The 144,179-nt window shown below is 36.0% G+C and overlaps 1 protein-coding gene across 3 annotated transcripts; it reads left to right on the forward strand.

Annotated features, from left to right (window-relative positions):
• Window positions 1-1,327: 1,327 nt before the first annotated feature.
• ZBBX (zinc finger B-box domain containing) lies at window positions 1,328-115,700 on the forward strand. 3 transcript variants are annotated; one of them, XM_078069546.1, is made up of 20 exons: window positions 1,328-1,410; window positions 8,646-8,779; window positions 13,171-13,284; window positions 15,527-15,617; window positions 21,931-21,979; window positions 22,892-23,001; window positions 29,622-29,717; window positions 62,144-62,302; window positions 67,347-67,521; window positions 71,964-72,084; window positions 80,543-80,652; window positions 81,052-81,152; window positions 82,299-82,378; window positions 84,265-84,404; window positions 89,294-89,601; window positions 93,382-93,535; window positions 94,309-94,425; window positions 101,282-101,539; window positions 113,511-113,658; window positions 115,433-115,700. In XM_078069546.1, exons 2-20 carry the CDS (start codon window positions 8,712-8,714, stop codon window positions 115,548-115,550), a joined length of 2,517 nt encoding a protein of 838 aa, XP_077925672.1. In that variant the 5' UTR covers window positions 1,328-1,410; window positions 8,646-8,711; the 3' UTR covers window positions 115,551-115,700. The 3 variants fall into 3 exon arrangements, with proteins under 3 accessions (XP_077925672.1, XP_077925681.1, XP_077925678.1); XM_078069555.1 differs by having other exon boundaries at window positions 80,543-80,643; XM_078069552.1 differs by lacking the exon at window positions 1,328-1,410 and adding an exon at window positions 2,784-2,862.
• Window positions 115,701-144,179: the final 28,479 nt, after the last annotated feature.

Below are 144,179 nucleotides of genomic sequence, written 5' to 3' on the forward strand. Positions count from 1 at the left end.
ACTACATTTAAAGGAAGGACTTGGTTGAATTTATACCACGAGCACTTAGATACCAATCACTGTACAGCACTGACACCATTTTTTATTTTTACCATTTATTAAGCACCAGCTATGGGCCTGGCTTAGTGCTAAAGACTTAATATACATCGTTTCATTTACGCTTCCATGCGAGACCATGTATGGACTAAGTGTATTATTATCTCATTTAACCAATTAAATGGGTTTTATATCTCATTCAGGGTCACACGATAGGTAAGTTGTGGTGGGACCAGGACTCAGACTCAGGGCTGCCTTCATTTCAAAGTCCAGAATCATAGCCATAAGACTATCATTGTCTTTTCTTATCTATGCTAGTTAAGTCTTGTACAACTGAACCTGTCAGGGGAAAACATTAAATGTGTTCTTTAATGAGTATTGACAGGTACATTAATGTGGAAAACAATGGTGCAGAGGTTAGTATCTTAACCATAATAGTTGAGATTATTAGTCTGTAACAAGCTAGATAACAATGTGGATAAGCATAGACATTTTTAGACCACCTGACTGAAGAACAAACCACACATGCTACTTGAAGCATATAAAAACAGATTTAAAAAAAAAAAACACACTACAGCATATTTAGGAAGCAAAAAATAAGTTCACCACAGTTGACTGTTTGGAACAGAAATGTTTGAGAAGCATGGGTTGATTATTTCTCACTCTCTCTCTTATATATTAGACTCACACACACCCAAACAGAAAAGTTTGAGAAGTTTGAGAAGCATGGGTTGATTATTTCTCCCTCTCTCTCTCTAATATATATACATTAGATTCACACATATCCATGGGTCATATATTTGGCACAAAGAAAAGAGGGTTCTTAAGACCTGGATTCCAGTGTTAATTTTACCTATTGTGACCTTTGATAAACGATTGAACAGAGCATACCTGTGGGAGTTCTTAATTGCTTGGGTTAATTCTTCTTGGGTTTGCCATTTGCTTAGCTTTGTAATTTTGAGTCATTATTCAAACTTTCTGTGCCTTAATTTTCTTAGACATAAATTGGGCCATTATGAAGATGAATTAAATATTACAGACAAAACTTTTAGAATATTGCTGTGAATGTGGTAGGAACCCCTCCAGCAGAAAGCCTTCGGGGCTACTGAGTATCCCAGTCCTTTCCTTTCTGAGAAGATCCTTTCTCTCCCCGTCCCTGCTCTCCCCCTTCTCCTCCCTCTCCTCTCTTTTCTGCTCCTCGCCCCTCTTCCCCCTCTAGGCAGGCTCCTTTGTGCCCTCTGCTGGTCAACAGCGGCAAGACCTAGCGTTCTGGTTGCTATGGGTACGGAGCTAACGCGGTAACCAAGGAGACCGAGGCGGAAGTTCTGGGTAGCTTGAGCCGGCAGCCGTGACGCAGGCGGCGGGGGTCTCCAGGTGGGTCGGCGGGCTGCGGAGGACCGCGCCCGGCGGAGGGCTTCGGAGCTGGCGGGGCTGGGCGGCCGTCAGGTCTGCGGTGGTGCGGGGAGCAGGGCGGGACGGCGGGAGAGTGGACTGGGTTGAGGGTGGAGCTGGGGCTGAGCCGCTGCCGTGCGCCGGATACAGTGCCAGGCCCATGGACTGCGGGACGCGGCATCGACCAGGAGTTGAAGCTTTTTTTTCCTATAAACAAAGAACTTCTGAGCCCATGATGCTAATGGAGTTCATTAGAGTGAACCCCAGGCAGGGAAACCAGGGGCTTGTCAATTGTACCTCCTCGACAACCTGACCTTTTCAAATGCCACCGTCTTTTATCCTTTGAAGTCATTGGTGCCTAATGAAAAATTTGGTGCCCTGACAAGTCATTACCACATCCCCTTTTGGAGCCTGCTTTCTGCCTGGATGGCGACATGCACCCGCTATATTCTGGAAGTCACTCCTCCCCAGTAAAGGTCATGGGTGAGGGGTGGCAGATTCCTAAGAAATTTGAAGCTGTGGGAGTTTTTTCTTCTATCCCCAAATTAGCATTAGAGGTGCTCATAAACAGGTTCAGTAATGTATTATTATTATTATTTTTATAGCCTGATTTTTAAAATCCAGAGTTAGCAAGACTCCTAAGGGGGAAAAAAGTCATATAAATTTGAAGCTACACAAGATTAAAACTATGCAAACACTATGCTTATGGAAAATGAAAACAGAAACAAGAACAAAAACACCCCCACCTCCCTCCAGCACCTTATTTTATAGGCTACTCAGAGGCCTGTCCTGACTTCCCATAGTATTTTCAGTTGTGTTACAAATGTATTTGAAAGTGCCTCGGTCTTTTGTCTATTTATTTCAAAACACTTAATACTCCCCCCAATTATTTTATTTGCTTTTTAATTTTTTCCTACTTTCTTCACCAGAGTGTAAGTTCACTGAGGATTGGTGCTGTACCTGTTTGGTTCACCTTGTTCTTCAGTGCTTAATCTGATACCTGGCACAGAAGAGGTGTTCCTATATTTGTTGAATGTTCATCAAAGTTTGGTAGGATATGTAGAAAAAAGAAAACAAAAGGATTTGTTGAAGTGGGAAAGAGGGTGTGTTTGTTTAAATTTTTTTCCTAAGGTTGTGCAATAAATTCAAAGCCATAGGGAAAAACTATTTAAAACTTAGCCTATTATTACTGGCAGTACATTATGTGTAGGCACTCTTCTAATTACTGGGGATTCAAAGATCAATGGCATATTTGGGATGCTTAGGGAAGCAACACCTATAAAAGCAAAGCAGCAAGAAATAACACGGGACAGCATATAATAGCAAATGAGTGTGTTACCCATGATGTCCTTACAGGAGAAGTTCACTTTTGATGGAAGAAATCTTCATGGTAGAGGTGGCCTTCCAACTGGGCACTGAATAGAATAAAACTTGGTGAGCAGAGAAGTGGAAAATAAAGTATAATGCTTAGGAAGATTGGAATGCATAATTGAGGCTCTTAAGGTACCAAACAGAGCAGCTGAGAAATATTTTTTTTCTTCTGGGTATGGGGAAAAAATATAGAAACAAAAATTTGTTACCTTGTATTACATGGGAGCAATCTGACACCCAAAAGGTTTTCACGGTGTTTAAATATATTGCTGTAAAATTTAGAAAATGGCCTGATGCCAAACAGTTCTTTCTCTAAATTTCCTTTTTATGACAGGTTATGAGTATGAAAGGGGGAAGAATGTGAATGATATGAATTAATCATTTTAAGTATGTAGAACAATATTTAGATTTCAAGACCTAAGAGGAGCTAACAGGACTGGGAATAAAATTGTAATTTCTGGCTTTGTCACTAATCTTAGATGGATGCCTTAATTTTCCCATTCCTAAGATAGTCATAAGCAACCACTTAGGCTAATAGTAGATTTTATGAGAATGGATGGGATAGATACGTATAAAAGGAGTTGGGTTTCTGAAAGATGTGATTTATAAATTTAATGCTTTCATTGCTATTTGTAATCATATGAAATTTTCAGTGATACAGAATTAATAATGATTGTATATTGATGTACTGTTGTGCCTTTAAAACATATTTTTAAGCTATAGAGGAGTTTCTTTATAGTAAATCTGACCCAGAGGCTCATTATGTAAAATAGATGAAATCAGAGAAGCTGTGGTTTAAGAAAAGCCTTGATACTCCCTCATTCCCCTCTCAAGGTAGCTTCTGTTTCCTTCCCTGAACCCTGAGCTCCCTGAAGGCCCTTAAGGAAGATTTATAGGCCACAAATTAGAGTCCCTTTGTTTGATATCCTGCAAATTAGGTGGGGGTGGGAGGCTTGGGGGGGATGGAATTCTCATAATTTAATACATCTATAAACTGAGGCTCAGAGACCACTCTGACACAAAGGTCCTCTGAACTTAAACCTGGTATCTTTTAAAATTACTTATCATCTTTAGTTGGCAAATATTTTATTTTATTTTATTTTTTTAAGATTTTATTTTATTTATTTGACAGAGAGAGAGGGAGACAGCTAGAGAGGGAACACAAGCAGGGGGAGTGGGAGAGGGAGAAGCAGGCTCCCGGCCGAGCAGAGAGCCCGATGCGGGGCTCGATCCCAGGACCCTGGGATCATGACCTGAGCCGAAGGCAGACGCTTAACGACTGAGCCACCCAGTCGCCCCAGTTGGCAAATATTTTAAAAAGATACCTCACCCCTTGATATCTGAAAGCAAACTTTCTTAATTGTTCTCAAGAGAACCTACACGTACAAGGTAAAAACTGGGTGACATGGGTACTATTTAGTACCCCGAGGCAGTATTTATCAGGTATGTTGGTTGGCTGAAAGATCGAGTGCAGCTGAGAAGTCAATACCTGATTTACTTTAATGGCCTGTACTAGGAGAAAATGGCATTTGTTTATTTAGTAGGCCACTCAAGCACAAGATATTATGCTAGAGATCAGGTGTTATCAATCTTTTCCTTAGATTTTAAAAAAGATTTTAAAATAAATATATGTATTTAGAATATGGATAGTATCAGATAGTGAAAATATAAAAAGTATACTTCTTTTAAGAGTTTAAAACTATTTTTATTTAAATTCATTTTTATTTAACATTTCTTTCTTGAGTCTCTGATTTCTAAGTACTATGGTAAACATGTTAATCCATCCAAAAGAGCTTGCTTTTGGACCTTAAAATATATGTTAAAGTAAGGAAAAATTCTTATTTGTTGGCTTTTAAGTTTTCAGGTCTAAGGTGATCTGGGTCATTAGAATAACCAACTCATCTTAGATAAGTTTTCAGTTACAAAAATTGTCCCTTCTTGGGCGCCTGGGTGGCTCAGTTGGTTAAGCATCTGACTTCTGCTCAGGTCATGGTCCCAGGTCTGGGGATTGAGCCCCACATTGGGCTCCCTGCTCAGCGAGAAGTCTGCTTTTCCCTCTGCCCCTCACCCTGCTTGTGCTCTCTCTCTCTCAAATAAATAAATTAGATCTTTTAAAAATAATTGTCCTATCTTGAAAACAGTGGTTTCCCAAACCTTCCATTCTGCCAATGGTCTCATGGCAAATTTTAGGAGATTAGGGCAACTCTTGATGAATGATCTGAGTTTCTAGGATTATAAATCATCATCATTTCCTTGTTTCCATTCTGTGATAGCCAGCCCTGATGCTTGGGTTGCATTCCCAGAATAGGAACTTACGTAGAAGGAGAGTCAAACCATTGTGGACAACATTGGGTCATATTATGTGTATATGTGTGGGGAAGAACAAGGTTGGGGACGAAAAAATGGTGCAGTCTAATAAATCAGGTAACGAGAAAATTTTCCAAATAAATATTAAACTTTGAGTATTTAATTATCAGAAAAAAAAAATGGAGTCACCAAAGGACAGGTGGCTATAAAGTTTGCATAGTAGGGAGTTTATCTGTAGTTCCCTGATTCCATTAAGTGACTAAAAGTTTTGTGTTTTGCTATTCTTCCTGCTGACATTGTTCTATCCTTGCTGTCCGAAGAAAGGTGACTAATTCTCTGTTGGTTTTATGAAAGGAAACAGGCAGAACAGCATGACTCACAATTATAATCTTCCTTTTTTCTTCATACAAGAAAATTGGCTCATGTGTGTGACTTGATAAAACATTTTACTGAGAAGAAGCCTTACTAATTGCATTCAGTGAAGTGAAATGCCCCCGAATAAGACCATTTATTGGTTAAATCACATTATCAACCGAGCTATAAATCTGAATCATCTCATCCTAATGAAATTTACAGACTTTTTTTTTCCTTTCAATCTTCGTGTATTAGTTCAGTTTTATGCGTATGTACCTATGCAGTTGACTCTTGAACAATATGGGGGATTAGGCACAGCAACTCCCCGCACAGTTAAAAATCCATGTATAACTTTTGACTTATTTTTTTTTTTTGGTAATGATAACAGTATGGAACTTTTCATGAAAAACTTAGCCACAGTAGCCTAGGGTCCAGCAGTTGGATTTCCAGATTATAATCAAAAAGAGATATAGACTCTTTTTGAGTAGGATTATTCCTGGAGTTTTTTTTGTTTTGTTTTGTTTTGTTTTTCAAGGTACCTTTAAGTGAGACAGAGGTTTTACATACAAAGAGGGGGTTATAGATGCATCCTCCCTTCCCCAAAGCATACCAAATCTTCATTTTCCAATGGTATCTTTAGTTTTCTTTGACCCTGATTTTAGCTTTGAGAGATAGGACTTGGGGCTTGAGAAAGGAGTCGGAATTAAATGTCCCTCCTAAGTATTTCCTTCTGTTGGAATGTTCCACGGTATTGTCATTGTGTGGCTGTCCCTTTCATTTTGAGTTCTTTGAGGGAAGACGCTATGTCTTTCTTACCATTGTAATTTCAGTACCCATAAAGGAGTCACAAAGGAGTAGCTAAATGTTTATTGAAGGCACAAATACACTTAGTCCTGTGATGCATCCTTTACACTGCTTACAGTATAAAATTATTTTGTATAATTCCATTTTGGAATTATCTTCAGAGAATAAATTTCTTCAGAATTTTTTCCAAGGTAGTAAAAATCTACCCTTTCAGGCTAGATTTGATTTTTTTGGAAGTAGAGTAACTTGAAACCAGATTTGAATGAACAAAGTAGTCGCTCTTGCTGAACAGTATCATTTTTAGTTTTAAGTGAGGCACAACAGAGTAGATCTGTGTGTTTGTTGGGTATATGATGGACTCTGCAGATGGTTTCAAAAGAGGCATTCTTTTTTTTAAATTTTATTTATTTATTTGAGAGAGAGAGAGAGCACAAGCAGGGGGAGCTGCAGAGAGAGAGAGGGAGAAGCAGGCTCCCCACTGAGCAGAGAGCCCAACACAGGGCTCCATCCCAGGACCCTGGGATCATGACCTGAGCTGAAGGCAGACGCTTAACCAACTGAGCCACCCAGACGCCCATCAAAGGAGGCATTCTAAAAATGTTTTGGTCAGTAGTTGCATCATTGAAATTATGAGAGAGTGTCCCAAAGGAACAAAACTGAAGAACTACTTATTTGATTATGTAGACTTTGATGTTATAATAGTCTTCCATTTGGTTACTCCCTTTTGATGCCTTCCCTCCTTAAGTTTTTGAGCAAAGCTTCTAGATTTATTTTCTATTCTTCTGTCTAAAACTTTCGGTGACTCTCATTAGCTAGAGAATAAATTCCAAATGCCTTGACTTTGCATTTAAAGCACTCATTATTGGGCCTCAGCCTGTATTTCCAAGTGTATGCCTACTTTTCCCCCTCCATGTAACCTGCACATCAACCAAATGGAACCAGTCATTAGTCCCCATTCAAAAGCTGTTCTTTCTCATAGTGTGGAGTGTTCATCTAGTCCATATCTTCTTTCTCTCTTTCTTCTTCTTCTTCTTCTTTTTTTTTTTTTTTTTTAGTGAGGGGAAGAGGGGAGGGAAAGAGGGAGAGGGAGAGAGAGAATCTTAAGCAGGCTTCATGCCCAGCATGGAGCCTGTTGCGGAGCTTGATCTCACAACTCTGAGATCATGACCTGAGCTGAAATCAAGAGTCAGATGCTTAACCAACTGAGCCACCGCAGCGCCCCCCGTATCTTCTTATATAAGCCCCCTTCTCCTAAAAACCCCCCTTTAAATGCTAGCCAGCTAGAATTTTCTCCTTTCTCTCACTGCTTATATTATTACATCTATTTCTATGGCTTTTATAATTTCTATCCTGTTTTATGGCTTTTATATATAGGTTTGATACGCCCTTTTTGACTCTGCCATTGAACCAGAAAACAAATCTCCCTGGGCCTTGATTCCTTCCTGCCTCTCAGCACAGTGCTCTGCATATAGCAGAGACTTAATAAATATTTATGGCGCTTGTGAGTACATAGGAACACATATATAAACCAACAATATCAAATGGTTTGGCCATTTAAGACTATGGACTCTATGGTAATGCCTCTTATATTTCTTTAAGAGCATTCAGAATTTGAAATTTTTATTGGTATAAAAATCTAATAGTTGTGCATGTGATTTAGTAATTCAGCATTACAGAGTAAATTGTTATAGAACCATGAATAATTGGGATACTCAGGAAATAGGGTATTCTGAATAATTTAATTTTCTGGTTAACTAGGAGTTGGGCAGAAAATCTTTTTTGTTTCATTTCTTGTTAAAAAATTCTTTCTAAATATGCTAATTTCTGATCTTGGGCAAAGAGCATCATTAAAATTTTCTTTGATGAATGAGGATATTAGAATGCCTTTGGGTAATTATTACGTACCTTAATTCTCATTTTCATTACCATATATGTACAAAAAAAGGTTTTGAGTTTGGATTGTATCTCGAAAGTCCTTTTCTTTTCCTATATTTAGCCATGGATATTATTTTTGGATGGGAACAAAACCTGATATATATTTTTTTACTCTTTACCATAGAAGGAGCCGGAATATGTTCTCTGTTTGTCTTAATGAGTGCATTCTTCACTTTCAATTGACTATTTCCATAGTCTTTTGCTATATAATTATTGGTAAAGTTTTAGTTCCATCAGGTATGCTGTATTTATAACTTTATTAGTATATAAATATTTATAAAATTTATATTTAGCACGTATATATTTATTGTTTAACCTTTAATTCAACTTTTTCCCTCATAATGATTTCTGTTTTTAAAACTTGCTGGAACTATATGCAGTTTTGAATTTGTAATTTACCTGCTTACATAATTCTGGCATAATTCTTTTGTCTGTTACTTTTTCAGAAGTTTTTGCAAATCACAATGATTTTTATATAATATTAAGACAGTGGGGAAAAAAAGACAGTGATCATGAACACCAAAGATTTTGTAGTTCTTCCATGGGGAAAACCTGGCAATTCTGTAAAGCTGAAATACAAGTAAGTGCATGTATATTTATTACTTAAATAGAAATAATTGCTAAAATTTCTGTATGTTGTAATTTAAAGTATTCTTTTTATATGAGACAGTTTAGACTTGAGCTTAAATTTGTGAGTTCTTATCTCCATTTTCTTTACTTTGGTGTATTTTCATCTATAAGAGAGTAGGTTGGATATATAATAAATCCACAATAGTTTTTAAAATGAGGACTAAAATTACTTATGCCGCAAAATTGAGGTTAAAAGTTATAAGTAAAATTTGGGTTTATTGACTATTAAAGCAATCTAACAAAGTTACTAATAGTTTGTGACACTTGTTCAGAATTAAAAGGAATCACCCTGAAGAAACTGAAAGGCACTGAAATTTTGGGAGACTATTGGGCCTAGAGATCTTTAAACAGAGAATAGAAGGTGCTAACTAGCCCAGCCCTTCGCCTACTAAAGGACAGTATGTTAAGTTCACCTTTCTCAGGAGGGGTACCTTCTGTCCTGGATTGCCTTGTGGATGCATTCAGCTAGAACCAAGCCATTCTGGGTATCCTGGGAATTTCATGACATGGCAGGAGGACTGGAAGTGTCAATACACTCTTTCCCTTTGAGGTCATCCAGGGCCACTGGAAATTCCCAAGGCCTTTCTCTAGAGTATCAATAAATACCAGCTGGTTTGGATTAGGGACGGGCTGTCAACTTTTAATTTGAACTTTGAGTTCCCTGAATCAGATCCTGCAGTGTCTTCAGAGCCTTCCTAATTCTTCCTTCACTTTTGAGATACTGTGTGTAAGAGCATGTGTAAACTGGAAAATGTTACACAAATATATGGCATTCTCAGCACAGTTGACCCTTGACCAACACGAGGGTTAGGGGCACTGACCCCCTAGCACAGTCAAAAATCCATGTATAACTTTTGACATCCCCAGAACTTAACTGCTAGTAGCCTACTCTTGACCTGAAGCCTTATGGATAACATAAACTCTCAAATAACACATATTTTGTATGTTGCATGTATTATATACTGTATTCTTTCAATAAACTAAGCTAAAGAAAAGAAAATGTTATTAAGAAAATCATAAGGACAAGACAACAATACTGTACTGTATTTATCAAAAAAAATTTGTAAGTAGACCCATGCAGTTCAAACCCCTGTTGTTCACAATCAGCTGTATTTGTTTTACCATTTTTTGGTGGGAGAGGAGCTATCCAATTGCTACTATTACCAATTTTGCCTTTTTTGTGTAAAAAGAAAAGGGGGCATACAAAATTTGGTTTTGGTCATATGTTTCCCGTCTGTGTTTATATACCTATAAACCATTTATCCAAACATTTATTAAATGCACATGTTTTACACACTGTGCTAGGGAATGGTGGATATGAAAGTGAGAAGACACAATCTTTGCTCTAAGGTAGTTTGTAGAGGATGTGAATAGATAAAATCACATTTACGAGATAGTGTGAAGCATGGTGTGATGAGAAAGCACAGGGGGCTATGAGAACATGGCCCAAACTACTGGGTCAGGTAGGAGGTCTCCAAGCTTCACCTGAATGATGCAGTTAGTTGGGCAGTTACTGGGGGAAACTTGTGCAAAGGCACAGAGACCACATAGTTTGGGAACTTTCAGACATATCCGGTGTTTTATGGAACAGAGATTTGTAGAACAAAGTTGGAGAGAAGGGCAGGGTTGTATAGATAGTAAATTAACTTGTATGCCACACTAAGGAGTTCGGAATTTATTTTGGAGGTAAGGTGGGGATCACTGTTCCATGGCCTGCAGGTCTCCCTGATCCACCCATGATCAATAACCTACAAAAGCTAGGACAGGAACAACCACTCTGTGGTAATTGCTCTGGAGTTCCCTTTGTCCCCCTTTCCTTATTCCCCTTGTCCCCCTATTTTCATTTGATACTGTCTTAACGATTATCTTAACCTTGTCTGACGTATTGGTGTTCTCCAACGTTTGTCTTCCTCTTTCTCAGCCTCCAACTCATTTCAGCAGGTTGTTTCTGGCCCTTGGATTTGTTGGGTTGACCTGGTCTCTGCAGGATCAACCCTAGTTTTCCTCAGTGGCCCTGCCTGCCCCTTGGCTCTGTGTCTGAGGCTGTCTCCAGGAGGAACCCTTGTCTTGTTTCACACCCATAGCATCCCATCAACTTGACCACTTGGTCAGTAAGCCAGTCTTTTTTTTTTTTTCAGTCTCATCCCTTTCCTCTACCACAGTGGGGTCTTCAGAAACATTAAAAGTTTTCTAAGCAAGTGAGTAACACAATCACATTTGTGCTCTTGAACTCTTCCTCTGGAAGCCATGTGAAAAGTGTTGTGGGCCATTGAGACTTTGGGCAGGGAGATCAGCTCAGGTATCAGTCCTGAACTGTGTCCCCATCCCATCCCAAAGTGATCTAGGCATCATTATCCTTCTGGTTACCCAAGTAAGAAACCTAGGATTATCTTAGATTCCTTCCTTGTCCCTTCCCTGTGAGTCACCTACTTCTGGTCAGTCTCCAAGTCCAGTTAATTTTATTTCTTTATATTTTCCAAATGCTCCCATTTTTCTCTCTACTGTCTCTATCCAGTAGGACCAGCATCATCTCTCTATTATTAGGATTACCGAAATAGTCTCTGCCTTGCCTTGCCTTTCAGCCTTGCACCCTCTAATTTCCCATTCTGCAGTCAGGGTGATCTTTCTAAATAAAATGCAAGTCTGATCAATTCTCTTAAAGTCCTTTGGCGAGTCTCATTGCTTATAGAATACAAATCCTCATCATGGCCTACATGGCTCTTCAAGATCTGGCCACTCTCCACCTCAGCAGTTCCATTTCTTGCCACTTTTCCCATCCTGCACATAATGCCTGGTCATATGGAACCTCTTGCTCCTTGACCCACACATCACCCGTGTCCACTTGTGCCCACACTTTTCTTTCTTCCTGGAATGCTGCTTTCACCACTTTCCTTTCATCCCTTAGGGCTCAGCTCAGAATTCTCTTTCCCCCGAAATGCTCTTGCAGGCCCATCTGCTGGTTGTGTGCCCTTTCTGTGTGTTCAGGTACCTGCATGTACTTCTCCAATGACAGCACCACTATACTGTATTTCAGTTACCTTCAGGCATGCCTGTGTTCCTGTCTGTACTGAAAGCTCTACTGGGTCTCCTACCCTATCATGTACTATCACATATCCTGTCCCCACCGTGCCTGTTTGTACTAGGGGCTGAAATACTTGTGGAGCACATGTAATGAAAATTGTGCCTCCCCCTTGGTATCCTTGCCGGCTTCTCGGAACCCTCTGGCAGCCTCTGCCTCCTTTCACTTTCTGTATAACTCCCCGGATAGTGTCCACTTGGGCACGTATCTTTGGCCCACTTGCTCTTTGGTGACTGCTTCTATAAATTAGCTCCCTTTTCTGATCTCCATTATTTTTATTTTTCAATGCCTTGCCATCGAATCCTTGGGTACGCACACTACTTGTATATAGACAAACACTAATGTAGTAATAAAGGAAGAGATTTAAACTCATGATAGATAATACAAGCTAGACAACTAGGTTGGTGTAGACCTATGGGAGATGGAGTCAGTGACTAATACGGACAAGAGACTGGAACTGTAAAGTGAAGAAAATGGCTTGTGTCAAAAGTTTGATGAGCTTCAGATATTATCATCAAAATCTCTTGTGCGAGAATCTATAAGAGGGCTCTTCTCTGTCCTCAAAATAAGTTCTTTTCTTATTGCCTTCCTTCAGAGGAAACAATAGGTGGTGTTGGCCCAGGTCCCATTCAATCCTTTTGATGGCTCCTATACCGAGACCCTCAATAGGTGCTTTCTCCCTAATAGGCCCCAAACAAGCTCTGCTCTCTCTCTCTCTCTCTTTTTTTTTTTTTTTTTGTATTGTACTTGTACAACATAGAGGTAGAAATTTATTGAAGATTTCTAAGATGATCAGGTCAGCAAAAATGTGTATTCTGTCTATAGAGAAAAAAATAGTTATTTTAAACAGTATGCTTCAAACTATTTGAATTCTTTAAAGACAGTATGAAAATTAGAAAATATTTTTTCTTTTGCTTTCTATTTGTATAGCATAGATATTTGTGCATATGTAAAGGCAGAGTTCATATGGAAAGTGAATTATGATTTGAAACTTTTAGTACTGTAATGGGAAAAACAAAATTCTGAGATTTGAAGAGATACATACGTTAAGGAGAATGTTAATGCAAGGTAATGCTAACTTTAGAAACCATATTTCACAGAATGCAAAGGAAGTAGTTAGAATACTTCATCACTTACTCACTATTCATAATTTTCATTAAATGCCAAAGATGATATAAAATTATTTTGCCTTGTTTTTTGTTGTTGTTGTTGTTGTTGTTTGTTTACCACAAATGAACATTCTGTGTTTAACTCTTACTCAGAAATGCTCAGGAACTGAGGATGGAGAAGGTCCAGTTAGAATTGGAGAACCAACAGATGGAAAAGAAGCTACAGGAATTCCAGTCAGCTTGGAGCAAAGGAAAGGAAGAAAAAGAGTAGGTGACATTTTTAGGGATTTTGAGAGGAATAAACTGAATTGGGTAAAGAACTAATTCATATATTAATATATCATTCCAAAAAAGATCTGCCCTGAATGAATAATTTCTGGCTTTTCCTGATGAACAAATAGTATTAAATTTCTCCTACTTTTTCTATTTGTGTCCTTTATAGAAGGCATGTTGCTTTTTAAAATTACCATTACTTCTGTTTCCTTTGAACCTTATTTGGTCTTACACTTTCTTATTTCTCTTCTTACATGACTCTTCTGAAGCATGAAAGTCTGGGATGTTTAGCACAGCAATGCAGAAGTTGGCCTTTGCTCTCATAAAGCTGCCACCCATAGGAGATTGCGTTTAAGGTTGTTTTTACTTATGAAAAGACTTTGAGGGGGCAGGAGTTTACATGTTCATATGTAAGAACCATTCAAACCCTCAAGTATGTTTAAAATATTTTTAGACAAATGTGTTTTAGCTGAAATTTTATTAATGAGTACTCTCTAATATTGTGCTTTGTATCTATACTAATTTTATTGAGCATTTTCCTTTATTATAAAAATAATAAATGTAGATGATAAAAGTCAAACAGAACTGATAGTTATGTAACAGAAATTATTTCTTCTTAGCTCTAGGCTGACTCCCAGCCCATTTGTAGCTCTGCTTTTAACAATTAAGTTTTTTTTTCCTCCACAAATATCTTCGCTTTGTATAAACCTATGTATATATATGTGTATGAATGTGTGTTTGTGTATATCTCACATGTCTTTTCTTTTTTCCAAAGAATTATTTATTTATTTATTTGACAGAGAGAGAGAGTGAGAGCAGGAACAGAAGCAGGGGGAGTGGGAGAGGGAGAAGCAGGCTTCTCGCCGAGCAGGGAGCCCGACGCGGGGCTCGATCCCAGGACCCTGGGATCATGACCTGAGCCAAAGGCAGACGCTTAACGACTGAGCCATCCAGGCGCCCCAATCTCACATGTCTTTTATGTTTTTACAAGTGAGGTTATAAAATGATTCACACCCTATTTTTTTTTTTTTTTTTACTTAATACATCTTAGCACTCTTGCCGCATCAGCATGCAATTGATCTCATTCTTTTAATGGCCACATAATATTTCTTTGTGTATTTTTCAGATCTTTATTAAATTTTCTCAATTTTGTAGTTATAAGTGCTGCTGTGAGCATGCTTCTACATATATTTTTGCTTACGTATGCAAGAATATTAAAGGGTGAAATTTTAGGTCAAAGTGTATGTGCAGTTTACATTTTGGTGGATATTGGAGAAATTGTCTTTCAGATAGGCTTCAAAAATGTATAACTTTCTCCTACAGAGGATAACAGTGCATGTCTCATGTGCTTTGGCTGGTACTAAATATCGCCAGGCTTTTTGTATATTAAATTTTCTTTTGTTTGGTCTTATCAAATATCCAAGTGATATTTGATAAGTGATATTTTCATTAGCTGAGGAACCTTTTGTAGATGTTTTTAAAAATGTTCTAAAGCTTGACTGAGTTTTTAGAAGAGGTAAGTGTTCTTCTAAGGTCACATAGATAGTAAATGTCACAGCCAGAATGAGAACCTGCCACTCACTGGTCAGGAAGATAGAAGTCCAGTGTTCTGACCTTGACTTTATTATTTATTGTCTGTGTGACCTTGGGCAAGTTTTTGTCTCATTATTTTGTAAGTGAGAATTGGACTTCTGCCCTGTTGACTTCAGAAAATTTTGTGAGACTCAAAAGTGCTTTGAAAACTAGAAATTAAACAGTTTGCTTTCTTTGTCATCTCTGTTACCTTTCAATGTGGCAGCTGATTTGTAGTCTTAAATACGGAATTCATCGCTTAGTAGATCTGCCAAATATTTTGGGTATTGTTTTGCTTCCTTTTCCTCTTTACATTTGTATACCCTTAGCTTTTAAAACTGCATGACAATCTGTAAAGTTTCCTATAAATCAGTAAAGCTATCTTTAATCATCATAAATGTCTAAAAAAGGAAATTCTTCATCTGTGTTTGGACATTTTATTTTTATTCATTTCTTCTCAAAAGCTCCAAATATGGTAGAGCTATATTTTAGAATTGCTGAGGATATCATGGCATCATTGATATTTCATTTTCATTTTGTGGTGGTCTGTTACATGTTAATGACTGAATTTCATTTCTTGAAACAGGGAAAATATATTTGTTTTCATTAAAAGGAGAAATGTATTTAGTAATAACATTTTGTCTTCCATTTATATATATTGAAGGTCAAGTGGATATCGCTGGAAATCTGGACAAGTGGGAAAATTGGGTAATCAGTCACTCATGATGTCACAAAATAAAGGAAATATTATTAAGGTAGGAAAATACCATTTGGCTCTCAGGGAATTTACTCAGTGAAGAGATATAAATTAGTTTTTCAGATCTTGTATTCCCTTCTATACTTAAGAACCTACTATTATTATTTTAACAACTGCATATTACTGGATTTTGATTAATTTTTATGGTTTAATCTGTAGCTTTCATTATTCAGATATATTTTATTTTTCATCTGCAAGATGATTTTTAAGAATTCACCTTGAGTAGAATCTTTCTAAATTGAATTTTTTTTTACAGTTCAATTCTGGTTTCAAGTATGTGAAATACAACTATGTAGTTTTATATTAGGGTGAAAACTAAGTTATTTGATGTAACAAAGGACAGACTTTTTTCTGCCTTTTTATTATATCACATTTATTTAATAGTGTTTATGTTTTGCTTGGATAATGATTATTATTCATATACTATTGATTCCATGTGTGAAGATACCCAAGAAAAAATGCTTTCAGGTTTCCCAGCTGTAGAATTGCTTTATCTTTACTGTGTATTATAAAATAAAACATTATATTTAAAATTAGAACCAGATGAGTGACTTTATGTAAGGAAAGCTGTTTTGTTTCTGGATTGTTTAGTACAAGATCTGTGACTTTGTAAGTTTTAACTTATATAGCTTTTTCTCTCCCAGTTATTGAAGTATAATATATTAAAAATGCTGACTCTGTGATTATGGACTTATTTATTCAATAGCAATTATTTACTGCCTCCTTTGTCCCATAGTGCATTATCCTTGTTCTCAAGGAGATCCTCATCTAATGTGAAAGATGATGCACATATGAGAATAGGAAAAGTCAGTATGTCATTTTGGTCATAACCATTTAGTGTATGAACCATCTGTGTTTGGGAAAAAGCACTTTAGTTCTGCAAATAGTTGAAAGTATTCTAGATGTCTTTGTAAGGAAAAAATGATGAATAAATCATAATGCCAGGCCCCACGAACCTCATAATTGAGTCAGATGTGAAAGCATGGGGTTTAGGGAGCTCTAGAAGGTGGGCGTAAAAAGTGAGCCAGAGCAGGAGGGAATACCAGAGTTCAGAGTCTTGACTCTTTCACTGTGGGAATGGAATTCCCTGACAGCTTTTGAGCAGGAAGATAGAAAGATTAAGGTGATGATTTATGATGGCTGATCTTGTTTAAATATCCAGTGCATTAGGAGTTTATAAACAGAGGATAGAACAAATGATATTGAAACTATTTTCAACATGTCCCACATCAATAAAGAATGTATTTTGATCATGGACTTTTCTATACATGAACTTTTATTTATAAATAGAATTTATTTATGTACATGATAGTTTACTAATATATCATGTGTGTTGAAAAACAAATTGTGAACATTATTTAAGGATGACATAAACTTCATTTCTACTTTCTGGTCTTTTCCTGAGCTCCCTTGGGCATGCATACATGCTACTTTGGAGGCCCCTAGTATAGAGGCAGAGAGACTATTTAGAAGACTCGCCAAAGAATCCAGAGGTCAAATGATAAGAGTCTGAATTAGAATGTAGCAGAAGAAATATAAAGAAAACTATGGAACCAAAAAAACAGTGAGAAAGGAAAGGAAGAAGTCAAATGTATAACTGATATTAGGCTGGATTGATTGACAAGGAGGTAGAATAAAGAAGGAAGCTGAAAAAAAATTGGGATTTAGAAATCCCTCCCTCCCTCCTTCTTTCCTTTTTTCCTTCCTTCCTTTCTTCCTTCCTCTCCTTTTCCCAGCTTTGCTGAGGTAATTGACAATTAAAATTTTAAGATATTTTAAAATGTACAGCATGATGTTTTGATGTATATATACATTGTGAAAAGATTTCACCCATAGGGTTAATTAACATATCCGCACCTCACGTATTTACCTGTCTGTCTTTTTCTTTCTTTCTTTCTTTCTTTCTTTCTTTCTTTCTTCCTTTCTTTCTTTCTTTCTTTCATCTGTCTGCTTTTCCTTTTCTTTTCTTTTTTCTTTTCTTTCACATTTAAGTTCTACCTAGCACATTTTGAAGATTTAGAGTTTTGTTTGACTTCTTATGTGTTCGTTGAAGCCAAGAGAGTAAATGTGCTTCCTAAGAATTTATAAAAAGGGAAAGAAAGGTATAAAGGATAAAGCTCAGAAAGGGCAGGTGTGAGGGATAAAGCTCAAGGAATATGGAGGTAAAAGAGAACTTTAATATTGATAATCACTATCTATTTTATACCAGTCAACAGTTTAGCTGCTTTTCCTGTTTTTTCTCATTAAGTGCTTATATCACTCTTAAGAGACAGTTGTTATTTTTCCAATTCCCACAGATGAAGTAATTTAACATCAGAGAAGTTCACTTGCTCAAGGTCAAGTGTCAGGGCCAGATTTGGAATGCAGGCTTTCAAGCTGGTTCTCAGGTGATTTGCCAGCTTTTCAGTAAAGGGAGCCTGAGAAGAGGAAGAGTGGTAGCTGTAGGATCAAAGTAATGTAATTTCATAGAAAACGAAAGTAAAGGCGAAGGTGTTTTGACTATGATTTTAGACCAGTGTTTCTCAACAGGGGTTAGTTTTGCCCCCAGGAGACATTTGGCAATGTCTGGAGACATTTTTAGTTATCACCACCAAGAGGGTTTTGGGTTTTGGTTAATGATAGATAGTGGCTACAGGCCAGGAATGCTGCTATGCATCCTACAACATACTGGACAGCCTCCCCACCAAAGAATTATTTGGCTTAAAATGTCAATGGTATCAAGGTCAAGAAACCCTATGTTAAGTCTATATTGATTAAAATCCGGACTCATTTCATTAGCTCTGTGATTTTAGGCAAGTCACTTAACTTTTCTGAGCTTCTGTTACCATATTTGTAAACATACAAAACAATACTTGCTTATTACTTTATATAGAGTTTTAAGCAATGTTAAGATTTTACGTGTGAAACCAATTGTAACATTGGCTGAAAATCACATTAAAATATTTTTGGAGAATGAGAATTTTTAAAAAAACACTGAATTTGATTTGATGTTAGATGGAAAAATGTTATCAAGTGGTTACAGAAAGAAAGGTGGGTGGCAGTGAGTAAAGTCTAATGTTGCAGGGAGCATGAGAACGGTAGGTGACCTCTCAAGGATTTAACAGGATCAAGGAAAGACTTTATTACAGTTGACCCTTGAACAACACAGATTTGAACTGTTCAGGTCCACTTAATATGCAGATTTTTTTCAATAAATGTATGTACTATAAATGTATTTTTTCTTCCTTATGACTTTCTTAATACCATTTTCTTTTCCCTAGCTTACTTTATTGTAAGAATACAGCATATAAGACATATAACATACAAAATATGTGTTAATCAACTGTTTATGTTATTTGTAAGACTTCCAGTCAACAGTAGGCTATCAGTAGTTAAGTTTTTCGGGGTCAAAATCGGTGCACCAACCCCCATATTGTTCAAGAGTCAACTGTATATTGTTTATTAGAATCAGAAACATGTGAGCCAGTTTGTAGCTAAGGGATGGACTCACTAATGGAGGAAAGATAGAAGATGCCAATGAGAGAGATGCCAGTTGCTGGGTGTAGTCTTTGAAGAGATGGATCCTTAAGAAGGCCTTGACCAATGGAAGGAAGACACACTGTATCTGATAAGAAAGATGGAAGAGAAAACAGGTGGCAGTAAAGGTAAAATTTTAGAGGTTGCATTTGACAGGAGGTGAGGCAGAAAGCCGTGGAAAGATTTTAATGGGAAGACCTCAACATTCATAGTAAATTTGAAGGCAGGATCATCTGCTCACAATAAGGAGGGGAAATGGGGTGAATGTGAGTCTTTTGGAATGGAGAAAGTTTGAAGTAGCCACTGTGGGAGTCATGATTGAGGTTTAGCACGAAATGAATAAGTAGACTGCTGAAGAGCCATAGGAGAATGGATTTGTAGGGGACCCAGTCAGGATTATTTCATCACAATGCTAGGTAGATAGAGGTAGAGGTCTAAGAGGAAGGAGGTAAGGTGATCATGGTTAGCACTGAGAAGCTCTGAGTCTGGGCTTTTGAAGGTGTGGCCATTCAGATTGTTGCTTAGGTTTAAGGTTTGGTCATAATGGTCAGGTGCCTGAAGAGGTACTTAGATGTTCATAGTAGTCAGCGTGTTGGAGGATTTTCAGCATCAGGGTGTCAGGTGAACATGGACATTGCAGTCTCCACGATCATCACCCAGAACTGTGATGGAGAGAAATACTGAGCAGATTGCTATAGTTCAGGTGGAAGAGGATCCCGGATATTGATAAAGGCAGTCAGTGGATGGTGAGGACCTTCAGTAGAGGCATCTTTGCTGAACGATGAGATCAGAGCAATATTCTGGAAGCAGCACTGAGGAGCAAACGGGGAGAAAAATTTTCTTCTCTCCTGGTGAGTGCAAGGGAGTAGAAATGGAGCTAGTTCCTCTGGAGAGTTCTCTGGAAAAGGTTTTGTCTGAGGAAAGGTGGGTCCAGTTAATGTGAACTCTTGCAAGAGGTATTTTTAGGAAAGGTTTAAGGCATGGGATAAATGACTATTTAATAAGGATTCTATGGACTAGCAGGGAACCAGGATAGAAGGACAAGCGGTAGAAAATGGCGAAGGTTATATAGCTAATTGGATTAAGAATAAGAATATTTGGAAAGGTGGTTAATGGGAGGAGTGTGGGCCCAGCATGGCAGATTAGGGCATTTGTCAATGCCAAGGAGGCTGATCACAGCACAGTCTGACTCCGATGGCCCAGGTGATGTGTCTGTATGGTACAGCCACTAAGCTTCCCTGACCCCTGATGGCACCTCTGCAGCATCCTCTGATGCTGAAGTGGGTTCATAAGGCATAGGCTTCAGGATATCACATCCCTGAGGTTTTGGATATACACGTATGTGCATATACATATATACACGTATGTGTGTGTGATGTGTGTATGGTCCAACCCTACCTGACCTTCAACTCTTTACCAATCAGATGAAAATCAGATTTAGGAGGAAATTCTATCTGCCTAAAAATAGCAGCTAGCAGTTTGTTCACTGAAATATTTTTATGCAGTTTGAATCATTTGAAGTAAATATGGCCATATTTATAGAGCCGAAAAATATTTACGATAATAAAAGCAAATTATAAAATTTCCGTAATAGTGGGTTCAGTTTGCTTTGGCATAGCCATCCTGCCCAGCTAGCCTATAACCACATTGATCATGTTGCAATTCAGATGTACCATTAAGGTAATAATATTGGATAATTTCATTATGAAAAAACGAGATTAAATTATCTGTAACTTGTATAACATTTTCAGTTTAAAAATTGAAGTGTGATTCACATCAAAATTGATTATTTCAATCCTATTTTCTTTTCTGCTGTGTTTGGTACATAGCATCTGAACAGCTACTCAAAGAATGTGAACAAAAAATGCCCTTTTGAAGCAAAACCACTAGATTCACTGAGAATAATTATGCCTAAATTTTCAAAGATGACTGCGGTTGGTACAGCCGTCGACATAGAGGCAAATGTTGTTCTCATATTCTCATGTACAAATTGGGCAATTGAGCATGCAGATTGCAAATTGAAAACTAGGCATGAATTGACAGGGTCTGTATAAATGTGCACCATTCCTCCATGCTCGTTTGTGTACTTTGAATGTTGGTTTTAATAAGACCAAGGCAAGTATATACAGTTGGTGAATCTGTTTTATGTCTTAAAATCTTAAGATCCAAGGATTTTAAGTGACTATTTGAAACACCTAACAGCGAAGCTTATTTACTCAATATTTTGGCTATAACTTCAGAAAGTCAGGGATCACAGCTAATATACTGAAGGTTAAATCTATGATGCTTAAACATGTGGTTCTCCAAATTAGACAAATAAGATAATATTGGCTTCTACAGTTATGTAAGCACAGTGGCTCAGTCAGAATTCAGTTTAGATTTAGTCTACACAAATATTAGACTTTGTGTGTTTCAGAAAGATCAGAGATAGAAAAGGCTTACTGAGCCTTTACAGTATTTGAATGCTAGTGCTTTCCTAAAATAATTTCATGATGATATATAATTATTTTTGTTCAAAACATAATTTATGGCATGTTTCTAAAAGTGGTTTAGATGTCTCCAAAATTTATTTTCTTCTTCTTCTTTTTTTTTTTTTGGTATTTTCTCTTGCTTAAAAGTTCTATATATGCTTTAATCATGATTTTCTATTAATTTTATATTATTCTCTCGAAATGTTTGTTTTGCTCAAGATGCACTGAAACGTTATGGCTCTCTACCATTTTTGTTAGTAACTTAAACTTTCTTTGAATAAGAGACTGTATACCTGACAAATAATATCTATTTCATTAATACAGCTTTCTGCTGGAAAAGTGAAATTAAAATTACTGAAGGAGCAACTTCAAGGTAAACAGTTTACCGCTGTATTATTAGATGCTAAAGATATAGCTTGTTTTCTTTTTCATTTGAATTTCATAGAAAATTAAAGTGCTAGAATTGTTCATGCAGTATAAAGATTCTAAACCCCCAAATGATGACTCTGATACGACTTTTGATATTCAAATTCATTTTATTTATTTTCAGGGGGGGCAGCCTTATTTTATGTCAAAAAATGTTAACTTAAAATATGAATATAATAATAATGTTTTCAAAAGTGAGGACTTTGATAGTACTGTTCTGTAAACTCTATTTATATAATCTTTTAACCAGGAAGATAATTGAGCCATATAAAATTATATACTGAAACTCCACTCTAGCAATCTAAAAGAATATTGAAAATGGCTTTATATTTTAATAAATTATTTCACAATAGCAAAACCCAAGAATCAATTTTGAATTCACAGTAATTCCAAAAGAAATAAATTTTTTATAGAGGATAAGTACATTTAATTTGAATGGAAAAGATAATTTGCTAGAACAAATTCTAGAAATCTATGTAACATTTATTATAGAAGGTAGTTCTCTATGAGCTTCATTTAGTTTGATCCGGAGATGGGACAGAATGCCATAGGGATTCTATCAAGAGTGTAGTTTTTGACATTCTCTAATTTCAGTTGTCCAATTCAAGTGAGTTTTAAGCAGAATGGGCGCGGGCAGGTATGTGGGCCCTGAGGTCACAGGGGGCTGCGAGGGGGACTGTGGCCTCCACAGTTCACTGGGAAGAGTAGACTTGGCTGCACACCATTCTTACTGGGCAATTGGTATTTAAATATTCTTTGAGAATTTAGAAATGTGCATAAGTTCATTACTTTTATCAGTCAGAAAACTGAACATTATATTTTAATGTGATTGGCCTGATATTTTTTTTTTTCCTTCCAGAGCCAGTGAAACCACCACTTAATTATAAGATGGCCAATCCTTCTGAAAGTGAAAAATCCAAGATAAAAGGGAAGGTTTGTGGACAGTGTGAGAACAAAGCTGCTGTGCTGGTATGTGCACTATAAAAAGATAATAGAACATAACATTCACATGGCCTCACTCACCTCTCCCAACTTGACCTGCTTTGGGAGCCAGATACTTTTCCTTCGCTGCCGTTCTAAAAGTGAAGTGTGCATGCCGCCCTGTTCAATGCACTGCATCTTACCCTCTCATTCCAGTTTAAGGATATCACCTACCTTTCACTCTTGGATCATGCCTATCAGCACACAAACATGCTGCAGTACTTTCCAAATCAAAACTACACCAAAAGTTCTTCTGTGACCACTACATCTCCTCCTGGCCCTTGTTAATAAAACTTCTAAAGAGTTATCTACACTTGCTCTCAACATATTCTCACTTCCTGTTCTCTCTCTCTTTTTTACTGAGGTATAATGTACTTACTGTGAAAGAGACCTTAAATGTACAATTAGATGCCTTTTGACAAATGTATACACCCCCATCAATATAATAGAATACTTCTGAAAGTTCTCTTGTGCCTTTTCCAATTCATTTCCACTACAAAGCCAACTACTGTTCTGATTTTTATCACCATACATTTAGTGGCGCCTGTTCTTGAACTTTATGTAAACGGAATGATAGGTTATATATTTTTCTGTGTAAGCCTTCTTTTGTTCCACATGGAGATTCACCCATGTTATTACATTTATTCATAGTTTGTTCATTTGAATTACTGAGTAGTAATCCATTGTGTAATATGCCACAATCTGTTTATTCATTGACATATTGAATGACAGTTGGATTGTTTCCAGTTTTTTACTACTGTGTTTAAGGCTGCCATGGACATTTATGTGCACGTCTTTTTTTTTCCTCAAATGATGTTTATTTTTTTTTCCCTTAAAAGTTATGAAGTGAGGGGCGCCTGGGTGGCTCAGTCGTTAAGCGTCTGCCTTCGGCTCAGGTCATGGTCCCAGGGTCCTGGGTTCGAACCCCGCATCAGGCTCTCTGCTCTGCGGGAAGCCTGCTTCTCCCTCTCCCACTCCCCCTGCTTGTGTTCCCTCTCTCGCTGTGTTTCTCTCTGTCAAATAAATAAATAAAACCTTAAAAAAAGTTATGAAGTGAAATTGGAAAAAAAGAGCCCCAAAATGGTTTCCAACAGTTTTCTAACTTCTCTTTGTTGCTGATTTCATGAACTTAAAAAAAAAAATTATGGCAAAATGCACCATAATTTAAAAGTTACCATTTTAGCCATTTTAAGAGCACAGTTCAGTGGTGTTAAGTACATTCACGTTGTTGTGATCCCATCACCACCATCCGTCCACAAAACTCTTCCCATCTTACAGAACTGAAACTGTACCAATTGAACAATAACTCGCATTCCCCCCCTCCTGTCAGGCCCTGTCAACCATCATTTTACTTTCTCATTCTACTTTCTGTCTCTATGAATTTGACTATTCTAGGTGCCTCATATAAGTGGAGGCTACAGTATTTGTCCTTTTGTGCCTGGATTATTTTACTTAATGTCTTCGGGGTTCATCCGTATGGTAGCATGTGTCAGAATTTCCTTCCTTTCTAAGGCCAAATAATATTTCATTGCATGTATATTCCACATTTTGTTCATCCGTTCATCCATCAGTGGACACTTGGGTTGTTTCCACCTTTTGACTATTGTGAATAATGCTGCAATGAACATGGGTATAAATATCTGTCCAGGTTTCTACTTTCAGTTCTTTTGAGTATAGACCCAGAAGTGGAATTGCTAAATTCCCATTCTCTTTTGAACCCTCTCCATTCAGGATTGGGTCTATGTCCAGCAACTGCTCCTATCGAGGTTACCAGTGACATTCATATTCTTAAATACAGTGGCCAATTCTCAGTTCTTATCTTAGTCTATCAGTAATATTTGATACAGTATTCTTCTCCTCTTTTGTGACTCTTCACTTGGCTTCCTCTAGGACATGATCCTCTCTTGGTTTCATTTTACTTTGCTAGCTGTCCCTTCTCAGTCTTTGTTGGTTTTCTGTATTCTAGACCCCTGAATGTTGGAGTGTCACAGGGCTTAGTCCTTAACCCCCTTCCCTAGTCCATCTACTTACTCTTGATAGGTAATTTTGTCTACTCTCTCGGCTTTAAAGACCATAGCTACATGGATGTTTCCCAAATTTACATCTCTTACTCATCTCCTTCCCCTGAACTTTTCCAACTCAGACTACCTACTCAACACCTCTACTTGGATGTCTAACAGTAATCACTAACTTAACATGTTCAAAATTGAACCTTTAGTATCTCTCCAACATATTTTCTCCCTTGCACAGTCTCCTCAGAATAAGGGTCAATTCAAATGTTCCCTGCCCCTGCAGCCCTTTATAAACAAGCAACAGCTGAGTAGCCCTGAATTTTTTGGAGCTGCTCCATGCAACCACGTTGCATTTATTACCCCTTAAAATGTATTTATGTGTTTATTTTCCACCTACCTATGTAAAGTTCGTTTGTTCACTGTTGTATGCCCACCTCCTAGAATTATGCCTGTAATTTAGTAGGCACTCAACAAATATTTGTTGAATGAATCCATTTTTTTTACTGTAATAAAGACTTCAGATATATCTTCCTTTCAGTTAATATTAAAAGTACTCCAATATCTGATATAATTTAAAATATTACACACACTTGACACGCAGTTTCCCCCAAAGAATTTAATGATTATAACTAATATTTGTAGATTACTATAATGATATTTTTTAGTTTCAGAGAATTTGGCCATCATCATTTCTGATTTGAGACTCTATTACTATCCTTATTTCATGGCAGTTTTCGCTGGTCTAAGAGAGTTAGAATACTGTAAGTCTAATAAAGAGCTGATAGCAATATTAAATATAAAACCCTGGCTCTTGGTACAGTGCTCTTACTATTACATCACACTATTTTCTTATTTGATGTAATGATGGACAATAATTTAAGAAATCTTCACAAATTATACCTATCCAGAAGTCTTTAAAAAATGCAAACAATGTTAATATTCCTGAAGTTGGAAGTGTGAAAGCTAAAAGGGACTTACTGGCTGAATTGAATTGTTGAGGTCCACCGTTCATGATCTGAACAAAGTATTTATGTAGGAGCTGTCAGTATTTCTTGTGAATCCTGTTCTATGTTGAGCACTGTTTAAAGACCATGAAATTTGAACAATATGGCATACGTAGGTAGATAAACTTGACCTGAAAATAAAGGATCTGTTTTTCCAAAGAGAAGGTAAAGCAAGAAGAGGACATCCCAGACAAGATAAATGGCACATGCCTTGTCCGGAAAGCAGATAAGAATGATGATGTGTGCAGTGATTAAAAGGCTGATTTGCCTGAAAACTGTTAGAAATAGAAGCCAGGACTTAGACCCTACACATTCTTAAAGAATTTTGCTAAGATTTTAAGAAAGTATGTTGTTCGATTTGAAGTGAAAGTAATGTCCCATGATATTTGTCAAGTACCATAATAAGTTATTTAAAAATTCAAGTTAGGCACATCTAATGAAATAGACCATGGTGATGGTAAACTTAAGGTTATCTCGTATTCTCAGCATCCATCATTCTAGATGGTAATGTTTGTTATGTAGTGAGAGTAAACCTTCTTATATGGTATGATAGGGCCTTCATCAGGGTAAACTTATGTGGGAGGTAGGGGGTACTTTGCATTTTGGAGGTTTGAATCTTGACTTTACCTTTTATTAGCTATGTGACCTTTAGCAAATGGTTTAATTCCTCTGTATTTCTGTTTTCTCATTTGTTAACAAGGGGATAATATAGATAATGTTAGTCTATACCTCAGAGTTATTGAGAATAATGTTTAATGTATATGAAGTAGTTAGCATTGTACCTGGCACATGGAGAGGAGACAGTAAATTGTGTGTTTTGTTGTTGGCACATTTTCATATCTCCTGATGCATTCACATACATTGATGGTAAAAATAAAACCCCAAATCTCCAAATTCCTTATTTTTAAAAGAAACTCCAGTAGCTTTAAGGCTGTTTGTACATGGCAAAAGTGAAATGCATCGTTAAAAATTACATATTAATTTGGCAAATGTAGATAATTTAATTAAACTCAAAGGGATTCTGAAGACTTAGCACAACTGATCTAGGCTTGATCAAATTAAAAAGATATTTGCTAAAACTGCACTTGGGTATTCCATCATTGAAGAAGCATCTGTGGTGGAATGGAGTCCTTATCTACATTTTTAGTACGTTTCTGCCAGTTATACAAACTGCCTAAAAAGATTTTCCAGTTGGAGGTCATTTTAACCCAATTTAAATCCAAATATGCTTGTATAACAAAATATATAAGCTTACTCTGCAATTCCAGCTTTGATCTTCCAGTCTACAACATCCATTTGGCTACTTTCATTAAAAATCTGTTGTTAACAAATACTTGGCTTAGAATTCGATGTTCAAACTGATTTTCAGTCTTCTATATTACATTGTAAAGACAGTGCCAAATATGTCTGAGAAATTTATTAAAATACTAGCAGATATGTTAAATAAAAATTATGCAGAATACATTTTGAAATATACATTAATACAATAGTACTGCCATGTATATATGCGAAATTATAACTTTGTATTTGTGCACTTAAAAATTATGGATCTAGATAATGTTTTAATCATCATTTCTGTAAGAGGCTGTTCTTGAAACATGAGTTGAAAGGGTAGGACTAGTTCTGATATTAGGGACAGTGTTTATTTTTCTTTCACTTAAACAAAAAATCCAGTTCTGTATAGCTAATCACATTTGAAAAAAATACATTTGGATTTTGATAAATACCTCCCATGCAGTCATTTGACACATTGGGTTTTATCTTACTGCAGATTTTATCAAGGTTTTTCAATAAATGATTAGTGCTGCAATTAATGGTCAATGTGATTTTTAGTAATTTGGGTCATGGGCTAGAGCTTGAGCTTTGAGCCAGACTGTGGGATTAAAATCCTGGCTCCATTAGCTGTGTGACTGGGCACATTCCCAATCATTATGTTCCTTTGTTACTTCCTCTTCACAATGGATATACAATGATCATGTTAATCTTACAAGCTTGTTGCGAGGATTCAGTGATGGGAAGCTCTTAGAACAGTGAGTAAGTGTTCGGTAAATGTTGTGGATATTGTTATTGTTATGGGATTCCAGCCTTTCTTTTTAGTTCCATTAGTTATATAAAATGTCTTACTCTTTTTACCTTTGGTAGTTGTTGTCGGTGTTGTCCTAATCATCTTATATTTAATAAACCTGGCCACATTATTGCAGGCAACTGTCATCACATGGAGACTTATAATACAATTTTTAAAAATTAATGGACTCCTGTTGGGTTTTTAATAAGCGTTCACTCTACTTTTCTATACCCTATACGTTCTGGTGCCTGTTACTTGGTGTGTGGTCTGCACCCCAGCAGCTGCGTGGACGTTACCTGGGAGCTTGTTAGAGTGCAGGATCTAGGTCCCCATTCTGGACTTCCTGAATCAGTCTTCACTGTAACACAACTCCAGGGGATTCATATGCACAGTGCAGTTTGGGATTCGTCACTGTATCGCACATTTCAGTCAGTCACTCCCCAGTGTGGGGTAGAAGAGCTTGGTCAACCTCTTCCCAGTCTGCCCCAGCTGCTTTCTGCATAGGATTCCTTGACAGGAGGAGAGTGGGAGGAGGGGAAGAATGGTGGTGGGCATGCGAAGTGGAGGGAAAGGAAATGAAAAAGGATCAAAGGGAATGTGGGCTCTGTGACACAGGCTTTCTGACGTCATCTCTCCAGACCCTGCACTTTCTTATTTGTGCTGCTGGTGTTCTTAACCTAGGCCAAACTCAAGAAAATTAGAGGTCTTAGCCATTTGGACTGCTTTTTCTCATGTTGTAAAGGGTGTTAAAGTGGCTGTACAACTACATGTAGTAATTTCACTTGCAGTAAAAATTCCATTTTTTCTTTCTTTTTACTTTCAGTCTTGCTCGGCGCCATCATAGGTACAGGTATATCCCATCAATTTATCCACAAATTTAAAAAAAATTGCATTTTGACACCATAGAGAATTTGAAAGATAAATACAAGCTTGTCCATAATCATTTCGCCAGTCATAAAAATTGCTCACATGTTGATGTGGTTCCATCCAGTTCTTCTTCTTATACTTTCTTTCCTTTGAGGAATCTTCTAAGAATAATTCTCACACCATATTTTGAGAATCACCACTGAATTAGTGCCAGTGAAAGAAGTGGGGATTTTTAGAGACAAATAGTATATGCATTGTGCCATGTAAATCAATAGAGAAAAATTAAAGAACTCATAAGAATGAAGTAGTTTTGAACCAGAGATAATGCTGCTTAGTTTTTACCAGGTCAAGAAGTTTGGTCTGAAGTTGCTGGTTTTTTATGATTTATTCGGAATTGTAGATACATATATGCATCTAACACATATATATCTAAAAGCTACTTTCTTTAAGCTATTAAATTTATTTTGATATGAGAGTTGTTAGTGTTTACAAGTTAGTTTTTCGGGTCAAATTGTTGTTCCAGTTTCCTTGGGCTTCTCAATTCTGATGACATATGGCATGTAAATGGAGAAATAAAGATGAGAACGATGACTTCTTTATGCAAAAGATTTCTCAAAGTCATATTATTAAAGATTGTGTGATATTTTAATGTCTTTTAAGGTATGCCTTGAATGTGGAGAAGATTATTGTTTGGGTTGCTTTGCTAAAATTCACCAGAAGGGGGCACTGAAGCTCCATAGAACAACTCTTTTGCAGGTATGCCTTTTTTAAAATGCTTTACTTGTAGTGTATTTATAAAATGTTTCAACACAAAGACATTTAAAACATGTTTAATTATCTAGGATTTAGGATGATTTATATTAATTTCTAAAATTCTATTATGTACAGTCTTTACATATATCTTAAAATTATTTTACTGAGTGTTAATCTGGGTTCTATTTTGCTAAACTGTGTTTTAATATAGTTCCTGAGACATTAGCTTGATTAGAGTTTTTAGATCATGCATTTTATCTGTGAACTTGATATTTAAAAATTAGACAGTATTTTTAATCTATTGTGGTTTCAAATGAACGCATGGTTTAAGTATTATTTCTATATAGTTTATAAATAGAAATCTCTAATGTTTTCTTTTCATGTTTTTTTAAATTAGTCTTTTATTTGTCCTCACCCATTATCATTTAAAAAAGCTTATCTCTCAGGTTTTTACTTTTCCTCCTACATAGTAGAAGCTTTTATTTTTCCTCATATAATCATTGTTCTGTGAAATGCTCAACCTCAAACCCTGTCAGATGGTTTAAAAATTCTAGTACTTAAACAATAAATATGCCTAAATATAGATATGACATATTATGCCGGTTACATTTAACAGTGCACTGATTTGTCATAGATTTCGTTCATTGTATTCAACAAATATTTATTGAATACCTTTTAGAAGGCAGGGTCTGTGCTAGGCAGTACATTACACAGATGAATACACTAGGATCCTGCTCTTAAGGACCTGAGGATAAAAGTGAAAACCAAGGACCTTGTGTAATGGGTTAAATATTTTAATATCTTGTAGGCAAAAGGAAGGCGATGATCAGATCTATATTTAGAAAGATCACTGGAAGATTTCAATTTTTACATGTTACCTCAACATAAATATTGATAACTCTCAAGGATGCTGATGACACAAGTCATAATAACCACAAAACATAAAATAGACCTTATTCATATCAGTATTTACCAAAGTTACTTACTTGTGAGCAGCTACTCAACATTTAGAGCTTCCTGGCAGAAATCATGAGGGAAAAAAAAAAACAAAAAAAACAACCACCTGTTACTCTCCTGTCTCAGGAAGGTTTGTATAACTGGACAGTTATAGAAATGAAAATTAATGTCTATAAAAGTGAATGTAATTGTTAATATAGAAGTAATGTAGAATTTAAAGGCATTCCACTTTAAGGGTAAAGAGTCTAATTACCCCCCTGTGAGCTCATAGTAGGAATTTTCCATCCAGTGGTTTTTTTCAGCATATTTTCTGAGTTATCACTCAGTGAGCTAGGCACAGGCTAGCTGGTCTGGAAGATACAAAGAAGAATGAGACATGGATACATCCTTCAGGATTTATAGAGGTCTGATTCTCTCCTCTCCCTCCCTCCCTCCCCATCTCTTTTCCTCTCCTTCGTGTCTCTCTCCCTCTCTCTCTCTGTCATACACATCACACACACACACATACATACACAATCAATTTCAAAAGACAGACTGTGCTGTGATATGGCTTATTGTTATCCAGAGACAGATATGATATGGGTCAAATCATGCTTACTAAAAGCAATGCAACATAGCGTATGCTTTCTAAACATTGTATTTTCCTATTCCATATTAATGTCATTAAAATCAATGTCTTCTATATCTTAAAAAAGAAGAATGTCATCTTTGTAGATGGGATTCTCATGTAATTCTAAGTGTAGAATTGATAGGGAAGAGAGAATTAATACTTTGAATATATACTTTGTATCATACACTGTTGTTATATCCTACCAGCATCACATTTTCTAGCTTTGATTGCAGGGGAGGAAAGTTTGGTAAGCCAGAAATAGTAAAATGGTATTTAAGTTGCTAGTGAATCTCAAGTTGTGGAAGACACATTTATCTCTAAAAGTTAATGGAAGTGAATTTTATAACAGGTGTGAATCAAAGAGCATAGCAAGTGACAATGAATCCTTGAGAGGTCTCTTTAAACACAGGGGTTCCTTTATGTATATATTTTAAAGTTAAACACCGATAGAGAACTATGTATTTTCCATATTCATGTTAGTCCTTTGTGTTGCCCTCCAGTCTGTGAAGGCAAAAGTTGCTACTTGATGCTGTTTTGAGGATAGTCCTGGGAATTTCATTGCCTACTGGGGAAATCACATTAGGAGGCTAACCTTAGAGAAAAGTATGGGGAGAATGCCCATGTTGGGAGCTGAACATATATTGTTACTCTTTTTATATAACATTATTTCACTTACCCGAATTGCTATGTAGTGAAATACCTTGAAGATGTTTTCCAAATAAATCAGGTAAATTTGACTATTTATTCATTCAACAAAAATTTAAATTTAAAAAGGTGTTTTTGGGGAGGGTATGTGCTATGGTGAGCACTGTGAATTGTGTAAGACTGTTGAATCACAGACCTGTACCTCTGAAACAAATAAAAAAGAAGAAGATAGCAGGAGGGGAAGAATGAAGGGGGGGAAATCGGAGGGGGAGATGAACGATGAGAGACTATGGACTCTGAGAAACAAACTGAGGGTTCTAGAGGGGATGGGGGTGGGGGATGGGTTAGCCTGGTGATGGGTATTAAAGAGGGCACGTTCTGCATGGAGCACTGGGTGTTATGCACAAACAATGATTCATGGAATACTACATCAAAAACTAATGATGTAATGTGCGGTGATTAACATAACAATAAAAATTTTTTAAAAAAAGAAGAAGATAGCAGGAAGGGAAGAATGAAGGGGGGGAAATCGGAGGGGGAGATGAACCATGAGAGACTATGGACTCTGAGAAACAAACTGAGGGTTCTAGAGGGGAGGGGGTGGGGGGATGGGTTAGCCTGGTGATGGGTATCAAAGAGGGCACGTACTGCATGGAGCACTGGGTGTTACATGCAAACAATGGATCATGGAACACTACATCAAAAACTAATGATGTAACGTATGGTGATTAACATAACATAATAAAAAAATAAAAATAATAAAAATATGTTTTTGTTTTAAGGAAACTTTCAAAATGTGTAACATACTCCCTCCCATCTTAGTAAAGAATACAGTGAATATAGTCTCACTATATTTTGTTGACTCCTGCTCATTGTTTTGCCCACTAGCCGATACAACAGTTAATAAGAGGCCTCGACTAGCTGATGTAGTAGGTGGAGCTACACCTTCCTCCTAAGAGATTTGCTCTTCTGATTAGTACTTCATTTTTCTTCATCATGGTCTCACTCGTTCTCTGCCATCACTTCTTGATTTTAATCAATTGTCCCATTAGTTATCTGTCATTCTCTTCCTATTTCTATTCTCTGTTTAGCCCTTTAATTTTTTTGCAGTCATCTTGTTTTTTTTCCTCCTTGTTTCCATCATTCTCTCTGGTCTTTCCCTATCAGTAAAGGTTCGTGACACTGTTGTTCCCTGGCCTGAGGACCACTGGTCAGTAGTGAATGGTGTCTCTCTCTGTTTAGCTCTCGTTAATCAGTCATATAGTATTTTTACATTTCCACTATTTTGGCAACTGTCAAAGCCATGAGATTTTTTTGTTGACCGCTGAATTCATACCAAATTTGAGAAGTTAGAGCAGACATTTGATATCTGACTTTTAAGCATTACTCTATAAAAAGCAAGCATTCTAGGCTAATGGCTACTCCACTTTTATATTCTTTAACCTATGCTAACATTTCTGGTTATTTTAAAGCACAGCCAAATTTGATTGCTGTAAACTGTTTAAGCCCCCATCCTATAGCCCAGTGAGTCTTTAGAAAGTTTACAGTCAACAGGGACCACTCTGTACTGCATATTTTGTTTTACTTAAAAGATAAATCCTTGAAAAAATTCAAGGCAAACTATTACCATTTCCATGTTGACTGACATTATAATTTCAAAGGGCCTTTTGATTTATGATTGATTTATACTTGGCAGTGATTCTAACACTTTTTTTTTTTTAACCTCTCCAATCTCTGTTAAATAGTTAATCATCTGCAAAATAAAGTGTAAATGCATGAGGGGAATTACTAAGGATTAAAATCCTATTTCTACATTTAGAATGATTTGCAACACTTTAAGGATTGAAACAAAAGTTTTCTTCAGTGGGTAAGCCTCACATTGATGAAAAATAAGGTCTTAATCTATCAGGCATTTCTATTTCCTTTACCAACATACAAACAAACACAAGAGACAAGGTTAATCAGAGATAATAGAAGATGGGGGGGAAAGCAAGCAAAAGGTATCCCATTATGAAATATGACATGCACAAAGGGAGGTTGGATTAGGTAAATCATTAATAGATTCTGGTATGTGTATTTTCCTAATTGGAATGGAGATTTTTCTTAACTGGAAAGGAGAGATCTTGGGAAGGGGGGTGGTTATTAATGAGAGAAGAGATAATTGAGGTAGAATTTCTATGTTTTCTCATATAAAGCATTTATATGCAGCCTCTTTACCTTTTTTTTAATCTCCAAAGGAAGGTATGTCTATATAGATATAAATAGGGATATATGTTTGCTTGAACATACATGTATGAAAATAATCACCAGGCAGAACTTCAGTTATCATCAGAATACTGTTTATGCTTACTGACTTTATGATAATTTTTTCTTTTAGTTGACAATGCCCAATATCAGCTTATAGGCTCACACTATCATTATTCTGTTAATGTTAAGAATAATACAGCATTTTTAGATCATAGCTAGTCATTTGGACAATATCATTGTTACTAGGATGATCTTAATGGACCCATTTTAAATGCTGTGCATACACATATTATAGATGCCATGGTGTGCCACCGAGATCCTCCTCTTCAGGATTGAGATACTCCCTTCCTTAGCTGCCAGGCATGTTTGCCTATAGATAGATCATATTTGGGTCTCTCCTTGGGAACTGCTCTTGCCCAAAGAGAAATGCCACTTCCAAGCTTACACTCCATTCCTGGAGGCAGCCATTTTCTGGTCCAATATCTGGTCAGTGTGAGGGTACAAGTTCCCAGCAGCAGACCTTTGCCTCAGTTGAGAACAGCTGATGGGCCATCACAGCTTCTCCCTTGGAATTGACAATTGCATCAAAATCAGTTTTCCTCTTTGCCCAAATTTACCTCTTTTTCCGATCATACTTGTTCTTTTCAGAGCACTTCCCACTAAAAATCAGGCAGGCAAATCTCAGAATTTGTTTCCTGGGAACCTGACCCATGACAATATCTAATTCAGAGTGGAATTACAGATAATTTTTGGCCTAATTTTAGAGTGTGCTGCAATTTTTGAAGGTCAATGTATAACATTTCTTTCTTCATTTTTCAGATTCTGAACCAAGTGAAAAATAGATATAAGAGTGAAAACATAGAAATCAAAATAATCAATTTTATTATTGCTGCAATTAGAACTACTGATTGCCACAATCAGCTTCCTGATTCTTCCTAGAATTGAACATTTTTTTACCCCAACCCCCAAATGGCAGACATTTCCCTTTGCCAGGGCAGGGCTTACCAGTAAAACTCCTTAATGGATATCTAGATTGCAATGTATCCTTCTCTGGACAGGCAGTGCTCAGGGAGAAAACCCAGAAGGGGCAGAGGTGAGCATGCTCACTTCCTTCTCCAAAGTCTCAGCAATAAGATAGATATGTAAGGATGAGGAGTAAATGTTCCCTTAAAAAGGAATTATCATAAATTCTCATGATTTTAGAGTCTAGGTAACATAAATATCTTATATAAATTTACTATTTATAAATATTGGTTAATATTAAACTTAAGAAAAAACAAAATACTTAAAATATATATAAACAACTGAGTCGTGGCATGTTTTTCTCCTATTTCTTAAATATGAAAAATGGTGTTAACAAATATTCCTTATGCTACAATTTGTGTTTATTGCCCTTCTATCTGATTATCACTTTGTACTTCCTCTACAAAGGTTTTTTTTTTAATTATATTCTTATCGACTATTCACTCTTTTATACCTTCTGATAAATTTTAAATCCTGTGAGGAAAGGGATTATTTCTATTTTGTTCATCACTATTCTCAATGTTTTGTACCTGGCCCACATAAATCAAATTTTTGAATGAATGGGAACATGAATGAGTCCCCAGTGATATGATCAACCTCCTGAAATAATTTGAAACTGTATTTTAAGTAGCAAAGTTTTATTATTCTCTGAATTTTGAAAACCAGAGGTTGTGTAATTGAAGGAATTTATGGTATATTAATGTGTTCTGTGGGTGAAGGGTTAGCAAAAGCCTTTTAAGTCTGAGAGTTTGAACTTTAATTTCCTAACTCTTTCCCTGGGAGAAAGATAAAGGTATTAATGTTAACTGTGTTCCTAGACAGCATACTTATGGTAAACATGACTCCTGATTGGCAGATTGCATCCATATGGGAGAACTATAAATACTTGGAGTAAGCCACAGCTCCCTGAGTGTGGTGAGCTTTGTATCTGTCACTTCTGCTGGGGGTGGGGGGTGGGGGGCGCTCTGGAAGCCATGAAGGTGGGGATTTACTCTGGGGGAAAATAAGACTTCTAAGCAGGTATCGTCCTCATCTATTCAAGCTGTACTTGTGCATGAAGTTCTGCAAGACTCCCACCCGAGAACAACCGACACTGTCCTGTTAGCAGACTGCTGTCCCTGTTCTTATCCTTCTCAGCAGACTGATGCCAAGACTGGTTAGATGACAGCCTTATGAGACTGAAAGTTCAGTTAACCCAGGCAGACTCCTTGGTGGGCGTTATGGTTTCAAAAAACAAAATGGTGCAATACCCAAAAGATAAATGAAGAACACTTGTGCAGCGTCGTTGACAAGAATATTTTAAAAACAGCTTTCTTTTTTTTTTTTTTAATTAACATATAATGTATGATTTGTTTCAGGGGTACAGGTCTGTGATTCATCAGTCTTACACAATTCACAGTGCTCACCATAGCACATACCCTCCCCAGTGTCCATCACCCAGCCACCCCATCCCTCCCACCCCCCTCCACTCCAGCAACCCTCAGTTTGTTTTCTGAGATTAAGAGTCTCTTATGGTTTGTCTCCCCTCTCTGGTTTCGTCTTGTTTCATTTTTCCCTCCCTTCCCTTATGATCCTCTTCCTTGTTTCTCAAATTCCTCATGTCAGTGAGATCATATGGTACTTGTCTAAAAACAGCTTTCTTGATATATAACTCACATACTATCAATTCATCGATTCAATTCAGTGGATTTTAGTATATTCGCAAATAATGTGTAACCATCAGCACAATTAATTGTAGAACATCTTCATCACTTCAAAAAGAAACCCCATACCCTTTTACTACTACTACCATCTCCCGATACCCTCCTTCCTCCAATCTCCTGGCAACCACTAATCTACTTTCTGTCTCTGTAGATTAGTCTATATTTAATATAAATTGAGTCGTATAATATGTGGTCTCTTATGACCGGCTTCTTTTACTCAGTAAAAATAAAAAATTTTCTTTTTTTAACATATATTATTTGTTTCAGAGGTACCGGTCTGTGATTCATCAGTCTTAACACAATTCACAGCACTCACCATAGCACATACCCTCCCCAATGTCTATCACCCAGCCACCCCATCCCTCCCACCCCCCACCACTCCAGCAACCCTCAGTTTGTTTCCTGAGATTAAGAATTCCTCATATCAGTGAGGTCATATGATACATGTCTTTCTCTGATTAACTTATTTCGCTTAGCATAATACCCTCTAGTTCCATCCACGTTGTTGCAAATGGCAAGATTTCATCTTTTTGATGGCTGCATAATATTCCATTATATATATATATATATATATATATATATATATATATATATATATATGTGGTATATATATATATACACCACATCTTCTTTATCCATTCATCTGTTGATGGACATCTTGGCTCTAGGGAAAAATGAAGGGGGGGAAATCGGAGGGGGAGATGAACCATGAGAGACTATGGACTCTGAGAAACAAACTCAGGGTTCTAGAGGGGAGGGGGGTGGGGGGGATGGGTTAGCCTGGTGATGGGTATTAAAGAGGGCACATATTGAATGGAGCACTGGGTGTTATATGCAAACAATGCATCATGGAACATTACATCAAAAACTAATGATGTAATGTATGGTGATTAACATAGCATAATAAAATAAAATTTAAAAAAAAGCAAAAACAAATTATAGAAACACATAAAAAAGATAAAAAGTTTTCAAGTTGCATCCATGTTGTAGCTTGTATCAGTACTTCATTTATGTTTATGGCTAAATAACATTCCATTGTACATATCGATATACCACATTTTGTTTATTCATTGTTTGATGGACATTTGGTTGTTTACAACTGGTGGCTATTATGAATAATGCTGTTATGAACATTTATGTGCAGGTTTTTATATGGACATAGGTTTTAACTTCTCTTAGCTATATCTCTACTAGTGAAATTGCTAGGTCATAGGGTAACTCTCTTTAATTGTTTGAGCAACTCCCAGAGGGTGTTCCAAAGTGGCTGCTCCATTTGACTCTCCAGTCAACAGAGTTTGAAAGTTCTGATTTCTCTGTGTCCTAGCCAACACTTGTTTTGTCTCACTTTTTTTTTTTTTTTTTTTGGCATACAGTGTTATATTAGTTGCAGGTGTACAATCTAGTAATTCAACAGTTCCATACATCACCCTGGGCTCATCATGACGAGTGCACTCCTTAGTCCCCATCACCTATTTCCCCCATCCCCCCACCCATCTCCTCTCTGGTAACCATCAGATTGTTCTCTATAATTAAGAGTCTGTTTCTTGCTTTTTCTCTTTTTCTCTCTCCTATTTTTTCCCTTTGCTTGTTTGTTTTTTTCTTAAATTCCACATATGAGTGAAATTATATGGTATTTGTCTTTCTTTGACTTATTTCACTTAGCATTATACTTTCTAGCTCCATCCATGTCTTTGCAAATGGCAAGATTTCATTCTTTTTTTTCAAGTTTTTATATAAATTCCAGTAAGTTAATTCAGTGTAATATTAGTTTAGGTGTATAATATAGTGATTCATTAGTTCCATACATCGCCCAGTGCTCATCAGGACAAGTGCCCTCCTTAATCCCCATCACCTATATCACCCATCCCCCCACCCACCTCCCTCTGGTAACCTTCAGTTTGTTCTCTATAGTTAAGAGTCTGTTTCTGGTTTTCCTCTCTCTTTTTTACCCTTATGTTTGTTTGTTTTATTTCTTAAATTCCACATATGAGTGAGATCATATGGTATTTGTCTTTCTCTGACTGACTTATTTCACTTAGCATCATACTCTCTAGGTCCACCCATGTTGTTGCAAATGGCAAGATCTCATTCTTTTTATGGCGAGTAATATTCCATTGTATATGTATACCACATCTTATTTATCCACTCATCAGTCACTGGACACTTGGCTATTGTAAATAATGCTGCTGTAAACATAGGGGTGCATATATCCCTTTATCCCTTTGAATTAGTGTTGTTATATTCTGTGGATAAATAGCCAGCAGGGCAATTGCTGGATCATAAGGAGTTCTATTTTTAACTTTTGTTCTTTCGAGAAATATTGACAAGAAGTTTTTTTCTTTGTTTCTTAAAGATTTATTTATTTATTTTAGAGAGAGAGAGAGCACACGTGGGGCTGGAGGGGCAGGAGGAGAGAGAGTTTTAAGCAGACTTTGCGTTCAGTGCAGAGCCCTATGTGAGGCTTGATCTCACCACCCTGAGATCACCCCTGAGCCGAAATCAAGAGTTGGAGGCTTAACTGACTGTGCCACCCAGGTGCCCGTACAAGAAGTTTTGAGAAGACCTCAATATGGGACAGTTAATAGACAACACTTCAGTGAAACCACATCTCTGATGATTTGTTCAATGCTAGTATTAAGAAGCTAAAGAAAAGGAAAAGATGATATTTGAAAGGGGTATGGAAAAGGGAGAGTAGGGCTTCTATTACTATCAGGGAGGAGTTGGAAGAACATAAGTGGTTTAGGGAGTATGTTACAAAATCAAATGACAAGATGGAGTACAGATATGCTGGAGAAGGTGGGTACAGTGCAAGAGTTTAATGCAGACGTGGTTCAAATCAATCTCAAAGGGAAAGGGTGTTTCTGTAATAATTATGCTGAGGGAATCTTTAAGATAAAACTCATATATGCAGGCTCAGAAACTTGCAGGGTTGTTGTGAGGATCAGGTTAAATGACAACAAATATAAAATATTCTGCTTATAGCAAGTGCTCCATATATAGGTTTTATTAGTCAGGATATAGTACTGCAGAAATTCAACACAATTCCTACAGTCTCCAAATTTAGAACCTAGAAAATGAAGTATATTAATGATAATGAATCTAAAGAATTAATGAAAAGGTTACCTTTGTTTTTGGGCTATTTTTAAAATCATTATAGTAATATATATTTCAGGAGGCTTGTGAAAAACCAGTGAAGTTTTAGAGAAATACAGACTCTCATTATCCAAATAGAGAATAATAGAATCTCAATTTTGGAGGGGTCCATAAAGATTATTATTCTAACAACATGTCTGAACCTTTAATCAATCACATTGTTATTGGGTATTTGAGGAGCCTTGATAATTTGCAGGTGCAAATAATGTTCTTAAAGTTTTTTTCATGGAATCTGACAAGTTTTACAGTATTTTATGTTCATTGGTCTTTATAGGATACAAATTGTTCAGTTGTGATGTAATAGCATTGCTCTATATAAAAACCAAATATGACAAATTATTGATTGTTATTTGCTAGGGAGTTTATTCTGCTATGCTTAAAAATCTGTTATTCAGAGCACTGCATATAAAATCATTTCTTTCTCATGTAGCTCAAATATGAGTAATTACTGAAAGCAGCTAACTCATCTGGATGCATTATACATGTAATATTAGTTGAAAACAGTAGTAAGTACTTGCCAAGATAATTAATATAGTACATAATTATATGGCATCAAAACTGCAAATAGAAAGATTGCAGGTGTGAATTTCTGGTGTTATTTTTTTGTTGCTACTCTGGCTCACTTTTAAGAGTGCTCTCTAAGTAGAATTTTTAAATGTTATTAGTAAAACTTGAAAGGCACTGTTATTTAGACCAAGATCCCATTTTATTATTTTTCTGGGTATCAAGTGATTTAAAAGTTTTTGACAATATGTTTTCTTTTGTATACATATGCTTTATTGCCTTATTTTAAAATATTTTTCCTGCATTAAGTGTGTTTTATTTCATGATTTTCACATCACTTTATGACACTATTAAATATTGAGTCCAGATTAGTTTTATTTGACACTTACTATCTATTGAATAGTAAACCACATTTATTTTTATTTTTTTAATTGAGATAAAATTGGTATGTAACATCATATTGTTTCAGGTGTACAAAATAATTCCATTTTTGTATACCCTACAAAGTGATTACCACAGTAAGTTATCATCTGTCACCATGCAATTAACCACCTTCATCCATTTTACCCAACCCCCTTCCCTCTGATAACCACCAGTCTGTTCTCTGTATTGATGAGTTTTGTTTTGTTTGTTCATTCGTTTTCTTTTTTTAGATTCTCCATGAGTGAAATCATGCAGTATTTGTCTGTCTGACTTATTTTGCTTAGCGTAAAATCCTCAAGGTCCATCCATATTTTCACAAGTGGCAAGATTTCCTTCTTCTTCATGGCTGAGTAGTATTCCATGGTGTATGTGTATAATATTATATATACATACATACACTTATACATATATGTATATATATATATATACCACTTCTTTTTCCATTCATCTATCAGTAGACACTTAGATTTCCATATTGTAGCTATTGTATATAATGTTACAGTGACTATAAGAGTGCATATATCTTTACAAATTAGTGTTGGATCCTATGATAGTTCTCTCTGTAATTTTTAAAGGAACCTCCATACTGTTTTCCATAGTAGCTATGCCAATTTACATTTCCACCAACAGTGTAGGAGGGTCCCCTTTCTTCTACACCCTCACCAACGCTTGTTTCTTGTCCTTTTGATAATAGCCATTGTAACAGATGTGAGATGATATCTCGTTGTGGTTTTGATTTGCATTTTCCTTGTAGTGATGTTGAATATCTTTTTATGTGCCTCTTAGCCATCTGTACATCTTTGGAAAAGTGTCTATTTAGATCTTCTGCCCATTTTTTAATCAGATTCCTTGGGGTTTTGTTTTTGTTTTTGTTTTTATTTTTGTGCTATTGAGTTGTTTGAATTCTTCATATATTTTAAATATTATTCCTTTATTGGATATATGATTTGCAAATGTCTTATCCCATTGAGAAGGTTGACTTTTCATTTTTCTGATAGTCTCCTTTGCTATGCAGGTTTTTAGTTTGATGTAGTCCCACTTACTTATTTTTGCTTTTGTTGCCTTTCCTTTTGGAGTCATATCCAAAAATTGAAAACCAAGACTGATGTCGGGGAGTTTATTGTCTATTTTTTCTACTAGGAGTTTCATGGTTTCCGGTCTAACATTCAAGTTTTTAATCTATTTTGAGTTAATTTTTGTGTATGGTATAAGATAATGGTCTAGTTTCATTCTTTTGCATATGGCTGTCCAGTTTTCCCGGCACCATTTATTAAAGAGATTGTCCTTACCCCATTGTATATTCTTGACTCTGTTATAAATTATTGACCATATATGTGTGGATTTATTTCTGGGCTCTTTCTTCTGTTTTATTTGATCAGCAGTTTTGTTTTTATGGCAGTACTGTACCATTTTGATTATTTTAGCTTTGTAGTGTAGCTTGAAGTCAGAGAGCATGTTATCTCCAACTTCTTCTCTCTTAAGAATGCTTTGATAAATCTCAAATCTTTGCTATTCAGGGTCTTTTGTTGTTCCATATGAGGTTTAGAATTATTTGTTCTAATTCTGTGAAAAATATCATTGGTATTTTGATGGGGATTGCACTGAATCTGTAGATTTCTTTGTTTTTTATGGACATTTTGACAATGTTAATTCTTTCAATCTGTGAGCACAGAATATCTTTCCATTTATTTGTGTCTTCAAATTCTTTCATTAGTGTTTTATAGTTTTCAGCGTACAGTTCTTTCACTTCCTTGGTTAAATTTATTCCTAAGTTTTCTATTCATTTTCATGCAATTCTAAAAGGGATTGCTTTTGTAATTTCTCTTTCTGATAGTTTGCTATTAGTGTATAGAAAACAGATTTCTGTATATTGATTTTGTATCTTACTACTTTACTAAATTCATTTATTAATTCTGATAGTTTTTTGGTGGAGTCTTTATGGTTTTCTATATATAGTATTATGTCATCTACAAATAATGACCATTTTACTTCTTCCTTTCCAATTTGATTGCCTACTGTTTCTTTTTCTATGCTGTGGCTAGGATTTCCAGTGATCTGTGGAATAAAAGTGGTGAGAATGGGCACGTTTGTCTTGTTCCCAATCTTAGAAGAAAAGCTTTTGGCTTTTCACCATTGAGTATGATGTTAGTTTTGTGTTTGTCATATATCACCTTTATTGTGTTGAGATACTTTCTTTCTTTCTTGATAGTTTTATTATAAAGTTTTCTTGTCTTTCTTGTTGATAGTTTTTATTATAAATGGATGCTGAATTTTGTCAAGTGCTTTTTTTGGCATCTGTTAAGAAGATTGTGATTTTTATCCTTCATTTTGTTAATGCAGTGAACCATGTTGATTGATTTGCAGATGTTGAACCATTCTTGCATCCCTGGAATAAATCTCACTTGATCATGGTATATGATCCTTTTAATGTGTTGTTGAATTTGGTTTGCTATTATTTTGTTGAGAATTTTTGCATCTATGTTCATTAGGGATATTAGACTATAATTTTCTTTTTTTGTGGTATCCTTGTATGGTTTTGGTAACCATGACCTCATGTGATGCTGACCTCATAAAATGAGTCTAGAGTATTCCTTCCTTTTCAATAATTTAGAAGAGTTTGAGAAGGATAGGTATTAAATCGTGGGGTTTTTTTTTTTTTTTTTTTTTTTTGAGTGTTTGGTAGTGTTTATCAGTGAAGCCATCTGGTCATAGACTTTTGTTGGTTGGGAGTTTTTTGATTACTGATTCAATCTCCTTATTCTAGTAATCTATTTAGGTCTTCTATTTCTTTATGATTAATCTTAGAAGATTGTATGTTTCTAGGAATTTATCCATTTCTTCTAGGTTGTCCAATTTGTTGGTGTAAATTGTTCATAGTATTCTCTTATGATCCTTTATTTCTGTGGATCTGTTGTATCTTCTCTTTCATTTTTGATTTCATTTATTTGAGTCCTTTTCTTTTTCTTGATGATTCTAGCTAAAGGTTTGCCAATTTTATCTTTTCAAAGAACCAGCTTTTATTTCATTGATCTTTTCAATTTTGTTTCTCTGTTCATTTGTTTCTGTTCTGATCTTTATTATTTTCTCCATTCTACTAATTTTGTGCTTCTTTTGTTCTTTTTCTAGTTCCTTTGGGTATAAAAGTAAGATTGTTTATTTGATAATTTTTGTTTTTCTTGAGGTACACCTCACTATGCTCACTATGAACTTTCCTCATAGGACTACTTTAGCTGCATCTCATAGATTTTGGAATATTTATTTCAATTTTCATTTGTCTCAAGGTATTTTTTTAGTTTCTCTTTGATTTTTATTATTGTCCCATCAGTTCAGTAGCATGCTTTTTAATCTCCACATATTTGGGATTTTTTCAGCTTTTTTTCTTGTAATTGATTTCTAGTTTTATACCACTTGGTTGGGAAAAAAAATGCCTGTTATGATTTCAGTCTTCTTAAATTTATTGAGACTTATTTTGTAGCCTAACATGTGATCTATCCTAGAGAAAGTTCCATATGCACTTGAGAAGAATGTTTATCCTGTTGCTGTTGGATGGAATGTTCTGTGTATATCTATTAGGTGTATCTAGTCTAATGTTTCATATAAGGCTGATGTTTCCTTATTGATTTTCTATCTGGATGACCTATCCACTGGTGTAAGTGGGGCATTAGAGTCCCCTACTATTATTTTATCACTGTTAATTTCTTCCTTTAGGTCTGTTAATATATATATGTATATTTAGGTAAATATATAAATATATATATCCTATGTTGGGTTTATAAATATGTACAAATATTATCTTTTCTTGTTGGATTTTCCTCTTTATTATTATGTAATGCCTTTCTTTGTATTTTATTACAGTTTTTGTTTTAACATCTGTTTTGTCTGATATAAGTATAGCTACACCAACTTTTATTTTTTTTTTCATTTCCATTTGCATGGAATATCTTTTTCTATCCCTTCACTTTCAATCTGTGTATGTTGTTAGTTCCGAAGTGAGTCTCTTGTAGGCAACATATAGATGGGTCTTTTCTTAATCCATTCAATCATTCTATGTCTTTTGATTGAAGGATTTAGTCCATTTACATTAGAGCAATTATTGATAAGTATGTGCTTATTGACATTTGGTTGTTCTTTGGCTGTTTTTGTAGTTTTTCTCTGTTCCTTTCTTCTTCTCTTGTTCTCTTCCCTTGTGTTTTGATTATGTGTTATGTTTAGATTCCTTTTTCATTATCTTTTGTATCTCTACCATAGGTTTTTGCTTTGTACTTACCATGAGGTTCACAGGTAACAGTGTATATGTGTATATATGTGCATGTATATCTCTCTCTATATATGCACACATATATATTTCATAGTCTTTTTTAAGTTGATAGCAACTTAAGTTTGAAAACATTCTAAAAACTATACATTTTTACTCTCCTGCCATAACATTTTATGTTTTTGATGCTATATTTTACATTTTTTTAATTTTCTATATATCTTAACTAATTATTGTAGTTATAGTTAACTTTACTACTTTTATCTTTTAACCTTTATGCTAGCTTTATAAGTGGCTAGTCTGCTAACTTTGTTATATATTTGCTTTCTCTTGTTATCTCTCCTTCAATTCTGAATGATAGCCTTGCCGGTTAGAGTAATCTTGGATGGAAGTTTTTTCCTTTGAGCACTTGGAATATATCATGACATTATCTTCTGGCCTATAAATTTCTGCTAAAAATGTAGTTGATAGTCTTTTGGAGGTTCCCTTGTACATAACAAGTTGTTTTTCACTTGCTGCTTTTAAGATTCTCTCTTTAACTTTTGACCTTTTAATTATAGTATCTCTGGTGTAGGTTTTTTTTTTGGACTTATCTTTTTTTTGGAACTCTCTGTGCTTCCTGGACCTAGATGTCTGTTTTCTTCTCAGATTAGGGAAGTTTTGAGATATTCTTTCTTCAAATAAGCTTTCTGCCATTTTTTTTTCTTTCTCTTCTCCTTCAGAGACCCCATAATGTGAATGTTATTCTGCTTGATGTTGTTGTATGTGTCCTGTAAGGTATCTTTACTTTTCTAATTTGTTGTTTTTGTTGCTCTGTTTGGGTGGTTTCCACTGCCCTGTCTTTCAGATTTCTAATCCATTCTTCTTCCTTATCTAGTCTCCTATTGAACCCCTCTATTGTATTTTTCAGTTAAGTTATTGTATTCTTCAGTTCTTGAGTTCTGTTTGGTACTTTCTTATTTTTTTTTTTTTTTTTTATTATTTCTTTGTTGAATTTTCAATGTGTTCATCCATTCTTCTTCTGCATTTAGTGAGCATCTTTATGACTATTACTTTGAACTCTTTATCAGGTAAATTACTTATTTATGTTCCATTGGGTGTTTTCCTGTGGCTTTATCTTGTTCTTTTTGTTTGGAACATATTCCTCTGTTTCCTCAACTTGCTTTTTTCTCTGTGTTTGTTTCTGTGTATTAGGCGAAACAGCTACCTTTCCCAGTCTTGAGTGATCTTATGTAGATGAGGAACCTTATTGTTCAACCTTGCTTTAGTTCTTGGTTCTTTTGAACCATCATGATTATCTAAGCAATCTGATTTGTTCCTGATAAATCCCAATTGTTGAGTTTGTTCCCAGCCCTGCCAATGTTCCAAAGGGAGGGGTCTCAGCCAGCACCTAGTTTCAGGCCTACTGAACCCATACCCTCAAGCAGCAGGTTTTAAGTATGCAAATATATACAGTCCTTTGGAACCACAGTTGCAATCCTGCTGGCCTCCAGACCAGGCAATTCAGAGCTGTCCCCTTCATGGCAGTTGTAAAAATCAAGGCTTTAGATGAATATATGAGCTCCTTTCTGGGAGATACTAGTGAGCTGTAGCAAGGTCCAGGGAGAGTGCAAAGCTGGCATCCCCCAGCCTACATTCCCTGAGAGCTCCTCCATAGCTTCTGTATGTGTGGTAAACTGAAGCCTACCTTTCAGGCTAAAGCTTCAGCACAAGTAAATAGGCCTTTTTCACAAAAAGACCATGTTTCAGTCTGCTCTGTGCCATGCTATAGGGTTAATAGCCTGCCAAGAACTTTCTCTTTGATTGTTTTAGTCCCATGAGGCTCTATAGCACAGAGCCACGCCACCAGAGCCAGGTGTTTGACATCCCCTGTGTGGACTGTGCATACCCACCCACTGGCTTCAGCAGGGCCATAGGAGAACCTAGCACCAGGGCAAGCTCACCGACTTCACTGGGGCCACAGGGAGCGTGAGTCTAGGATACAAGCCCACCAGCTTGTAGGTGGGAGAGCTTGTGGGTGGGGCCAGCCTGCAGGCTGTAGTGAGACTACAGGAGTGGGTCAGCATGCCAGAGATGAGGTTTTGGCAACAGTACATTTCTGTTTCTCCTACCTGTCTTAATGTGGTTCTTTTATCTTTTGTTCAGCTGGTTTTCAGATCTTCAGGTCTTTTTTTAGAGGGAATTGATCTGTATGTAGCTGTGGATTTGGTGTGTCCATGGGGGGAGGTGAGGTCAGGATCCTCCTACATAGCTGTCTTGAACTGCTGTCTCCATAAACTGCATTTATAATCAGGAGCATGTGCCCAGGTCCTCATTTATTTTTATTATCTCTTTATGTGTCAAGGGGGAATACTAATACATAAATCTTTGATTAATAAAATCTGTGGTTTTCATTAAACTTTTAGAGGTAAGGTAAATCCAAGGGTCCTTTAAGTTCTACTTAAAGTTATACTTAAATGATGCTAGAATAAGCAATAAATTTTAGCCACATGAATTTTGCACTTCCAGAATTTGATTTTTATCTAGCTTGCAATAAGCAGTTTTTTTATACCATTGATATTTTTGTACCACTCATGCAAATACCATATCTGTTTTTAGAAAGATGATGATAAGAACTGTATTTAAACATGATTCTGTTGTGAGTTCCCTTGTTGCAACATTCTTTCACCCTGTAAATATTTAGTTTTCTCCTGTTTTTTCATGTATTTATATGGGAACTTTTACCCAAATTGTTTTTCTTTTCCAGTTTCTACTATATGGAAATTCCCATCTTCGCTTCTCTGCCTTTCTAGTTGCCCTAAAGTTAATTTTTTTTTTCTCTTTCTTTTGATCCCAACACTAGATGAAACCTTTGATAAAATCATTTATGGATATTTCCTTCTTCAACTTTCATAGGAAACGCAGAGTTGACTCTATGGTAAAGCCTGTTTTTAGGGAACAAATTTGAACTAAAACAATCTGTAAAGATGGATTCATCAGACAAGCAAAATAACAATTTTGTGTAGAAATAGAAGATATATATATATAATATATATAACCTCCTGAGGGTCCCAGGTGCCCCAATGGGCTTATTGCATCTTATCCTAGATCTATGATAATTTTAGGAGTTTAGGGAAGGCCACTCAAATCCTATGGCACTTTGTAACCACAGCCCTAACAAAAACAGTTAACAATCCTGCCATCCCATTAACATACATACCTTGAGGATTTGTGCTTCCTTCTCTGTGATGTAGATCCTGGGAGCAGTTCACTTCTAACAGAGATCAATCTTCATCAAAATGAAAAATCGGAATCAAACTGTTGCCTCCTTTATTAATCCATTGTTTTAAATCAGCTTCTTCATCTGCACTCACATTTTTTCCAGATAGCTTCACTTAGTGGAATGCATGGTTGTTAAATCCATTAAAATAGTTCTGCACAAAGGGGAAGCTTTATTATAGATTTTCAGCTTTTTACCTAAGGTCTTCCTATATTGCTAAGGTTTGGGTTTTAATTGTGAGACAGCTTGCCCACGATTGTCTCAAAACAGTAAGGTGCTGGAAAATAGAAACTTAATAATCAATAAAGCACCACAGTTCTACTGACATCATTCCCCTATTTACCATTTGCATATGAGGTAATTCACATCAAAGAAACCAGAACAAGCTGTACATGGGAAATATTCCCAATACGGGAGGAAAGTGTTTTCTCAAAAGCCAGGCCAAAAAAAAAATATATATAAAATAACATATAACATATATAATTTTTAAATTCCCCTTAGTGCATAATTTGGTCTTTCTGAAATAATTTTATAGTTGACAGCTATCCAAGTTCTACCTATATTCAACAGTCACTGCAATCAATGAATTCATAATGGTTCTTAAGTTCTGCTTAACACAGTTTTTCTCTGTGTTTATATGTGTGTATTTCTGTATCTATTTGCCTATCAAATACAAATGAAATAACAGGTTTTAATAAAAGCCTGTGGTTGCAATAAATCTCTTCTAAAATTTTGCAACTGGAAAATCAATGGAAGTTAACACCATGAAAAGAGACATTCCAGCATTTTTTTTTTTTTCCCTGAATTTAGGAAGTAACATAGGTCTAAATTATATGTGAATTTCTTTGAGTTGAAACTTCTGGGTCACATAAGGAGGCATGGCTTTGTCAACATGAGTATTAATATTTATTGCTGGATAGCCAGGGCTTGGGATAATGATGGAATTTAGAGTTTTGAAGCACTGACACTACCATAAAGTATATCGTTTTTCTAACTAAACTAAAACTTTTACTCTTGGACCTAAACTTCTACAAGGTGCCATCCACTCCAAAATGCTATAAAATATCAACCCTCTTTACTTTTGATTAATGATACATTGTCAGAGTGATGAATTCTTCTAGAGTGTAATTTGAAAGATAATATCATTCTAGGGAGAAAAAAGTTCAGGTAAGAATTTAGAACAGTTACCGGATGAAATCCTACCATCACACAGTGTAGTGAAGGATTGGGGGGAGAATCTGGAAATGCTGACAGTAAATCACATTCTTTGGCTTTAGTTTAAGCTTCTATCCTACAGTGAGATATATGATTTACTATCTGCCCTGAAGGCTGTTTCGGTTTGATTTTTAAACATTTTTAGCATGTAGAAAAGTTGCACAGGTCATTTTCTTCATTTTCAGTCCCCCCCCGCCCCTTTCTGTTGCTACCTATTAGTACTGTTACATATAAATTTTCATATTTAGAAGTTGGAAATATAATTATCTCTGAGTTTTAAAATTTGATAATATCTTATTAATAGATAAGGTACAGTGTTTGATACTTAATATGCATAGTTACCTATTTTAAGTGTTTTATAACCACCTTAACATTCTTGTTCATTGGTTACTTATTACTTAAAGATGATAGTTGGTATACTATTAAGTGAAAGATAATATGTTTTGTGTTGCAAATCTAGGTGTGTCCATCTAAGCAGAGACAAAAGACTGCAGGGGTATATACCAAACCGTTAATAGTGGTTACCCCTGTGAAGTACTACTCATTAATTGGAAGGAACGTCTGTTTGTTACTTTTTAATATGTGGCATTGTGATTTTTTACTGGGTTTCTATAATTTTTGAAAAATGTTGCTAATTGAAGGCTAGGTCTATGTAACTATTTCTCAGTAAGGATGCTCTTGAGTATTTTGGGCAGGAACTTTTTTCTTGAGCTATACCATTCCTCAGATTTTGGAATACTCATTAAACCTGGTTATCACCCATTAAATATCAGTAATGCTCTACAATGAGTGTGAAAACCCAAAACACCTTCCCACACTTTCAAATTTCCTTGCCCCAGTTAGGAAGTACTGATCCTTATATTAGTTAGGTCTCTTTGCACTAGTTTGGAACAAAGAATTGTTTCTTGTTGCTAAAGGCCTCAAAGATGTCTTCCGGTGTATGGGAGTAGGGATGATGCAGCTGAGTCATATTCAGAACCAGGACTGGAAATTGGAAAGCTCTTGAGAACCAAGGCAGACTTCTTCCACTTCCAACTTTATTTTTTTTCCTGTGTATCTACTTTATTCTTTTCTTATAATTAACAAATTATGAATTAGATTATAGAGCATCAGTGACAGAGAGAACAAATGTTGCTTTCTTGATTCCAAATCTAAGTTCTCATGAATTCAATGAAGACTAGGTGCTTACTTCTTGTCCAATGAGCTATGGCCCAGAGGACAGAAATATGTTGAGTGATTGTGTCTCCCATGGTGGGACTGGTGGAGAGGAGCACTACTGTGGGTCAGGGAGAAATAACATAGAAGGGGACATTACGGGAAACTGAGTATTCACCTTAATACAAGTCTCCGCTGCAGTTAGACCTAGTGATGCAGGAAGCTAATTGTCTATTGATTTATTTTTTAGTCCAAACTCTTTTTATTGAGGTTTAATTTACACACTCTGAATTCACATTGTAAGTGTACAATTCAATGATTTTTTAAGGTAAATTTACAAACCTGTGCAACAATCACCACAATTGAGTTTTAGAACATTTTCATCACTACAAAAAACTTCCTGGTACTTTTTGCAATCAACCCCTGCTCCCATTTCTAGCTCCAGACAACTACTTGTCTGCTTTCTGTTGGTATAGATTTATCTTTTCTAAAAATTTCATATAAATGGAATCATTCCTATGCAATCTTTTGTGTCTGACTTCTTTCACTTACCATAAAGTTCTTCCACATTATTGCATGTTCATTGTAGGAGTTCATTCCTTATTAATGCTAAATAATATTCCATTGTGTGGATAGATCATATTTTGTTTATCTAGTCATCAGCTGATGGATATATAGATTTTTTAGGCTTTTGGTGTTTTGAAGTTTGGACTAAAACATAAAAGGAATTTGGACTAAAAAATAATAGATAAGTAGCTTCCTGCATCACTATAGAATAGTGCTGTTATGAATATTTATCTGTGTATAGATCTTTGTGTATAGACTGTTTTCATCACTTTTAGGTAAATATCTGGGAATGGAATTGTTGACTCCCAAGGTAAGTATTTGTTAGCTTTCTAAGGAGATACCAAACTGTGTTCTAAAATATCTGTAACATTTTACCTTTCCCACCAACAGCATATGAGGGTTTCATTTTCTCCACATCCTTGCCAAAACTTAGTATTGTCAAATGTGTTTTGCATTATAGCTATTCTAGTATGTATGTCATAATATCTCATTGTGGTTCTAATTGCATTTCTTTAATGACTAATGATGTTGAACATCTTTTCATTTGCTTATTAGCCATCTGTATGTCTTTGGTGACATGTTGATTCAAATTTTTTGGCCATTTTAAAATTGCATGGTTTAGGGGCGCCTGGGTGGCTCAGTCATTAAGCATCTGCCTTCGGCTCAGGTCATAATCCCAGGGTCCTGGGATCAAGCCCCACATCAGGCTCCCTGCTCTGCGGGAGGCCTGCTTCTCCCTCTTCCACTCCCCCTGCTTGTGTTCCTGCTCTCGCTGTCAAATAAATAAATAAATAAATCTTTAAAAAAAAAAAAAATTGCATGGTTTGTTTTTGTGTTAGTGAGGTTTAAGGGTTCTTTATACATTCTGGATGTAAGTCCTTATCAGATATATGATTTTCAAATATTTTCTCCTAATCCAGATAGCTTGGCTTTTTACATGAAATTTAAAAAATACTAATTCTAGATTTTTTGCATTTCCATATACATTTTAGAATAAGGCTGTAAATTTTAAGATAAGATTGTCAATTACTATAAAAAACCCCAAAGAAATGCAAAACCTGATGGAATTTTGATATAGAATGTATGGCATCCACAGATTAAGTTTGTTCTTACAAAGCCTTAATTTATCAATTTTTTATTTTATGGATCATATTTATGAACACTTAGTTTATGTATTCATACCTTGATCGATGCTTGGGTTACTTCTACCTCTTGGCTACTGTGAACAGTTCTTCTATGAGCATGGGTATGTAGACACTTCTTTGAGACCCCACTTTCAATTATTTTGAATATGTATGTAGAAATGGAATTGATAGATGATATGTTAAATCTATTTTTAATTTTTGAGGAAATTCCTTTTTTTTTTTTTTTTACTGCAGCTTAACTATTTTACAATCCCATTAATAGTGCACAAGGGTTCTAATTTCTCCCCCTGCTCACCAACACTTGTTATCCTTTGTTTGCTTGATAGTAGCCATCCTAATGGGTGTGAGATGACATCTCATTGTGTCCATATACATAATAGGGTAAGCTTGTCAGTTGTTACAAAGAAATATCCTGATGGGATTTTGATAAAGATTTTGTGTAGTATACAGATTGATTTGGGGAAAATTGCCATCTTAACAATATTGAATCTTTCAGTCTATAACATGATTTTGTTCCATTTATTTAGATCTTATTTATCTCATCAATGTTTTATACTTTTTAGTTTTAAATTCATATACTTTTTTTGTTAAATGTTTTCATAAGTATTTTATTCTTTTTGAAGTTACTGTGGGTACTTCTTTTCTTAATTTTAGTTTTGGGTTGTTCATTGCTAGTATATATATATATATATATATATATATATATATATATATATAATTGATTTTTGAGTATTGATCTTGAGTCTTGTGACCTTGATAAATTCACTTATTATAGTAGCTGTTTTTGTTTGTTTGTTTGTTTGTTTGTTTTAGATACCTTAGGATTTTCTACATGCAGGATCATATCCTCTACAAGTAAAAAACAGTTTTACTTCTTCCTTTTTAATCTGGATGCTTTTAATTTTTTTTTTTTCTTGTCTTATTGTGTTAGCTAGAGCCACCAGTCAAATTTAAATAGAAGTGGCAAGTGTTTACATCCTGGCCTTGTTCCCGATTAAGGGCAAAGCATTTAGTCTTTTTTACCAATAGTTGTTATGTTTGCTACAGGTTTTTCATAGATGCTTTTACCATGAGGAAGTCCCTTTGTATTCCCTGCTTCTTTTTCCCTGTTTTTATTGAAATGATCATGTTGTTTTGTCTCTTATTAATATGCCTTTTTACAATACTTGATTTTTAGATGTCCAGTTAAGAATGCATTACCGGATATAATTTCACTTGGTCATGACTAATAATTTATGTATTGGGGGAACAGATTTGCTAATATTTTGTGAAGGAATTTTGCATCTAAGTTCATGTGGGATATTAGTCTGTAGTTTTATTTTCCTGGAATGTGCCTGTCTACTTTGGTGTCAGGGTTGTGTTGGCCTCATAAAATGAATTTAGAAGTATTTCTTTCTCTTTTTTCTGAAAATGTTTGTGTTAGATTGGTATAATTTCTTCCTTAAATAGTGGGTAGACTTAACCAGTGAAACAATCTGAGTCTGGAATTTTTTTTCATGGAAAGATTTTTTAATTATTAGTTCAGTTTCTTTACCTTATTGTTCTATTCTAATTTTCTATTAGTTCAGGAGGAAGTTTAGGTGATTTGTGTTTTTCATTGAATTTATCCATTCAATCTAAGTTGTCCAATTTATTGGCATAAGTTTTTAGATTCCTTTATGATCGTCTAATACCTATAGGTCTATACTGATGTTCTTTCTTTCATTATTGATTTTGTTAATTTGTATTTTACTCTTCTTTTTTGGGGTCAGTTTAGCTAAAGGTTTATAAATTTTCAAGTCTTTTTTAGAAACCCAATTTTAGTTTTATTGATTTTTTAAAAAATTTTGTTATGTTTCATTGATTCTGATCTTTATTTTCTGATTCCTACCTACTTTTGGACTTCTTTTCTTTGATTTTTTCCCCTACTTTCTTGAGTGAGGATTAGACTAGATTATTGATTTTAGATCTTCTTCCTTTCCAAAACAACCTTTTGAAGCTATAAATTTCAGTCTAACCACTGCTTTAACTGTATCATATATTTTGATTTGTTATGCTTCCTTTCTAATCAATTCAAGATTATTTACTAATATCCCTTGTGACTTATTTTTTTATCCAAAGGTTATTTAGGAGCAAGTTGCTCAATTTCTAAATATTTTGTGATTTCCCAAATTATTTGTTGCTGATTTCTAATTTTTTGTTGTTATTGAGACCAGAGAACGTATTTTCTGTGATTTCAATTCCTACAAATTTATTAATACTTATTTTATGTGGAGCATATAGTCTACCTTTTTGTTTGTTTGTTTGTTTGTTTTTGGCCTAGCACTTCAGCATATATTCTATCTTAAAGAATGTCCCATATGAGCTTGAAAAGAATTCATATTCTGTTGTTGTGAGGTCAAGGGTTCTTTGTCTCTTAGATTAAATTACTTCATGGTGGTTTTCAAGTTTTTTAAATCCTTACTGACTTTCCGCCTAGCTGTTTCATTAATTTCTGAGGAAGGGATTGAAATATTTTGCGGTTCTGTTGTTACATACGTAATTGTTATAGATATAATTGATCATAAATATAACTATAGCTTCCTTTTATATTGACTCATTATTATAAAATATCCCTCTTCTTTCTATTTTTTTTTGTCTTATTAATATAGCCCCTCCAACATTCTTAGGATTATTAATTTCAAGATATATATTTTTCATCTTTTTACTTTTAACCTATTTGTCTTTGGATCTAAAGTCAGGCTCTTATCAACAGCATATATTTGGGTCTTGCAGGTTTTTTTTGCTTTTTATTTTTTTTACCAAGCCTGACAATTTCTGTCTCAATTGGTGGGTTTAGTCCATTCATATTTAATGTAATTAATGATGTAATTGGATTTACATCTTCCATGTTGCTATTTGTTTTTCCTATGCCTTATCTTTTTTGTTTCTTTCTTCCTTCCTTACTGCTTTCTTTTGTGTTAAAGATTTTTTTTATCATTCAATTGAAATTACTTTTTTGGGTGTGTGTGTATGCGTGCGCACGCATGTGTATGCACATATTTATTTAGTGGTTGTTTTAGGTATTACAATATACATCTTATAACACTTCACTTCATATTAATACTAACTGTGGTAAAATATTATAACTTGGCTTTATTTTAACTCTATTTTCTCTCCATTCCTTTGTGTAGGTTATATATTATATATCAATGTTATAAATCCGTAATATAGTGTCAATGTTATTACTATATATAGCTTTATGTTTTTAAAAGAAATTAAAAAGAGAAAACAAAATATTTAAATATCTTTTATTTTTACCCATATATTTATGTTTCTGGGGCTCTATCTTTCTTCTGGTGGATTTTATGTATGTATGTATGTATGTATGTATGTATTTTTAAGATTTTATTTATTTATTTGACAGAGAGCAAGCACAAGCAGGGAGGAATGGCAGGCAGAGGGAGAGGGAGAAGCAAGGCTCCCCATGGAGCAGGGAGCCCGATGTGGGGCTCGATTCTGGGACCATGACCTGAGCAGAAGGCCGATGCTTAGCAGACTGAGCCACCCAGGCTCCCCCTTCTGGTGGATTTAATACCTTTCAGCTTTAAAACCTTTCTTTAGTACTTGTTAAGGCCGATCTACTGGTAATGAATTATCTCTTACTTTATCTATTTGGGAGTATCTTTATGTTTGATTTCATTTTTGAAGGACAGTTTTCCTAATATAGATTTATTTTTGGCAGTTTTTTCCTTTTAGCACTTTGTATCATTCTATTGCTTTTTGGTCTCAATTTTTTTCAGATACAAAATCAGTTTGTTATTCATATTTATGTGCTCTTTCTTATATGTGATGAGTAATTTTTCTCATTCCTTTCAAGATTTTCTGTTTACCTTTGACTTTCAGTAGTTTGGTTATGAGTTGTCTTGGTATGGATATCTGTATATTTATCTTTCTTGGGGCTTGTTGAGCTTCTTGGATTTCTAAAGTAATAATTTTTAAGTTTGGAGCCATCTTTTCTTCATATATATTTTTCTTCTCATTTCTCTCTGATACTCTCACTAAATGTATGTGAGATGCTTGATGCGGTCCTGTAGGTCTGTAAGGCTGTTTTCATTTTCTTTAAACTTTTACTTTTTACTTTTCAAATTAGATAATTTATCTCTATCTTTTTTCAAGTACACTGAATTTTTTTTTCCATTTCAAATATTTCATAATCTATTTAGGTTATAATCAAGAATTTTCATTTGGTTCATTTTTATGATTTCCATTTTTTAAGCAGCCCCTCTATAACTCTCTCCTTTTCAGAATCATCCCATTAAATGTTTTGACTAGTCCACTGCTCACCCTAATTGGGACCAAAGCCTCAGGCTGTCATAGCTGTACGTTTTCCCCATTCATTTATAACCAAATTTGCTAGTTCACTGATAATGCCACTATAATTTTAAGATTCTGCCCTCTGCCAGGAATCAAGTACACTCCTTGTTCAGTCTTGCCCTAGTAACATTGACCAACTTGGGAAAGGAGATCTAAGAAAGAGCCATAGATTTTTGCTGTTCTTCAGTAATGTCATAGTCGTTTTCCTTGAGTAAATACTTCTCAACTTCTTGTTAGCTTTTGGTTGATTTCAGAGCCCTGAAATAGTTTTAAAAAATTTATCCAGTCTAACATTTGTTTTATGGGGATAGAATTATTTACTGATGTTTTCACTATACCATAGTCAGATGTCGTACCTCTGTCTATTGAATTGAATAGGAATCCTATTTTTGGGATATTTGAACTATTTCTCTTACTTACAGAGAAGTAGTATATTGTGATATAGATAAAATGGTAGCAATCATTTGGATGCAGTACTTTGTGTCATCAATTTGGTAGGTGATTTTCATACAGGATGTATATTTTTCACAACATCTCTGTAAGGTAGATACTGTCTTCATTTTATAGGCTTAGAAAGGTAAGTGACTTTCCCTTTTATGCTATTATTAACAATGCCATTGATTCTGTCTGTGTTGATACTGACTTAGATAGCTTGGGTATAGGGGAGGAATGTTTAAATAGAATTTTTAGTCATTTTTATGTCAGTAAATCAGTGAAATTTGATTCAACCAACATTTGTCAAGTACTTAACCAGTGGCAAGCAATGTTCTGGTTGCAAAGTGTGAAGGATAGGGCTGCAGGGAGGAGGGGCAAAAGAAGGTGATAAAAAACATGGATAAGTTAGAATAAGACATGGTCCCCTCTCTCAAGGAATTCATAATCATGAAAGGGAAGACAGATGTATTCAACCAATTGTAATGCAACTGAACGGTATGACACATGATTCTTAAACCTTAATGAACATTCAAATTACATGGTAAGCTGCAGATTCTGATTCAGTGGTTCTGAGTGGGACCTGAGATTTTGTATTTTTTTTTTTAAAGATTTTATTTATTTATTTGACAAAGAGAGACACAGCGAGAGAGGGAACACAAGCAAGGGGAGGGGGAGAGGGAGAAGCAGGCCTCCCGCAGAGCAGGGAGCCCCATGCGGGGCTCGATCCCAGGATCCTGGGATCATGACCTGAGCCGAAGGCAGACACTTAACGACCGAGCCACCCAGGCGCCCCGAGATTTTGTATTTTTAACAAGTTTCCAGTTGATGCTGCTGCTGTTGATATATAGATTACACATTGATGAGCAAAGCTCTAGTACTGATGTAAGCAAGGAGTTATAAGGCCACATAAAACAAAACAACAACAAAAAAGAAAATATGTAAATTTTGGTGCAGTTAGTTGAAGAAGAAAACTTGTTTCAGAGAGATTAAATAATTTGCCCTTCTGAGCTATTTTTTATAATGCCATTGAGATACATTAGAACTGGATAACACTTGATCTGGGCCTAAAATGATAAGTAGAATTATAACAGGAAACCTACCCTTTCCAAGTAGAGAGGAAAACTTTGGCAAGGCATAGAAATAATATGTTGATGTGTGTTTTTAATAGGAAATGCCCTTAAAACATTTTTTTTTCCCCCTCGGTGAAACAGAATATCCAGTTAGGAATAGTTCCAAATATGAGGCTATATATTAGGGTAATGCTTGCTGAAGTAGAAGAAGAACCCCCAAATATCATTGGCTTAAAACAGTAAAAGTTTAATTTTTACTCACCTAGATTTCAACATGGATGTTCCTAAGACATCTCTGTTTTAAATATCTCCTTCCCTCTTGATCTGGGGACTTTAATGTGTAGCACCACCATCTTAGATGTGTTACTTCCAAGGTCACTGTACATCCATCTAGCAAGCTTGCTGAACAGGAAAAGGGGTAGTTTCTTACCACCTTGCCAGTAGAAGTAAAATTCATTACTACTTCTCACATTCTGTTGAACTATCATAAGCTCCACCCAGATTATAGATTCTTCTCTGGAATAAGCATGGGAAATTGGATCTGGAGAATAGGAAGTTGCAAATCATTAACACATAAATGATATATTTTTCACATACCTAGGAACTTATAAGTATTTTAAAATAGTAAGTTATAGTAGTGTGGTAAATTTCTAATCTTAATGATTTTGTTAAATTTTATACCTCTTAATTAAGAGATAGATATTTTAAGTGTGTTCTAGAATTTTACTCTTATAGAATACTTTTAATTTTGTCGTTCAGAAGTTTTGTTTTTGTAAAGTTCACTTGCCTCCCCACCAGGTAGTAGATGAGACAAGTAAAAGGAGAATCTGTTTCTCCCTTCAATTTGCTAGTGCCTAGTCAAACATGAAAATAAGCAGAATAAGTTAGAAACAAAACTAAACAATGTAATCTCTGCATAAGCAATTATATATATAATTAGTTATATATATAATTACATTTTTTTTTTGTAAAGGAAGGAAAATTGTTATGTTTTTGCAAAGTTCACTTGCCTCCTCACCAGGTAGTAGATGAGACAAGTAAAAGGAGAATCTGTTTCTCCTTTCAATTTGCTAGTGCCTAGTCAAACATGAAAATAAGCAGAATAGTTAGAAACAAAAACTAAACAATGTAATCTCTGCATAAGCAATTATATATATAATTAATTGTATATATAATTAAAATTTTTTTTGTAAAGGAAGGAAAAATGTTCATATCTATGGAGATAAAATTTAATATATTTTAAGTCTCAAGAAATCAAAAGTAAAACACATTATCTATATTAGTGTAATTCAGTAGGGAAAAGGAATTAGGCTGAGAGAAGGAAGATCTTGGTTCTAACTCAAGCTGCAATATTTTGTATCCATTTGACTTTGACCTAAGCTATATGAGCTTGAGTTTCCTTGTCTATGTAATGGGGATCATAGTATCTGTCCCTTTCCTTGCATGCTTATTTTAAGAATAAGAAAAATGTATTTACATTCTTACAACTGAGAAAAGTAATATTTTTTAAATTAAAAACAATTTTAAGAAAAGTAATATTTAAATGTAAGATGTTTAAGGAAAGAAAATTCCCATTTATTGGCATTTCGTTTATACCAAATTAATAGAACTTTAAGATATTCAGTTATAGCATTTCATTTTATTAATTATCCATGATGTTTATCATATATTTTAGCAGTAAATTTAAAAATGGAATCATTTTTGTGTGTGTGCCATTTCAGAGTCTCTTAAAATGCTACCTAAAAATGTTATAACAATTCATTGGAACATTGATAGCAGAATTCATTTTAGGACAGGAATAATCTTTGATTTGTGTTATGTAAGTCAACATGTATTTGAATAATAATTCTATCTTGATAGTTTTATGAAAAATTAATACTGTTGTTTTTACTACTTTTAAGAATGTGTAAAATGGAAACTAGACCTTCTAACCACCTTTGAAATCAATAGATCTCTACTCTAGGGAATTTAAAATCAGACTTATATTGGACTACTCTGTTTAAAAAAAAATATTTGTTTTGGTAAAGCATTACCATTGGCTTGAATTTCTCTTAAAAATAACGATTATATAGGTTATAGATATAGAAATAATGATATATAGATTATATAGATCACTGGGAAAATTTAAAACAGATATCACTGATATCTGTGCATACATATATGTATATATAAATGTGCATAGATCACATTAGTCATTTTTCATAGATAATTCATTAATTCAGCATGAAATTACACTAATTAATTTGATCTTCACTGGTTCATTCCAGAATGAGGTTGCAGTGAATCTTAACAGATCTGTAAAAGGTCGTAACTGGAAAGTTTCAGTGTAATCTAGTTATTTAGGTAACTAGATGAAAATTTAAAAATACGAATATTTCCATGAGAAAGTACAAAATAATTATTTCTAATCCCTGCTGAAGTTATTCTCTATCTTGAGGACATTTGCTAAAGGAGTACAACCTATTGCTTGTCTTTCTAATATCAGGTTTTCAGAGTCTCACCCTGTAGGTTGTTTGGTTCAAGCTCAAATGGGACCCAGAATCCTGCAGAGTCCTAGGGCAGATCAGAATAGTTGCTGATAGGAGACCCCTCAAAGAACAGGCCCTTTCCAAGAGTTGCCTTTTCCTTTTCAGCTGCTCTGAAGGCACGTGGAGAGGTTTTTTGAATTCTTTTTCTCAGTCATTTATTTTAATTCTTCAGTTCTTCCTCTCCCTCCCCACCACCTTATTTTTACCATATGTTATATGCCAGGCACTATGGTAGCCATAGAAAGATTTAAGAAGACAAGATTTTTAACTTATTTGAACTTATATGGTGAACTGTAAAAGCAAAGTATCAATAAAGCTTCTAGACTTAAAAAAAAAAAAAAGGAATAGATAGACACCAAAAGGTGATGTACAATCAATATTGTATGGGCTACTAGAGATCTAATTTGGGTATGAAGAGGGTACAGAGGATGGGCCCCTCACACAGCCAGAGTGAGGAGGACAAAGAAAGGTTCCTACACCTGTGGGAGTAATTTGGGATGAATCTAGAAGAAGTAGGAGTCTGCCAGGCAAAGAAAATGGTAGAGGAGGGAAGGCTTCCCTGGTAAGTGAAACTCATGAGCAAAGATACTAAATGAGGAACAACTTGGAGTTTACTAGGAACCTACAGGTAAGAGGCACTTCCTGATGTGCACTTTTGAATAGTTAATGCTTTCTAAAGATGTTTTATCACCAAGGATACTCATTACTGCTTATTCAGGCTCCTACTAGATCAGCTATATTTAGTTCTTTAGCTATGTTGTACAAAAATAACACATCTATCTATTTGGGGTTGACATAGTGGAAAGGCTATGAGTCATTAGAATTATACACACCTGGGGTGATTTCCCAGCTCTGCCACCCACTCACCATGTGACCAGGCCTAAGTTATTTAAACCATCAGAGCTTTCATTTCTTTATCCTTAAAACAGAGACAAAAATAGTAATGCTTTCAAGTTGACTTGAAGATTAAATATGTTTTTAAGATACTTGGGGTAGTATGAGACCAAACCAGCTCCTCGATAGCTGGCAGCTATCACTATTATGTTGCTTGATATAAATGTCAATTTGTATTTTGAAATATTAAATAAAATGTATTGGATTTTAGTAATCATAGACTAATAAAAATATGATTTAATGTATCTAAGTTACTTAGACTGACATATTAGTCTTTTTAGAACTATTTTGTTTCTTTTTTCACAGGCAAAATCTCAAAGATTATCCAATGTATTGGATGTTGCCCATCGGTTTATCAAGGAAGTTAATCCAGATGAACCCAGAGGGGATAATCATTCTACAAAAGAGATTAGTAAAAGTCAGAATAAACCCAAATCTCTTCTTCTACAGGGGAGCAACTCTGGGGTAAGCTAAGGAAAATAGAGTAGACATTTTCTGTCATACATGATCATGGAGACTGTCATTCATAGACTTAACTAGAGCTATAGAGTTTTATAGATTATTTTATCACATTGTTTAATATTTGAATTTTATTTTTTATGACTCAAAAACATCTTGACTGTAAAAATCCTTTTAAGGAGACTGCTTTGATTCCACTGAAGACTGTTTTTTTTTTTTTTTTTTGTGAATGATTGTTTGACCATGTTGTTTTCTGGGCATTGCTACCATTTCAGGAAATGAATGAGTATTTGGGAGAAACAAGAAAAAAAAATAACACAATGCAATATAACAATTTTATTTTAGTCAGAATTTCAGAGAGGCTAAAAATACAAAACCTTGCCAAGTTTTTGTTTTGTTTTGTTTTTTTGTTTTAGGTGACAGGCAATTTTACAGTTATTTAAAATTGGACTTACACCAAATTCTGGTTGTTATTCAGATTGACTACTGATCCCAAGATGTGCTAGATAAGCTTTCATCAGCTCATGTCTATATTTTGTAATAGACTTGTTGTATTGATTCTTTAGCAAGAGACAAGCTTCCTCGAATTTTGATCTATGTAATTAATCCTCATTCTTTTAGATGCCACTCACCTTTCCACTGTAGTTCAGAAATAGTAACAAACTTGACTGAAGTCACACAACTTGTTACTTGGTGACAGGGTCAAGCTTGAACTTCAGTTTCTTGAGTTCCTAACCCATGCTCACGGAGCAAAGAAGAAAACATGCATTATGCTCGTAGGACCTCTTTCCAGCAAAGAAACTGTGCTTGAATTGTTCAGGAAAGTCAGTGTTTTTACATGGATTTCACTTTCTAATAGACCTGTTAAGGGTGATTGTGAAGAATCCCTGAATGAATTATGGCCTCATTATTATAATAATAATGTGTTGAAAACTGACTCTGTGCCAGACACGGTCCTACATATTTTACATGTATTATCTCTTTCTGTCCTCTCTTAATTTTTCCCTTCTTTTTCCAGATGAGAAAATTAGTGACAAAGATCAGTTTTTATAAATTGCCCAAGGTATGAATGAAACTTAGATTTGAACCCAGACTTTATGACTCCAAATTATTTGCTTTTAGCCGCTATACAGAGGCCGTGGTTTTAAGGGTTTCTCCTTCCTGCCTGCCATTTTATCTAATTTATCTTCTCAGTGAAAATAGTGATAAATTAACAGCTAACACTTGTTAAACACCTAACACTAGGCATTGTGCTTAATCCTTAATTGCCTTATCATATCCAATAATCACAATAACCATATAAGTTTCACATTATTATTACTCTATTTAACAGATGACAAGGGCAGAGAGGAATTTAGTAACTAGCCCTACTAGAAAGCTTACATCTTTGCCTGTGCTTTTAATCCCTGCAGTAAATGCTGCCTTTTGTCCCCAGAGGTGACTGTATATGCTATATAGACCCTCTCTACTTCTTGTCCTAACTTAAAAACTGTTAATTCAGTGGTTTCATCCAGGAGTGCACATCAGAACCAACTGGAAAACCATTAAAGAAACACACATGACCAAATTCAGCCTCTCTTTGGGTGGGTCCACAGGTCCAGTGGTTTTAACAACTGCTAAGTCACTGTGGTGTGAATATTCTTGTTGGATGTCACTGCTATCAACCCTTAGGTGAGCGCCTGTATTCAGTGCCAAAGAGCAGTGGCTCTCCAACTGTAATAAGTAAGCATCAGAAGCACTGGGTGCGTTTGTTAAAATGTGTCCTTTCTTCTAGAAAATGGGGATATTAAAACATATCTTGCAGGGATATCATGTGGCTTAGAAGGATAATGAATATTACCCACTGGATTCCATGTGCTCTTTCAAATTTCCTATTCCCTTCAGAACTGGGTAGAGTCATGTTAGGCTCTGAGTGGAAGTGGCATATGACAGTTCTGGGCTCAAACATTTAAAAGCCAATGTCCAGTCCTCTGACTTTCCCTATCCTGCCACTGCTGTGAGGAAGCATAGCTATATTCCAAAAGCATAGCTATAAAGGCAGATGTTTTATATCTCTGATTCATTGGTTGGAAAGGAGCTACTCTGGAGACCTGCTGGAATCACTGCATACTTAAACCATTTTGTATTAAGCACTGAGTTTTCAGTGCTTCTTCATTAGTGCAGCATACATACATACACACATCATATTGATTACTGGATACCTATAAATACCTTCCCACAATCTCAGCATTTTCTTTTCTTTTCTTTTCTTTTCTTTTCTTTTCTTTCTTTCTTTTTCTTTCTTTCTTTCTTTCTTTCTTTCTTTCTTTCTTTCTTTCTTTCTTTCTTTTTCTTTCTTTCTTCTTTTTCTTTCTTTCTTCTTCCTTTCTTCTTCCTTTCTTTCTTCCTTTTTCTTTCTTTCTTTCTTTCTTTCTTTCTTTCTTTCTTTCTTTCTTTCTTTCTTTTCTCTCTTTCTTTCTTTCTTCTTTTGAGAGAGAGCATGAGTGGAGGGGGAAGGACAAAGGAGAGGGAGAGAGAAAATCTTAAGTAGGCTCCATGCCCAGTGCAGAGCCCAACATGGGGTTCGATTCCATGACCTTGAGATCATGACCTGAGCCAAAACAAGAGCTGGCCACTTAACTGACTGAGCCACCCAGGTGCCCCTAAAACTTAGTATTTTCAAACCAAATCTACCTCTCCTCTAAAACCTATAGATGTCACTGTTGGTGACAGCCTATCTTCTTGCTTTTCAGGTGAGCCAAGAATCGTTATTTTCTGTAGTCCTTTCTCTTCTTCCTCTGCACATCTAGTTAGTTACCATGTCTCATGCAGTCTACTGTCTAAAAACTAGCTTGAATATTTGGTCCCTTCTATCCTTATTGCTCTTCCAAATACGGAAATTAGCTTTTTCTTGAAGTGCAAAAGGTTCATAACACAGAACGTGGATTTCATTCTCTCCCTTTCTAGAAGTCAATAATAATTCCAGTTTTGTATGTATGTATTTCTTTACACAAATGTTAATATTAAATGCTGCTCTGCAAATATACTTTTTATACTTAACAATAGTTTTGATATTCATATAAGTACATTCTATAGTCTTCTCATTCTATATAGTGGTTATAAAACACCCTATTTATTAGATATAAAATGACTTTAAAATATAAAAATTTAAATTTTAAAATTTGAAATTTCCACTAACCAACATTTACTTTATTTCAATCTTTTGCCGGTACAAACTAGAGTATAAAGAGTAATTTTGAAAAATATTGTTTTGCATACATGTATGCATATACCTTGTGTGTGTATACGTCATGCGTTTGTAATGTTGTTAGATATTAGCAATTAGCTGTAATGTTTTAACTGGTGTCTTTGCATCCAAACTCACTATTCCTTAATTTCTTTTTCTCCCACACTACTGTGTAGGAGCCTTCAGTGGCTTTGAGTTTCCATTATGTGTAAGTCTAATTTCCTCTGTATGGTGGGCAGTATCCTTCATGATCGGGCCCAGATTATCTTTTACCCTTTGTATTTTCTCATATCCCACTTTTCATGATTGCAGTGCAAACTACTAAGGGCTCCATGCCACTGTGCTGTTTGACTCCATGTTTTAGCATATATACCGTTCCCTCTCTCTGTAATACTGTCCCTGCCACTTTTTGCCCATAGAATTCTTGTTTATCTGCGTTAAATAACCTGTTTCTTGCACCTGTTCCTATTGTGGACTTTTAAACCTATGTTTCTGTGGCCAGCAGCTGGCCCAGTGACTTCACATTCCCAGATGCTTTTGTTTATATTCAAAATTTTGGACACATATTTAATGCTCTTTTCTCAATTATACTCTAACAGTCTGCCTGTTTATTTTGCAATTAAGGGGTGAACATAGAGGATTCTACTTTTGTATCTAGAAGATACACAATGGAGATTTATCAATTTGATCAGTGTAGGTAAATCCACATCGCTAATTCAGCATTGGTGTGGACTTTATTTTGCTTTATTTTCCTAATTTGGCCATTTTCTCTGATCTAGTGGGTAACTGCCAAATCCTACCTTTATTTTCTTCTGTGCGTTCACAGTGGATCTATATTTTGTACTGAATTCATCCTTTCCTCCTATCGTTATGCCAAGAAGCATGCGCTGCTTCATATACATTAATTTGTTCATTCATTCAGCTAACTTTTAATAAGCACCTACTTTGTGCCAGGTGCTGCTCTTGGCACTGAGGAAAAAGACAAAACCCCTGATCTCATTACGTTCTAATGGGGAGAGACAGGCAATGCACAAATAAACACATAGAGTAAATTTACAGAGATGTTATTCGGAGAAAAATATAGCAGATAAGGGAATGGAAGGTGGGGGGTAAAGGGGCTATATTTGTGGGGTCATGACCTACTCTCTGAGTAGGTGACGGTTGTACACAGACCACCTGAAATGAATGGAGTAGCTATGTGAAAATATGGAGGAGGGTCACTCCAGGTATTGGATATGGCTAGTGCAGGGCCCTCGTGTGAGAATGTGCTTCGTGGGCTCCCAGCACTACAAGAATGTAAATTTGGCTGGAGCCCAGTGAACAAGAGGGGAATTGAAGGAAGTGAAGTAAAAAGATAGGGGAGTACAAGGTCTGTAGGGCCTTGTAGGTCCTAGTAGGAACTGGGGGTTTCATAGAGTCATTGGAAGGTTTTGAACATAGGAGTGACATGATCAGATTCAAATATTAAAACAACAACAACAACAACAAAAACCCCTGCTCTCTCTGCTGAGCAGATTGGAGAAGTAGGGGGATTAGATTCACAACTATTGCCACTTCCCCTGGGGAACACTGGTGAATAACATGATGATAAATCCTCAGTCATGCAGGCTCTAGTTTTAATAATTTTTGAAGAGACCATTTCTAATTGTTGATACGGTTTTAAAGAAATCAGTAAAGCATATGCGTAAGTACAAATTTAAAACATTCCACTTTTAAGTTAAAAAGTAGTATATGATTCAAAATGCCTAATAATTAATGCTACCTGTATTTTAAGATATGGGAAATTTAGTAAAGCACACTTAGATGCACTTTTAATTGGTTTAGATAGAAGTTCCAACCACAAAAAGAGCAGAGTGTTCAAATCCAAAAGATAGGCTCCTCTGTGAAGGGTCATTTGATGAAGAAGCTTCTGCCCAGTCCTTTCAGGAAGCTTTAAATCAACGGAGAACTGGACAACAAGATGACAACGAGAAACAGAACTTACATGCAGCAAAAGCAGGTACAGCTATTTTTATAAAATGAATGTTATAAAATGAAGCCGAATTTATTTTATTTATCTCCATTCTCTGTGAATATAAATGCAGTGTTCAAAAACTGTTAGCATTAGGATAACAGTTTGCTGCAACCCCTCAAAGGAGCATTCACTGTACAACCAGGGGTAAGTGGTTTAATATTTATAGAACCCTGACTTGAGCACTGGGGAGATTTGTGTTTGTCTCTAATGTAACTTCAGACTGTCAAATGAATGGAGAATTGGATGCTTTCAGCTCCCCCACTCCTGGCAGAAAATTTTTGTCAGGACAACTGTTCCTTTATTGAACTGTATTTATACATAAAACAAGAGGATCTATGAGATAGAAAAGTAAAGAACTTTTTTGTGTCTTGAAAAAATACAGTTCAAGGGCTGCTATGAATTTAAGGGGGAGAATTGATTTTTTTTTTTTTTTCCTGTCCGAAGGGATATTTCTTGTTTTTACTTTTCCTTGATGATTTTTGCACCCATATTCTAGACATTGAAGATTGGGTGACTGAGGCACATACTGTCTCTGCTTTACGTTTCCCAGAATCTCTTGAGGAATATCATCCTTTTGAAACTATTTGATTTATTAATTTTATTACTCAGAATCTTGTAGAGACTTCCAATTGCTTTTCACTGAAAATAAAATGTGAGATAATAAATTTCAATCATGTATCTTTATTGACAGCATCCAATTTTATTATTTTACTTCATTTTTTTCCAGCGCAGGAACTCTCCTGATTATTCATTCTTTATAACAGTATGATTCCTAACGTCAAGGTATCACATGCCATCTTCCAATTGGAATTGGATTTTTTACTAAATAATGTTCTCTTTGAAATATTTTTCCTTACCTTTGTTCATGTTACATCAGTTTCATTAATATTTCCAAGATTTTATTTATATACTCTCTTTGTAGCATGTATCTTAATATAATTCTCATTGACTATGTTATTTTATGTGCTTTTTATTTGAACCTTCAAATTTTGATGTATTTTTTACTTTTCTACTCTGAAAGGGAAAAATCTTCTATAAAAATACCTTTTGATTGTCTACTTTGAAAGACATAGTGTTTAAAATAGTAAAGGGACTGATTTGATAAATCAGATAAGGTCAGAGAAGAAAAAAATTTGTTTTTCATAGTGGAGATAACTATATTATAAGAATAATATAATGATTATTTTACATGATTTTGTGTAACAAAAAGTTAACCAAGAAGAAAATGAAAATAACCTAATTCAACCATCTAGAGATAATCAATGTTAATGTGTTGGTACATGTTTTTCAATAGACACAGTTGCACAAACACAAGCATAAATGGAGTGACACTATACAAGCTATTTGTAACATTTTTGCTTAGATTCTGTCATGGACAACTTTCCATATAAATACAGGTATATATCATCATTTGTAACTGTTGCATAATACTCTGTATGCCATGATTTACTTAATCAGAATTTTATTGATGGATATTTTGTTTCTAATTCTCGATATGGTAAAATAAGTTATAATGACCATCTTAGCTCTTTGTGTACTTGTACAATTACCTTAAAATAAATTTTTAAATGTAGAAATGTTGTGTCAGTGGTTGCTGAAGAGAAATAATTAAGATGAGGACTTCTGTTGAGATAATATGTGATTTTTTTTGCCCCAAAGTATTACATATATATGACTATGTGTGTACCATATGTATATTTTTGTCAGTATTTTTCTTTTCCTAACATATTAAGTAGATACAAAAGAACATTTACAAAATTTGTATGGATTCTGGAGAAAAACAAAGCAGTAAGCACCTGGTCTCTCTCTTCTTTCCCCCTCTCTAGGAGATTGTCACTAACCTAGATTCTGTATTTTTTCATTGTTTAAAAAATTTCCTTGTAGTTTACTGCATGTGTTTATCTCCAAACAATACGTTGTTGAATTGGCATGTATTTGAACATTATGTAAGTGGAAAGCTAGTGTATGTATTCTTCTGCAACCAATTTCACTCACTATTATACTGAGATTTACCCATGAAGATGTACATAGTTGTATTTTATTCATTTTTAACTGCTTAATAGTCTTCTGTTATATGCAAATACCACCATTTACCTGTTTAAATGTTGATGGGTTTGGAGGTTGATTCCCATTTTGCCATTACAAACAATGCTGGTATGAATATTTTTGTATAGGTTTCCGGTACGCATATGCACACATATCTAGGATGTCTTTTCCTGGGTGTGGAATAGCTGGGTCATAGGCTGTGTATGTCTTTGACTATACTAGATAAAACTGAATTATTTACCAAAGTATTTGTATCAGTTTATACTCCCACCTGCAGTAGACAAGAGGTTTGGTTGCCTCCCATTGTCATCAATGCTTTGTCAGATTTTAAAATTTTTTCTGCTCTGATAGAGATGAAATGGCCTATTTACTTTGTGTAACTCATTACAAATGATATTGAGTATCTTCTTATATGCTTCTTGGCCATTTAGCTTAGTAACATGATTTGAATTTTCAAGTTTTCTAGTTATTTCTGTTACTGGTTTCTTTTTTTTTTTCTTTTTAAAGATTTTATTTTTTTATTTGACAGAGAGCATGAGTAGGAGGATGGGTAAAGGGGGAGGGAGAGGGAGAAGCAGATTCCCCACTGAGGAGGGAGCCTGACACACAAGGCTCAACCCCAGGACTTGGAATCATGACCTGAGCTGAAGGCAGATGCTTAAGCCACCAAGGCACCCCTCTGTTACTGATTTCTAACTTGATTTCATTTTAGGTGAACTCCAAAGGCTCATTTCCTTCAGTGTGAAAGGCAAGTACTTACAATGGCCTAGAAGGTTCAATGGAATTTGAAGTCCATTATCTCTGTGATCTCACCTCCTGTTATTCTCCTCCTGGCTTGTTCTGTTTCAGCTACACTGACTGCCTGGCTGTTCCTCCAACACCTCCTCGAACACATCAAAACATATCTTCACCTTAAGACTTTGGCACTGTCTATTGAGAAAAACACCCACCATCCCATCAGTATGAATACTGGGGCACCTCACACAAATTCTCACAAAAGGTAGCCAGAGACCCATGAGACAAGGGAGCAAACCGAAACCTAAGTTATGTAGCTTGTGTGGCACTTTTTGGGAGACATGTTTCATAGATCCATGTGTCCTAGATTTGTTTTCTATAAGCAATTGTAAATAAGGGCTATCCTGTTAAATGCATTAAACAGGTAAGAGTCTGCTTCCATTAATATCATTAATCTATTTGCCAGAAGGTCCAGTTTTAACATATTCACAAGCAAATTAACCCAGGTCACCTGCCATCTTTATTTCCTGGGGATGTACCATTGGTAACGGGAGAAGAGTGAATCATAGGCCAGCTGCTTTACCTTCTTCCTCCTCATCACCTGATAGATCTGGGGGTTATCTCTCAAGCAGAGTGGCTGTGCTTTATGACTAGACAGAGAAAAAAGTGAGTCCCCATTTTTAGTTTCAGCTTTCCTATCAAGAAATATTTTGTTTTGCACCGGAAAGGAGGACCCATAGTGGAGGGATCTCCTTTTGCTCACATCCTTAACTCCTGTTCTTTCAGTTTAGTGCATTCTGGAGGTGTTTCTGAGAACTTCCTCCAATTGCTTTCTTTGACACAGCTCCACATTTTGGGAAGAATAGGGGTAGTGTGACTGAAATTCTTTTGGTTTCTTTCTATTGCCAGCATTTGGCTGTTCTGGAAGCTATTCATTAAAGGCTGTGTGGTATAAAGTTGGAACTATCCTCTAGTTTCAGTCTTCTAAAATAGTTTTTCTCTTCTTTACTACTTCTCTTTCTTCTCCTTCAGCAGTTTTTCTCCTCCTGTGATGGTCAGTTTGGAGAGAGGGATAGTATCCAAGGTGGAGAGACTGGTAATCCTGGATTTACACTGCTTTTTTTCCCGGAAATCTCCGTCAGTTTTAAATATCTCTGAATAGTGGTTTTAATTTAGTAGTACTTCAGAAACATCTTAAGCATCGGGAAGTGAATTGCCATGTAGATATAAATTCATGAAGACAGTTGTTTCCTCCAGGTGCCATTCTGAGTTATTTATTTTCTGTTTCCCATAATATGTAAATATTATTGTCAGTGGCTATGATACATACCTTCATGTGTGTGTGCCTTTATAGAATATATAATGAATCTGTTTGTATTTATCATTGAAAAGAATTGGTTGCTTTTAAAAACCTTATGAATCATAGGATTCTTTCATTTCAAGGGATTATTGAAGAAAACTGTCTATACAGTCATTTAATAAATCACTAATATTTAACACTTTTGCATTAATTAAGCCTAGAACTATTGATTGCATACATAAATATCAAAGCATATTTGCTTCAAAAATGGTGAGTTTTGTATCTTGAGAGATGTAATTTATAGATAAGTTTACATTAATTCTGCACATTATATTTATTTTTATAGACTCGTTGGAAGAATGTGAAGTACAAACTAATCTGAAAATTTGGAGAGAACCACTCAATATTGAATTTAAAGAAGACAGTCTATCCTATATGGAAAAATTATGGCTTAAAAAACACAGAAGGTATTTTCTGAAGTTTTGCATTATTAATAAGAAATATAAAAGCTATTTATGTTCCTGGCTTGTGTGACATGCTTTTTTGTAGCAATTTTATATGTGTGCTTCACATTTGCATAAATAATTTTAAAGCAATATTAAATCCCTGTGAAGCTTCTACTGTTCTAATAAGAATTTAAATTTTATTTATGTATGTGATGCACCATTAATTTAGAGTTTGCTAGGAGAAATGCAAATGTGTATGTGAGAAAAAGGCACAAATATGGTATAGAATTTAAGAATGATAGCAAAAATAATGCGATAAATGAAAGATTACTTTGGAAAGGTATTGCTCTCATTCTTTTTACATTAGCATAAACTTTTGAGGCTGTACTTTTCAGAATCTACTTTTAAGTTAATTAGACCTTTAATATTACAGTTTTATTAATAGTATTCAATTATTTTATTCAAAGACTATATCATTAGATGTGCCATTTCATAAATTGTTTAACAGTTAAACTATTAAATATCAGACCAGAATTATGACTGAGTACATGTTAGTGTCATTCACAATTTTATGATCAAATAGGATCTGTATGGGGAGGTACCTTTAAAGGCTCACTTTGCCCTGTAGCAGCACTGCTTACACTTTATTGTGCCTGTGAATCACTGGCAAAATACAGATTCTTCTTCAGTAGGTCTGGGTGGGACCTGACACTCTGCATTTCTGAATTTCTAACAGCTACCAGCTGATACTTAGTGTGGGTAATTCTGGTTTCTGAACTGCACTTTGAGGAGCAATGTGCCGGAGGACCTGTCTAGAATGTACCTGAGGAATTGTCATCAAGCCCTTGCTTCACCTTCAGTCATATAAAACTATCCCCTGAGATGGCCCATTCCATCTTTGGAACTTTCTGCCTGCTGTAATATCTCCTAGTGAGCTGTAATTTGTGTCTGACTGGTTTCTAAACATGGTCTCAACTCTTACCAATTAAGACAATATAGGGCAAATTGAATTCTTCCTCTCCATGGCATTCCTTCAGATTTTTGAAGTCAGCCCTCATATCTTCCTTGAAGCTTCTGTTTCACAGGTTACTATCTACTCCTGTGCCCCTTTAACTGTTTTTCATGTGGCAGATTTAAGTTGTTTTTTTTTTTTTAATTTTGAAATAAGGCATACCCGAGGAGTTGTAAAACAGTATTAAGATTTCCCACGTATCACTCATTCAGCTTTCCATAATGGCAACATCTTACATAACCATAGTGCATGTATCAAAACCAAGAAGTTAACATTGGTACAATATTATTAATTAAACTACAGACTTTATTTGGATTTCACCAGTTTTTCCACTGTTGTCCTTATTCCACTTCAGGATCCAATCCAGGATCCTACATTGTCTTTTTTTTTTTTTTTAAGATTTTATTTATTTATTTGACAGAGAGAGCAAGAGAGCACAAGCAGGGGCAACAGTAGAGGGAGAGGGAGAAGCAGGCTCTCTGCCAAGCAGGGAGCCCGATGCGGGGCTCGATCCCAGTACCCTGAGTTCATGATCTGCGCCGAAGGCAGACGCTTAACCATCTGAGCCACCCACGCGTCCTTTTTTTTTTTTTTTTAATCATAGCTCCTTATCCATTACACTTCCTCAGTCTTTCCTTGTTTTTCCAGACCCTGACATCTTTCAAGAGTACTTGCCAGGTGTTTTATAGAACATACTCAACTTGGATCTGTCTGTTTTTTTTTCTTTTTCATAATTAGATTGAGGTTGTGCATTTTGAGGAAGGATAACGCAGAGAGGATGGATGTGCCCTTCCCTGTGTGGTATCACAGGATCATCCTGTCTGTATATCTTATTACCAGGGTGTTAACCTTGAGCCCGTGGTTAATGCGGTACTCACCGAGTTTCTCCACTGCACACTCACTCTTTTCCCTCTGTAAATCATGTCTTGGGCTGTTACACAGAGTGCCATAGACCAGGTAGCTTATGAGCACAAACATTCATGTTTCAATTTTTAAGGATGGGAAGTCCAAGATAAAGGTGCCAGCAGATTTGGTGTCTGGAGAGAGCCAGCTTCTTGGTTCACAGATGGACATCTTATTACCGCGTCCTCACATGGTAGAAGGGGCAAGGGAGCTCTCTCAGGTCTCTTTTATAAGGGCACTAATCCCATTCATGAGGGCTCTATCCTCATGACCCCATCACCTCCCAAAGGCTCACCTCATACTATCACTTTGGGATTAGGATTGCAACATATGAACCATTCCGAACAGAACTTTCGTCCCTGGACCCTGTAAGGTTCATGAATCTCTCACATGCAAAATATATTCATTCCATCCTAAGAGCCCCCAAAGTTTCACTTCTAGCTATCAACTCAAGTCTAAACTCCAAAATCTCATCTAAATATCATCTAAATCAGATATGGATAAGATTCAATGTATGATTCATTCTGAGGCAAATTGCTCTCTGTGAACCTATGAAATCAAACATTTTATGTGCTTCTAAAATATAATGGTGGGACAGGCATGGGATAAATATTTCCATTCCAAAAGAGAGAAATAGGAAAGAAGAAAGGAGTAGCAGGTTCTAAGCAAGTCTGAAACCCAACAGGGCAAATTCTACAAAACCTTAAGTCTTGAGAATTATCCTTTTCATTGATGCTCTACACTCCAAGGCCCACTGGGATGGAGGTCCCACCTTCCAGACACACTAGAGCGGGGGTCCTGCCTTCCAGACACACTAAGGCAATGCCCCCACAGCTATGCTAGGCTGGGACTGGGCTCCCAAGACTTTGGGTGGCTCTGCTCCCATGGCTTTGGGTGGTCCCATTCCTATGATGGCTCTGTGTGGGCTCACATCCTGTGACTCCCTTGGGCTGGAATCATGACCTTTTCTAGCTTGGGGTTATAGGGGCTTCTTTGCCCCCATAGTTTCACCAGGCATTGCCCCAACAGGTGCTCTCTGCTGTGTGGCCTGGAGCTTTCTGTGCCTGCAATTGGAGGGATAGCCCTGATGATTTTTGAATTGCCTTTGGAGGTCATTTTTCCATTGTCTCTGATAAAAGTCATGACTTCTATTTAGATGGTTCTGATTAATCTCCTTATCAGATGACCCTTTGGCCATTTACTTCTTGTTCTTTCCTGAATAGGCCCTCTCATTCTTTTTCAATATGTATATTCTGAGAATATTCCAAATATTTCAGTTTTGCTTATATTTCGATTAATAATTTTGTCTTTTTTTTCTTTTTTTTTTAAGATTTTATTTATTTATTTGACAGAGAGAGAGAGTTAGCGAGAGCAGGAACACAAGCGAGGGTGGGGGAGAGGGAGAAGCAGGCTTGCCGCCGAGCGGGGAGCCCGATGCGGGGCTCGATCCCAGGACCCTGGGACCATGACCTGAGCCGAAGGCAGACGCTTAACGACTGAGCCACCCAGGTGCCCCAATAATTTTGTCTTTAAATCATTTCTCCCTTCTTGCATTTTACTATGAGCAGTCAAGAGAAACCAAGCCTCTCCTTCAACACTTTGTTTAGAAATTGCCTCAGCCACAGAACTAATTTCATCACTTGTAAGTTCTACCTTAAATAAAACACCAGGACATAGACACAATTCAGCCAAGTTCTTTGCCACTTTGTTAATGAAAATTGCCTTTCCTCCAGTATGCAATAATATGTTCCTTATTTCCATTTGCTACCTCAGCAGAATGGTACTTATCATTCATATTTCTACTGATACTTTGTTCAGGATTACTTAGGTATTCTGTAGGAAGATTGAGGCTTTTCCTCAGTTCTCCTCTTTTTGAGTCCTCACCAGAATTGTCTTTAAAAGTTCTTTCATAACAGTATAGTTCTTTTCTAGTACGAACTTTAAACCTTTCAGCCTCTACCCATCAGTGAGTTCCAAGGCTGCTTCTACATTTTTAGCAGCACCAGACTTCTGGTACCAATTTCTGTCTTTGTCCATTTGGGATGTTGTAACAGAATAACATAAACTGAGTGCCTTGCAAACAACAAACAGTTATTTCTCAGAGTTCTGGAGCTTGGAAGTCCAAGATCAAGATACTGGCAGACGCAGGGACACCTGGGTGGCTGTCAGTTAGGTGTCTGCCTTCGGCTCAGGTCATGATCCCAGGGTCCTGGGATCGAGCCCCACATCGGGCTCCTTGCTCAGTGGGAAGCCTGCTTCTCCCTCTGCCTGCTGTTCTGTCTGCCTGCCGTTCCCCCTGCTTGTGCTCTCTCTCTCTCTCTGACAAATAAATAAAATAAAATCTTAAAAAAAAAAAAAAAAAGATACTAGCAGACTCAGAGTCTAGTGATGGCCTGCCTCCTGGTTCATAGGAGGCTATCTTTTTGCTGTGTCCTCACATTGCTCTTTTGGACCTCTCCTATAAGGGCATCAGTCCCACATGAGGGCTATACCTTCATGAACTAATCACCTCCCAAAGACCCCCATCTCTTAATGCCATCACATTGATCTCAACATATGAATTTTGGGAGGGGACATATTCACATCATAGTAACTAATAAAGATTTTAGGGGAGATACCTTGAGATGATACAAAATCCTGTTTTTCCTTAAACTTTACTAATTTTAGTATATCAGTGGATTTTGCCAGAAGCAGAATAGCTGGGGATTTTCTATTTCTTTCATTTCTTCTATACTTATTAATTAGAATCCTTCAAGGAAGAATATCCCTTCCCCCTTTCATTTATTTATTCAGTTGTTTATTTGTGTAGACTCCTGGATATGTGTTTTATTTTTTGGATTAATATCTCATACTATTGTTATTTATTTTGTGACTCAGATGGTTCTTGTCTTGACCACTGAGAGAGCTGATTTAGGTTGACTCCTCTCTGCTTTCAACGTGGTCTCATCCTTTTCTGTTTGTTGGTTGGTTTGCTTGTAACACCTCTTCATTTTTCTGGCACCCAAGATGCATTTCCGTGCCCTAGCCCAGAAATAATTTTTCCAAATAATCTTGATTTCTTTTTTTTTTGGAAAATGGTATTCAGAAACCAAGATCTGGATTATAAGTATGCTCATGGCTACAAAGGTATCACAGAGCCTAGGTCTTCTCAGAGAACATCTAGGAAATATATGTATGTATACTTACCCACTATAAACACAGCCAAATTTATTTCTGTATCTATCTACCTGAGTATCTGTTAAAGTAAACGTGAGTGTACTCATACCTCTGACTCCAAACCAGCATCATTTGTAGTTTCCAGCATCATTGTAGTTTTGCTTATTTGTAGTTTCTTTCACCTACAGTGAGAATCCTGGCTTTCATTATCTATGATACATTTATTCATTTATCATCCTGTGTGTGTGTGTGTATATGTATATACACACATAGTACACGACTATATAGTAGTGTACTGTATATATATATATACACACATATACACTACTACACATTGTTTGTGTGCTTTTTATCTTTAGCCTACAGTATCCAGTCAAAATCTTTTTCTCCAAAGTTACTGAGGCCATGGCCCTCATTTCTTTCCCACCTCCTTTAGAGTGGTTCTGCCATTCACTGGGTTATGTCCATATCCTGAGTACTTTTTAAAATTTGAATAGCATAAACTTGTTTACAATTCTGTGGGTTTTTACAAATGCCTGGAGTCAAGTGTTCACCATAGTACCAAACAGCTCAATTCCATTGCTCCCAAATTCCCTTTTGCTTCCCCTTTGTACTCAACCCTTCTTCCCCAACACATGGCAACCATCAATCTGTTTCCATCCATACACATTTGCCTTTTTCTGAATGTCATGTAAATGATACCACACAATATGTAGCCTTTTGTGTCCTTTCCTTAGGAAAATGCATTGAAGAGTCATCTGTGTTCTTCAGTGAATCAAAAGCCATTCTTTTTTATTGTGGTGCACAGTTTATCGATTAATATCCATTATTCTGATGCACAGTTTATCCATTAACCTGTTGAAGAACATCCTGCTGATTTCTAGTTTTTGGCAATTATGACTAAATCTGTTAGAAACATTTACAAATAGGTTTTTGTTTGAATATAATTTTTAATTCCCTGGGTAAATACCTGGGACTGGGATGGCGAGATCATATGGTAAGTGGATGTTTATGAGAAACTGTCAGACCGTTTCTGCAAAGCACCTGCACAGTTTGTGCTCTTTCTCTCAGTGTATGAGTTCTGGTTGCTCTCCATCTTCACCTTGCCTGGTATTTTCAGGGTTGTTTGTTTGTTTGGTGGTAGTCATTTTATTTTATTTTTTTTAATAATTTTTTTATTATGTGAGTCACCATACAGTACATCATTAGTTTGTGATGTAGTGTTCCATGATTCATTGTTTGCGTATAATACCCGGTGCTCCGTGCAATACGTGCCCTCCTTAATACCCATCACTGGCCTCACCCATCCCCCCATTCCCCTCCCCTCTAATTGCTCTGGGAATCAAACTGAGGGTTTTAGAGGTGGTGGTCATTTTAATAGGTGTATAGTTGTATCCCCTTGTGGTTTATTTGACAGGGCTTTAAGTTCATTCATATACTGGTTGTACCTATGCAACTGCTGTCCAAGCTGTCTATATCTCTTGTAAAGTGTAATGCCCATAACAGTCTTTTAGGTATGAAACTCAGTAGTGTGTACCTGTCAATTAGTCAGTCTTCAATAAATATTTGTTTAAATTTTGAGGTAAATCTGGTGAGGTGATCTTATTCTAAAAGATATTTCACCCTTGATTTAGGTAGCATGAACTTTCAAGCAAGCATTGGTGCCAGGGTCCCAATATCTAGAATACAGACCTAGTTCATTGACTAACTAGTTGTTTGTTCATGGGCAAATTCCGTAAAATATCTTGGTCCACATTTTTTCATCTGCAAAATATTGAGTTTAGAATAAACAATCAATAGTTCCAATACTCTGTTGTCTATACAAGCCTTTGGTTCAAGGCTTTGCTCATTAAATTAGGTAAATTTTTACTTCAGAAAGGAGTCCTGGATAATAGTACATTCATGTGCATCTATGATTGAGTTTTTTGTACAGTAAATCTGTGTCAAACTGCAAAGAGTTTTCTGGTGGCCAGGTGCCAGTTTGTTTTGAGCTTGGCCAGGTTATCAAATTTTATTGCCTTTGCAAATTGGGAGAGAGGCCATATAGAGTAATGGTTAAGAACATTGACTTGGTGAGGTGGACTCCTTGGGTTCAAATTCCTCTTCTGCATTTACTACCTGAATGACTTTGAACATGTTGATTTACTTCTTTGTGCCTCAGTTTTCTCATCTGTAAAAATAAGATAATACTGGTGCCTAGTTAACATACATATTAATATTTAATACCCCAGATTAGTTAGAATAGAGCCTGGTACATTTTAAGCTTTGTATCAATGCTACATACTATTATCATTAAGAAGGCCTGACTTTTACATGAGGACTCCATGAGCTGGCATGGTCTGGAAGGGCTGTAGCTACTTATATTCTTGATTGGAAAGTGCCACCTTCCCAATAATTTGGGAATATCCTGTGGAACCATATGCATAATCTTGACTTCTGAGAATTCCTGTGTTTTGTTGCCTTCTATACGAGATGGGCCATACAGACCTCGTTAATTGGGTGATAAATGTGACAGCCAGAACACACTACATTCATATTGTGGGAGCAGATTTTATCACCCTACTGGCTTGGTGAAAGTTTAGAACAATGTCTTTTGGTTCCCTTAGTACCTATCAAATTAGTACTTTTTTTAAAAGATTTATTTATTTGAGAGAGAAAGAGAGAGAGTGAGAGAGAGAGAAAGAGAGAGAGAGAACGCATGAGTGGAGGGAGGGGCAAAGGGAGAGGGGAAAAAGAGAATCCTCAAGCAGATTCCCTGCTAAGCGTGGAGCCTGATGCAGGGCTCGATCCCAGGACCCTGAGATCATGACCTGAGCTGAAACCAAGAGTCGGCCACTTAATCAACTGAGCCACCCAGGGGCCCCCATAAATTAGTTTTTTAAATAGTGTAGCATGTTTCATGGACTCCATGCGGCTTCTGCAAGAACGCTGACTTCTATTTTGATTTTCATCCTAAACGAAAAATAGTAGCACATACAATTGAAAAATCTTGTGTGGGGATGCCTGGGTGGCTCAGTTGGTTAAGCGTCTGCCTTTGGCTCAGGTCCTGATCCCAGGGTCCTGGGATGGAGTCCTGCATCCTGCTGCCTGCTCAGCAGGGAGTCTGCTTCTCCCTCTCCCTCTGCTCCTCCCGCTGCTTGTGCTCTCTCGCCCTCTCTCTCAAAAAAATAAATAGAATCTTAAGAAAAAGTAAAATCTTGTGTGATGTTAATTTGATTTACAAAATTATTTTAGTAGAGTAAGATTCTGTTATACAATCATACTTTTCTTCTGTGAATTAGAGGCATAGCTTTGGTTTTGTCATTAATTTTGTATACTCACTCGTTTGTGAAATAAATCAAGATCTTGTCTGGGAAAATTTCAGATAATATATTTTAGTCTTTTAATTGCTTCTTTCTCATTTTGTAGAACTCCACAGGAGCAACTTCGAAACATGCTACCGGATACATTCATACCTCAATGTAAAACTGCAAGTGAGGCACAGTGTTCCCAGAATGAAAGTGATGAAGGTAGTGATGGTTAGTTCAGACTTGATTAGATATTTTCTAATTTATTATTTCAAATTTTACACACTAAGCATTAGTCAGCATCTGCTTTTGTTTTTGTTTTTGTTTTTTTTTTACTATATTATCCTCAACTAGACTGTACACCCTTTGTCTCTAGATCAGAATCAAGCACACTCCTCTTCCCATTCCATAGATTTACTTTGCCTTAAATTAAATCATTTATTTAAACATTGAATGGTAAGAAAATGTGTGTCTTAACTTGAGATGGGGGAATTGATAGCATTTACATATTAGTGTGGATGCACAAGAGAACATTATTCTTTTATTGTTGACCATGTTATTTGAAGATAGGGAATTATCAGGTGATATCAGGTGTATTCTTTGATATTATTTGCTAATCTAATTTCCTAGTTGAGGAGACCAAAGTACAACACCCAGCGCTTTTTCTGCCAGTAGAAGAATTAAACATAGAGAGACCTGAGCCATCTCTAAAAATAGTTGAACTGGATGATGTAAGTGCATAACGACTACTCTATTACTTAACAAACAAGAAATTCATAACATATAATTACAACTACATATTGTTTTCAACAAGACTTTTTTCATAATTCAACATTGTTGGGAAGGAAATTTATAAGAGTTTGAATTAAATATGTTGAAAGGAATAAAACAGTATTATTTTTAATGTAGGCAGTAAATTTGTGAGCTGTGCTGATATTGTGCCATTTTTGGAAGCATGTAGTGTGGGAAATGTACTACTTTTAACTTGTAGAAATGTAGGTTAGTGTTTGTTTTATTTAGGTCTTTATGTTATCAGTCTTTTTAAACAGAAATTAGTCTCCTAATATGGTATCTATTTAATATAATTTGTATACATGTAGTTTCTTGAATGTCACCTAATATTATTTTCTATTTAAAGGAAAAATGGTACTAAGATTTAAGGAATGGAGGATAATAATAACTTGAATACAAACCTCTAGAAGACACAAAGTAGAATCAACTGGAGCTTGAGCCAATCAGGGGTAGAGCTTACACTGAAGGTTTAAGTTTTGACAAACTCAGTACATTTCTGACTTTCTAGTCATCTAGTACCTGAATGTACTACTTGTCCTCAATATTTCTGTCCCTGTGGTTGTCACAGAAAAAGACTAGAATGGAAGAAGTATCCCTTTAAATACTACTTTCTTCTTTAGGTTAATAGCTTCTGCTCTGTGTGTGTGTGCCTAGAAACATTTTAATTCTCCTCTGGATAAGTTTAAGATATTGAACAAATAAGCACACGTGCTTACATATGTGTGTGTGTGCTTGTCATTATTTTGTTGATGCACAGAGTAAGCTTATACCATGCTGTCCAGAGAACTAAAAACATTTCAGTCACTAACCTACTTGGCACTCAGTAGTTACATAATAAAACAGCTGTTAGTGTTATTTCTAGGTGTGATAGTAGTGATGAAATGGCTGACATAGCAAATGCCCTCAACAAATAGTTGTTGAATTTGTTTAGATCTTCTTGAACTAATGTTCTATGGCACATAGTCAGAAAGCTAATGACATTATTTGTAGGAAGAAAATTCTCTAAATATTGCATACAAGCTAGCTGGTTAACGTATAATACATTTATTGGACATACTAATATTATACTACATGCATTTAATAAGACTTACGAAGAGGAATTTGAAGAACCAGGAGAGATAGTGCCCTACAAAGTTGAGTTAGCTGATGCAGATGGTCAACAAAGGTAAGCTGTTTCTAATTCACTTTTGATGCTTATTAAAAACCTACACCCCAAAATCAACTATCTCTTTAAATGAGAAATTCATGATGTAAAAAACATGTGACTTCAGTGTTAGAATATATTTTACTAAAGCCATGTTTAAATTTGTGTACAATATTGCTAATATTTGCCAACATTCAATAATTAGAAAAGTGGCTATAATGATATGTTTATATTCTTACCTAATAACTGGATTACTTAATAGTTACTTCTGATTTTAGCATTATTATTTGAAATGGCTTACCAAGGATGACATATGTCATATGAGCTTTCTTCTTTTCTCCAAAGATACTCTTTGGATTTTTCATATTTTAGTTTACTATCAACCCTAAATAAAAACAGATATATTAATGATTAGTTTGAGAGACAAAAAGAGCTCCCAAACTATAGATTACTTACTAGGTAGATTTTACTGTGTGATAAATTAAATAAGTGAAGTACAATGGTTCACTTTGTAACTTTTCTTAGAATTTTGTCATTTCCAAGTGAAAAATAGTATCTAGCTGTATCTGTTAGCAATGATGAAAGGACTCCAGGTCTGCTTTGCTGTTGAAAGTTTAGCTAGGGTTTCATGTGTTTTGACTACAAAGTATTGAACTGGGTAAAGAGCAGAGTGAAGTTCCTATTAAGTAGCCCCTACACCAATTTTTTGTTTATAGTTTAGATCAACTTAGGCCCTATCAGCATTTTGGAACAGCAGTGGGTCTAAGGGATGCCCTTGGACCTGAAAAGCCCCATGTTTGGACACATAGACCCAGATACCTAGCAGCAAATGTGCTTTTGGCAGGAGATAACCTTTTAGTCGGTAGATAAGAGATTTGTAAGGATTACTGTATTCCTAAGGAAATGGATGACATATCTGCTCTCTAATTTGATTCTTTTATATATCTTATCGCAAGTCCTGCTTTGACCTCCATGTAGGGTGTTACAGAAGGCAGAGAAAGTTACTGATCGTGGTTTGGCACTGGTTTTGCATCTTGGGTTTGGAGGTGCCTGTAGAGTTTCTTCTTTTCTTTCTTTCTTTTTTTTTTTTTAAAGATTTTATTTATTTGTCAGAGAGAGAGAGAGAGAGAGAGAGACAGAGAGAGCACAAGCAGGGGGAGAGGCAGGCAGAGGGAGAAGCAGGCTCCCCTCTGAGCAAGGAGTCAGATGCAGGACTCTATCCCAGGACCCTGGGATCATGACCCAAGGGGAAAGCAGATGCTTAACGGACTGAGCCACCCAGGCGCCCCAAGTTTCTTCTTTTCTAAGAAGAACTATAAAGAATCATAAGTGACACAGGAACATAATCCAGTTTTTATGGTGGTACTATGTAAAGCTTACATAGATATTGGGTATTATTAAATATATTATTCAATTCATAGAAAATGTTATTTAAATTATACATATGCTAGTATATAGTAAACATCATTAAAAATTGAAAATAAATATCACATATGGCTTTTTGACTCTGATAGTTCATTGATAAACAAATAAAAAGTTTATTTAAGTAATAAAATCCTGATTTTATCAGATTTCAATGAGATTTAAAGGTAACTCTCCATTTTTAGAAGAATATAAAGAACCAAACTTATTTCAGAATAATTTTTTTAAAAGAAGTTTTCAATTGACTTTGTTCAGTTAAATCAGATTTCGCCTAGTTGCCTCTTTCTTTAAAATCCACAATACTATTTAGTTACTTGTGGTTTAGAATGTGTCCACAGTAAGGTTAAAAAAATATTGAATTAATATGAATAACCCTATTCCCTAAAGGGTTTACTGTATTTGTTTTAATAAAATGGGACTTTTTACTTTCTTTCATGTATCATTTCTTTCAACTCTTCTCTTTTGCTTATCCCGAAACATGAAAGTTACACATTTCATGATTATCAGAATACTTTTCTATATGAAACTGACGTCCATCAACATCATGTTTTCACCAAGGGAAAAACAGATCTCTTACATCTTCATCTGAACACCAGCTCTTCTTACTGTAAAAATAACTCAAAAGGTAACTTTTTTTTTCTTGTGGATTAATATCATTAACAATGAATATTGGCAAGTTAATAAAACCAGTAGGTATTGCAGTATGTAAAAGCTTTACCTATTAAGCTATTCACTTTAAACCCAGAAAATTTAGTACTTAGAAAAACTTGGTTGAATATATATAATTTTCTAGCAAATACCCTTTTCAGTAAATGGGCAACAGTGTTTGAATTCAGAAGAAAAGCAGCCAATGTTGGTTGGTCTCTCTAAAAGTTATTATGGACTGAGCTAGCATTTAAAAGGTTACATGGGTGGGCTTTTAGTGAAGAAAATCTAATTGTCATCCTGTTGCCCTCCCTTGCATTAAATCTTCTCCCAAAATATTCAAATTTAATGTAAAGTTTCACGTAAGTGATAAAACCAAACCAAAACAAATCATCGTGTTTATATATCTACATTGTTATTACTAGTAGTTTCCTTAGAATTTATAGATCAGAATGCTGTGTGCAAATGTCTGGTTTCAATTTCCAGATGGTGAGAGCACCATTTAAAGACAGTCACAATAAATTATCTTGGTCTGGGAGTCAAATTTCATTTCCATTTCTGCCTTAAATCATTGTGACCTTGAATATGTCACTTGCTTTCTTAGATCACATTTTCCTAAACTAAAACATAGGAACTAGATTGTTTCTAATCTGCCTTTCAAATATTATTTTTAATCTATTTAGGATTTTCAGAAAAACTAATAAATATATCTTATATGAAGGATATGAGAGATACTTGAGAGTGTTATTTAAAATAACTAGTCATAAAACTGATGATTACCTTCTGATTGGGTAGTAGATGGTAGAGAACCATGATTTGTGGTAATCCTGCTGGTCTTGACATCTTCAACTAATAAGCCTCTAAATTATTATGACCAATTATGAACTATATCCACAGGGATTTTAGGACTTTACAGGGCTCCCAAAAGATATTTTCTTACCTACCTGCAGCATGGTGTTCCATTTGCCTTTAGGAAAATGCTGAATATAAATAAATACCCATTAAGTGTTACTTTAAAGATACTTGATTTATGTAAATAGACTTTACTTTTAGAGCAGTTTTAGGTTCACAGCAAAACTGGGCAGGAAATACAGATTGTTCCCATATACCTTCTGCCTTCACAAACTCATAGTTCCTCCCACTATCGGCATCCCAAACCAGAGTAGTACATTTGTTACAATCAAACATAACATTGACACACTGTTATCACCCAAAGTCCATAGTTCACATTAGGGTTCACACTTGGTATTGTACATTCTGTGGGTTTGGACAAATTTATAATGACATGTATCCACCATTATAGTATCATAAAAAATCATTATAGTGCCCTAAAAATACTCTGTGCCCTGCCTTTTTATGTTATCTCCCTCCCTCCGAACTCCTGGCAACCACTGATCTTTTTACTTTATAGTTTAGCCTTTTCCAGAATGTCATGTAGCTGGAATGATACAGTATGGAATCTTTTCATATTGGCTTCTTTCACCTAATATGCACTTAAAGGTGACTGTGTCTTTTCATGGCTTGATAGCTCCTTTTTTTTTTAGTACTGAATAATATTTTATTGTCTGGATGTATCACAATTTATTTATACATTCACTTATTGAAGGACAACTTGGTTGATTCTGAGTTTTGACAATTATGAATAAAGCTGCTATAAACATCCATGAATATTTGAACATAACTTTTTAACTCATTTGGGTAAATACCAAGGATTGCAATTGTTAGGTCACATGGTTATAATATGTTTAGTTTTGTAAGAAATCACCAAACTGTCTTCCAAAGTAGCTGTACTATTTTGCATTCCCACCAGCAATGAATGAGACTTCCTGTTCTCCACATCCTTGCCAGCATTTGGTATTGTCAGTGTTTCTCGGATTTTTGTCATTCCAAAAATTGTTGAGTGGATTTCATTGTTGTTTTAACTTGCAAGTCCCTAATAACGTATGATGTTGAACACTTTTTCATATGCTTGTTTGCCATCTATACCTTCTTTGATGAAGTGTCTATTAAGATTGTTGACCCATTTTTTAATTGAGCTCTCCATTTTCTTACTGTTGAGGTTTTAGATCTTTTAATATTTTGGATAACAGTACTTTATCAGATATGTGTTTTGCAAATATTTTCCCTAAGTCTATGGCTTGTCTTCTCATTCTCTTGACAGTGTCTTTTACAGAACAGATTTTTAATTTTAATGACATTCAGCTTATCAATTATTTATTTCATGCGTCCTGCCCTTAGTGTGTGTCTTAAAATGTCATCACCATACCCAAGATCATCTAGATTTTTATGTTCTAAGCGTTTTATAGTTTTGCATTTCACATTTAGGTCTATCATTCTTTTGAGTTAATTTTTGTGAAGGGTGGAGGGTCTGTGTCCAGATTAATTTGGGGCATGTGGATGTCCAGCTCTAGGTACAATTTGTTGAAAGACTGTCTTTTCTCCATCATTTTGTCTTTGCTGTTTGGCAAAGATCAGCTGACTATATTTATGTGGAACTATCTATAGATTCTCTGTTATGTTCCATTGATCTATTTTTCTGTACTTTTACTATTACCACATTGTCTTGGTTACTATAATTGTTGAGTAATTCTTGAAGTTGTGTAGTGTCAGTCCTGTGACATTGTTCTTCTTCCATATTGTGTTGGCTTTTCTGGGTCTTTTGCCTCTCCGTATAAACTTTAGAATCAGTTTATCAATATCCACAAAATAACTTGCTGGGATTTTAATTGGGATTGCATTGAATCTATAGATCAAGTTGGGAAGAAGTGACATTTTGGCAATATTGAGTCTTCATATCTGTGAACATGACTATCTCTCCACTTACTTAGTTCTTTGATTTCTTTCATCAGAGATTTCTAGTTTTCCTCATACAGATCTTACACATATTTTGTTAGGTTCATTCTTAAGTATTTCATTTTTTTTGCCTGCTAATGGCATTGTGTTATTGATTTCAAATTCTACTTATTCATGTTGTTATATAGGAAAGTGATTGACTTTTATATCTTGAGCTCATATCCTGCAACCTTGCAATAATTACTTATTAGTTCCAGGAGTTTTTTGGTTGATTCTTTCAGATTTTGTACATAAACAGTCATGTCATCTGTGAACAAAATTAGATTTATTTCTTCCTTCCCAATCTGTATACTTATTTCCTTTTCTTGTTTTATTGCATTAGCTAGGGCTTGTAGTACGATGTGGGAAAGGAGTTATAAGAGGGGACATCCTTTACTTATTCCTGATCTTAGGGTTAAAGCATCTAGTTTATCATTATTAAGTATGATGTTAACTCTAGGGCTTTTTATAGATAGTCTTTATCAAGTTGAGGGAGTTCCCTTTTATTTCTGGCTTGCTTCTATTGATATGATCTTGTGATTTTTCTTCTTTAGCCTGTTGATGTGACAGATTAGATTAATCAGTTTTCTAATGTTGAACCAAGACATCTGATTTTTATGACTTAATGGGACTTCCAATGAACAGACTAAATCATATCTATACTTTCTGCATCACATTTTTAAAGAGTATTAAAAGGCTCCTTTGTCACCTCTTCGGCAGCAATTGATCCTAATAATGGAATTTTGCAATCTTGCAAAAATATTGCAGAGGTTAGTTGTAGGCATTTACATATAGGGAATAGCATCTCTTTGTACCAAAAAAATCAACTAATTTCTATTCAACTTTAAGAGGAAAATACAGCATTATTATGGAAGTTTCCTTAAATTGAATAGCTTTTATAAAGTTTTGCTTGTAAAAGTATTTCTCTGATATACAAGTTACTGTATTTCTCATAGTACTTGGGTGATTTAAGAGGTGATAGTTGCTGGAAATGGAGGTTCTAAATACTATGTGTAATTGCCAAGCTATACAAACATTTGATTGCAACGAGTAAGTCCTTTGGGCAGCAAGGCAAGAATTTACATCACTGGAGAGTATTTTAGTCATAGCCTTTACTATTTTACACCATCTATTCATAGAGATAAGATATTTATATTGGAAAGAGCATTGGGATAATCAGATGAAGTGATATTCAATCTGGATAATGATACACATATTTTCATTTAAAAGGAATGCAGTATGGTGCAAAAATAGTTAAAGAACTTTTATTCTTCCTAAAATTTAGACCAATGTTTCACAGCCTTGGCTGCACATTATAATCACCTGGAGAACTTGGTGGAGAGAGGTGGAAAAAACAGTGCTTGAATACCACTCCGAGTGTCTGATTTAATTGGTTTGAGGTCAGGCTCATACACTGACAATTTTAAAGAGTACCTTCAGATAATTCCATTGTGCACCCAGGTTGAAAACCAATGATCTAAAGCAACTCATTTATTTAAAGCAGACATAGTAGGTGGTGACTAATATAATCTTGCTCATTTTGTAGCTTTCCAGAGGCAAGTGTCCCAGCTGAAACATTTTCTGTGCTCCTAACTGGTCCTGCTCTTTCATCTGCAGATTTCCCCTTGCCCTCACCTCATCACTAGGCATGCTAAGGAAAAGAGGCAAAATGTGGAAATACGGTGCTCTCTGCATTATTTTTCATAAATTGCCATTGTAAAACTTGAGTGGGAGAGGATGTAGGAAAATGGGAATTGAACCACAGGCTGAAATGAAAATACGCATCAATTTTGATTTTATTACAAAATAAAATCTTGCCTCCTTCCATGAGTCTGGTCCATTAAGGTTTGAATACATCAGTAAATTATGATTATCATTTATAAACATAAGCAGAGTAAAAGTATTTTAACATTGAGATCTCAGTAAAGAAGTGTTGATAAAATAGTGCTTATTGGTGAAGGTTTACACCACAGAAGTTTTGGTTTATTAACAGTTTAATCAGTTTATTTAACTTTCATAAATAATTGTTTTCAACAGCAGGAACTTCAAATGCAGAATTTGACATCATTGTGGATCCTGATGTTTATTCTCCTGCCATTGAGAAATTAGGGGAAAGCAGCTTTTCTGAAAGAAATTTCAAGGAGAAAATGATAGATATGGAAAGTAATCAAAAGTCTGGTGATTCCTGCCTATCACTTGAGAGCAAGGATTCTTTGCCAAGTATAGATTTAAAAAAACCTTCCATTAAGGAACAATTATCTCAGGACATCAAAGAATCCTTGGAATTTAACAATCTGCATGAGAGGCCAAACTTTGAAGATTCTAAAACTACAGAGTCACCACTGGTAAATCTCTATTATGTTTATTATATTAAAAATTCTATATGAAGCATCATAAGAAATTTTATATGCCACCATATATTCTTAAACATTACTACCTATTGAAGTTAAAATGTGCTACCTTATATTATCATGAGATAGTTGAAGAATGACTCACACAGGAAAGAATGTTAATGACCTACAGGACAAATTCTAATATGATAAATGCCATTATAACAAATGGTTTTGGGTGACAAAACTTTAAGGCCCACCTCATGTACCATAGAAAGAGAGCTGTTACTTTTCTAAATGAAATTTATTATTATGAATAATTTAGTATAATCCTTTCTAGCTTTTTACTGTATAGTCACTGGTTAAAATGAAATAAATGCAGATATGTAGATAGAACCAGTTTTTGTGGCTTAATGTAAGTATAAGGTTTTAAAGGCAGTTCCTTCAGAAACATGGCTAATAAAGAAATAGGGGTATAGTTTTCATTTCATCTTAGAGGAAAAAGTAAAGTAGCTCATTGTTGCATTAATGCCAAGTTTTGAAACTATATTTGAATCTCTGTTCTATATATTAAAAATCTTAGGTAATCATGATTACCTAATACATTTTTTGGAAATCAGGCAAGTCAAATTTTTAACAACCCTTCAAAGTCATTTGAAATGAATCTCCATGGTGCCTGAAGTGAAGGTGGGACCAAAAACATAGAAGAATGACTGTTGAGCTCCTGCCACTTCTGCTTGGGGGATTGGATTTTTGGGCCCACTTTGTGATGGGTCTTCTTCCTTTCTGAAGTGCAAAATTGGAGCTGAGACCTTTGCAAAAACTTTTGATCCCTGGAAGTGTTCTCCGTCACTGGAGGGATACCCTGGGAGATATACTCACAGATGCAACAAGATGAAGAGAAACTGATTCTTGCAGAGGATCTGGGACAGGTCAATAAAATATCTTACCTGAAAAATGGAAATCTTGGGCTTTCTTTTAACATAGGGTTACAGTGTAAATATACATTTCTTGCTCAGGAGCTCCAAGCCAACAAATTCACATTAATTTTAATCCATGTCTATTGATACCTTAATGTGTCTGCCAAAAGAAATCCAATCCCTTCTAGAAGACGTTCTCACAATGTAGCCGATAATAGATCTCAAAAACAAAGCCTCATTGCAGATGAGCTTTTCTTCCTCCTCCCCCAGTGAAGAAAACAATCAGACTGAATTTCTGCAAGCAGAACTCTAATTTTCCAATTTCCACATGGCCTCATGAAGAGGGCTAGGTGACAATCTACTCATGCAGTGTCCTGTGTTATGGGAGAGGAATCCTGAGCAGAAGGACCCCAATTCTTTTATATTGGGTGCAAGCCTGCCTGATCTGTGCCCTAGGGGGAGACATTCTCTGCTGTAACCTAATAAAAGGCATTTGGCCAGAGCTCGCAGATATGTAATCTATGGTGATTTGTATAATGGAAAGTAATCGAGTAGTTAAAATGAATGACATAGGACTACTTTTGTTGATATGGTTACATCTCAAAAATATGGCATTAAAATTTAAATGTAAAAGGACATATAGAGATAAGTCAGTATTTTTGGAAACATTTAAGACAATTGTAACTTTTTATGGATTCAGGGGCGCCTGGGTGGCTCAGTGGTTAAGTGTCTGCCCTCGCCTCAGGTCATGATCCCAGGGTCCTGGGATCGAGCCCCGCATCGGGCTCCCTGCTCCGTGGGGAAGCCTGCTTCTCCCTCTCCTACTCCCCCTGCTTGTGTTCCCTCTCTCGCTGTGTCTCTCTCTGTTAAATATATAAATAAAATCTTAAAAAAAGAAAAAAAACTTTTTATGGATTCATTCAGATGTAATAGTCAAAAACATGCATTGGAATTAAGTATGTCTACTTCAGTGCAATAATACAATTAGCTCTAAAGACTAATTTTTTTGGTATGGATATCTGAAGCAAATATATTTTTTAAAGAGTTTATTTATGTATGTATTTATTTATTTATTTGAGAGGGTAGGAGAGGGGCAGAGAGAGAATCTGAAGAAGACTCCATGCTGAGTGTGGAGCCCGACACCGGGCTCAATCCCACTACTGCGATATCATGACCTGAGCTGAAACCAAGAGTCAGACATTCAACTGACGGAGCCACCTTGGCGCCCATGAAACAAATATTTTAAATTATTGATATTAAATTGTGTGATCAAGTCATGTTATATATAATACGTAATCTGCATATTTAAAGTATTACATAATTAGAATTTGAAATATTACAAAGCTACTAACCATATTCTGATTACTTATACTACTATCGTAAAAAAAAAGTGGTAAATGATTATGCCATAAAGAATGGTGTTTTATGTATAGCGGTAGAATCTACTTTGTTTTCATCCGTGATGACTAGACATGAACTGTTTTTATTCTCCTCCTGCTCTAGTAGAAGCCATTCTTTGAGCAGAGACTACTTAAAAATCTATGTTGCTGCAGTAGAAAATTTAAGAGTGAGCAGTAGGGGCAATTTTTAGCAGTAGAATTACTTGACTTGCACTTGAGTGCACAATAGTTCATTTTGCACTTCAGTTTTCAGACACTGAGTCCTTCATAAAGGTGGAAACTATGGAATTCAGTACCAAGTTGTAGAGCATCAGCAGTGGGGTAGGGTTGGGTGCCAGGAAGAACATGGACTAGTTAGGGGCTCTTGGTTCTGGTCTGACACCACCAGGAGTTAACTTTGTGAGTTTGGGAAACAAACCAACGCACTTTCTTTGTTCTTATCCCTCAACTGATGCTTTTAGAAAACGTTCCAGGTTTGCAGTTGTCTAATCCAAATAAAAGCTGCACTAGAGCTGAGGGGGTGCTGTAAATTGATAATCAGTGTCTGGGACAGCCAGGGAAGATTCCATGAGTAGAGCCAACTTGGACTTGTCTTTGAAGGAGGTGCTTTATCAGTCACTAGCTTTGTTTTGTAATATTTTATCATTTATGTCTTATAAATTTGAATTGAGTTATCATAATTTTTTTGTATTGTTTACTACCCTGAAACAGACTGCATTTGGGCATTAATTAGATCCATTAGGGAACTGTTAAATACTGAGAGCACTCTGATTATGTTTTAAGCCCATCTAGAGCTCTCATGTCTGAATCTCTAATCTGTTTCTTACTAGACTCATGTATGTTTTAATCCCATTAATATTCTTCCCTAGGATGAAAGCATATCACAAAATGAATTCATAGGGTGGGAAAATAAGCCTAGGCTTCACATCAGCCAGACCTAGGTCTGCTAGTTTCTAATTGTATGAACTTCTCAAATTACTTAGCTCGCTCTTGACTCATTTTACTACGTGGATGTTTGCTTCATGATGAGTATTTTGTTAACTTGGATTTTGTCTATGACCAGATTTATTTCCCTTGGTATTCTATTTTCATCTTTGAAATTAGTTTATGTATAGATGAAGATACTAATTCAAAAGCACAACATATGAGGGAGATTCTGTTCTCCAGAGTAACTTATGTGCAAAGACACTAAGGGAGGAAAATAAGAGAGAAAGGAGAACTTTTCTTTTGTGAACTTCTGTCCTCCTTGGATCGATGGCAGCTTTCGGATAATTATCCTAATTGTGGTTTATATATTTTTCAGAACTTACTATATATAAATGTCGTGGTATTGTCTATGTCTTCACTACTAGAACCTAAATCTGATGAAGGCAGAATCTGTGCCAAGAATATAGTAGGTGCTCAATGAAGGAATGTGCTGCTTTGTGTTGAAGAGAGAAAATAAACTTAATGTTGTTAACTATTTTGTTTCCTAGTTGTTACAAGAAATAGCCCTCAGAAGTAAGCCTATAACTGAACAATATCAAGGACTTGAAAGATTCTTTGTGTTTGATAAAAATGAAAGACTCAACTTCCTTTCTTCTCATAGCTTAGAATGCAGCTATTCCAGTACTAGGATTACAATTGCAGGTAAATTCAGACATGAAATCAGGCGGACTGTGGACCAACCTAACAATTTTCTGACACTTTTTTTTTTAAACAGCTCATCCTCATTTTAGGAAATACTGGGCAATTCTGTTCAATGAAGAAAGTCATTTTCTTCTTCTCCAGCTGAAATTATTAACCCTGTGTGAGTTACCACGTATTTATATTTGAGGCTACTCTCAGAATGTGAGAGAACATAAGTAAAATGAGACTGAGGAGAGATTATTTTTAGAATTTAGAAATGGAGCCTTTACTAAATTGTGAAATAGAAATTCTTTGAATCAGTTCACTAGCTGCTAAGTATTGTATGATGATTCTTAAATACCATCTTAAAAGCAAATCTCAAAATCTCAGGATCTGTGAGATTTTTGAGACATAGCTGGAATTTCCTTCTGAAAGTTAGGTCATGGTGTCACCTATATTCTTAGGTTTCCCATGTATTCAGATGTGTTTATTCATGTACAAACTATTATACTTTATGTTATATTGTTATATACTTGAAAAAGTGTTTGTTTTTATTCAAATGTGTGTGTGTGTAATATCTTTGCAATTTAGAGTTTATTCATTTCTTTTTATTATGCTATGCAAATTTAATGGTTTTTATTGTACAATTATGAGATTTCTTTTATAATATATACCTTACTGTTATCATTGTTCCTTATTTAGCTAAGTATTATCCAGTAAGACAATAAGTAAAGCAATAACGTGGATTTCTCTCCTTTAACGATTTAAATTAGTTTACCATTTTTCCATTTCAGGAGACAGAGAGTGGATCCCAGACCATAGCATAAGTGCATATGCTGATAATGCAGTCGCCTTGGGTGTTCTGCAGGGTGCCCAGAACCCGTCAATGAGTAGAACACAACAAAAGATGGGTAAGATCAGCTGGAAGGCCACAGTGCCATACTGATGACTCACTGTGTTTTTTAGTTTGTCTCTGAGCAGTTTACTAGGTACCTGAAAATTTTTGCAGTTTCATAATGTGAACTTATTCATTTTAACTGGCTGCCTTACATTTTTCTTCCAAAATCAAAAAAGCAAGACTAGTCATGTTCTTCTCAACAACATGAGTTAAGTCTTAGTTATTTTTGCAACAATGTATTAGTGAATAATATTTTTGTCATGTAGCTCAGGGTATGGTGTATATTTTAAACAATCCTTATAAAATACATACTCAGTTTTATTACACTCTCAGCAGTGTATTTTTACTAGATTTTGCATATCATCCACTTGGTTCATATTATGATAAGACATAGCCATTTGTGAAAGGAATGGTTTAGGTTAAGACTGCTGCTTGTAGCTGTGGTTGAGACACCTCTGTTCTACACCAGTGCTGAATGTGTTAAGCCTGGAATCTTGATTTAAGTTCATTAACTCCATTCTCTAACCAAAATAATTTTAAGATTATCTACACGGTAACTCTTTTGACATGTTGAATCTCATTGTGATATTTTCCTAGAGAGTGTACGCAGAGAATTTTGACATCATTAAAATCAGTAGTTTTATTAGGTCATCATTATTATCCAGTAACACCTGCTGCAGTAAATTTGCTTTATGCTGAATTTCATGTGAAGTTGCTGTAGATGACTAATGAATTAAGGCAATTCAACAGATGTGTGTTGAGTATATTGGCCTGACGCTGGGCCCTGAGGGAAAAGGGATGCATAAGTCATGTTCCCTGATCTCCGGGAGCACACAGGTTTAGAAGGAACACTTGATAGAGGGGTTATTTGCCTTCGTTGAGGGCCATCTTCAAGCCAGAGATTTCATTACATATGATTTGTCCAAATATGCAAAATTTATATCTCTCTTGCCCTAAATCCTATGATTCAAACTCCTTGGCTAGCTTAGATCCCTTTCATATGCATTTCTGTTGAGAATCTGTCAGATTTAAATTTTTTTTTTTTTTTTTTAGTAGAAAAACCATCCGTTTATGATAAATGTTTTTTGGCTCTATGATTAGATACCTGTTCTCACATCAAAGTCTCAAGCAGCTTCAAAACTCCTGGTAGCTCCCTTCTCAGGTGGTCAAAGGAACTGTTTTAAGTTACCATATTTTGCTGAAAACAAATTCACATGGGTGCTATGAGAAATTTATTACTAAGACAAATTGCCAAATGCCTTTAAGTATCAATTTGGAGTGATCAGTTGAAATCAATAATTTACTATAAAAAACATCTGTAGGAGCACTTGCTGTAGGCCAGGCCCTGCCAGACCCTGGTGGTACAAAACCAGCCCCGTCCCTGTATTCCAACAGCATAGTCTAGTGCAGAGAGTCTCGAATGTTAGCGTGAGTATAACCACCCGGGAAACCTGTTGTAGTGTGGATTTCGCCACCTCACTCTTAAGATTTTGATTTATTAAAGTTGAGATAAGGTCTAGGAATTTGCATTTATCTTATCAACAATTCCATGTTATGCTGTTGTAGACAGTCCAAAAATCATACTTAGGGAAAGCTGCTATATAGATACATGAGCACATAAATCACCCCATATAGAATACACATTTTATTAAAGGACTGTGAGTAACGTACTTTTGGAGACGGACAGGTAATTAATAATAATAGTACATGTGATCAGTTATAATAGCGGTAGGTACACGTGCAGTCTTTTTAGGAATGGAGATGGTAAAGTGTGCAAGACTGTTGAATCTCAGATCTGTACCTCTGAAACAAATAATGCAATATATGTTAAGGAAAAAAAAAAAAGAAGAAGAAGAAGATAGCAGGAGGGGAAGAATGAAGGGGGGGAAATCGGAGGGGTAGACGAACTATGAGAGACGATGGACTCTGAAAAACAAACTGAAGATTCTAGAGGGGAGGGGGGTGGGAGGATGGGTTAGCCTGGTGATGGGTATTGAGGAGGGCACGTTCTGCATGGAGCACTCTGGGTGTGATGCACAAACAATGAATCATGGAACACTACATCTAAAACTAATGATGTAATGTATGGGGATTAACATAACAATAAAAAAATCTTCAAAAAAAAAAAAAGGTGTAGGTCACCAAGGTGTTAGAGACCAGGTGACATTTCACCTGAGTCTTAAAGAATTAATAAGATTTACCAGTTAGGAGCAGAGGGAAAGGACGTTCTGAAATATTTCAGTAGCCTGAAATAAAAATAAAATTTTTCTGGCTATGTCATAAGTTATCGAAATCTTATCTTCTGAACTGATGCTAGTGTATAAAGGAATTCTTCTGTAAGATTTTTAAGTTTGTGAATGTAGAAACACAATAGCTATGAAATGCAGCTGTGTTTAGCAGCAAGCCCATTGATCCTCCCCAAGCCCTGCCAAAACCTCCTGCTTGCCCACTGCATCTTCCCATGTCTGTCTGCACGACCATATAAACATCGGTAAGTCTCCAAATCAGGAGCCATCTTGTCTCTCTCTTACCCGCCACAGCCTGGTCATTCCTAGAGCCTGCTGATTTCAGCACTAATACTGATCCCAAATCTGACCACTTCTACCTTCATTGCCTAAGATGAGCCCAAGCCAGTTGTCCATCATCTCTCATCTGTCTCTCAATTTCACATTTTGCCTTTCCTGAAAACAAGTTTCAATAAGTAATTTCCATCAAATTCTACTGTTTATAGTCAGTGAGTGAATTGTTTATAGTCATAAAATTGTTTATAGTTTATAGGGAGCTCATCCCATTTTCTGTAAACTTAAAGTATAAATTGCATCTTGTTAATCTCCTGCTTAAAAGCATTTTATAGCTTCTTATAGAAGACAGAAAAAAAAACCCAACATTTCTTACCAGACATCACAGAGCAGACTACTGAGTTGGCCCTGCCCGACTGCCAACCACACCCTCTCCCACAGTGCAGGTAGGCTGGCTTCTTTTTGTCCTCGCACAGGCCACGCTCTCGCTTGTTAGCTTTAGAATTTGCTCTTCCGTCTAACCTGGGATGGTCTGTAGCCTCTTTCTCCCGCTTCACACCCTTTTTCATATGATCGATTCTTTCCCATTTTTCCATCTCAGCCAGATGCTGCCTCCTTAGAGAGGCCTTCTGAAACCACCCTACCTGATGCTAGCCTCTTTTTTTTTTTTTTGAAGATTTTATTTATTTGACAGAGAAACACAGCGAGAGAGGGAACACAAGCAGGGGGAGTGGGAGAGGGAGAAGCAGGCTTCCCGGCGAGCAGGGAGCCCGATGCGGGGCTCGATCCCAGGACCCTGGGATCATGACCTGAGCCAAAGGCAGAGCCTTCAACTTAACAGCTGAGCCACCCAGGTGCCCCTGATGCTAGCCTCTTGAGAACCCCCAATCACATTTACCTTCTTTTGTCCTTCTCTTAGAACCTATTACTAGATGAAATTATCTTACTTGTTTATTTTCTGCTCATCCTACGCTTGGTTGGAAAGAAAGCGAGGACCTAGCCTGTCCTTTTCTTGGTTGTGTCCTCAGTGATGGAACACAGCCTGGCATATTGTCAGCACTTAGCAAGCGTGTCTGAAGGAGTGAAGCAGGAGAGCAGGACTGTGTGTTAGTGTGGAGTACAACTTGAGGGTAGAGGCAATGTCTCGTTCACTTTTGAGTACCCTGATCCTGACAGAGTGCCTGCCAATTTTAGGATTTGAGAAATGATTTTGTAATTTAATTGGATTGGGTATTAATTCATAGGCTCTCAGAGTTGGAGGGGATTTAAGACATCATTCTGTCCAACCCCTAAATTCCTCCTAACTTTTGTGGATGAAATACAAATTTGCATGTCTCAGGTCACAAGGTGATTTCTAATTCAGTGAGACTGGGCAAGTGCTTCCCACTTTAGCCTTCTTTCTACTAACCCACACTGCTAAATAAAATGTCCATGTATGTGCTAAGAACTCTTAGAAAATACATTTTTATGTTTTATGTATAAATGCTTAGTAATTTACACAGTAGAACAAGAATGTCAAAAGGCAGTGATGTTTTGCAACCTTTATTCAGGAATAAAATAGTGGCTCCTTTGATCAGATATTATTTGTTATTAAAACACTGTGCAAAAAGCATGTTGCTCTGCTGATGTTTCATCCAATTCTAATGTTTTTATTTAGACTAGCAATAAGAGTTATTGTACTAAATACCATCCAGTGAGTGGTTCATACTTTCATATCCTCGTCAGCATTCTTATGCCCATTAATATAGTGCAGAGCGCCCTTCTCTTTTATCTTACCAATATATGGCATGGTCTCATTAGTAGCCATAGAGTATATACTTTAGCTAATACCAAGAACAATTTCTTTCATTATTTTTAGAGTGTAACTGTGGTCAGTGGTAATCTATAATTTCCTAAGATTACACTGCGAGCAATGGCATGAGTTACTCCAAAAGGAATTTCTTCTGTTTATAATCTACAAACTGGACTTCTAAAAAAATTATGGAATGTTCCCTTCAATCATGGCATTTTTCATTAGTGTCAGTCTTATTGGTGTTTCAAATCTTAACCCCAGCCTCAACATCAATAAGCTTCTACATTAATAAGCTTGTAGAGAGAACGATATACTCACCTAAATAAACAAAATAAATAAATAAAATCAAGGGCAGATTGAAGCTTCTTCTGTCTCTTTCTATGTTTTGGGGACTTTAAATTACCCTTTTAACATATTTTCAATAAAAAAGATGGTCTGTTTGCTGCATGCTAAGCATTAAGTCTGCCCCACCCCCAGTGTCCTTTTTTTCTCAATTGGGATCAATTAACCTCTAATACTGTGGCAACCAGATGTCACAAGAGTTCAGCAAGTGTTTGTGCTCTTCTGAATCTTCTGAAGGGCATCTATATCATGCTAAATTTTTCTCAACTCATATTTGCCTGTGTTGGCAGAAGTCCAGTTCTTCCTCATAACGTCTTCCACTTGCTTTATTTTAATCAGAGTTCTGCATTCCTCTGAATTTTACTTGACTGGAACAGAGCACAGTACAAATAGAAGGGTCTCATTTTCCACAGATGCAGAAGTTTCAATTCATACATTGAATTATTGTTATACTCACATGCTTCCACGATGGCTGTTCCTACTACTGCTTTATTATGGAGGAATGGCAAGGTTGCCTTTTTGTGTATCATGTATTTTTATGTATTTGTGTATTTTATATATGATGTACTCTTGTGTATTAGAGGTAAAAGGGGAAATTATTTCCAAATTCTAGCCATTAAAGTAATCCATAGGGATATTTACATTTATATGTCTTCAAACATAGATGCATTTTTGTCAGTGATTTTTCTTCATAATTGTCTCTGTGCACATAGACAAAAAGGTCAGAATCTTATTTTAATTTATTCATAATTTCATTCCAACAAAAAATGTTTTCAAAATTGATTTCTGAAATGTTCATTAAAATTGGTGCCCTTTGGGACTTACCTTAGTCAGTTTTAATTGCTTAAATAATTACATACTGCATTAAAGATGCTTCTTAGGGTACTAGCTACATTCAAAGTAGATTTTTAAGTTAAAAAAAAGACAAACTCAGTAGTTATTAAATGTTTAATACATGACAACTACCTATAGTTACTCCTCTGAATCTTACATTTTCCTTTGAGTTGAGTGGGCATAATATTATAATGGAATATGTTCATTCAAATCATGACTTTCATGATATTGACAATAGCGCTTCTTTAAATAATCCAGTATTTTACACAAAGACAATTTGTGTTAAGGGACTACAAGGTTATGTTATAAATTATTTATATTTAATATAAATATATTAATCTAAATCAGGACAGTGATTTAGTACATATAAAAATATACCTACACTATGAATCTAAATTTGTACTTTGAATATTTCCTTGGCCTTCATTAAAGAATCTTGTGAGCAGTACCATAAGATAGATATATATATCTATTGACAGCTAGGTTAGATATATGTAGATAGAGAGAGAGAGAGAGAGATAGTTATTTTGTGTTAGTGTAGGATTTGAAGAGATTTTTTTTCCTACTATGAAAGAAACACACAGGTCCCATGGTGTAATGGTTAGCACTCTGGACTCTGAAAGAAACACACATGTTAAATAAACCAATTAAATCAGCCTTTGAAATAGGTGAAGACAAAGTTGCCTGCCAAAGCGACTTGGTGGAACAAAGTAATAACCTGAGTTAGATCTGTGTTTCTGGAACTTTTCCACTAAAGTACCCTCTAAAGCAGCAGAAAGTGAACTCATATTTAGGAAAATTAGAAATATGATCTCAATTTCTTTAAAGCCTGTGTTTTTCTAGAAGATTTTGCATACTAGTATTTTGTCTCCATATTTGTCTTAATAGAAGAATGTTACACACCATCAAATAAAATTCACTAGGAAGTGGTACCATGTCTATTCTATGTGTTCTTACTCTTACAAGGCACAGTGTGGTATCATCCTAGAATTTAAGAAACACGACACAGTTTGGGATGTTTATGGAATAGGTTATAAGATTGGACATTGGGAAAAAAGATTAGACACTGAATTGTTCTGGAATTAACTTGGTTTACAGATGTCTTGCTTTAGTTAATTTAAAATTAGCTTGTCTTTTTTCTGAATGTAGAAAAAAAAGGGAAAAATAACCCAGAAGTGTTCTTTATGACATAGGGAAAGTAACTTGGGATTAAAACATTGTGGTAAACCAGAATGCATGATAATTTAAAATCCACTTTCTCTTAAACTCTATTCCATGACCTTAACTGCTCTAGATTTAGGGGGTTGGTATTTTATATCTTTAAGCATTCATTCAGAATTTTTGAAAAAGTTGATATAAAAATTTTTTATTTTTCGTTTTAGGCCAGATATCACAGAGACCTTCAACAGCAAATTTACCCCTTTCCAACCCTGTTAAAAAAAGCTCCAGCTGCCTTGTTTCCTCCCATCCTCGATCAAGAAGTGCGGCTGCTCGACCATTATCTAGAGCTGCTTCTGAAATTTCAGAAATTGAATATATTGATATTACTGACCACACTGAGCCTTTCTTAGATGGCACTGCTGATCAGCAAACCTTAGACAGTTTGGAAAAAGAATTAAATGTGCTGAGAAATCTTTCAGGTAATGCTATTTTTTTCACTATAGACAATGTAGCTCTGCCTTCTGCTTGGTTCTTCATAATCACGTTCCAAGAAAACAAGGCTTTCCCTTTCCCTTATTTAATCACCAACCTTTGTATTTGTTTCCTTGGATGTCCCCTGATGTCACCCTGAGAATGTTATAAAACGTATGGATGCCCACACCAGAGATGGCTCCCTTCGCCTACGTAATACACAGTTAAAATATAGCATAAGGAACTTCATGTGGACAGCAAAATAATTTTTTTCTCCTTTCTACAACCCCTCTGAGTGGCTAATCTCTGTAGCTTTATGAAAGCCACCACCCAACACCCTTGTTGGAGAATTGAGCTGTTAGATCTTTTAAAGCAGTATTTGTCCAATTTCAATGTGTATACAAATGCCCTGGGGGATCTTGTTACAATGCAGATTCTGGGGTGGGGCCCAGGATTCTGCACATCTGACAAGTACCCAGTTGATGTCAATGCTGGTTGGCAGACCGGTTTAAGGAGAAATTATACTTGTGCATTCTCTTTCCTAAACCTCAGTGGTTGCAGTCAAGCAAATCATAACCATATCCTTGAAAGAAATACAAAAAAATACTAAAAAGGAAGCCAAAATCCCCACAAAATCTTACTCCTCCGAGAACAACCATGTTATTTGATGAGCATCATGAGTATACATATAAAAATACGTAGTTAGAAGGATGAAAAATTGAAGGAAAGACAGTAAAAATTTTATAAAAATATATTTATGCTCTACATATTTTTAAATAATTACGTATTTACCCAGTTTAACAAAAGAAAAATTGAAATGAAACCAAAGGAAATTGTACATTTCAGAGAAGTATTTTTTCATCACAAAAATATTAAGTTGAAATATATGAAACTGCCATTTTGTACACAAGAAACAGTGGAATATTGGTAATTTTATATGGTCTATCCTGTAACTTTTTATAAATATCCTTTTAAAAATTAAGGAAAAAGGAAAAAAGAAACATTAAGCTATGAAGGCCAAAGGCCATTTGTAAGTAACTATATATGACTTAGTTTTAGACAATAACGATTAAATCCCTAAAATTAAATTTGTTCTTTTTGTTTTTTTTTTTAATATTTATCCATTTATTTGAGAGAGAGAGTGTGCAAGAGCACACAAGGGAGGGGCAGAGGGAGAGAGAAACTTCAGCAGATTCCTGTTAAGATGATAAGCCCGAGGCGGGGCTTGATCCCATGACCCTGAGATAAGGACCTCAGCAGAAACCAAGAGTAGGAGTCTCAACTGACTGGGCCACCCAGGCGCCCCTGGTTTTTTTTTTTTAACCACATGTGATTTATAAAAAAATTATATATATAAATATACATATATTTATATATAAATTATATTTATATAATTGAACATATTGCTATTTTAATTATATTACTCTTTTTCATTTTTTAAGGTTTCCTTTTATTTTCTTTTTCTTCGTGAAAATTCATATTAGATTAAATGATCAGTACTGGCATTTTTATTATGACTTTCCAATTTTGAGCCTTTTATTTTGATTCATCTCTAGACGATTTGATTGTGGAATTCTTGAGAATGCCTGTTTCATCTTTATGGTCGATTGGCAAGTTAGCTAGATTAATTTAGTGGATCACAATTTTTTTTTCCTCTGGACTTAGCAGACATTTCTCTACTGTCTTCTGTCCCTGATTTTTGATGCTAGTTAGTTTAACATCAAGTTTTTCCTTTTAACTTTTGTTTGGTTAAATTTAATTGTGGAATAGTTTTGCCCCCAGGTAGGGCTCATGGTAGCTCTACTGCTCGAGTTCTCTCATGTTTGAGAATGCATGCTTCCTTTATATTCAATGGCAAATCAGCTGAGGGTAAGTTCCTTGGGTCATTTTACCTGTAAACCTTGTACATACTGATTCTTTGCTTTCTGGGTCTGAATTCTGCTATGAAGTAGTCTGAGGTCACCTTGATTTTTTACTTCACTCTCTCTCTTGCATGTGACAGGGTTCTTTCCTGACTAGATGTTTGAAGAATTTCTTTCTTAATCTTTGAAATTCAATAACTGGACCAGGAATGTGTTTCAATATCAATAATTGAGCATTTCGTAAAGCACAGGGCTCTCTTTCTTTCTGTAGAATAAATTGCTCCTTATTTTCAGAGAAAGTTTCTGCTGTTGTATGTTTGAACTGCTTTTCTGTTCCATTTGGCTTTCTCCTGCTGACAAACCTATTTTGTCTATGTTTGATCTTCTTTGTACAATGTATTTACTTATATTTTCTTCAACTATTTTAACCAGTTTTTATTTTCCTTTGCATTTACTACTTTATCTTAAGCTTGTGTTCTATGTTGAAAGTTTAATTTTCAGCTATAGTTATAGAATATTCTTTATTGATTGATTTAATAAATAATGGATTTGATTTAATAAATTAGCTCTCTAAAGGTATTGTTTTGATTTTTTTGGTAAATTTTTACTTTGATAAATTTCAAATTTATAGAAAATTTGCAAGAATGCAAGAAAATACAAACTCCTGTATACTCTTTATCCAATTCACTATTTATCTGTCTTTTGCCCTGCTTACATATGTACACACACACACACACACACACACACACACACTGCCCTTTCTTGTGAACCATTTGAGAGAAAGTTATAAAGATTATGACCCTTGATCAAAAAAATACTTCAATGTGTATTACCCAGGAACAAGAACATTCTCTCAAGAATCATAATAATCAAAATCAGGAAATTTGATATTGATACAATGTGATTCTCTAATCCACAGTACATATCTAATTTTTAAAATTTGTCTCAATGGTGTTCATTATACTTGTTTTTTTTCTGGTACAGAATCCAATCCAGGACCATTGGATTTTTTTTTCTTTTGATGTCTGACATGCTATTGTTTGATCTTTAAGATTAGTTTTACTCTTTTTAATTAATTAATTTTTTTATTGAAGTATAATTGACATACAATATCCTATTAGTTTCAGGGTACATAAGAGTGATGAATATGTTTATACATTATGAAATAATCCCCATGGTAAGTCTACTTACCATCTGTCACCACACACAGTTATTACAGTATTACTGACTATATCCCTTGTGCAGTATATTACATTCCCATGACTTATTTATTTTATAACTGGAAGTTTGTACCTCTTAATCCCCTTTACCTGTTTTGCTCACCCCCTCACTCCTTACCACTCTGGTAACCAAGAGTTTGTTTCCTAGATCTATGAAACTGTTCTGTTTTGTTTTATGTGTTTAATTGTTTTGTTTTGTTTTCTTAGATTCCACATATAAGTGAAATCAAATGGTATTTGTTTTTCTCAGTCTGACTTATTTCACTCAGCATAATATCCTCTAGGTCCATCCATGTTGTTACAAATGGCAAGATTTCATTCTCTTTTTGTGTCTGAGTAATATTCTGGGGGGGGTGTGTGTGTGTGTGTGTGTGTGTGTGTGTGTGTGTGTGTGTGTCTATGTGTGTCTGTGTGTATCTCACATCTTTATCCATTCATATATTGATGGACATTCAGGTTGCTTCTATATCGTGGCTATTTTAAATAATGCTGCAGTGAACATAGGGGTGCAGATATCTCTTTGAATTGGTGTTTTCATTTTATTCAGATAATCCAGAAATAAAATTTCTGGATTGTACGGTAGTTCTATTTTTACTTTTTTAGTAACTTCTATATTGTTTTCCATAGTAGTTGTACCAATTTACATTTCCACTAACAGTGTACAAGGGTTCCCTTTTTTTCACATCCTCACTAACACTAGTTACTTTTTTGTTTTTGTTTTATTGATAATAGCCAATCTGACAGGTGTGAGGTGATTATGATATAGAGCATCTTTTAACATGCCAATTGGCCATCTGTATGTTTTCTTTGGAAAAATGTCTGTTTAGGTCCTCTGCCCAGTTTTTAATTACATTGTTTGTTTGTTTGTTTTTTGATACTGAGTTGTATAAGTTCTTTTTGTATTTTGAATATGAACCCATTATTGGCTGTATGATTTGCAAATATTCTTCTCCCATTCAGTAGGCTACCTTTCCATTTTGTTGATGGTTTCCTTTGCTTTTTAGTTTGCTGTAATCCCATTTGTTTATTTTAGATTTTGTTGCCCTTGCCTGAGAATACTGGTCCAAAAATATTTAATAGTATATATTGCTAAGACCAATGCTGTAGTTCACTGCCTATGGTTTCTTCTAGGAGTTTTATGGTTTTAGGTGTTACATTTCAAGTCTTTAATCCATTTTGAATTTATTTTTATATATGGTATAAAATAGTGGTACAGTTTCATTCTTCTGTATGTAGCTGTCAGTTTTCTCAATACCATTTATTAAAGAGACTGTCTGGGATCGTTTATGGCTCCATACAAATTTTAAGATTCTTTGGTCTAGATTTGTAAAATATGCCATTGATATTTTGATGGAATTTGCATTGAATCATTGGATTGCTTTGGGTAGAATGGACATTTTAAAAATATTTATTCTTCCAATCCAGGAGCACATTGTATCTTTTTTATTATTTATGTTGTTTCTATTTCTTACATCAGTGTTTTATAGTTTTCAGAGTACAGGTCTTTACCTCCTTAAATTTAGTTCTAGGTATTTTATTCTTTTTAATGCAGTTATAAATGGGATTAATTTCTCTTTTTAATACCTTATTACTAGTGTATAGAAATGTGACTGATTTCTGTATGTTAATTTTGTATCCTGTGACTTTACTGAATTTATTTATTCTTACAGCTTTTTGGTGGAGTCTTGGTTTTTCTGTATACAGTGTCATGCCAATTGTAAATAGTGACCATTTTACTTCTTCCTTTCCAATTCGGGTGCTTTTTTTCTTCTTTTTTTCTTTTTTTATCCTAATTGCTGTGGCTAGGACTTCTAGTGTTGAATATGTTGAATAAAACATGGAAGTCCAATAAAAGTGGTGGAAGTGAGCATCCTTGTCTTATTCCTGATCTTAGAGGAAAAGCTTTTAGCTTTTCATGGTTGAGTATAATGTTAGCTTTGCATTTGCCATGTATGGTCTTTTTTATGTTGAGGTGTATTCCTTCTATACCCATGAGTGGGATTGGCCCAGGGCGCAACATGCTGGGGTTGTCTTGGGGAAATGGCTGGAGCTATTCTAACCTAGGGGCTTGGGGCTTGCCAGGTCAGCCCTAGCAGGCCAACTATAGTACCTGGATCCTGCTTTTGTGTGTGCTACCAAGGTGGAGGGGGAACATAAAAAATGGCACTTACCAGGGCTTCCAACCCTGGAGTGATTTCCAGTAGTTTCCCGCCATTTGGCAGATTTTATGGTTAGTGGATTTCCTTCAATTGTCGTTCAATTTCCCTTTAAATCACTATTTTTTCTTTGTGTCCCGGGGTTAGGGATTCTGCACATGGGCCCCTTGGTGGTATATGCCTCTCCACTTCAGGCTGCCACATTGGGGATGGGATTCCCTTCATTACTGTGTCTCCATCTCTTACCCTTCCCTGTGTGGTCCCTCTCTCTTTTTATTGTGCAAGAGCCAGTCATTCAGCCTTGAGTTCTTCTTCAGGAGGAATTGCTCTGTATGTAGGTGTAGATTCAGTGTGGCCATGGAAGGAGGTGAGTTCAGGGTCTTCTATACCACCGTGTTGGACTGGCTCCTCACAGTGTTGCACTTTTTTAAAATGTCATTTTTGTTACGTCTTCTGTAGCTAAAGGACTCATGGGAGTCCTTTCTTATGGTCTTGAACTGTTTTCTACTAGACTGATCTTTTATTTAATCATTCTTTGCATGCTATGAATTCTTAGATTCTAGTTTGTCTGCATAGCTAGTTGCTGTCATTTCTTTGTATCTTCCTTGTTCACACTTACTGTGGGCAGCTTTGCTCATATGCTCTGTCTTTTCTGATACAGTGAGACTACATTTTCCCTAAAATGCTGTCCACCTGAGATGTGTCAGTCTTCTCTTTGGAGCTACTATCTGTGGGTTGGTTATTGCATTGTTTTCTGTATCTTGCCAGCTCAGAAGCATGGGAGGATAGATGAAGGAATGGGGAGTTTATCCTAATTTGTTGGAGGACCTGGGCTCTCGTCTTCTTCTTGATTATATTAAACTTCATTGCACCTGTTTTCAAGTGTGTTCTGTCCCTATGGGGACACCTGCAGGTTTTAATTTGCTTGCCTCTGCTAAGATCTTACAGTGGGTACTTAGAGGCTTTAAAAGTATTTCAAATAATTTCTTCTTACTTCCCCTTCACCGGTGATCTCCAAATTGGTGTGGTATTGTTGAGACCTGTACTTTAGATGACTCTCCTTTTCCTGATACTAGTTTGGTGTGTGTATTGGGTGGGGAGGAAAGTGGGTGGACAGTGGTAACACCCAGCTATACCTCAATGAATCTTCTGTTTATTTCTTTGGTTGCCCCTTTTCCAGGTTTATTATGTGGACTTGTATCCCTTTCTTTGTTTGACTCCTTTTGTGATTTCATTCTATTTTTGTTTTTTCTGCTTTTTCTATTCATTTCGTTATGGGTTGGGGGATGAGAGTCTATGATCCATCTGTACCTATCGTCCATTTGCCTTAGTCTAAAATACTAAAAATCAAATGTAAATCTCCTTGGAGGTAATTCTCACGTTAAAGATCAATTCTAAAATGAAGTATGATAGGCCTGAACTGGATCTAAAAAGGATAACCATACAGTTTTTAATCAGAAAATGAAGGGTTTCTTATTTTGATAAATTGGTAAATTCCATTATTTACAAATGAAACACAGCATTTAACAAGCAATAGTCTCTTGTGGTTGTTTCTAACCACTTAGCTTTCCTATTTCCTTTATCACTTTTGTTCTTACATACTTCACTTTTTCCCTGGGCCACTCATTTTCTCATATGCTGGCACCACTTTTTTCACCAGAATGCATAACTTTTCGTATATGAAAGCAAGCACACACTGTGTGGCCTATGAACTGCCAGAGCTTTTCTGATGGTCCAGGAGGAGAACAAAATCACTTATACACACTTGACCCACGAATAGCTCTTTCTCTTTGAGAAGATTGGCTCAGGATGAGTGCACAGCTTTAGAGACATTCACCTGGAGCTGAGGAAGGAAGAGGGCGGCCCATCAGCTGAATCAACCCAACAGTGAGGTGACAGATGTTGTGGTGTAATCAGCCGCTATTCCAGAAAACTCACTGTTTCTGTACAAGACTTCTGTATTCCATTTAGCATCAATGGGCAGAAAAATTCTACCCACATTTCACTACTCATGGTGTAGCCTGGAAAAACTCCACATGAGGTTTGGTTCCACAGAAGCACAGCTACACAATTTGACTCTTATACAAATGTAAATGTGTTCACATCTCTGTGAAAGCCAAATTTTTGAGAGCAGCAAACCTGACTTGTTTTCTGTTAGCTCTAGGGTATATCCACTTCCTCTAAGTTCTGTGGAAAACAACTGTGCTGAGGAGCTGGGAGAAGAAAAGACAGAAAATAACTACATTAAATGAAGTGTTTTCCCCATTCATTCAGATTGCTGTGGCTGATATTAGAGCCTTTTCAGAGGCAGGCAGGCAGGGCAGGCTAGCGGGTTAGGCAGGGGGCGATGTGTTGCAGTTTGCAGACACAACTTTCTGCTGAATCAGGAGATGGGGGCAGCAAAACAGGGTAGTTGCGAGCCCAGGCTCTGGGGCCAGGAGCCTGGTTTTGAAATTTGAAACCACTCCTTACTAGCTTCATGACTTTAGGCAAATTAATTTCTTAATCTGATTTTGCATCAGTTTCTGTGTATGAAAGATGGGTAATAATTGGCCCTATCATAAAATTATTCAGTGATTGAATTAAATTATATATTAAACATTATATTTATGAAAAATTTCTTTCTCTCTCTCTCTCTCCACACACACACTCTCTCTCAAGAGTTAGTTGCCTAGCACATAGTAAGTCCTGAAAAAATCTGTTAAATTATGTAAGGAATCAGTGAGTGGTACTTTCCACATACAGTCAGGTAAGGTTCTCTTGGTAAGTCTAATTTTTAGTCAAAAACATCTAAAAGCTGTTTCCATTCTAAAGCCATGTTTTCTTGTGGGCCACTTTGAGGGTATAGTTAGCTATAGTTCATGCCATATAATTATTTCCTCCACAAATATCTCTGTAAATGACGCTACAGTCTTCCTTAATGGGCTCAATATGGCAATATAACTTACTTAACTAGTCACTTTGTCAACTTTTGAATATTGTTATAGCCTGAAGAAATTGGGGAAATATCAGAAGATATGCATTATGAGAAAGTATCAATAATAATGCACATTAAAACATTCACATTTTCATTAGTTAAAAATGATCCATTTGTTCAAACTCATTCTGACTTGTGGTTTAAGACCTAAATTCTCATGGCAATCCTATGTTTGTACAAGTCCACAGGTAGTTAACTGAGCCAAGTAATTGAAGAGAGGAAAGTACTTTTTCTTAAACAAGAAAGAATAAAAATGTACCTGATACTAGCAGATGTAGCTATATTGCTGGTGAAATAAAATAGTAAGGCAGTGAGTATCTGGGGCCTCTGTTCAAAAGTTGACCGTCAAGTAAGATATTAAACTCTAAAAGGGCTAATCAGGATATATAGTTAGCAAATTAAGTAAGTAACCCTTATAAAGACAGTCAGGTTAAGATGGGCTGGAATGGCAATCTTTTTGCTTTAGGTCACCTTTCAATTTCAGAAAAAAAAAAAAAAACGAGTGCCACATATAAGTGAAAGTCAACCTATTTTTAAGAATTCTGCTATAAGAATATGAAGCCATTCAATGAATAATAATAATCACTACTTGTTTTTATATGTAGTGTTGCTCCATTTGATCTTTAAAACTAACTACTCTGTGAGGTAAATGAACAGATACGATTTTTGATCTCCCCTTTGTGGATTTAGCAACTGAGGCTCTAGGTGACATAGTAACTGCCCGGGGTCTTCCCTGGGAGCTCCGAAAAGCCCAGGCACAAACCCATGCAAGTCTGCCCCACAGTCCTTTGTCTTACCACCCTACCACAGTGCCACTTAAATAATGTGAAATCCTTACTTCTAATCAATATTGTGACCACTTAAAAAGCAGAGGGTTGTGGGCAGAGTGAAGGTAAAGGGAAGAAGGAATGGAGGGATAAACAAGGCAAGACACAATGGCAGAAGGGAAGAGATGGAGGGAGAGGAAAACAAAAGTATGAAGTGTTGGGGGCGGGGCTCACAGGTTACAGGGCAAGTGTTTTGATTGTCACACCCTCCTAAACACAGGGATGTCCTTTGTAGCTCTGCTAGATAGTTCTTTAGATGGCGGTGGTGGTGGTGGTTTGGGTTCCTTATAGGAAAGTAGCCTATCTGCTTTGTGTCCATTCTTTGAAGTTTTAACCCGTCTCTTTGGTTCTACCTTTCTTCTTTCCTTCATTTCTTTTACCCATCTAAATGTTCATTTCCCTGTAGAATAAAGTTTTATGTATATGTTTTAAGTGACTTGAGTTTCAGAAATACACCTTAAAACTCCCTATTTAGTCAGTTTTCCCCCTTTGCCATTCTTATTATTGCATTTAAGAGATTCTTCAATGATCAGAGAACATACACTATTACTCCAGGGATAAAAAGGTTTAACTTCAATCCATTCCTTAAAAGTCCACTTTCTTGATGGGTATAAAGTAAATTTATAACAGCTGAATTTCCAATATAAATGTCAATCCAGTCTTCCCTGGTCTTATATTAGAAAAACTTAGGTTTTTGTACAATTGATCTTTTAGGTTTAACACTAACCCACAATAGGGTTTTCATAAGCAGTTTTATTTTCTTCTGCCTTGAAAACCAAGTGATGTCACCTTTGCCCCTATTAACTTCACCAGGTATTCGAAAAAATAATTTTGAGAATATACAATTATACAAAAATAGGCCCATTCTGTTTGCACCATCTGAATTAGCTCTGTGCTCATTCAGTCGGGACTCAATTGCCTAACAGAGGTTGAATACCTCTCCTGCCAGTGTTCTTTAGACCTAAGTGTCACTATTAGGTTTCAGTACTGTAGTGTTAACCAATTCCAAATCCTGAATTGATTGCTTTCTCACCGCTAACACTCCCTATCACTGGGGCAAGTAAAGGTGTCTTGCATACCTGTCTTTTTTTCCTTGTGGAAAAAGAGGAGAGAAAATAAAAGCCTTGGCTAAAGAATTAGATTCTGGAACATAGTGATTGATGATATTGGTGAGCTAGAAGAGCTTAGGGCTAGTTCCAGTTTTTCTACTCTGGTTGTGTGACTTCCAAGTTACCAATCCCTTGGGGACCCACAATTTCCTAATCTCCAACAGCTGGGGATGCGACAAAAATTCTAGCTGAGGAATCTTTTGTTTTTCTCAAAATTAGTCTTATACAGAGCCCCAAATTTAAATGAGACCCAGTGAAAGCTGTCTTGGTTGCTTTGGGGTGGTGGGAGCACGAGCCTCATCCCCAAGCCTACTGAACTTCACCATGTATCATAATTTGAAAGTCACTGGCCTAAATAATTTTAAGGACATTTCCAGTTGTAAATGTATTGAGGTCTATCTTGCAGCAGGAATAATCTGAAGTTTCTTCCAGCAGGGGAATCTCTGCTTTCTCAAAAATTTCAAGTAAGTGCTATCTACCAAGAAATAATAATAATATTAAAATAATTCTCTCAGTCAAGTGTATAATACCCATAGTTTGGTGTGTGGTCCTTCTGATCAGGAGGATATTTGCTTGACACTTTCATAGGAGTGGGAAGGGAAGAATAAGACCCAGTACTTTTAACAGTTTTAAAAGTCATCCCAGCATAACCTTAGGTATAAGGTAGATGGCCCTTACAACTTTTTCAAAGATGAAAAGAAAGCATTATGGTCTTTCTAATATAGTAATCATATTTATTTCTGTACTTGACTTTTTGGTAGTTCATATAAAATATGTTTGCTTGTCCATTTGCTTATTTAACTTGCACTATTTGTCCTTACCTGAGCTAAATCACCCCAGCTTCATGTAAAAGGAGATTTAAGGCTTCTCCCCTTTCACATAGTTATTATCTACCCAAACAAAGCAAGGACGCAGAAAAAGAAAGGGTAGCTTTGCCAGAACTAACCTTTGCCTCAGACTGTGTGGGGGTAAAACTTTTATTTCTTAGAAGACAAAAATAAACAATAAAGTGTTTAACATTCAGGCAAATTGAGGAATGGCATAATATTCTAGCTTTAAAGAGGATCCCGTGATATTCTTTGCAATATTGTAAATTTTCAGGACAGTTGACACTTTAAGTATAACATATTTAAAAATCAATATGGTTAGGTGAAATAAGTCACACAGAGAAAGACAAGTACTGTATAATATGACTTATATGTGGAATCTAAAAAAGCCAAACACATAGAGACAGAGACTAGAATAGTGGTTACCATAAGCTAAGGGAGGGGGGAAACGGGGAAATATTGGCCAAAGAGTATAAATTTCCCGTTAGAAGATGAATAACTTCTGGGCTGTAATGTACAGCATGGTGATTACAGTTAATAATATTATATGCTTGAAAGTTGCTAAGAAAGTAGATCTTAAATGTTCTCACCACAAACAAGAAAAGCTAATACATATGGCATGATGGAGGTGTTAGCTAACACCGTGGTGGTAATCACTTTGCAGTATATAAGTGTTCCAATCAACGTATTGTACACCTTAAACTCACACGTTACATGTCTGTTCTATTTCCATAACGCTGAAAAAAATTGGGGAATTTGCTGAAAACAAAGTCAGTATGATTGAAGTGACTTGATACCGATGTCCTAATTTAGAAGGTCAGATCAAGCTTACTTCATATTCTGCCCACCCCACAAGTACTAGAAAACCGAGGTGATTAACAATCTGTACTGACCTTCTCTGTACCACCTACAGTTTACACTGGGTAAACTTTCAGTACCGTATGCTGTGCGTTTGTGTCTTGAATTTATGTGTTGACAGTGCATGAAATAAAATGTTTCAGATCCTTCAGAAAAGCTTTACAGCCTCACCTCAGAAGAGTTACCAGCTTCAACAACCTCCAACAACCATTCGCTGAGCATAAGTCAGACTACCCTAGATTTCCGTAAGACCTCCAGTGCAAGAGGCCTCTGTGCGGTTGAGGAATGGAGGTACGTTAAGCCTGCAGCCCATATGCAAAGATAGGGCGTAGTGAAATTTTTGACAAGTCCTGAAAAATTATCTTTACTATATAAAGAAAGATTGTCCTCATGTGTGTACTTCATATGGCCATTCTTTGTAAAATGTTTGGGTCCTTTGTTGACCTATTATCAGGATTTAGTAAAAGTCTTATGAAGTAGTTATTTTAAAGTGAAGAGCTAATTCTCTGCTGCACAACGTGTGTCAGCAAAATGAAAAGATATTTGGAATTTTATAATCCTTCAGCCTTTCTTCTTATATGGAGAAACAGTTGCTTTACTTGCATTAATTAACTTAATAAATTTCAGTACTTTGCACTAATAGAATCTTACTCAATGTGAATAAGGTTTTTAGAATAGAGTATTGAGAAGATTCTTTCTTAAAATTAAATCAAGATTGTTAGTGATAGCATATTTTAAATTGTATCATTTCATTCTTTCTGCCCATGAAAAACATTTAGGGATGATCAGTCTATAAAGACCACAGGTGATACTAATAAATGCTTCAGAAAGTAGTTTATCATGTTGGTCTATTATTGACATGATGGAATTTCTTGTAAAAGGAGGAGGGATTTTTCTAGAAGGATTAAGATAAATGTAAAATATAAGTCTCTTGATTTGTAAATTCCTTTGACTGGTTTGAAGTCTAATATTGCAGTGAAAGGGAATCAAGAGTCCATTACTCTGTCTTTCTAAAGGAGAAAATCATTTAGCTGTGGTCCTTGGATTTTTGATTTCTGACACCACTTACATTTTTAAAAGGAGGGATCAATATAAAGTTGCTATTTTTTTTCCCTAAAAAGCTCTTTTAAAACAAAGTAACTAAACTTACCACATACCCTCGGCATCATTTCATGAAAGAAAGGACATTTCATACTAAAAATACAAGGGGAACAAACAGAATAAAGCACAGTTCTTTAAAATTAAAAATGTCATGAAAAAGTCATTACCTTGTCCTTATTTTCTCTTCTTAGACCAGTGAAAATTTTTATCTCAGTCAGATCTGCCCTGGTCCACAGATCAGAGTTTAGTAACTGCTGGTTTAGCCTCTGTTGGGCATAAAGAAGGATCCAAAAAAATATCCATCACAGGATGAAGTATTTTATATTATTTAGTGGCATACATGGGCTGAAATTCTAGATAACTTGGACAAAAAAATCTGAATTTTACAAACTCCTTCCTGTTCCCCCACACTACCTCCTTCCCTAAAGCTGACACCTATATGCTAGAGTTTCTACCAGTTCCTTTCCACAATAAAATGTAACAAAATAAAATAACTAAATAATTGCTGCCATTAATTTTGGTTTTGGCATATCTTGACTGGCTATCCACATAGTCCTAATTTACTGTACACAAAAGAGGTGATTTATCTGGCAGTCTATTCACTGGGATTCTATTAAACAGCCAATGTAATGATGAATGTTCCTAATGATGACCCTGAGGCTCTGCAAGTTTCTGAAGTGCCTTCTGAATCATCAATGAAAGACACAACCAGAGACCATAAAATCTTCTCCCCTTGGTTCCACTGTGGCTTTATTTCTTGGGAGAGGGAGAATGATGAGAATTTCTCATTAAAAGGAGGCTTGGTATATTGGGCACATTGAAAATTATGGCCCCAGTCTGAGACAGCCTCCTCACATCTGCCTGCCTCCGATGACTTCAGTGCATGTAGTATTGATCAGAAGATAAATGAAGGGTTGAAACCTGGTCCTGTATATTGTGTATTGATCTTTTAATGTATTTCCAGCTCTTCTGAAAGAGATACTGAAACTCAGTCTTTGCTGACACTTTCTGAAAGCAGCACAGATGAGGAGGAAGAGGATTTTCTTGAGAAGCAACATGTCATCATGCTACCGTGGTCATAGAGTTCCTCATGATAATGATCATTTGTTCATTACTTTTCCATTTTGTACCCAAAGTAAAGCAAACAGCGGAAAAAAGTGACCAAGTGATTACCTGTCCAGGTGCTGGAGATTTTGATTATTAATGTTTCTGATATTTCAAGGTTTGCAGACTAATAAAAGTTAGTGAAATTATAAGTTTAAGGGCTTTTTCTTCCAAATGATTTATTGTATATCAAACACTAATCTATATTGCAGATCATATTAGGAAAATTTGGTGAATTTGTGAAAATAACATTTAAAATTGTGTTTCTAGAACCTACTATATAGGTTAGAACATGATTGTATTTAAAGTAATATTTAACTGTTGAATTATATTTAAATAATGATGTCATCATACGAGTATACATTCAATGGCCAACTCATACTTGGCAGTAGCATCCACTGAGCCTAGAATCCATATTTTACTTTGGTAACTACTATTTTGTTTTGTTTTGTTTTGATTCTGTTAGGGTTTTTGATATTTAGAAAAGTTCTTGTAACTTCAAATGTTGCTGCCAGAAGAGAAAAAGAGGACCCAAAATAAAGCAGACATAACACTTGTCATTCTAGTATGACACAAAGAAATATACTAGAAAATACAGGAAACCCCCTCCCCCCCAAGTATCTTACTTTGGGAGGGTCAGTGTGATGGTTAATTTTATGTCAACTTGGCTAGGCTACGGTACCCAGATATTTGGTGAAACTGTATTCTAGATGTTTCTATGAAGGTATTTTTTAGATGAGGTTAATATTTAAATCAATAGACTTTGAGTAAAGCTGATCACCCTAAATGGTATGTGTGGGTCTCAACTAATCAGTTTGAAAGTCTTAAGAGAAAAAAGACCCAGGTCCTCCAAAGAGGAGGGACTGCTGCCTTCAGATTGCCTTTGGGCTCAAACTGCAATATCTACTCTTTCCTGGGTCTCCCACCTTCTGGCCTGCCCTGTAGATTTTGGATTTGCTAAGCTGTCACAGTGGTTCTGTTTCCCTGGAGTACCCTGACTAATACAAATACAGTTGCTGGATGGTCGTGACAGTGAAAGAAATGAACACATATAGAGGTGTTCTGGTCTCGAGTAGTAGGAGATTTGGGGTTGGAGGGTGTTCAGTGCTTTACATGATCTTATAATTCAAGAGTTTAACAAAAGAGCAGAAAAAGACATGCCCAGGGATAGCTTTATGGTTGTCACTTTGTGACATTTTAGGACAGTTTCCCCTTAAGGAGTTTATTGACATCAGGAAAACATACCTGCAGGTTGGCTAGGCCATCATCAGAGCATAGCCGTAGCTCAAGGATCAAACTCTTTTTTCTTCCTTATGATTCTGGGTAATAACCCCTTGTATAAGATTGATGATTGTTTAGTGTAATTTATCTTTGATATTTTTTCCATGGGATCAGTACGTTTTACTGGTAGTCACACAGGTCACCTACTGGCAGGATAAAAAATGATGAAGACACCTATTTCTATGGTCTAAAAATAGATAGGTCTATAGGTCTAAAAATGCCCTTTAATTGGTTTAAAAATGCCTTCATTAAAAGTAACATAAATGAACAATAAGCAATAAGGAAATCCAGTCATATAATCAAAATAAAATTTCACAAAAGAAACAAATATCTTAAAGTTAAGCGTGTGACTCCTCTGAAGTTTTTACTGTCCTCTTAGCACTTCCTCTGTCACCATCCCAGAGAGATAACAGTGAGTCACCCTTGAATCCTCATCATTTATGGCAAAGGCCCTTCTGGCATCTTGTCCTGAGGCTGATAACTTTCTGAATTTTAGTATTTATAGTTAAAATGGGGATTGCCTCTTCATAGGTTAAAATAGGAAGAAAATACATTATTTTTGTTTTTAGCATGTCTGCTCAGGTTTAAAGTTTTTTGACTCTCTCTGCCCTCCTTTGCTGTAAGACAACGTCTTCCTTTTTCCTTCTGATGAAGAAGAAAATTGCTCCCTAGTGGCAATTTATACAACTCCAGTGTTTTTCTCAAAGTGGAAGGTGTCCCATGCCCATTAAGGAAGAAGGACCACTACTATTCCTTCTGTGTATCCAGGAATACCTTGAGTCTTTTTTGGACTAGCTCAGAAAGGGATTTTAAAAGATGCTGTTATGTTTTACAATATAAAAATTTTAAAATAAAAATAAATCTGAGAATTAGCTGTCATTAGTGCATTTCTGGCCAGGACCTGAGATAGGCATATACCGTTGACTTTGCCATTTGACGTCCAATATGACATTGAAATTAAACATGAGGGTCCTCTGTGGCAGAGCAGACCCCCTTCTGCCTTTATTCTCTTCCCATAACCACACATTTAGAAAAGTTCCTTAATTCCTTTGCCATTAGTCTAATGAGGAAATAAAAACTAAGTAAGAGTAGAGCCTTTGCCTGAAGCAGTTTCAATGTGTTCTCTCATTTTGAAGCTCAAGCTTAAAATCACTGTTAAAGGCATGCACCTAGTTCTGACCGTGGAATTGAGAGAGTTACAGACATGCCAGAAGAATGGCAACCACGTTCCCAGTGCTAGAGTTACCACAGTGTGCCTCCAGCAACCACTGGACAAATGACCACGTGGTTTTATGTGCGTGTTGGGATGTAGTAGTTTATACTCAGACTTGCTTAGTGGTGTAACAGTCATATGAAATTCTATAATTTTACAGTTCTGGACATACACATAATAGAAACAAATTGACATTAAATTATATCTGAGAGCTTGAATATGTTGTTTAATATTTACTGAAGTCCTTCACATCCAATGCACTCTGAGTGTCTCACACAACACAGGCCACTTGATGCTGTGCCTTATATGTGAAGTGCACAGAAAACCTTTCTTGAACAAAGGAATGTTACCAAATGGCTCCATCTTGGGACACCTGGGTGGCTCAGTCAGTTAAAGCATCTGCCTTCGGCTCGGGTCATGATCCCAGGGTCCTGGGTTCGAGCCCCACATAGGGCTCCCTGCTCAGTGGGGAGCCTGCTTCTCCCTCTGCCTGCTGCTCCCCCTGCTTGTGCTTGCTCTCTCTCTCTCTCTCTGACAAATAAATAAATTCTTTAAAGAAATGGCTCCATCTCTGTAATAGGGCACTCAGATATTTTAAATAATGCCTTGATTCAGAGAAAAACAGTTCTCTATGTCCCTATGCTTCAGTGGTTGGAAAGATCTTGAGCAATGCTTACCTTATCTTGGTTTTGGCTACATGATATTTCTCATCTCTAAGGTCTCAAAATGTACCTTCTCTCATTCCTGTCTTAATAAATTCCCTATGTTCCTTTTTCTTTATTCTTTATTCTTTCTCATGGCATCCTACTTTTCCCTTCATAGTTCCTCATAGCATATTAATTTATTGGGGTGATTTTGAGTGTATGTCAACTAGACTATACATTTCAACTGAACATGAATTATGTCCATTTTGTTCACCACTATGCACTAGTCCCTAGCATATGCTTGCTGGTCGTCAGGAATGAATGAATGAATGAATGAATGAATGAAGTGTGAAGGATCCAATGATAAGCCATCTCAGTCCTTAATTTTTCCCAAGGGGAGACAGTAAGATATATAAAATGAGAGAAACACAGGTTATCAGGTTATACTATTTACTAGCTGGCAGATAACTTACTGAATGTGTTTCTTCATCATGAAATGGAAAAAAAAGGCACCGAGTTTACTTAGCTCAGAAGAGTGTTGTGGGAATCCAATGCAATAGTGAGTGTGGAAACCCTTTTGGAATTGAAAAGCTCTCTGCCATGCTTATTATCATCACTTTTCATGAGCTTATGCTACAGTCATTGAATATACAGACAAGTTAATGGATGGATCAATTAGTGAATTCAGGATCGAGTTAATAAATGATACACAAAAGTCACTCAATATCTAAAGTGGAGAATGCTTTCAGTGAGTTGGACAGTTAAACTGAGTGATGTATAAAGTTGTTTATGTTGAAAGCTAAATATCTAAATTTATTTTATCAAAATTATTTTTGAAACATTGTTTCCTGTGTTTAGCTTTCTCCTATCATGTGTAAACTCAGAATTTTTAAATATTAAGATTGCACTGGTACTTTTATAAACACTCTATGCATCATAATTTCAGAGAGGAGAAATTTTAAAAACATACTATTTATACCTCCCCAAATCTGTTTTTATGGGATATTTTGTTTCATCATAATTTTCATCGCTGGTTATTTATTACTAGCCACATTTTCATGAAAACAATCTTTATTTCCTCAGAGTTCATCTGTGCCTGTAGTTTATCCCCCACCTAAAGTCATAATTCTTTGTTAGTGACACCCTGATTGTTTGCTGAGTAAATGATTATGATGTTACAAACAGGATTGTGACTTTAGCTGGGGAATAACCAGCAGGCATAGATGAACTCTAAGGAAATAAAATCCTCCCTTTTTAATGCAAATGTCTTCCATAGTTAAGGAAAAGGAGAGGATATTTTTAGTGTTCTCCATGAGGTGACAGTTATGTTTAAAATGAAAAGAATTAATTGATTGATGGGGTTAGCTTGTGTTTCTTTTTTTCAACTACATGTAATATGCAATAACAGTTATGGAAACAGTTCTAAGCATCTCTATGCTCTTATTTCTGCCAGAAAGACGCACTATGTGTATTGCTTTCTATCCAGAAAACAAATATACATTTTTCTAGATACAAATGCTTAGGAAAATTTCCAAGAGGGGAAATGTACTTCATCTCTATTTTACAATTAAACCTTATATTTTCAACACAAGTTGAGTATAAAAGAGATGTTTTAGGGTAAATTTTGATATCATTTCACATTTTTTAGGTAATTGTATTTTTATAGTATAACATTTTGTTGTTTATTCAAGCGACAGTAGAATTTGTAAACAGCTTCTGCACTTAAAAAAAAAAATGAAAGCTGCAAGTGCAGGCAGGAGATGAACAGATGCACATTTAATTTTTCAAAAGTAATCACCCCACATTTACTTTCTCCTCTGACCTACACCACACCACAGCCCGGGAAAAATAGCATGTAAGTTAGGCCATTGAACCAATCAGGATTTGGTTTAATTTTATATTACAGGAAACACCGAATAACAGTGGACTAACATAGACGATTCTCTTGTGTGTGGAGTCTGGGAGTAGGCAGTGTGGAGTTGGTGCAGCAACTGTATCTTACTGTGTTGTTTCTATCCTCAAGGTGACCTTGTCATTCAAGATGGGGATAGATCTCCAGCCGTCAGAATCTGAGTTCGAGGTGTCAAGAAGGGGGACGGTGGGGAGAGCAAAGTAGACACCTCCTAACTGAGGTAACTTCCTTTAACCAGTATTCCTGGATATCTCACACAACACTTCTGCTTACGTATTATTGGCTGAAACTTAGTCACATCTAGATGCAAGGGAATTTGGAAATGTAGTTGCTTAAGTGGGCACATTGCTGCTCAGAATAAAAGTGGGGTTGTGTCACTGGGGAAGGTAGGGAGAGTGGATAGTGAAGGCACCTGGCATGTCTGTCACAGCCTCTAATATTACCTTCATTACTGATCTACCACAGCTTGCTTTCAGAATATAGGCATTTTGCAGTTAATGTGGTTTGAAATATGTGGCAGAAACCCACCTTTTGCAATTTAAATAAGTCAAATTTAAGAGACACTCCTATACTTAGATCACTCAATTTCATATATAAACCATTCCTCTCTTTTAGTCTGAAAGACACACTTCCGTTACACAAACAGACTTCATCATTATTCAGCTTCAGGTTTTCACCTTAGGACTTCCTGAAATACATTCCATATCTCTTTAAAGCTCAGTGTTTGGGCTAATGCCCAAATCCAATCTGCTTTGGCAAGGACTTTCAATGCACTCTGTTAAAAATACTGTGATATGAAATATTTGTCTCAAATGAATGTTCCAATATTAGGATATTTTGAAGCCTATGATGGAAATTTTCACAAGAATACACAGAGAACAAATATAAAATAGTTTCTTCTATTAGGAATATTGGATATTAGTATAGGAGAGCCAGAGATTACAGATGGTCTCAGAGATAAAGTCTCATGGTGATGTGCTCATATAGCAGTGCTTTAATCCTTTGTAGTTCACATATCAAATGGGAGATTAAATGCTTTCAAACCAAGTTCTGGGGACTCATAGGGTTTCTTGATTTCAGGGAGGAGCCTGAAGGAGGATTGAGTTGTTCAACAAAAGAATCTCTGCTTGGGTATTTTTTTTTTTATATATAAAGGGATTCTTTGTGAGATTGAAGAAAGAGTCTTACCACAGAAGCTAGAGACCTGTGGCATAGAGTCCTAGATCTCTGGGCCCCTCTCAGGCTGGTTTTTTGGGATTTATGTTGCCACAGAATGTGATATGTTGTTAAGATGTTTTACTGGATTTACATCTCTTTGCTGTAAGCCCAGACTCCAGAGAACAATGAAGGAAGATAATTTCTCCTCCTCAATTCATTGAAAACTCTTCAAAAATTATCCAACTTTAGGCAGACATCTACATTGCTAACTGACTTCTACTTAGGTATCTTTTTCTTCAAGTACAGAAACCCAATCAAGATACTGAAAGTAAAGTGCGTTTATTTTAGTGAGAAGTGAAATTATATGGAAATCCAAGAACAGGAGCTGTAGAAAAGTTGGCCTCACAGGATTTTAGGGTTCCTGGACCCGAGACAATTCTTTCTCTGGATGGTCTTGATCTTTCATGGGTTCCTGCTTTTGGGGAGCACATTAGCTCTATGTTCCCTACTGACTGGCTTCTTATGCTCACTCATACTTTATGCCTATGCCCAAGGATTCAACTTGTTATGGTTCCTTCAGGCCTCTGCCTCATGCTTCTCTCTCTGCTCTCCTCACATCACTATTTCAGTCCCTTGAATTGGTTTTTCAATTCTAAATCCAGAGAGAGACGTTGGATTGGTCCAGTTTATATTTACAAGCCAGGCAACATGGTTGCCTAAGGAGGGCTCAGGGCTGGGTCAGAGGCAAACAAGTGTTGCTAGGCCATGGTAAGAGGGAGTGGAGAGAAGAAAGGATGATTGGTTTTAAAAATGGCCTCTGCATCTCAGCAAGCCAGGGGCTGTGATTTCAAAAGTGGAGTGGGTCTGGTATGGTATGGACTTCTCAGAAAAACCCTCAGGGAAGGAACTGAGTGTAAAAGAGAGAAGGTTTGTAGGACAGAGCTGTGAATGTTGGGGTAGGTGTGAGGAGGGGGACAGAAAAGGAATGGGTACTAAGGGCCGATGCTACCTCGGGATCACCCTAACTGTGTGGGAACCTTGCAAGTGGTACCTTCAGTTTCAAAGAGCACCACCCTGCAGTGCGGGCACTCTTCCTAGACCTCCTCAAGGCCACCCCCTTGCTTATGACTCGAGTGTCAGTATTAGTCTCTTCTCAAAGAGCCAATGCTGGACATGAGGAACCTGGAGCTTCATTCTAATTTTGTTCTCTAATGTCCTCATCATGGACACTTTTTCATTTCCAGGACTGATCTTCTTGACAACTATGAAGTGAAATTTCACACCGAATTCCCCTTGGGGCAGAGTGTTCTCTGGAGTTCTCAGCAGACTTTCAAAAGCAATATTACAAATGTGGCAGGTGCCTTCTCTTGGCTTGTCTGGCATCCAGGGCCAGATGATTCTGATGGGAGCTCAAACCTGTCTCACAGATTCCCCTTTATTGATTCTTGAAATAGCCCCATTTTCTTCTTTATGGAGGAGGAACTAAACCTCAACCAGATGCTTGTGATTAAAATAAGAGATAATGATAATAGAACTTTTACCAAGGATATGTCTCCTCCTGCTATCAGATAAATGCCAAGGTGAAAACAAGCCATTTATCTGCGAATAAATCTTGCCCTGGGGGTAAATGGTTTATTTGCCAAGTTTGCAACAATTATACTTTGACAGCATCACTCTCCTCTCCAGATTTTAGGTTTATTATAACATCATTAAAAACACATCTAGTTGGTATTAGTGAAACACAGTTCACAGCACTGTTACATAAAAGACGATTTTGACGTAAAGCTGGTCAAAAACAGTCTCAATTTAATTTTCCATATTTCTAAAAAATATTCTTTATCTTTTCATGAATTAAAGTATCTGATTTACTGACACTTCTTTGAATAGATGAAATTTTATTTTCTCTTTCTATAAACAAGAATGATAGACTACAATCATACGAAATGACCAATTTTTCATTTTGTAGTATTTCCTGTTCTCGAAGGTAGAAATAGAAATGCTTCAGTTTTTAAGATTAGATGTAGAAAATTATTCTACTTGATTCTACAACACCAGTCAGCGTAAATGCTACCTCAGAAGAAGAAAAGTGTTTTGCATTTTCCTTATGGGATCCCAACTGTACAATGTTCAAATTCAGGTTAAGCATCTAATTTCTTGGAATGAATAATCTTTGGAATACCCACCACATATTTGGCGGAAGATTTCTTTGTAAAGGAGAGAGAATTCCCATTCTTTGCTCAATCCAAAAAGTTCCTTTTAGAGAAGGGACAGCATGCTATTATATTTCCTATTGAAAAATAGATTTCTCTGAACCCATATCCTCTTTAGTCATTCCCCTCACAATAATTTTTGCTCCATCCATAGTGAAATTCCTCAAAAGAGATTTCTATACACCACTTTCATTTCCTGTGTCCTCTTTGATCCATGAAGTTAAGCTCTTGTTTTCACCATTTGATCATAATGTTCTTGTCAATAGCGACCTCCATATTTCTCAGAGCTCATCATTGCCTCTCAGCCTCATCAGATGTGGTTGACTACTCCATCGTCCTTGAAATTGTTGTTCACATGTTTGGGGATACCACAATCTCATGATTTCCTTTTTGTCTTACTGCTACTTCATAGTGTTGTTTGGAATTCTTTCTTTTCCTAGCTTCTGAAATGTTGATGTGTTCAAGGCACATCTTGTGACCTCTTAATATCTACACTCTCTCTAAGTGATCCTATCTGACCTGGAAAACATAAGTTCACCTTAAAAATCATCCCTTAATCCAGATTAGGACACTGACATGGCCAAAATAGAACTGTGGGTTTTTCTTTGCAAACTGGCTTCTTTGGTCTTCCCCATTTTGTAAATGGCAGCACTGTTCACCTAACTGCTTGGGTCAAGGACACGGGGAGTCACCTTTGAATCTTCCCTTTACTCACAGGCTCATATCCATTCTGTAGTAAGTGCTGTTAGATTTATCTTAAAATATACCCTGAACATTGCCTCTCTTACTTGCCTCCACCACTCCCACCTTACCCAGTTCACTCCTCTCACCCAACATCTCTACTTCACAAAACAGCCAGAATTATCTTTTAAAAATGAAGATCAGATCACATGCCTCCGTAGTGTAAATTCCTTCCCCCACTGGCCTTGCTTTACAGTTAGAAAACCAAAGCCAGGGTTTCCCAGTGGCCATCAGGGCTTTTGTGATTAGGCTCCTACTTATCTCTAGAGCCTCATAACCTGCTGCTTTTTCTTGAACACTGGCCTGCTTGCTGCTATTTGAACTCAAGAAGCTTCTAGCTTTAGGACTTTCCCTTTTATAATACTCTCCTCCTAGATCCTTGCATAGTTCCCCTTCTTGAGGTTCAGGTCTCACCTCAAATATCTCTCAGAGAAGTTTCACTGGCCACTGTATGTGAAGGAACCATATACCTCTTCAATCTATCCTCTTGCACATTAATTTTTTTCCTCACTGATACTACAAAAACATTTATTCACCTTTATTTACTAGCGTCCTCCATTAGAATATAAAGCTTCCTGAAAGCATATGCTGTCCCATTCCTATGTTACCACTGGGTGTCTGGCACAGAGAACATTCATTAGTGAGTATCATTATTCATTCGTGTATGTTGATTGAGTGAAAAACTGTGTTGTTTTGTTTTTGCAAGGTGTGAGGTAAGCAGTTGATAGAAGAAACTTTCTGTAGTAACTTCCTAACATATATTGAGCATCTTTCATACATTGTAAGCATTTTTCATCACCTCACAGCAACCCCATGTGGTAAGTACTAGTATTAGTCCCCATTTTGCATATGAAGAAACAAAGGCACAAAACGGTTAAATAATATGCCTAAGATTACTGGGCTAGTAAGTATGGATGCTGGATTGCAAATATAGGCTTCCAATTCCAGAGTCTAAATTTACCAACAGTACTTCCTTTCTACTTCTTTCCCTTTTAGTGAAATTCTAAAAGATAGTTTACTATTGATTTATGGAACAAATTTTAAATTTAGGTGCTGGGATTGGATCTAAGGTTTCCTTAGTAAAATAGCTGAATACAGCTTTATTATAGGTAAGTCGTAATTTAATTCTTTTTTTTAAAGATTTTATTTATTTGAGAGAGAGAGAAAGAGAGCATGCACGAGAGAGTGGGGGGCAGGGCAGAGGGGAGGCAGAAGCAGACTCAGCTGAGCTTGGAGCCTAGATGCCAGACTCGGGGCTTGATCTGGGGACTCCAGGATCATGACCTGAACTGAAGGCCAATACTTAACTGACTGAACCACCCAGGCACCCCAGTCATAATTTAATTCTTAAAAATGTGTTTCCTTGAAAAAAATTAAAAAAAAAATCTTCTACATTCAACTTCGTAGACATTCAATCAGTCTTGGTTGAATAAAATATCAAAGGTAAAATCTAGACGTGATGAAGTTATAGTCTTAGAATTGCAGGGCCCATTTTTATTTCAAAGTTGTAGTTTGTTAATAAACAGGGTGGTGGTAGGGAGGCTAAAGTTAGTGTATGTCCTTTCTGTCCTTGGCTGTAGGGTCAGGTACCCCTTGGATCATTATATTTTCTAAGTATGCCTGCCCACAAAACAATTCTGTGAGGTACCTCATTTATATCAATAGTCAGTATTATCAGCCTAATAAACATTTTTGACAATCCATTATGTGCTAGGCCCTGAAGTAGGCTTTGGGGCATAAATGAATAAAGTATGAATCCTGCCTGAAAGAATTTATGGTCTGATAGGGAGAATAGACACATAAGTAATTGCACTGATGAATGTAGATTGACCTCACCTCTGTGAGATTTGAATTAAGAAAGACTTCACAGAAGTGATATTTAATTTGGATCTTGAGAATGAGTTAGAATTTGTCATCTCAAGCAGGATAGTTGGGTGGGGGACGAAAAATATTCTTGGCAAAACTTACATGGCAGAAATAGCCCACATATAGAGAGAAACAATTGTCTTTTTAGGTTTCTCATTAATAAGTTAATTAGTTATTATTCAGTTCTGTATTCAGGCAGTTTATAGCCTGAAGATGGAAGATTCTGAATTACCACATGCCCAAGTTATCTTAAGGTTTGACATTAGGAAACAGTATATTTTTCTAAGCTCTAGAGACTTGATTTTCTGTCCTAAAGGGACAGGAAGCAATAGAGTCTATTTTTCAAGTTATATATTAAGTAATGATGACAGGATGGAAAAAGAGCAAGGGGGATTCCCACTAATACATGGGGACAAGCTGAAGCCAGCCATACATGGCGAGAGTTATGTTATTCAGCACAATAGCAATGCACTTATTTGCCTTCTTGAATTCCTGGAAAAATTGTCATCACCGTGGACCTCTAGCAAAATGAGTGATGGAGTCATGGGCCGTCTTCTTTTGATTTAGTGGAAGATGGGAAGCATTATCTGCACTATTTGTTGAGGTATTTTTCTCCTGCATTGTCATATGCAGCTTAAGAGAGAGACATTTTTATGTCAAAGTGCTTCAAACTGTGCTACATGGAGCATTGGTGGTTTCAAGAAGACCCCTGAGAGTGGAGGGCATCAGGGGGGAGAGTTGTGATCCCTACCCTAGTTTCAGCAACAGAAACTCTACTTCTGTGTCTTCCCTATCACTCTTTTGTGTAAGATTTTTCTCTACCAAAGATTTCTCATCTAAAATGTTTAAATAATACTGTTCTAATTCTAAGTGCTCTATAATGAGAAATGAGTCCTTCTTATGACTATTTTAATTGAGTGGAATAGTACTGTGTACATGCTTAGTGCAGCATAATGTACAAATCTGTAAGATAGACTGCAGAACACTTTGTTTTTTGAAAAACTCAGCTTGACTCAGAAGCTGAGTCATTGTTCTGATGATGCACTTTTATTTTATCAATTTAAGAAGCACTTTAAGTCTGTAGACCTAGTTCTGCTGAAAAGAGTTTGAGGAAACCTCTTAATGTGTGAAGTGACTCTACAACTTGTTTTCATTCATTTATAGTTGTAAGAAGCTGAACAAATAGATTTTTTTTAATTTAAGAAATACTCAATATCAGAGGATTTTTTTCTACTTTAAAGTGTGTGAAGATGTTTTTGGGGTGGAACTGTAGAAATCAGGAGAGTAGGACCTAGACAGAAGACATATTTCCTTGATGGCACAAGCATTGTAGCTGAGGGTAGGGACACCATCCAGCAATAAGCAAGCTTTACAGAGGACATAACTGGAAATAAAAGGGAGTAGCAGTTAGCTGAGCCCCTGCCTGGTATTTAGAAAAGAAATTGAGAGTAAGATCAAGGCAGGACCCCAGCAAGAAAAGATCAAGGGTCAATATCGTCAAAGCAGGGCTCAGAAACAATGGGATACATGGAGGCTTGGTCAGAGAATTCAGTTGAAGTCCATTTCTTAGCTTGAGGTCTCTAGAATATGGGGAAATGGGTCCCTAAAATAACTCCAGGGAATTTTTGAATCCTATGAAATTGTAAACTTGCATAATTTTGTACTGTGGAAAGAATCCATGGCTTTCTTCAGAATTTTAAAGGAGTCCACATATAAAAAAGGTTCAGGATTTTTAGAGATTAGACTGGACTAAGGCCAAGTGGACTCAGTGCTGAGATATCTGAATAACAAACTGCTTCCCAAAGAAGGCTAGGAAGGAATGCCAGAATGTGTGCAGAAGAAAGGATAAAAAAAAGCAGGCCATGTGAATAAGGGAATGAGATGAGGAGGGGAAGAACAACATACATGAACAGGAGTGAAACTGGAATTTTCTAGAAATGTACAGAACATTGGTGTCACCTGAAAATAATGGAAAGTGGTGGAGAGTGGTTGAAAATGAGACCAGAAAGATAGGCTGGTATTTGCATTTTAAGTGTAATAGTTGGCCATTGCGGGGTTTTAAGGAGTCAAGTGACATGATTGAATTTTGTGTTCAAAAAGTTCATTCTTGCTTCTCTTTGGAGATTGTATTATTGTGGAGCAAGACTGTTAGTGGGAAGAGTGGCTTCAAGTCTGTATGTCTGTGCTAGTCGAGGGAAAAGGCCCTAGCGGCTTTGCCAGACCTCCACTAAAATAGAGTTGGGCTAATTTTGTTTAAAGACTTTATGGCCTTTGGTTAAATCCAAGAACGTTTGCAATAATCTCTCTAGATAACCATTTCTAAACCCTGGCAGGCCTGGATTCCCAGTTCTCAGACACAACCTATCTTTAATTCTACTTACTCAGACACTTCCACTCGGAGTAACTTCCAGAGGAGTTGCTCCTGGGATTAACTCGTTTTTGTGAGTTAATTGCCAATAAACGAGAAGAACTAGAAGTAAGGGGGTTCCTTCTATAGAATGTGGGGTGGGTAGGCTAAGATAATCCTATAGCCTCTATTCTGTTGTTGTTTTTGTTGTTCTTGTTTACTTTAAATTACACCATGGCCCTTATTAATTTATTATATCATTCATTCACTCATTTACCAACTATGTTCTGAATGCCTAAGATGTCTGAGGCATTATGCTGGAACAGATAATCAAAGATAAAGAAAACAACTTTGTTTTCCTTAAGGATCCTAGAGTCTAGTATATGTGTGTATGTATGTATGTATGTATGTATGTATGTGTGTGTATGTGTGAGAGAGAGAGAGAGAGAGAAAGAGAAAGGAAATAGATGACATATAGTACAAGATTAGATCCATTGTTCCCAACTTGTTTTCTAATAATTTGGCAGGAGATTATGGGTGGTAAATGCTAGGTCTGCCTGATGGTCTTCACCAATAAGGTGTAACAATGGTTCAGCTTTCCTTGGGTCACATGGGTCTCAGGAGATGAACTTTCTCACGACTTTACAGATTACTTGTCTACTAATCGTGGGAGACACATCATGTCATCACTTGATTAATCACAAGAGTTCAGAAGAATGCTATGATGGCATTTTACTAGCTTATAAGAAAAAAACAGGTATTTATGCGAAGATTGCAAATCTCTAATGATATATATATCCAGATCTGGGCTTGGTCATATTGCTGTTGCAGAAGGGCATCTCACATTGTGAAAACTCAGGAAGCCTTTGAAAATCTGGCTCCAATTTTTATAATGATGATTATGATTATTATTTAGCAATTCTTGACCCCTCCAGTGGGTTTTTCACCAAGTTCACTGGCAGGGTTGTTATGTATGGTTGTGCAGTTTGTGCCAGATCAAGGAGATGAATATGGAATCAAATCCACCTTCCACTCTGCTTGACAGTTGTATGTCCTTATGAGGTATCTACATCAACCTGGATATCTTTTCGAATTGAAAGGTATCCTATAGGTAATTGGGACTCTGTTCCTCTAAACTCAGACATCACTACCACCTGGTCTTTATAAAAAAGCACCCATAAAACTCTGGTGTCCAAATCCCCTATGTGTTTTCTGGATCATCAATTCTTGGAAGAGCATCCTAGCTGATGAAGTACCGTGGTGACACAGAGAGTCTCTGTTCACATGAGTTACAAAACTGAATAGAGTGCCTGGTGCCTTGATGAAAGTGATCTTGTCTGAGGCCATCATTTGGTAGGAAGATGCATGGTGCAGAGAGAGATGAAAGACATTTTGACCTACCCTGATAGTCAAATCAGTCTTGATGACCAGCAGTGTGTTATGGTCCAAGCTAGATTATTCTTCCATTTATCCATTACATAGTCAGGGCTTAGTTTCTGTGTTATTCAGCAGTTACAAAACAAGTGAGAGCCCATTAGCAAGGGGCTTCAGCATCTTTATTAGAGCTGGAGGCAGGGAATATGTTGGAGCCATCTTATTCTCTCTTCCTCTTTTTTATCACATATGTAATATAGGAACAGTTATTCCTATCATTTGTGAGCATGGTGAAGATAAGAGACACTATTTTCATAGTGTTTGGCAATGTGTTCAATATGTAGCAGGCATTAAAAAATGAAGCAGTGGGGCACCTGGGTGGCTCAGTCGTTAAGCGTCTGCCTTCGGCTCAGGTCATGGTCCCAGGGTCTTGGGATCGAGCCCCGCATCGGGCTCCCTGCTCCATGGGAAGCCTGCTTCTCCCTCTCCCACTCCCCGTGCTTGTGTTCTCTCTCTCGCTGTGTCTCTGTCAAATAAATAAATAAAAAATCTAAAAAATAAAAAAATAAAAAATAAAAAATGAAGCAGTGATGGTAGTAGCAATGCCGAGGCAAAGCACTGTAACGGCAGCAGCAGTAATCACATCATGAAACTCAGGGGTCAGCTGGGGCCTTCTGGTCCTCTGAGATCTGCTTTAACGTTGTCTAAATCCCAATCCCCCCTCTCTATGAGAGTCCATAGTTTCTCGAGTCTCCCGGAGTGTACCGCCTTGTCTCCTCCTTCTCTTTGTACCTATTCTATGTCAGCACACATGGTTTTAGTTCTCCATGCTCAGTTGTAACCGCAGGAGAACCACAATGCTTCCCACAAGGGAAGCATCCAGACATATCTTGAATGTTACCATTTTGCTGAAGACTTTTTGGGGGAGGAAAGGAGGATGTAAGTTTTGTGGAGGATACCATATCTCTGATGGTGGACAGAATGTTATAACAAGTGACAGGCTTCAGAAGGAACACTTTATATGATTATATATTTAAATAATGCCATAATATTTCCCAAATATATTTTTGCCAGGGTTCAGACTATATATTATCTCCATCAACAATGATTTTTAACTTTTATTATTATTAACTATGAAATTAAGTTAAACTGAAATCATTCTGTTTTCTTCTGTGGTTTGGTATCATTCAGAAATGAGGTATATCATATCTGTACAACAATAAGAACTTTAAGTATTCTGATTTACCAAAAGACATGGAATTAAGCAAATATAGATCAATTTACTTAAGAGAAATCTGAAAATAATACATTAAAATATCTTTAATTGATTTGCATTGGAATATGATGGCTGGTTAATTCAGAGGCTTATTGGGAAACCAATCTAGCCCTGATGTGGAGATAATGGACTGTTAATTGCCATGCATTTGAGCCTGTTAATATCTTGTTTCCCACCCACTACGTTCCCTCCTGTTGGCATGTCTGCCAAGCAGATCGACCTGAGCTGTTGGATAAGGTTAAAGTGCTTAAGGCATTAAAATCTCCAGCCATTTCACTCTCATCTACTGCTATGTTTTTTGTTTTTTGTTTTTTTGTATTTCAGAAATGTTGGAACAATTAGCCATCATAGAGAAATCATTCTCTTTTAATGTCACATAGTTTATATGTGGAGCCATTAGTAATAAGGACATATAAGTTGAATCACAGGGCTAAGAACACATGTAGCAAGAATATAATAGAAAAGAAGTTATTAATGCCCAAGGACTGTAAATATTTGAACTTGGACCAAGAAAAACATAAAATAATGATTTTAAGGCAGACATTTTGCCTGAATTTCCAAGCAGACCAATGAGTTATAAGGGTTGTTTGTTCATTAATCAAAATTATGACAGAGGAGAAACAGTGTTAATAGAAGGTTAAGAGCTAGAATTGACCTGAAAGATCAGTTTAACCCAAAACAATGATTTTATAAGGGAAACTTGAGGGCCAGAAAGGTTAAGCGACTTGCTCAAAGTTACCGAGCTAGTTATAGTCAGGGCTAAAACTAAATTTCAGCTCAGAATTTTCACACGAAATCACTTCCAGGATGTGTGACTTATTTTCCTCACAAGAAAAATCTATTTGGTTCTTTATTCCCTTATTGAAATAATTTTTTTTCCCTTGAGGACCTACTGTGTTCCTAGCAGTTTGCTGGGCATTTTGGACTTGGGAATCAAAAAGCTCTTGGCTTCAAGGGACTTACACACAGTGGGGAAGGCAGGGATAGCATATGATAGAGGTAAAAACCAGAATGTCAGGTATGGCCATGGGGTAAGAAGCCTGAGGGGAAAGTAGAGAGAGCCTGGGGTTAGAGAAGGACTCTCTAATGATGAATAGATGTTGGTTAGGTCAGGAGAGAAAGGAAGCAGGACTCACTGTTAACTACAAGGTCCTTTGTGTGAGATTTACAAAGGTGTCTCCTTTGGTAGCTATAGCCCAATGGGCACATGGCTTGGATAATGGATTTCAACTCCAGTCACTCCCTGTGCCTGAATTCTGATGTGATGCACAATCTCCATAACATAAGCAGAAGGATGTTTCAAGATGAGAGGCCATCCTAGGAAAACCTATTTGACCTTATACCTGTGAGGTCATTATTAAGGGAGGTGGAACAATTCCTATATACTTCTCCCACTCTTTTTCTTCCTAACTGGGACTGCCCAGTATGTCTAAATGCCAGACAGGCACCTTATATTGCTTACAATATAGTTTAATTTACATAAATTATTATATTGCTCTGGTCTATAATAGTGTAGTCATTACAGGTTTTGTATCCTGACTCCACCAATTACTAATCAGCTACATGAATGAGGGAAGGTTATTTCTCCTGTCCTATAAAAGGCAGACAAAACATGAAGTAGGAAACTTATGACATTATGAGGGGCAAAAGAATAAAAATATCTAGAGTACTTTCAAAAGTGCTGAGCATATAGTAAGTCCTGTATAAATACTAGCTGTTACTATCTCATTCGATTGATATAATAAATCTATAAAGTCAACAGTAGTACCTAATGATCCCACTTAACATATGACCTACATATCACTTGAGATCTCAAAACCACTTAAGATTTTATAAGATTGATCCAGGGTTGTGGAAGTCCAAAATCCTTCTTAAAGTTTTTTGCAAATTTTTCATGAGTTATATTCTCATGGTTGCCTTAGTTCTTTCATTCTACTCCAGAGATGGATTTGCCCTTTCTCTTGAGTCATCCCTTCTCCCTCTACATCCCCTACTGTTTACCATCAACAACAATAGAAAGCTCAACAGTGTAATAGAATTACACTTTACAGAGCAAAGACTTAAAATTGGATATTAAACCTTTCTCCTGCTTGCCATAGAGATTTCTAATGCTTGTAATAACTCACATTTCCTCCACACTCTCACCATCTTGCTGTCATCTTTCTCTCTCCCTTTCTAGTTCTACTTTGACTTTCTTTCTCTTCTCAGGGCCCCTTCAATAGTAAGAACCAGACAACCAAATTTATCTCATTTTCTTGTGCAAAGAAACTAAGCTTTCCTTTTTTTTTTTTTTTTTCTTTTTTCCTGTCTTAGCTCCTGTTCTCAGGATCTTATCTTTTATCCCAAGTGTCTTATCACAGACCTTTTCTAAGCAAAGGAAATTCTCTCCCTGGACCTAGACCAGCTAAGAAAATTGATTTTTCTTCTTCATTACCAACACTTGAGGAAACCAAAGCACAGAGAACTTGTGTGGATTGCTGAGAGTTACCCATGTGATATTCAACAGAACAAGTGCTTGAACAAAATTGCTTTGACTCAAATCTCGTATTACTTTCTGTTGTCTTCTTATTTAAAGAATAACTATGAGATACTTGAGTGTCTTATCTTTTGACATATTCATTGAGTATGGATTCAGTTGAAGGCACTAGTCTAGGGACTAAAATTTTCAAAGGTGAATAAGATTTAGTCTAACCCCTCGGGGCGCCTGGGTGGCTCAGTCGTTAAGCATCTGCCTTCGGCTCAGGTCATGATCCCAGGGTCCTGGGATCGAGCCCCACATCGGGCTCCCTGCTCAGCGGGAAGCCTGCTTCTCCCTCTCCCACTCCCCCTGCTTGTGTTCCCTCTCTCGCTGTGTCTCTCTCTGTCAAATAAATAAAATCTTAAAAAAAAAAAAAAATTATAGTCTAACCCCTCAAAGTACTTAAAAATTTACTGTGGGCAACAGACTTCTTTATAGTTTACAAAGAAAATGACCTTGCATCAACTAGAGTAGTTCTGCTTTTGCCAATATTATATCTTGAGCTTCTGCCTAAGACTTTTGTTGAAGAAATAGTTTATAGTTTTCAAAAAAGAAAGGAAATGAAAGAAAAAAAGAAAGATAACCATTGATAGGTTAGTGTAGAAGTCCTTTGGTTTACCATTACAATACCTCTTTAATCAGATGTCCTGTTATTTTTAATGATTCATTTGTAATTGATTCACATAGTAAATTGATTCATTCCTCTTTAAATAAACCTGCATTGTTTTAAAACTCAGGAGAATATAAGGATGAAAATAAAATTAACCTCACCCTACTCAATTAATTATGTTAACTTTTTGCCATATTTCCTTGTGGTTTTTATCATAAAATACACACACATATAGACAGAAAAATCTTTCTATACGTAACAGGTGTTATGGACTAAATTGTGTCCCCTCAAAATTGATATGGTGAAGTCTCAACCCCTAGTACCTCAGAATGTGATCTTATTTGGAGATAAAGTCTTTAAAGATGTGATTATGTTAAAATGAGGCTGTGAGAATGGGGCCTTAATCCAATATGACTGGTGTCCTTATAAGCAGAGAAAGATGCCAGGTGTGAGAGCCCACAGAGGAAAAGCCGTGTGAGGACATAGCAAGAAGGTAGTCATCTGCAGGCCCAGAAAAAAGGCCTTAAATAAGAAGCCAAATCTGCTGATAACCTCAATCTTGACTTCAGCCTCCAGAACTGTGAGAAAATTAATTTCTGTTTTTAAGCCACCCAGTCTGTGGTGTTTTGCAATGGCAACTCTAGCAAACTAATTCAATTGGTATCATTGTTTTTCTTCCCCCTACAGTTTATATTAGATCATGAGCATTTTCCCTCATCAATAAAAATTCTTCATGAGATAATATGCCAGTATAAGGAAATATCATAATTAAATTAACTGTTCCCTATTGTTAGAAATTCAACTTTTATTCCTGTTTGCTAAAGAACTTTCAAAGGTGAGAATTAATGAAGACACGGGTCCTTTAAGGTGGTCTGAATAGGAAGCTATTGGGTTGATTATCTGGGGTATAATAACACAGACAGTTTATTTCAAGTAAGAATGGTAAAATATGCATCACACTTTTCACTGCAAACACTGTTCCTTGATGGAAGTGGTACCTTGTTACTGCTACGATGGTTAAAAGCCTGTCCTGTGACTCTCCATTTTCATGATCTTAAAACATAGCTATTAAGACTTGATTTGAAATGAAACTCTGCAGAATCAACTTTTGCATTTTCCTTTTTAAACCCTTCATTTCTGAATGTTCGTCTTGATTTGGTTTGAATTTCATTAAAGCGATAAAGAGGATTACTAGCAGGGACTTACTAGTTTCAGATTTTATCTCTGGCTTCTTTAATCTAACAGCTTTGCTTTAAAATAGAATTTCATAGACCATTACCTGATCATATTGAATAGTTCAGCTTACTAAGTTATTTTAAAACAAAACCACAGCAATATTAAATCCTAATAATGGTTGCATATCTTCCATAACTGCTTCTCAGCTATTTAACCGACATCCAATACTACTTCTCACAAATAAGAAAACCCAATAATACTTCTCACAGACCTGAAGCAAATAGAACAATTGCCCATTCTCTGCTCGGCACATTATTTCCATGAGGATAAGCTTTTCCTGAGATAATTTGGAACTTCATAGAGTGATTGGAAGACCAACGGACTGTTAATCAGGATTGCAAATCAGATTCAAGCCACGCTTCTCTCACTAAGAAGTCTTGTGACATTGGATACCTCCAGTGACATTCTTAAGCCTCAGACTGGTTACCTGTATGGTAGAGGTAACACTAACAGTAGCCCCCATCCCTCTCCATCCATCACAACTATTAGGGACCAAAGGTAACAGGGCAGGCCCTTGTGCTTCATAAATGACAAATGTTAGTTATCATTACCTGGTGTGTAGATGAGAAGTACACTGACCTTTTCAAACAGCTAATATATTCTTGTACATTCTTGGTGTTCTACTTACAAGAAGATGATGCATGGCATGAAAATGTTGTGAGGCCTTCCTAAAATCAAGAGAACAAGGAATTTTCTAGTTACAGACCTTCAGCATTTTCCATGCTGTCAGGGACCATCGCTCTGAAAGTTCACATTCCTATATGCAGAGTTGCATATTTTGTCTTTTTTGAGGAGTAAGTTTTTTTTTTCTCCTAAACATTTGAAATGCAGAGACACAACAAGCAACAGTCTGCATTTCCTGGAGTTTGACTCACACTGTTATTTTTAGCTATTTACACTTATTTTTAGATACTTGTTTTTGGTGATTTACATGAAAAGTTAGCCAGTTCCTCTATTTTGGTGCAATTTACCTCACGTGCTCCTGATTCGTTTATATCAGTAAGCTAAAATAAATAATTAGCACAGTTTTGTTCATGTTTTAGAACTGAGAACATTCAGTATTCTTCATTTTATGTTACTAATTAGAAACCATCAGTAATGGGGCATTTACAAATTAGTTTGGAATGGGAATTATTCTCTGACTTTTTAACTGTTTAATGGGGAAGGAGTAACGAACTTTTTTTTTTAATATTTATGAAAACAGGGAAAGAAGGGACTTGTATTAATGAAAAATCTTCTTGGCTATAAAATTCTCAGGTCACTGAGTAGATCTAAAAATAACTTGTGTTATAGAAATACAAAATAGATTTCCTCTCTCAATCTACTCCTACCAAACCTGATCCTAACCTACCACATTGACTTTGGGCTATAATGTAAAACAAATATAAATTTAGGTTGTGTTTGAGATATTGCCCATTGGGTCTTTATTATAATTTGCAATTCCTAAGGATTTTTTTCTTTTTTTAATGAACCATCCTGGACCTACTGAATCAGTACCCTTTGGAATAAAACTACAGGAATTCAGAATACTGGAGTCTCTGACAGACAATAAACTTTAGGAACACAATTAAATAACTCATTTATTCTTAAACAGATTCCTATGTTTGGTCTCCACCTACCTAGGATAGAGAGAGATCCCATCCAACTTCACATTTATGTCCTATTGATCTTCTAAGGTCTGATTCCAAAGCTATCTCTCCATGAAATCTGATCTGAACCTTCTAGAGTGGGTGGGATAGCATTTAATGGAGGTTCCTTCCACTTTGCTTATACTCCTTTGGTGGCACATAGTCTGTCTTGCTGCAGTTTGGGAGATGACTTTCTCATCACTAGAAATAACTTGTAAGTTCTCAGGGGCAGGAGGTGCATCTTCTCTTTTTCTACCATCTGACTGTGTGCCCATACTCATTATTCACCCATATTCTTTTTCTTTTTTTTAAGATTTTATTTATTTATTTGTCAGAGAGAGAGAGACAGATAGACACCACAAGCAGGGGGAGTGGCAGGCAGAAGGAGAAGCAGACTCCCCAGTGAGCAAGGAGCCTGATGCAGGACTCGATCCCAGGACCTTGGGATCATGATCTGAGCCAAAGGCAGACACTTAACCGACTAAGCCACCCAGGTGTCCCACACATATTTTTACATATTGTGAATAACTCAATAAATACTTATAAAGTGGAATTCATCAAGACTTCTGACTCCAAGAGAAAATGGGGCAAAAAGCAAAGAACACTAATCCATATACTTCTGTAATTATTTAGAGAAAGTGGATTAGACTTCAGGTCTCAGGGCAACCTGAGAATCTTTGCTACTTTTTCTTAATTTCAAGCTCCAGTTTCAGAAACAGTCTGTTCAAAAGGCATGTAGAATGAGGTAATGCTGAAGAGTCTGAATACTCTTTAGGAGTAAGTTTTCTAGATAAAAATGTAAAACATCAAATTAAAATTAAAATTTAAGTAAACAACTTTTTTTTTTTTTTTTTTTTTTTTTTTTTAGTGTAAGTATGCCCCATGCAATATTTAGGGGCAATATTCATTGCTTATCTGAAATTCAAATGTAACTGGGTATACTGGGTTAAATTATGTCTCTTCAAATTTCATGCCACCTGGAACCTGTGAATGTGACCTTATTTGGAAATAGGCTCTTTGCAGATGTAATCAAGTTAAGATGAAGTCCTCTTGGATGATGGTGGGTCTTAAATCCAATCACTGATGTCCTTATAAGAAGAAACATAGACACAGAGATATAGAGGGGAGAAGATCATGTAAGATGGACGCAGAGATTAGAACGATGCATCTACAAGCTAAGGAACACCAAAGATTGCCAGCAACCAGTAGAAGCTAGAAGAATCAAGGAACGATCCTTCCCTAGAGCCTGCAGAGAGAGACACCTTGATTTCAAACTTTCAGTCTTCAGAACTGTGAGAGAATAAATTTTTGTTTTAAGGCACTCACTTTGTGCCACTTTGATATAGTAGCCCAGGAAACTAATACACTGAGTGTCATGTAGTTTTATGTTTTTGTTTTTAAAAATTTTATTATTTATTTATTTGAGAGAGAGGGAGCACAAGCATGAGTGGCGGGGCAGAGAGGGAGGGGCCAAGGGGAAGGGTCAGGGAGAGAGAATCCCAAGCAGACCCCACGCTGAGCATGGAACTCATGAGAGTCTCGATCCCACAACCCCAAGATCATGATCCAAGCTGAAACCAAGAGTCGGCTGTTCAACAGACCAAGCCACCCAGGTATCCCTGTCCTGTAGTTTTTATTTGCCAAATTTGGCAACCCTGTGGATATTCTCTTCAGTTTCCTAAGAATATTCATTTGATCATATTATCAGGCATGACGTGATAGCAGGATGTGCTGTGATTATAGCTGTATGTTCATAAAACAGATTATTTAATAGACCACAATTTCAATAGAAACTCAAATTGATTGTAGGAAGAAATGGCTTTTTGGTAGAATCTAACATTAAACAAAAATCCACTGGCTTTTTAGATAATGTGCATGTGCGCATGATAAAACCATTTAGAAATTCTACTAGCATTCATCTACTCACTGTGAGAGACATAACAGAAGAACAAATTTCTGCATATGATTTCCTGGGTCAAAGGGCATAGCAGATAGCATCAGTGCCCTACTCATGTTTTCTTTGCTTACCCAGGAGGCCATCTGTGCACAATTCCCCGTGTGATGGTATCCTGACTCTTAGTGGCAGGAGAGTAGTCTCTTGATGTGGTAACTAGCCTACTTGGCATCATAGGGCCAGACGAACCAGAAAGTTCATGATCTTGGAGTGACCCTCAATCCACAAAGAATGAGAGTTGGTGGGATAAATGTGCCAACTTCATGAATTTTCAGTGGTACAATTGTGAGATACATTCCACGGTCTCTTAGATGGACCCCGGTGAGATTGGGCCCCAGTTGCCCATGGAGGTAATCTGCTCATCAACACACCCTTCATTGGCTTCCCTCGCATCCCTGTCTCACTTCCCCATTCTCTTGTGTGCCTCCTGAAATCACATACCAAACAAACTGTGTCTAAAATTTTATCTCATCATTTTTTTTTCTTTCTCTTCATTTGGGAAAACCCAAACAAAAACAGAGCAAACACACATTTAAAAAGCTTTATGTTTTAAAATAAATTCCATTAAATTGCTTTCCAGAAAGATTGAATCTGCATACATTCCTACTAAATGATCTTCACTTTCATTTTTTAAACCAAATTAAAGACTTGCCCAAACTTCTGAATCCTGTGTGATGGAGATAACCCCTGGCAGCCTGATAGGTGAAGAGCACTTCTGAAGGTACATTTTGTCATTAATAATTCCAGCAGCTGAAGTTTTAATGAATTGTTCAAAATACCTAACTCAAAATCCAGTCGTGCTTTTGCCCAGTGGTTGTTAAAACTTTGTGCTTCCATTCAGATCTGATAAGTGTTTTTATTTCTATGATTTGGCTGGAAACCTGACATAATTTTAAATGGGACCATTTAGACAAGACTCTTTTCATTTAATCTTCCAATTCCTAAAACATAACCTCTGCTATTTCATGGCTTTCATTTTCTTAACATTCCTCATAGTCCCAGGATGCATGTGAACAAATTTTTAATTGACCTTTAAAAGAGGTATTCCACCTTCAAATCTTTTTTTTCCCCACCTTCAAATCTAATAAGTAAAATTACTGTTGATTTTCTTGTCTCCGCCCCCACTAAATGTTTCAAGAATACTATAAGTAAAAGTTTTACATTATCATATTACGATATTCATGTGTCTGTAACAATAAAACAGAAAGGAAAAGGAGGACCCTTTAGGATTAATAAAGCCCTCTACCAACTCTACTCACATTCATTGAAGCATGTAAAAAAAAAAAAAAAATAGAGCAAACCAGAGGGGAATGCATTGGGATGGTTCTAAAAATTCTTTTTTATCATGCTAGATACATTACCAGGACACTCCTCTTCAAGTAACTCAGATGCTTGCTAAAGGGTTATTATGTTTTCCTTCCCTTTTGGGTCTTAGTTAATTCTCAAATAATATTATAGAAAAATCAGTGTCAATCTTCTAGAAGAGATCCTTCAAATGGCCCTGTTTTTATCAAGCAATGAATCCTGGGAATAATTCCTTCATGGTTGATTAACAAGATTTTTTCTAAAATAGCCCGTAAGTACACTGGTACGTATATAGTACTTACAGATTGTGCTGCCACACTTATACTACAGACATTTACCTTGGTCCAGCTCCACCAGTCCTAGAGGACCAGAAAAGATTAACTCTTTCGGTAAAAATGATTATGACAGGAGGTAGAGACAGAAACATCTAGATTATGTGTTTGTGTTTGTGTGTGTGTATGTGCATGTGTGTGTGTGCATGCATGTACATACATGTTTATACATATCTTCTAAAGCCAGTCAGTCTGGGTAAAGGTGATTGAGGAAAATATTGAGGTATCACTGGATTAGTAATTCAGGAGTACTTATTAGGATAATTGGTCAAAGAATGACATGTTGAGAGATGGAGAAATGATAATTCTTATTACTTATTTCATCCAACAATGTGCCTTGTCTTTGTACGCTGCTTTAGGTAAATGAGTGTTGATGATGATAGAGGAATGATGGTCCATGACCAAGAAAATGAAATTAATTATAATATATTTGCATACACATACATTAAAAAATTAATGATTTCATAGGTAGGGCTGAGAGAAATCTGAAAATAGTAATTTTTACTAAAGAATATAAAAACTCTACTGATATTACTTGACTCCTTTGTTTAACATGTGTCTGTCAAAAAAAATAATAGCATAAAAAAGTTTTTCTTTGATAACTTTCTCCAAAATTAATATAGGTAAATAACCAAGGCTTTTTACCTATTTTGTATTAGAGGCAGGAACTATGTAACTTGTTATATCACATATATGGACACTTACTGTAGTCCTTACATGTCAATATTATTTCCTATAATTTTCATGCAAACAGTATTAGAATATAATACTCATAGTACAGCATGATTTGATGACCATTATCTTTAATAACAACTTAATTTTTCCCCAAAGGTTTTATTTATTTATGAGAGAGAGAGACAGAGAGCAAACAGGGGGAGGAGCAGAGGGAGAGGGACAAGAAGATTCTGCATTGAACACAGAGCCCAATGTGGGACTCTATCTCCTGATCCTGAGATCATGACCCTGAGCCCAAACCAGGAGTCGGATGCTCACCTGACTGAGCTACCCAGGTGCCCCAACAACTTAATTTTTAAAATAAAATAATCTTTTTTTGGGAATATGATTCATTTTGACAGCTTGTTAATAGCACAAAATTCTTTGGAATTTGCATGTACTCTCTCATAGATACCTGTCAATCTAGGGTTCTATGCAGCTAACTACATAATTTAATAGGCTGAAAGTGATGGATTAGAACTTCCAAGAAAGTTGCCACATCATAATCTAGAAATAGCCAGATGATAGAAGAATCAGGATTCAACATTAGAGACTGTTCTTCCAAGTGTGAGGAAGAGCATGGAATCATAAATATGGGCAGGGAACTCTGGCAATGTATAGGTGGTGACATAATTATGGTAACTAGGCTTATCATGGGAGCCATTTTGTCAAATATAAAAATACTGAGTCACTGAGATGTACATCTGAAACTAATAGGTTCCTGTAGATCAATTATGCTTCAATAATCATAAAAAATATTAGAAAATAAATAACAAAAAAGTTTGCATTCTATACTGATTTGAAAGTCTGAATTGAGGCTCTGACCGTGGATATTAACTCCTTAACAAGGAGTGCTCCTGTCCATTTTTGTATATTTCTATTCTGTAGATATAATTTTTCTTGAGTAGGGTACGACTAGTGCCATCAGGCAATCTTTGGCTGAATGCTTCTCTTGCACCACAAGCAAAGCGTCACTAGTCAAAAAGAGCTCATTGCATTCATTTCAGTATGACAGCTGGTTTTGCTCTTATACTATATATCAGTCAGTACCTGCTCAATGTTTTGGTATTTTCTTATAATGTCAATAGTCAATGAAACAGCTTTGCTATGGTTGTCTTCAAAGGAAGAAAGTAGTGATAGAAATTGTGTAAACTTAGGAAGGTTTGGGTTGGCTATTCTTACTTTGGAGCTATTTTGCCAGAGATTCTTTTCGCTGTGTGAATCCAATAGTATTGATTTGTTAACCTCAGAAAGTGATACTGAAAGGTACAATTTCCCATTAAAAAATAAAATGTAGGTACCCAAGCACAACTTCTTTAAGTTTTAAATAAGTTTGAAGTAAGTTTACCTTCTGATAAACTGGTGGTTAAACTATTCCAGGGGTACCTGGGTGGCTCAGTCTATTAAGTATCTGATTCTTGATTTTGGCTCAGGTCATGATCTCAGGGTCATGAGATCCAGGCCTGGGCTGGGCTCCCCACTGGGCATGGAGTTTGCTTGGGATTCTCTCTCTCCCTCTGCCTCTATCCCCAACACGTGGGCGTGGTCTCTTTCTCTCTCTCTCAAAAAAAAAAAAATAAAATAAAATAAAATAAAATAAAATATTCTAGCATAAATTGGAATCCTGATACCCTAAGGGCTTCTACTGTCAACAGTATCAGCACATAGGTGATGCTAAAATTGAATTATTACTGAATGAATGAGAGTCGTTTTACTATCATGACATAGCCACCTTAGTAATTATCAATTGTTGATAAACTTGGGTTGTAGCTAAAGGTCCACTTAAGTTATATATTTACTTTTGAATCTCCTGCTTAAATCAGAAACATAGGAGATATAAATCCCAAGCATCTATTTTATTAAGAGCTTTGCAGGTGATTTTAAATACAGCCAGGGTGAAATCCTATGAGAGTAGTGTCTCTAATACTAGTAAACTGATGTGGTATGTGGAACTATTTACACTGTAAAAGGAGTTTTTACAAAATGATTAGACTTATTTTAAATTTTCTGCTTGCTCCAGAAATTACATTCATGGCTTTCACCATCACTGTAATATCTGAATCTTGATGAAGTAGAATTGAGTCACTCTGTTAGTTTCCAGATCTTTATCTGGAACTTAAGCAAACAGTTTTCCCGTTTGCTCCTATGAGCTGTTCTCTTGGTCATACCACAGACAAAAGGGGTATTTGCAATGGCTGAAGAAGCTGCCTATGGGAAGGCAACACTCATTGTGACAGTTTTAGTGACATCACTATGTGATCAATATCAAACAGAAGAATGTAGAGCAG

Source organism: Halichoerus grypus, chromosome 1 (assembly GCF_964656455.1).
Source record: "Halichoerus grypus chromosome 1, mHalGry1.hap1.1, whole genome shotgun sequence".
Taxonomy (NCBI): Eukaryota; Metazoa; Chordata; class Mammalia; order Carnivora; family Phocidae; genus Halichoerus; species Halichoerus grypus.

Bases quoted from the DNA above. Each gene is read 5' to 3' on its own strand.
- ZBBX (XM_078069546.1), top strand. From the start codon at position 8,712: ATGAACACCAAAGATTTTGTAGTTCTTCCATGGGGAAAACCTGGCAAT. The intron at 67,522-71,963 runs GTACAGCTATTT...TTATTTTTATAG, and splicing joins CTTACATGCAGCAAAAGCAG to ACTCGTTGGAAGAATGTGAA. The intron at 80,653-81,051 runs GTTAGTTCAGAC...CTAATTTCCTAG, and splicing joins AAGTGATGAAGGTAGTGATG to TTGAGGAGACCAAAGTACAA.